Raw genomic sequence first — 121,896 nt, forward strand, 5'->3', positions numbered from 1 at the left:
AATATGCAGTTCCCTTCCTCTATACCTGGAATTTATCCTAAATGATGTTTAGTTAGAACAGGTGAACTTTACTTGAAATTGCAGTCATTTATAGTTTAGCATTATCTTAATTGGCTGGACTGGGTCTTCTCCCCATTGTATCTGCCCATGTGGGCATGCTGAAGTCCCAAGTTAAAGTTTAGTGCTTCGTGGCTTATGTTCCAAGACAACAGCAATATGCAAGAGTAGAAAAGCCGTTTCCTCTTTAGTTAGAGAATTTATAACCTACAATGGGGATAGTCTGTTCCCTTTCCAGTTGATCTTCCTGTCTCAATAGGAAGACAGTTTATTCTAGCAACTGGCTGTTTCATCTCTGTCCCTGAATGCCACCTTCCTGTGCAGTATGGAGTTGTAAACCATTGTCCTGCTTCTGTCAGAGTCATTTTCACAGCCAAAAGTTTGAATGCTCTGGGCTTGACGTTTGATGGCTCTTAGTTTTTCGCAGGATATCTAAGAGCAGGTTGAGTGTAGTCATAATAGTTGAAACATTGGGTAGAATTTGAGGAGGGGGAGCATTTTTCTATATCTCCCCACAATAAATAATAATAAATCAATAAATCAATTAAAAATCCTACTCCATGGATAGTAAAAGGAGTTTTACCATGCTTCAAATCTGTGGTCCCTCTTCTTGACAGTTTCCTTTTAATTCTAAATTTACATCACCAAAGTAGCAAGACCTCTTCACTCGCAGCTGGGTTTCTCTTAGCAGTACACTGAACTGTGTTTGTCACAGTCTTCATTGTTCTAATATATACAGGAATCAATTGTGATGGCACAAATTCAATTTGCTTCTGCAGCGGAGAAGGTACAGTTGGTTCAGATGTGACAAAACTGATAGTTTTCACTAAACTGGTACCTTGACTTGAGATTCTCTATAATTTTTATAGCAAATGGGGACCAAAGCAAGGCCATGGCATTCTTCCTCATACTAGTGGCTTCTGTCTCATTCCTTCAGTCCTTTCAGAAGATGCTGGATTGCAAATCCAGTTGTCTCTTCAAATGAAATCCTAAACCTACAGGACTCTATTTTTAAGTGGAGGGGGAAATTATGAAGAAAAAACATTTCAAGTCTCATCTGATCACAGCAAGCAAAGCTTTGGAAACAGTGCACCCTGTGAGTGAAGCTGATACTTGCCAGAGGCTGTGAATTTGTGAGCAGCTGAATACAAGATGCTGACGTGCATGTCAACAGAGAGGAACATGAAGTTGGTGCTTAGGAAAGTTGTTGGATAGATACACTGTTTTATATCTCAAATTAAACTCAAATTTAACAATGTTTAGTGATTCAGGTGGGAAGAAAGTGTAATTAGGATTTTTAAAATTTTTAGCACCCAGCCAGTGACTTATCCTTATTGCCAAGCGTGGAGAAATTGTTTGTATCACTTTAATTTTCTCCAACCTGTTTGTAGCTGCTTCAGCTAGAAGTTATACCCCAGCTGTAGATTATTTTCTTTGCAATTAGGACTCTACCAATCTCGTTAAGCATTTACATCTTTTAGCAACAATGACTTTTTGCCAAGCTGACTCAGCAAATTATTATTAGAATACTAGTGGGACCAGCCATGCGTTGCTGTGGCTCAGTCTGGTGAAGTGGAAAAGAAAGAAAAGGGGAAGCGAACGGTTCAAACATATGTCATTGCACAATGCTTGCAAGGGAGGGGCAAGGGGCCCCTCGCTCCCCTCCCTCTCTCCCATTCCCTTGCATGGCACACCGCCCCGTCCCTCCCTAACGTTCCCCTTCCTCTGCTAGGGTGGGTGGGCCATGTCCAGGTGGCTGGCACTGTCCCTTTCACTCCCTTCCCTTGCAGGCGAATTACCTAGTTTAAAACACGCTGGGAGGCATGAGCTATGTTGTGTTCAAATTTCAGAGCATTTGGTCCAGCAAACCCCCGGACCCTCCCTCACTTTCTCTTCCTCCACTAGGGTGGGTGGGCCATGTCCAGATTGCAGGCCCCATCCCTTTCAATCCAGATGGCAGTGGTTTTCAAGGAAGGCATGGTTGGTTCTGGAAGGTTTTCCAGGCTGTGTGGCTATGGTCTGGTGGATTTTGTTCCTAACATTTCGCCTGCATCTGGGGCTGGCATCTTCAGAGGTGTATCACAGAGAAAAGTCTGTTTCTCACTGTGTCTAAGTGAGAAGGGAAAGTTTAGTGTGGTATATTGTCCATGTCCCAGGGTGGGGAACCAATCATTAACTGTTTGGGTGGAACTTGCTATGCAAAGGTGTGGTTGAGTGCATTGTATTGCGGGTGGGGTTATCAATCCATTTTTTAAGTACTGGGAGCCAGGCCCTGCTAATCTTTAAAGTTCCTTCTTTCCTTTTGAAGTTGTCCTGGTGTTTGTGAATTTCAATGGCCTCCCTGTGCAGTCTGACATAGTAGGCTTCTGAATTGTCTAAAATGTCAGTGTTCTCAAATAAAATGTTATGTCCAGTTTTGTTTAACACATGTTCTGCAACTGCAGATTTTTCAGGATGGTTAAGCCGACAGTGTCTTTCGTGTTCCTTAATACGGGTCTGAACGCTGCGTTTTGTGGTTCCTATGTAGACCTTTCTACAGCTACAGGGTATGCGATATACTCCTGCAGAAGTGAGAGGGTCTCTCTTGTCCTTTGCTGAGCATAGCATCTGCTGTATTTTCCTGGTGGGTTTGAAAATGGTTTGTAGGTAATGCTGTTTCATCAGTTTCCCTATTTGATCTGTGATTCCCTTGATGTATGGTAGAAGTATTTTTCCTGTGGTAGGCTGTTTCTCCTCAGTCCTCTGGGTTTCTCTTGGTCTTAAAGCTCTTCTGATTTCTGTTTTGGAGTAGCCATTAGCCTGCAGAGTCCAGTCTAGAGGAATGATTTCATCAGGGAGGAGATGAGGTTCACAGATTCGTTTTGCACGATCTGTCAGAGTTTTGATTATGCCCCTTTTCTGTTGTGGATGATGGTTGGAGTTTTTATGTAGATACCGGTCTGTGTGTGTCGGTTTTCTGTATACTGTGTGGCCCAATTGGTGGTTGGGTCTGCGAAAGACTAAGACATCTAAAAAAGGCAGTTTCCCTTCTTTTTCAGTTTCCATGGTAAATTGTATGTTTGGGTGGATGCTGTTAAGGTGGTTCAGAAAATTCAGCAGTTTCTCCTCACCATAGCTCCAGATTGTAAAAGTGTCATCCACAAATCGGAACCAAGTTGCAGGTTTCCTGGGTGCTGTTTTGAGGGCTTCTTTCTCAAAATGTTCCATGTAAAAATTGGCTATCACTGGGCTGAGGGGGCCTCCCATGGCCACCCCATCGGTCTGCTCATAATAATCATTGTCCCATTGGAAGCAGCTGGTTGTTAGGCAGTGTTGAAATAAAGCTGTGATGTCATCTGGAAACATCTGGTCAATGAGTTCAAGTGTATCTTTCACTGGAACTTTGGTGAACAGTGAGACAACATCAAAGCTGATAAGTCTGTCGCTAGGGTTGAGATGGAGATTGCTAATTTTCTCGATGGTGGGCTGAGTCTTTAACATAATGCGCTGTGTGTCCAATGTGGCTTTGTAACTGTGAAGTCAAGAATTTTGCCAGTTCATATGTGGGGAACCAATTGCACTCACAACAGGTCTGAGTGGGGTGGATTCCTTGTGGATGTTGGGGAGTCCATATAACCGGGGTGGAAGAGCTTCTGACTTGCAGAGTCATTGGCATGTGTCTGGTTGAATGGAGGAGCTCTTAATTAATGTGATGGAAACCTGGCTGCATGCGAATGCAACATTGTGTGAAAATTTCAAAGCAATCGGTCCAGTAGTTTGGGAGATTACCTGTCAGCAGAAAAACACACTCAAGTCAGATTTTTATATATATAAGATGATTGGTCTGTTTATGCCACCTGACCAGTAGTTTTTGTGTAATTCCCTTTCAACACTCCCATTATTTTCTCTATCTTCATCTTTACTTTCACTCCAATTACTCTGTTTTGCTGTCCTGCCTGTTATCTTAAGTATTTTTTTGTTAAACTCTGTCAGTTAGTTTTATCAGTTATATTTCTTGTTTTTCTTTGCTTTCTTTTGTTACAAGGAAAGCTACGCTACCGAATGTTTTAAACTGTTATTTTTACCTTACCTTTGCTTGTGCATTTTCAGTTGTTTCGTTTATTAAGCAGGTATGGCTCTCAATAAACCCTAAAAAATATTTTACCTAAAGTTTTGTTTCTGAATTGTTGTGTGCTTGCAAAATCCTAACCCACGTTTATGAGAAGTGGCAGTCAGCCTCTTTCTGTACATGTTTGGCTGAAGGTCACAGCCCAGCTGTGGGAAGTTTTCCAAAGGGTTGAAACTTCAACAAGCCCTTTCAAGTTCCACACCTGATAACGATGATGAGTCTCCCTAACTGTCCTTGTTAATTGGCACTCACTTATAATTGGTCCGTTTGAACCACCTGATCTGTAGTTTCTTTATAATTGTTTTCCAATATTGTATTAGTTAACCTTTTTTCCCGCCTATAGTTATAGATATCACCATGCTACCAATTTTGCTAGCACTTATTGAGCACTGACGTTTTTTTCCTGCTTGCTTTTGGAACTAAGAACTATGTTGCTATGGATAAGTTTTACCTATTGATTTTAGTTGGCTTAGTTATTTTGATGTTGCTTGTTTTAATGCAACTAACTATCTGTGGTTTATGCCAATGTACTTGTCAGGACCATGCCTGTCAGTATCTTGATGTCTTGCTGTGTGTGATTTGCAATTGTTTTCTGATTTCCCTCTTCCCTTCCTAGCAATCTCCTGTTAGCAATCTCCTGGCGCCAGCCCATCTTCAAAGAGGTGTGAAAGGTTCCCAGGTTCTTTCTAGCTTTGCAGTAGAAACTGTAATGGACATTTGGTGTGGGGTAAAACGGGGGGGATTAAAAGATATAAGTCCTGGATCTGAGCTTTCTAGCTCAGATTCTGCTTTACATTGTTACTCTACACATCACCTGGAATAAACTGCTTTTGGACTTTCTTGCGGTCTCTGTTATTTCCACGTTCGAGAGTCTGACATTACTCTCATTTGTTGAAACTATTTTGTGTTCAATAACCTTAAAAATGTTTTAAGGAACTTTTGCCTCTGAGTCGTGTGAGCCTCCAAAATCCTGACCCACATTTTTGAAGTGGATAGGCAGCACCAAGTTTTTAATGCAGGAAGACAATCCTGTTTCTAGCAGAGACGTAGAAATTTTTTGTAAGAAACGTTTTTAAGAACGATGGTAATTATAATAATTTCATATCAGTGTTTCTTTTTATTCATATATTTTATTTATTAGAATTTATTTATTTTGCTCAATTTATGATTTTTATAGAATATCATTTGTATAACTACACCCTTTTAGTGCCTAGAATTGTATTAAAAAATCTGTTTCTTTTTCTACCGTTCTTATGTTTCCTTTTTCTTCTTGTCTTTATTAAAAAATAAAAAATAGGGAAAAAAACAATTGTGTATTGATTTAAGAGTGAAAAGTAAATGATTAGCAACAATACCTAAGGTATGAACCCATCACTTCTAACACATTTTAAAAACCACTTTACTTACTACAGTGTTGGAATTTAAAACCAACCTAAAATGCCATTATTGATGCAAACCAGTTAGTTAGTAACTAATTAATTAATTAATGTAAGTATTGGCTGACAAATTGGAGAGTCCAGTTTTTTGAACAGAAGGACAATATGGCTGAAACAGTGACAGTTACTAGTCCTCATACCTGAATAAAAAGAAATCAGTTTCTAGATGCAAAAAGACAATCCCCATGCAGTTATTAGGCTGTGCATTCATCTGTCAGTGAAGATGTCTGTTCAGATAAGACTACTTGTCCACTTGAAAGCAGGCAACTCATTTTGCCTAGTCCAGGCTGCAGCAGATGTGACCTACATTCTGTGACACTCCAATGCAGCAGACAACAGAAAATTTGAAAGTTGCTCCAATAAATTAATAAATGGGGACAGAGGAATTGAATTATGTATGGAAATGCTCACTACAATCAAATCATCGTCCTGTGTCTTGCTTAATGCAATTAATAGCACACTGTCTCTGAACATTTAGTTTTCAAGGTGGTGCAGGACAGTGTATGAAAAATGGATAGCCTCACTATTGAGTCTAGGACCGTGGTGAGCAGAATAGCGGCTCCCGGAATGTTATGGACTACAATTCCCATCAGCCCCTGACAGCATGGCCAATTGGCCATGCTGGCAGGGGCTGATGGGAATTGTAGTCCATAACATCTGGAGTGCCAAAGGTTCGCCACCACTGGTCTGGGAGAACACAGGGTGGAGGTTGAGGTGCAGGCCAAATTTCAGAGGAAATACCAGCTCCGTTTTGGGAAATTCCTGGAGATTTGGGAATGCAACCTGGAAAGGGTTGGGCTTGGGGAAGGGAGGATTCTCAGTGGGATGTCATGTCGTAGAGGCTACTCTCCATAGGAACCATTTTCTCCAGGGGAATTGATCTCTGTAGTATGAAGTTCAGTTGTAACTCTGGTATATCACCAGGCCCCATCTAGAGGCTGGCAACCATAAAAACACACTGAAGGCAGAAACTACAACAAATAGCATGGTGATCAACATTAGTGAATACAGCAGTCTCACTGAATAACAAGGAATTAAATCCATTAAGCCCCGAGGTCAGTAGGGCAGGCCATAACTGCTGTGATTGTTGTTAATTCTCTGTAGTTTCAGTAATGTTCAAATAAATGTGCTTATGGCTCAGACTTTGCATAGGAGGATAGCTTGACATAAATCCACAATTAAACGTCTGATTTATATGAGAATAATGAGATTTATATGAGAATAAACATTTTATTGTTAACAACCCATCTAAGGTCTTGCAAACTGAGGGCTGCAGCTTCCTTTGGAGAATCAATCAATGTCATGCTGGGTCTTCTTTTCTTGCCACCTTCAACTATTCCTAGCATTATTTTCTTTTCCAGTGCCTCTTGTTTTTTCATAATGTGATCAAAGTTCAGCAGTCTCAGTCAAGTAATTTTAACTTCTAGGAACATTTCAGGCTTGATTTGATTTAGTATCCACTGATTTGTTGTTTTGTTTTATTTTTGCAGTCTACGGTATCTGTAACATTCTCTCCCAACACCAAATTTCAAAGGAATCTACTTTCTTTCTGTCAGTTTTCTTCACTGTCTAGTTTTCACACTCATACACAGTAATAGGGAACAATAGGGCATTAACTAATTTGATCTGATAATCTTCTGGTTCTGGTCCCATGAGTAAGCCAGCATTTTTTGTCCCTCTCTATCTCAAATACATGTATTTGTTTTGTTTCAACTTTAACTTAATGTCGTCAGAATATTGTGATTTGTTTATTGGCCAAACTACCCTATTTTTTTTATCTCGTGAGCATAGACTTGGAGTTTTGGCTGCTTTAATTTTAATCCTAATTGGAGCAACCAGCCTGTTTTGTCCTTGAGTTTACACTTGGCGCTGAGCCCAACAAGATACAAACCGCCAATGAGAATTTTCTGCCGTGAACTATTTCTTAAAGTTTTATGCTGTTATTCGTTGTAAGTAAAAAAAGGATTTTTAAGTTATAGAACATTTTAAGTTATAAAGGATTTTAAGCCTTAAAGCTACAAAGCTATACAGGATTTTAAAAGAATAGGCAATGGGCACAAAGAAACAACAATGGCCATCACCAAATGCCTCTAACTCCTGCTCTCAGAAATCTTGCAAGCAAACAAGAATAAAACAATATTGTTCCAGCAATAGTTTGCTGGAAAGTTTCCAAGAATGTGTAACCCTTTCTAACAAATTCGAGGTGCTGGGGACTCAGATGGTTATGGCTTCAGCCTCCACGCGTGAAACAAATCAACCTCCAAAAGCAGCAGAGAACATTCCATCACACCAGGCCACATGTTGCCTAACCCCACATATTAGTAACCTTGATGGGAAGCAGGAAAGCAGAAATAAAGAGAAACCTGTATGTACCATGGACTCAGTTATAAACTCTGCTAATCTGTTAGAACACTTTCTAAGGAGTTTAGAAAACCTCTAAGGTGGTGGAGACTCAAATAGCAGTGTCTGGTGATATGATGACATCATTTCCTGCTGCGTAACCAGAAACAAGATCACTGAGTTGCTGGTTGCTCTTGTTTTTACCTAACACTCATGCTTGTGAGTGAGTGCTATAGTGTCTGCGAATCAGTGACATTTTTCTGGTTGCATGGCAGGAATTGGCATCATCACATCACCAGAAGTTGTTCTGGCCCCTGAATCTCCTCCCCCCACGACCTGCTTGCATACGGGGCCCATCCAGCCTGGGGAGAGGGTTAGGGAGGGGAGAGGGAAAGGAGAGGAGAGGAGAGGAGGGAGAGGGAAGGGGGGAAGTTGCCTGTCTTCTGTTCATGGCCCTCCCACACTGTGAAGAGAGTTTTCTAAATCTTTTGACTTTTTTGATATGGACTGTAAGCTGGAAAATCTTAACAAGTTTATAGCTTTCAGGATCTATGTAAAATTTATTCACATATGACTCCTGAATTGCTAAGCAGTCAGCATAAATCAATGTTTACATGTGACCTTTGGAATCAAAGGCTAACGTCCCTTGTGCTTCAGAAGTTGTCAATTGCCTATATTGGTGGAAATAAGCTAAATTTTAACAAATGGTCCAATTTCTGGAACATCAGGAAGTCAGTGAGCAACTTATTGGGGTGCCCTGCTTTGGAAACTCATGAATATCTTCCTAATGAAAGTCGTTATTAAAAAGTTGTGTTGTTTTTCAAATCTTCAAGATCTCCTGCCCGTCTGTTGAAACATTGTGAGTTTTATTTTAGACAATATGATATAAAGTTCTCCAGAGTTTTTAAGAACACTATTCTTTTGAGGCTGGGTAACAAAGCTCCAGAGAAGAATGGTACTCTGGCTCAACTAAAGACTTATACTGCCTTAGACGATGGGATGAGGAAGGAGTACTTTTCCTTTTCACATTACCCCCTTTGCACATTTGAGCCCAAAATACTGGGGATTGTAAATGAATGGAAAAACCTAGAAAAAGCCATGAGAGAAATAGTGGACAAGATACAACATATGTCAAGGGACCTTACATTAGCTAATGCAAATCTAACAACCACGCATCAGAACAATGCTTCTCGCAATTGCAGTGCTCCCCTGGGTGGAGATGAAACATCTGCAAGTAAATTAAATAATACATGTTCTTCACATTCTTCAGCTGGGCAAATGTTATCAGTACAACCACTCAACCAACAAAAAGATACTACTACAGTTGATGCAAATATAGTCAGTGACCCACTTGTCACTAGTATACCAAACAAGTTACAGGGTAATGTAGAGCACTTATTTGATATAGACCTTGAGTTAAGAACATCAAGGGTTCAACAAATAGAACCATGCTTAGCAGGAACTGGTACATCATGGGCAAAAGAGCTGGAAGATCTTAAAGAAATGAAGGCTTCCTTGGACTGTGCTCCAACAAGGGATTCTGGTTCGCACATGGATACACAGATAAGCCAGAGAGTACCAGACTTTTTTCCTATGCCAGTTCTTGCATTTGAAAATGAATTATTAAAAGACTATTTGAAAATGAATTATTAGAAGACTAAGGCTCTCCCACTAACGGAGCAGGCAGGAATTGTCGACAGATTGGAAACAATAGGTGCACAATTGCAACATATTTTGGTGTCTAAACAAGGAACAACTGAAGATCTGCCTACTGTATAGGTGAACAATACAGCAAATGTATTGTCGAAGGCTTTCATGGCCAGAATCACTTGGGTGCTGTGTGGTTTCTGGGCTGTATGGCCGTGTTCTAGCAGCATTCTCTCCTGACGTTTCGCCTGCATCTGTGGCTGGCATCTTCAGAGGATCTGATGCTGGGAAAGCAAGTGGAGTATATATACCTGTTGGAGTGGGGTGGGTGAAGAAACATTGTCTGTAACAAAGAAGACAGCCAGGTCAATTGGTGAGGGTATCTGAATAGAAGTATGAGTAACAATGAAGTCTATAGCATGGGAGTAACAATGAAGATAGCACGGTCAACAGGTGGGAGCATCTGAATAGAAGTATCCTGGCCTTTGTTTCCTTTGTCTATAGTCATCCTATGTGTGTGTGGAGCTGATTAGTCACTAGCTGCCAGTGTTGAAAAATACTAGAGTCAAGACAGTCTAAGTCCATCAGAAGGACACATTAACTCTAGCCATTTTCACAGAATTAAGTGGTCACCTCACATAAAGGAGCTAACAAAGTCCCTTCTGAACTCTCCAACAACCAAGGCACTCTAGGAGAGAATAACACATGTTGATTCCCCCATGGAAGAGATCAATCTTTTTGATTCCCCCATGGAAGAGATCAATCTCCCTTCGGGGGAGGGCAGTATAGAAATACAACCAATAAATAAAATAAATAAATAAATATTAATAACAAAAACTCTTAGTAATCAGCCTCCTAAAGAAGTTTCTTCAGATTATTCTCCTTATTAAGGAGAAACACCAGGCTTTTATTAATGCTGAATGGGAACAGTTGCTTCCAAGTTTCCTACTCTAACAATTCTAGACAATTCTGATCTATTGTAAATCATGTAAATTACAGTGTCAAACCACGAATGTCCAGAATCTCCCTGTCAGAGCGGTATGGCTATTTTTCATCTTTTTTCTTTGATAGCACAGTTACTGAGTCAGTTTGTCTAGAAAACTGCCTGGAAGGGGCCAAGTTGCCCCCATCACAGCGAATGAGGTACTGGAATTAATTGTGGATTGAAAATCAAATAAAAGCTCCTGGTCCAGTTGCAATACTTGCAGAAATCTTGAAAGTAGATCCAACATGGTGGGCTTAGCTATTGGCAGCCCTATTTGCCAAGATCAATGCTACTGGTGTAATACCGAAGACATGAAGGTTGTCTATTGTAGTGCCCATATTCAAAAAGGGGGCAAATTATCATCCAATTAGTCTGTTATCTGTAATTGGCTAGATATAGGCCAAGCTTGTTTATAGTAAGTTAACTAAATGGGTTAATTAGCAAAGGATACTGGGTCCAGAACAGGTGGGCTTCGCCAAGGGAAAATCCACTTTGAACCATGCTCTTGTTTTATGCCTAGGTAACAGACATCCCAACCATGGTCCATCCAAAAGATTTGCAGCTTTTTTGGATCTAAAGGGGGCTTTTGATTCAGAACTATTATGGAGGAAACTTATTTACTAGAACACAGGTGTCAAACTCGCAGCCCTCCAGATGTTATAGACTACAGTTCCCATAATCCCCTGCTAGCATGAGCAATTAGCCATGCCAGCAGTGGATGATGGGAACTGTAGTCCATAACATCTGGAGGGCCGCAAGTTTGACATCAGTGCACTAGAACATTGATCCTCAGCTATTTCACCTAATTAAACAATTGTATTTCCAAACATCCTGTTATGTGAAAGACCCCCAAAAGGGATTGCTGACTAAACCTATTTTAGGTGGGGAGAAACAAACTAAACCTATTTTAGGTGGGGAGAAACAAGGCTGTATATTAGCCCCACTGTTATTTAACAACTTTCTCTATGATTTAGCTCCAGCACTGTTGGAGGTTAACGGCCATAGCCCTAGACTAAGTAAAAATCATGTACCATTATTATTTTATGTGGATGATGCTGTGCTGTTATCCCATACTCAAATTGGCTTAACCCGATTGCTGAACCAATTTGTTTCATATTGTGAGCTTAACAAATTAGAGGTGAATTACAGCAAATCCAAAGTACTTGTTTTGGGGGCCAAGTCTGATTGATATTATTCAGCCAGACTTTGTATTATAGCGCCTGCCTGCCTGTGCTTCATCTCACTTCACTATTAAAGCAACTCTGTTTCTTCTGATATTATTATTTCCTCAGTAAAACACTTCGTAATTTTCTGACTGAAAATGTCCTAATCCAGTCCTCATTAGTTCACTCATCCCCAAATTGAAATATTTGGAAGTTCCATTTCACATTTTACAATTTCAAATTTATCTTGATTAATGCCTTTCATGTACCATGTTCCTATTATAGAAGAGTTGGATTTATATTCCCCCTTTCTCTCCAGTAAGGAGACTCAAAGGGGCTGACAATCTCCTTTCCCTTCCCCCCTCACAACAAACACCCTGTGAGGTAGGGGCTGGGAGAGTTCAAAAGAACTGTGACTAGCCCAAGGTCACCCAGCTGGCATGTGTTGGAGTGCACAGGCTAATCTGAATTCTCCAAATAAACCTCCACAGCTCAAACGGCAGAGCAGGGAATCAAACCTGGTTCCTCCAGATTAGAATGCACCTGCTCTTAACCACTACGCCACTGCTGCTCTTTCCTTTCGCATCTATTCACGTCAAGAACTGAATGTCCTTTCAGTTTTAGTCCAGTTGCATGATTAAGAATAAAGCCATTTGTACTGGTCCTCATTACCTAACTTAAAATCTAGTAAGGCAAGATAACTATCAGATTATATATAAATTCTAGTATTTACTTATATTCAGTGTCCACCCCCATGTTTCATTTAACAGTAAGTTTATTGAAAAGTAAAAACATATTTATTTTGCTATCCTTTTTCTTTTCGATTTTACATGACAATTTTTGAGCTTTAACTTTGTGCCATTGTTGTTACATAGACTGCTTACAGCTGCTTCAGATGCTGTTCTTTGTTGTCTCATCAAAAAGGTCAGGTCAGCCAGTTCAAGTCCTGGATGTCTTTTCCAATGAATCCATAATTTCTTTACTATACTACAGTGTACTTGTGACTCTTTGAACCCACTTAACTGAGACATTACACTTCCTGTACTGGAGCACAATATCAAATGTCACAGTCAGAATAACTGCAGGATTCCAATTGCACAGTGCAATACTGTTTAATATTAAAAAGCACAATTTGCTGAGCACCATGATACTGAACTATGTCGTGGAACACAGTTAATTAATCCTGGAACATAATTAATTAAGTCATGAGGCAGATACCTTGCTAGATGTAAAACAAATTGTTAAAGTGGTTTGTGACATGGAATCAGTGGGAAATAGATGAAATCAGCCAGGTGATCTGCCAGCAGGGGTGGAAAAACTGAGTATGCAGGAGCCAATGGTGCTTAAAAATTGTGTCTGACAGTTGTGTGCCAGCGATTGTAGAGTTTATATGCCAGGCAAGAAGATATGTAAGCGTCGTATGAAGAGTCTGCTGACCATTTTTTAAACTGAAAACCTCCAGGGAATGCAGCTAGTATCAGTGGGAAACTGGAAGGGCATGCTTAACCTTTTCTCATCTTGCTCATTTTCCATTAAAAACCAACCTTCTTAACAAAAAAAAATATCTCTTGTATTTTCCCCTGTGATTGGGCAAACAACCTGAGGGTAGATGTGACTATGAGAGTAAAATGGAAGAAAGGAAAATGGTTAAGCAGCTTCTCCCTCACTGCTCTTTCACACTCACTTGCAACCATACATCATTTCAGTTAGGCCATTTATGAATGCACTACTTAACCTGCAGCTGTTTGCTTCACAGTGCAGCTTTCCAGTGTTTTTTTTTAAACACAGGGTTTCTCCCCTTGTAAAGTGTCCCTAGCTAAGCCGAGTAGCCATTTTGCCTGTCCCCCATTCCCCCATTGTTTCTGTTTCTCCATTTGGGGAGGTTGCCTGTTGCCTCCCCCCCCCCTTTTTTTCTGTCTTTGGTCTAATGTACGTTTGTTAAACAATGTCAACCAACAAAAGACTTTCAGTGTGGTAAAGACGGAAGGAAGGAAGGAAGGAAGGAAGGAAGGAAGGAAGGAAGGAAGGAAGGAAGGAAGGAAGGAAGGAAGGAAGGAAGGAAGGAAGTGGGAGAAACTGCTGTGGTGTGGGCAGGGAAAGATGGGGAAAAACAAGAAAACTTGAGAAAAAACTAAACACATGCTGGTCTCCTTTGCTTTCCCCGTGAAGGGAGAAGAAATGTTTCATTTTCAGAAACTATGGGTGACTGTCAAAGATGGGGAAACTTTTGCATAACTGAGAATCAAATCCAAAGGGAATGTGTGCTCAATGTGAAGGACACCACAAGTGTGTAAATAGTCTTAGTAAATGAAACATTGGTTCTAAGTTCAAATATCTCCTGAGTGTCAGTCTGATTTGCCTTAAGAAACAGCTATCCCCCCACCCCCCAATCTTGCTGTTACATGCAGTACATTTTGCCCAGAATTTCTTTACATTTTTCACAGTAATTCATAATAATATGTTGTGGATTTGTGCAGAAAATCGGAGAAACACACTTAAATGTAACATTTATTAATGGACTTTGAATGACAACAATGATCTTAAATATTGCCACCCTTTATTTTCATAGGGCAGGAGACACAAAGTCTTCCTACTCATTTGGCTCATTTGTTTGATAGGCCTTCAGATTTCTAGAGATACACTCCCTACATTTTTATTCCTTGCCAGTCAAGAAGTTGATGATCATGCCAGTGAGTTTACTTAAAAGTACACTAAATGTCTACAACAAGAAATGTTAGCAAAATGTAATTATCAGTAATGAGTGATATGACATGCATTTCCTTCCTCTTCTGCTAGCTCTTGAAGCCAAATGTTTTAGAAATAATGAGTTTAAAGAGGACAATCATTTTAGTCACAGTGAATTGTTATCTTATGAATTGTTGAACGTCTTTAAGTCACTGAGGAGGAACACAACGCTCTTCTGTAAAAGTGCCTTTAGCAAGAATGCTAAAGTTTCATTTAACTTAAAATGTTCTATTTGCTTAGTCAAGTCTGAAGCTTTCATATATCCAGGAATGAATCCATTCCGAACTCAGAGGCTGGCTTGTGCCAAGTGGTGTGGCATGCACTGATTAAAATGATTTAACTTGGGTGTGACAGATCTGGCCTCCAATTCCATCTCAAACCATGAAATTCTTGGGGTAGCCTTAGGTAAGTCACTCTTGCTCAGCCACAGAGTTGTCCCAAGGTTGCAATTAGGGGATATAGTTATATAAGAATATTTAGTGAGATACCTCAGACTCTAGGAATATGTCTGAATGCTAGATAGTTTAATACTTTGGGCAATACTTGATGGCATATGGAAAACCAGCATTTGCAACGTGTGGTCCAAATAGACTACTGTGAAGATATAAGAATAACCTTTCACTTTCATAAGATACTAGCAGGCCCGGCCACGCGTTGCTGTGGCAATTCTCCTTCTCATCACAGTCCGCAACCCACACAGATGTCCATGCAGGTCCAATGATCCCCAGCATAGCCTTTTGGGGTGGTCAAATGGAATCCCTCTTTCCCTTTTCAATGCACATCGTTATATGGTGCTGTCTTGTTTTTTTAGTATAAGGTAACCCTTTCCATTCCATAATGGAACTGTCCAGAATGTGAATCCCGCTGTCCATGAGGCTGGTTGACAAGCAGGGCCACTCCCCACTTACCTCTTTTGTGTGCAACCATGCAGCAACCCCGCGTAGAGAAGCCTCTGCGGCTTTTGACCACGGAGACATTTGTTCCCCACTCATCAGCCTTTCAGGAAATAGCACGGGGTTCTACAGCAAGACTCCCGTTGCAATCGAGCGTTCTGGTTGGCTGGCACGCGTGTGCGTCACGTTCACATGGAGTTTGCGGCTGGCCGAAGGTGGGCCTCCATTTTTATTGGCTGAGACGAGAAGTTGGTTTCGGTAGGCTGGAGGCATTGTTTTGAGACGTCGGCACATGCTGACGTCCGTATTAAATCGCCGGTCGTGCTTGCTTCGCGCTTGCTTCAGTCGGAGCTCGAGTAAAAAAAAAAGAGCAATGTTGGCACGTCTTGTTGTGCAAATGTCACAATTTCCCTGAACGTGCCATGAAACGAGGATGTCGACTCGTGTCTACGTCATCACTTCGTGCACTTTCTGACGGGGACACCCTCCCTTAACAAAATGGCGGTTCCTGTTTCCTGATTGGCCGGAAAGCTGTGCGTCACAGCAAATCAGCCGCGCGAATCAGCCGAGGTTCCCCACCACCCCGCAGCACCCGCGGGGTTTTTGAAAATGTTGCTGTTTGTAGAGGACCTAATTTGACGCGCACCAAGGAGGTGGGAGAGCGGCAAATTCTTGGCAGCTGCACAGTGGCCGCTGGCGATGTGGGGAGCGTCCAGGATCCCCGTGTCTTATAAAGAGGTGACCCCGCGGCTTATGGTGAGTGGGGAGCAGCCTGCACAGTCCTGGCTTGGGTAAGGCAGAACTGGGGCAAGCAGGCTATCCCAGTCAGGCAGCAGAGGCAGGGTGGTGAGGCATTCAGATCGAGGCCAGCTCCCTGGGTTCTTAAAGGGCCATGTGCAAAAGAAGCGGAGCCGGTAGTGTTGGTTCGCCCCCACCCCGCAGATTTTCTTAGAAGAAAAAGGCAAACTCCAGCTCGCTTTTAGTAAAAGAGAGTTGTGGCGAATATGGGTGAGGAAGTGGATAAGTGGTAGTTGGATGTGAGGGAGGCAGAGTGAGGTGTGTGAGGATGAGCTGGATGTGGATGAGAGTATGTGTGTTGTGTGGTAGCAGTGGGAGAGGCACAGAGAGTGAAAGTTACCTGCATGTGAGTGGGGGGGGGGCACCTGACGTCTCACACAGCAAAGTGTGTATGTGTTTCACTTCCACTTGTATTACCTAACCTATTTACTGTTTTCACTGCTCATCTCTGCCCATCTGAGCAAACATTCTAAGCCCTCATACCAAGCCCTCAGGCCACAGACAGATAGGCTGCACGAACATTCTAAGGGTGACAGTTAAACTCAGCCAGCTTCATGGCCTGGTGCGCCAGGAAAAAGATGTTTTACCTGGCTCAGGTATGGACTTTCGGCGATGTGAAGATCCGATTACCTGCCCGCAACAGGGAGGGATGTCCTGAGAAAATTTGGGGCGATCCGTCCAGCAGCTTCTGAGGGAGACCATCAGGGACAAACACACTGTTAGATTTTTATATATATAGATTGTGGGGAATGTTTGCTCAAATATGTTCCCCTTAGTTGTCCCCCATTGTGTGTGCAAGATATTGGGCAGCCCCCACTGGACAGCCCAATTCTTGGGCAGGGGGAATTAAAGTGCCTCAGGAGGGACAGTACTAATGAATGAGCAGATCAAGCTTATGGCACTATTTTTTGGCATCTGGAGCGGGTACAAAGGGATGAGAGTCACAGTGATGGGGAAAGTGTGGCTCTTAACTAGGCTTGGGAATCCACACACATCCTAGGATAAAATGATGGCTGTACAAGTAATCTGCCCCTGCCCAGTCACCTGTGCCTCATTCTAGGACTCAGTGCCCTCTGATGTAGAAGGACTCACCCTTTGGAGTTTGGTCCCGGGGCCTGCACAGTTGAGGGAATAGCCCTCTATAAAGATCAGCCATTCCCCAGGTGTAACGTTCTTGTACAACAGTCAATAATTGATACTCTAGGAATTCAGTATTCTTTATTGAACTGTGTCAGTTACCATTGTAGCAGAAAACCAGTTCTGAGATCATGTTTCCTGCAGAGGCGTATGGGGGGGAAATGGCAGCCGAAGACAAAACTTCTCTGGGCACCTCCCCCTGTGCCTGGGGATGGGGCTCGGAGATGGGGCTCAGGGGAGGGGCCCCACCCCCTTTAGAGTCTGGGAAGAGCAGAAGTGACTGCCAGCCTCCAGTGATGTGCTTTTATAGGCAGGGAGGCTGGGGATGGGGCTTGGGGTGGGCCATGCCTCCAGGGTGGGGCTTGGGGGTGGGGCCACCCCAAGCCCCACCCCAGCCTACATTCCTATAAAAGAAGGTATCCGTAGGCTGGCAGTCGCTTCTGCTCTCCCCAGGCTCTGGGAAGGGCAGAAGCTGGGCTGTGGGGGGAGGGGAAGTGCCCTGCCCCTCTCCCCTCCCTGTTCCTGGAGGCTGATTTCTGTTCTTCCCAGGGCCTGGGAAAGGCAGAAGCTGGGAGGGGTCCGGGCTTTCTTGGCCCCACCCATGTCATCGCTCCCATGACATGAGTGTGGCCAAGAGAGCCCAGAGACCATGTCATGTTCAGGCTTCTTTGACCCCACCCATGTCAATAATGATGTGGGCTGGGTCGAGGGACCCTGAAGACAATGAGGCAGCAGGACTTCCTGCTGCCTTGTCATCTTCAGGAAGGCATCTGGTCATGTGGGGGGGGGCAATTTTGCTCCCCCAACATGGCCAGATTAGTTGCACCCAGGGACAGAGGTTACCCCCTGTCCCCAGGCTGATACACCCCTGGGTTCCTGTATGCACATTTATTCCCCGCCCATCTTCCCACAGTTGAATAGAACAACAGAATAACAAGGTGAGAATAGCTTTGTTATGTGTCCCAAGTATTTCAAGGACATGCAATAGTTTTCACTCCAGGCCCGGAATGGCTGCCATCCCAATGTCATCCCAATGGGACAAGAAAGCCAACTTCACTATGTTGCAAAGCACAGCAATTAAAACAGAAAGGCCTATTAACATAGACAGATAACAGCAAGTGCAGGTGTAACCTTGGCTCCAGCCAGCCAATGCCAAGCAGGGCAGGAGTCAGGCCTGACAACAGACCAGCTTCAGTGATTAGCCACAATTGGAGCAATTCTCAGCCTCCTGCTAGCCAGCAGAAACAAACCCCTGTACAACAGCATTTCAACTGCTACTCACAGGATGTGTGAATTCCTTGCTCAGAAAGCACTGTACGATTCAATCTTGATGTAACCTGTAAAATTACTATAAGAAGTCTGTATTTTTCTGAGGTCAGGGCGCCTTGCCAGGCTTGGCCTTGCGCCTTGCCTGGTGCCTTGTGTGCATTGCGCTTGCAGGCCAGTGTACTACCATGCCTGCTGTTGCCTTCTCTCCCTATCAAACAAAACTCTGGTTCTGGTGGGTTTTCCAGGCTGTGTGGCCGTAGTCTGGTGGATCTTATTCCTAATGTTTCACCTGAAGATGTGGCTGGCATCTTCAGAGGTGTATCCCAGAGGGAAGTCTGTTACACACTGTGTCCAGAGAGAAGGAAATGTTTGGGGTATATATTGTCCATGTTCATCTTATATCACCTTGACATTTTCGTAAAACACATTTTTTTCTTTTTGGAAAAAAAATAGCATGAAGAATGAAAAACAATACAGTGCTATTGCATAGCACAGTAGTATTTTGTGTTTAGGAAAACATCTTCATTCTATTTAATAATAGCTTTTTACCAAAGTTGGGTGGAAAATTTGATGCTGTGCTATTAATAAAAAGGAATTGTATCATCAGTTATGCATAGCATTCAGCAACTTAGAATATGAGGAACAGAATAACTCAGATGCTAGTGTCCAGCTGTCTATTGGGAATCACAGCACTATGAATGAGGCAGTTCTATGTGGACAGAACAGAGTTAGTGAATGGCAAAGATAGTGAATGGCAAAGATATTCCCCCTTTCTCTCCTGCAGGAGACTCAAAGGGGCTTACAATCTCCTTGCCCTTCCCCCCTCACAACAAACACCCTGTGAGGTAGGTGGGGCTGAGAGAGCTCCGAGAAGCTGTGACTAGCCCAAGGTCAGCCAGCTGGCGTGTGTGGGAGTGTACAGGCTAATCTGAATTCCCCAGATAAGCCTCGACAGCTCAGGCGGCAAAGCTGCAAATCAAACCCGGTTCCTCCAGATTAGATACACAAGCTCTTAACCTCCTACGCCACTGCTCCAAAGCATGGTTTGCCAACTTTTTATTTATGAAATTTGCCAGTTTTTTTTAAACTTTCACAAGATCTTCAGTTTTTGACTTTAAAGGTGATGCCATCCTTGTATAATGTATTTCCCAGCTCCAGTAGGTCACAGTACAACAGTAACCCATTTATACATATAAAAGGCCAACAAACCATTTAGAAGTTGAAGGATACTAGTCCACTCTAGGGATGCCAAACCATAGGCTTATAAACTGGATCTAATTCCCATAGCAACTTCATGTAGATCTATAACACCCAACCAAGACGCAAGAAAATGGTTGTTTAGAGTTCCCTTCGTTGGTTTTCAAAATATTGTGGAATAGCTCCTGCTTTTGGGGTCCACATGTAAATGTGTAATTACAGTTGTATGGTTCTTGGATAAATGGAAACAAGATGGGGTAAAAGATACAATCCAAAAAATAATAGATAATATAAACAAGATAAAAATTGAGAAGTATGCAGAATTGGAAAAAATAATAATGTTAAAATGGTACAGAACCCAGAAACAATTGGCATATATTATAAAAGGACTCAGTCAAAAGTGCTGGCATTGTGGGGATAAAAATGCTATATATCTTCATATGTGGATGGAATGTGAAGAGGTTAAACAAATGTGGAAACATGTCTTGCTGTATATAGAAAAATATGTAAAAGTACGATTAAGGATAAATGTAGACCTATTACTTCTAGGAATAATTGATAATAAAGAAATAGAACAAAGACAGAGGTTATTGTTTAAAATAATAAGAGCAGTTCATGCTGTAATAGCGTTGGGATGGAAAGATAAAAAATATGGACAATACAGAAATGGCTGGAATATGTATGGGAACAAATACAATTAGAAATATTTGGAATAATGTCAAAAAACCAGATATGGCAAGAAAAACAAATGGACATGATGATGATTTGGACGGAATTCACAGACTGGTTGAGTGAAGTTGGAATTACAGAAGATAAATGGAAAAGAAGAGTTGAAAGAATGAACCTGCTCCTGCACATTTGAAGAAGAGAAGAAAAATATGGGAGGAGGGAGGGAGGGAAAAAAGGGGGTAAAATGATATTAGGGATGTAATAAAAGGTTGTAAAATACATGTAAACATATCAATCCAAAATATCAATAAAAATCCTTTGAAAAATTACAGTTGTATGTTTAGAAAAGATAACACTTTGACACATACACAAATACAAAATATCATGAAAACTAAGCGGAATTGTTAGTGTAAGATAATTTGTGTCCCATCTCCAATTTATATATAGAGTTATCTCGAGCTGTCTTAAAGCCATCAAGAGTGTGAACTAGCTGACAGTTCAAAGATATCAATATTTTGCCCTGAAGACCTGAGATCTCCAAAATTGAATTTTACAGCCAAATACTGAGGACTGGCAACCCTTAGGAAAGAGAGGTTCCAGAGTATCCAGGGGTTTCTTAGATCTATTCTGAATAATTCTGAAGATCTTTCCCCTGTCCTTCATCCCAGCAGATCATGTGAGCTATATATTATTATCAGTGGGCTTAAACGATGCATAGCAGAGTGGTACATCCCTGAAGTTCTACCTTAGACTTTCATGGTATCACTTTCCATATGAATTTAACTTGGAATCAGAATCCAGAATCTTTATCATCACTCATAAAGCAGCATAGCAAAAAAAGGGAGGGGGAGGGAAAAAGAAGAGAAAAAAGAGACCCCTTGACTACCTAAAGAAAGTGGAAGTGGTCTTTTGGTGGTTATTTTTGGACTGTGGTTGCTTGTCAGAACGTGTAGCCAATGAGAAAAGAACTCTATAGCTTGCCCTAACACAAGCATTTCAAGGGGGTTAGTGGATTATATATAACATATCTCCCTTTTAAATGAAAAAAGCATTGGAAACTCAAAAGAATTTTAAAAGTCTCCTCCCATTAAAGCAGAAAGCAAGTGTGGGCCCAGATTAGTTCCTTAGCCTGGGGAAGGGTCATAGTAATTGTTTTTCCACTTGGATTGCTCTGGATTATCAACTGCCCCACCCCCACTGCCCTATGACTGGAGACTCTGTCTGAAGCAGACAGGCTTCTTCTTTTAATAACATGCCTTAGCCATGCAGAAAAATACAAAAGGGTCACTCTTTCATCCTGTAAACAAGAGGCGTCCTAATTCCTAGTAAAGCAGTGCCCTAGATTAAGTTGCTCCCTTTGAAATTCAATGAAAAACAGGATGCTAAAGTGTAGATGCTATCCTGAACAAACATACCATGTCTCTATTTGGTCAACAATTATAGCCCATATTTCTGTATTGCATGTGTTTAGCATAACATCATGATTATACCCGCATATCACAACTTTCAGAAGAATTTATCATCAGTGAGTTTAAGAGGAATAATTATCCGCAAGTTGAAACTGATGCAACGTGACAGGAGAAGGAGAAAAAAACCTGAGGGGGCAAAAACTGAGAATTGTGTCAGAAACCGCGAAGTAACATACAGAGTTGGATCCAGCCAGCTTTTTCGCTCAGTCTTGCCTGGTTGCCTTTCATACAATAGTGTCCATCCCAGAATGAAGCAGCATCAGAATATAGGAGGAACAGCCTTTCAATATTACACAGCAAGGATATATATTGTACAATTCTTCAGTGAGACTCTACAAAGACTAAATGTATTTGATGTTTTAAATTGTTTTAGTGTTGATGGACACCTCCCTGAGCCTTTGGGGAGGGCGGTATATAAATATAAATAATAAATAAAATAAATGAATGAGAAATGAACAACAATCAAAATTATATTTATTTTAGGTGGTGCATGTGAGTGGGTGAATCTAAGAGCACACCTCATTTTGCATAGAGGAACATAACATAGAACTGGCACTTTGATTGCATATTAACAGCTTCCTGAGCAGACAAAGGATTAGTGCTTGAAAGGAAACTGTCAGATGAATTAAGTTAGTCTGTAAATTAGTAACATTATATTCTAGTCCTCTAATGGAGTTCACTCCTTTTCTGTTTTTTTAAATAATACCATGTTTCCCCAAATATAAGACAGTAAGTCATAACCTCTACTACGTCTTATTTTCCGGGGATGTCTTATATTCGGGGAAACAGGGTACGTGTGAACAGTGCTTATTTTGTAAAAATTATGCTGATACACTGCACTGATTTCTACCAACTTCCCCACAGATTCTGGGAAAGTCCCCCAGAAAAATGTGCCAGTCAGAGGCATATCTGCCCAGTGACATGGGATAACCGATGTCTCTGGGCGTCATGCCATCTGGTCTTGTGGGGGCCCCCACGCAAAATCGGAGCAAGCTGTGCATCTTATTTTTACAAGCCTCCTCCAGGCAACCCTCCCTCCCTGCTGCAGGGAGCCAGGAACACTACAGCTCCACCCCCTGTGTGCACAGCCCCCACCCCCAGGCCTGCCTGGAGATCCAGGCCATGGCCTTATCCCATGTCTTTTAGTAGGCCTAGTCCTGGCTTGAACTATCGTTTCAAGTTATGGTGAGCATTTAAAAAATAACTTGAAAAGATATTTCAAGGCAGAACTGGGCTTGCTGAAAGCAGGGAGACAGGGCCACGTTCCTGATCTCCAAGGTCAGTGCTTTGGACTATGTTTTCAAGTTGAAGTGATCATTTTAACAACATACCCATGAGCCTTTGCGAAATATGCAAAATCTTTGGGGAGAGCAGATGTAACTGCAAGACTCTGTCCTTGTCTCCTTTGCTTTTATAAGCACGGGCGGTGGGGGGGCTTGGGTTCACGTTATAAAAGCAAAGGAGATGAGGATGGAGCCTTGCAGTTGCTTTTACTCTCCCCAGAGGGGAGGGCAGAAGGGGCTGCCAGCTGTTGGCGGGGGTGTGTGTGAAGCTTGGGGGTGGTGTCCTCAGGCTTCCTTGGCTCCGCCCACATTGATGACAACATGAACCAAAAAGTTCTTGCCACTGAGGTACATACCCTGGTAACATTTAGATCAGACCACTGTAATGTAGTCTACATGGGGCTTTCCCATAGACTGTTTTGAAGCTACAGCTAGAACAGAATACTGCAGCCAGAAGGCTGACCTGAGTGGGTCATAGGGACCAGTGGGTTGAGGAAAGGGAACAGAGGGGAAATGAGCAAAACAATGAGTGTAAGCAGGGGAATGATGTTTGGTGGGGCAGAGGAATACTGTTTGAAGAAGTTTGCATGCTTAAGGAAGACTGGCTGAGAAACTGATTTGTTAAAAACTGATAAAAGTGCTCAGGAAAACAGTGGAGGAAAAATGATAGGAAATATTTCTGAAACCAAAGAGAATTTTTAAAAATGCAAAAAATAAAAATAAAGAATTTGTCGGCAGGCAACAATTTATACAACTTGTGCAGGGAAAGGTAAGAGCAGTTTTATTTCAATTAGTCCAACAACAGGAGGCCCCTATTCAGCCCTAAAGCACAAATGAGGTTAGAAAACTCCTCCGAGGCCTTTTACAAGACCCTTCAGTTCACACAGTATAACCAGCTGCATATTCGTTCACTGTTACCACTACCTCCATCTGCTTCAAAGAGATAAGTCACTCTTTCCATATGAGGGCTGTTTATTTAGTGTATTGACGAAAACAGCTGCTTCAGCTTATAGATACCACCCTCTAAAGGGAGGGGGCAGGCTTCCCTGTTTCCTCCTCTTTAAAAGATTTATAATAATAGTATGCAAGAAAATGCATTTTCCGTATAATATGAACCAAAACATTACAGAGGTAGACTTGTTACTTTTGTCCTGTTTTATATGCCAATAAAGGCTTGTGTTGTTTTGTTGTTGTGTTGTGAGACTTGTTACTTTTGCTACATTGCTCAGTAGTATAATACAAACAAAGGAACTGTAAGGACTTGCAGGAGGATATCATTTTCCCCCTTCCCCTTCTTCCTTTTTCCTGAAAACCCCACAGCTTCTTCCCTATTCTTGCTTCTACCTCTGCTTCCCAGGTACAAAAGGCAATAGGTCCTTTACTGAGTGAAAATGGAGAAACTGATAAAGGACAGAGAGGAGGCAGAACAGGTCAATGCCTATTTTGCTTCAGTCTTTTTCCCCCTGAAGGAGAGAACAGGCTCACATAGAAATGGTCTTGGGCTTCTAGTTGACATGGGCAGAGAAATTGTTGATAGACCCCATTGGATATGTACAAACACCCCAGACAGATCGTATGCACCCAAGAGTGATCAAAGAACTTTCTAGAGAACTTGCAAAGCCGAGATTGGAGAAGGGCAAATGTTATCCCAATTGTCAAAAAAAAGGAGTAGAGATTACCTAGGAAACTACAGGCCAGTCAGTCTGATTCTGGGAAGATATTAGAGCAGGTTTTAAAGGGATCAATCTGTGAGTATCCGAAGGACAACACTCATACTGGACGGAGGATACATTTCTGGGTAACACTGCATGTGAACAAGATCTAGGGGTATGTGTGAACCATAACCTAAACATGAGCAGTCGGTGTGATGGAGCACCAAAAAAGTTAATGTGATTTTGGCATGGATCAACAGAGGCATAATATCTAAATAGCAGGATGTCATACCTTTTCTGCACACAAGGTAAACATAATTGCAAGCTGTCAAATATGTCAGGTTTTTTTTCTCGATTTGGTTTTGGAAGTTTTTACTTCATTTTTGTTCCATGTTTTCTCCAAGGACTCTTATCCTGATAGCTTTTTTATCCATTTCAGAAATTGCTTTCATTGAGTGAGTAAAATTCTCCAAACCTTTGCTTTGACCATAACCACATTTTTTGTTTCCCTCCCACCCCCTGAACCCCGCCTTCCTTTTTAGTTTTTGGATGATTAAATACTGGAACAACTCAATGTTTGATTGCGGAAGTAATCCTGCGTACACTTCCTAGTGCTGCAGAGAACTAGGGAGCAGGTAGGCATTAAGAAGTGGAATGGGAGAAGTAGTATGTATTTTCCTGCAGTCTTGTTGAAGTAGACATGTCTGTAATGTTTGTATTAAACAACTTTCAAAAATAAAGATGAATGCTAACTACAAAAACTTGCATAGAACCTGAAACTGTACGCACACGCTGTCTTTTTAGGACTATGACTATTTATGCCAACTGTGCATTCCAAAGGCAATCGACCCTCCCTAAGTAATCCCCTGAGATTTTTCTCACCAAGGAAAGGGTATTGGATAAGAAGAATTGGAATGCATTATCAAATGCATTATCACTGTGCTGATGCCAAGCAGTCCTTGAAGGTCTGTCAGTAACGGTTGGGGAAATAGGTTCTGTTGTTTTGCACAGTGGTGGCTTGTCATCTTGTTGGGCATCCATTTTGAATTCCTACTTCTCAAAGTGCAAAATGAAGAATACAACTGTGCAAGATAAGCGACGATCACAGAACTGTCTTGTGGGCACCAAGGGGCAATCATAATGGCCTCCAATGCTCCCAACCAATGGCAATGTGTTTCTGCAGGCAGAAACTTCAAACACAGACATGTCCTGATTTTCAAGTGTAGTCAGTATTGAAAAACAAGGAGTTTTAGCCTGGGTCTGATTAGTAGTCCACAGATATTTTGATAGACCTTAGGTCAGAACAGGCTAGCAGGTAGTTGATATGTGCATAGACTTCTGTTAATTTGCATATTCAGCAAATGTTCATGGGGTACGCTTTTGAAATGAGCGCCTGTTAGTAGAAGGCTGTTAGAAAAGTTCTCGCCACCTTCATGCATGCCAACCTGAGCAGCTGAAGAGTAGGGAGATGCCAACTTGTTATCCCTTTTGGAAAACTGCACATTATGCGTATTCTGTTCAGTGTGCCTTTCATCTAGTTCACTTTTTGCTTTCTAGATCTCTGTCCTCCTTCAATGGCAGAAATCACCACAAAAAGCTTGGTTAATCAACAGCAGCATCACTAATGTTATTTCTGGTATGGATTCAAAGGGCACTGAACATTATGCTTGTCCGTGCAGGATAATTGGACTTCAGGAGCCATCTGAAATACCCCATCTGCATCTATTATCAGCAGCACAGTAATGTTTTCCAAAATAAAGGTATAATTTCCTGGGGCAGACACTCCACTTTGCATGCACTGTATATTGACAAGTTGATAAACACAAAGGCATCGTGGTTTCTCCCACTGTAACCCATTTTTTTTGGTGATGACATTGTGGTCCACAGTGCCCTGCAGCAGAATGGAGGCATAATCCTTTCTGCTGCCATACACATCACCCTTCCATGGGAGATCAAATAGGCAGGTGTGTGCCATCAATGGCACCAGTGCAGGGCAGGAAGTCTAGTCCACTGAAACCATCCATAATCTGGAAGGAGACAAAGGAGGAAGGTACAACAGTAAACAAATATGTGGAAAAGCAGTGTATACACAGGCAAAATGAGCTACAATTAGGCCTGTGCATGGCTTCCTTTCAGTGGCATATGGCCCTAGGGGGTACCTTCTTCCCCGGGCACCACTAGTCTGGTCACGTGGGGTGGCGCAAAATCAGCCCATGTGACCAGGAAGACAGTAAGGCAGCAGGAAGTCCTGCTGTCTTGGGGCGCCCTTGGCCCTGCCCATGTCGTCATCGACATGGGCGGAGCCAAGGAAACCCGAGGACACCCCAAAGCCTCACCCCCGGCTCCCTGCTGGCAGCCTGCAGTCCCTTCTGCCCTTCCCCTCTGGGGAGAGCAGAAGCAACTGAGGCTCCATCCTCATCTCCTTTGCTTTTATAAGTGTGGGGGGTGGGCTCTGGGAGCTGGGATGGGGGGGCGGTGGCTTCGGGTTTGTAAGCCACCTTGAGTCTCCTTACAGGAAAGAAAGGTGGGATATAAATGCAAATTATTCTTCTTCTAAAGAATAAATATTTATTTAGCAAGAGGGAAATAATTTTACATAACCGCAGTGTCACATAGCAACTCATTTAAAAGGATGAAATCTCAAAATGCATGAACTTCAAGAAACTACATTCTGGATTTATTCATTCTTTTTTGAATTGCAGTTTAGATTAATGCTCCTCAATAATGCCACTTTTGGTTAGGATGTAAGAATAGTGTATTAGTTATATAACATACAGAATCCTTTTTTCAAAAAAAACCCGTATTTTAAGAAGCTATTACTTTGGCAGCATCATCTTGAATCTGAATTTCTGAAATGCTTGCATATATTAGAACTATATTAGAACACTCTGACCTGGATAGCCCAGGCAAACCTGATCTCATTAGATCTTGGAAGCCAGGCAGAATTGGCCCTGGTTAGTATTTGGATGAGAGATCATCAAGGAAGTCTGGGGTCACTAAACGGAGAAAGGCAATGGCAAACCATATGTTAGTGTTTTGCCTTGAAAACCCTAGGGCAGTGGTGGCGAACCTATGGTGCTCCAGATGTTCATGGACTACAATTCCCATCAGCTCTTGCCAGCATGGCCTGATGGGAATTGAAGTCCATGAATATGTGGAGTGCCATAGGTTCGCCACTAGGGCCCTAGGGGATCACTCAAATGCAATAACCATTGAAGAAATGCAGTAATAATTGAAGTTGTGTATATGTTGATACTAATGATTCTCCCCAACATGGCTCACACCATCATGTTCCCTAGGTCAAATTTGCTTATTTAGTCTTGGGGGTAAGATCAAAAAACTTAAATGAAACAGAAATACAGAGAGGTTGGGGCAGCTTTCTCTCAGCAGATTGACTAGAAAAGCTGTGAGGTTACCTCAGTTAGGAATGTACCGCTGTGTGCCCTTGGCTCAGCCATAGACTTGGCAACTTCTTCCTTCCCCTTTCTCTAAAACCTAAAACCAAACAAAATCTGTTCTGTAAAGTCAAGATTCCCAATCTCATCAACAAAGTTGGGAATGTCTGGGTTGCAGACATATGCACACAAGTTCCCGCTTTTCCCATAATGTAGATGCAGAGGTAAGAAAGAATGGTGCCATATGCTGAATTTCTTCCAATCAGTCAACTCTTTATGGTCACAGATTATTTTTCAGGAAAAAAGATTGCAGCCTTGTTGATGCTAATGCCTGCATCGTAATATCATTAAATAACAGTAGCAGCAAATATTAATATAGAGAAACTAGTAAGGTTGCAAGCTCCAGGTTGGTCATTTCCTAGAGATCTGTGGGTGGAGCCATAGGAAAGGCAGAGTTTGAGGAGAGATCTCAGCAGGGCATAATATGGTAGACTCCACGCTGATGATCCCTGGCCCCACAGATGTACGGCTGGCTTCCACCAGAGCCTTTACAGTCCTGGCTCCCACTTGGTGGAATGCATTGCCAGCAGACATTAGAGCAGCGGTTCTCAACCTTTGGGGGTCGAACGACCCTTTCACAGGGGTTGCCTAAGACCATTGGAAAACACATATTTCTGATGGTGTTAGGAACCAAGACACCGCTCCTCTATGGTTGGGGGTCGCCACAACATGAGGAACTGTATTAAAGGGTTGCGGCATTAGGAAGGTTGAGAACCACTGCATTAGAGCCCTGTGGAAGATTCCCCAATTCCCCAGGGCTTGTAAAACCAAATCATTCACCAGTTATTATAGCCTGTTGAAATCTGTTGGCGTTGACACTCCTCTGCTGCCAAACTAAGATCTATCTATAGGATTGGGTGAAACTGGGTTTATACAGACAATACAAATTATTTAAATTGCCATCAGGGGGTTTAGTGGCTTGTGATTGGAATTTGGCATTTTATTTTAGGATGTGTTTTAACCTCGGAATTATTTTAACAATGTATGTTAGCTGCCCTGAGCTCAGCCCAGGCCATGCAAGGCGGGATATTAAATCAAATCAAAATAAAATAAATTGATCCAGGGCTATATCTGTGCTGTAATGAACACAGAAATCCTTTCCAAGCAGACCTCCCCACTCGCTTGTATGTGCTCCCACTCCCAATGAAGTGAATGACGAACCCCTTGTGAGTGAGCAAAGGACATGTCTATTTCAGCGGTCCCATGCAGGTAAAAAATCGCTGCAGAGAAATCCATACGGTTAGAAACTGCGAGTGTAACCTCAGCTTGTGGGTTCTGTGGGGCAGAACTTGGAATTAATCTTGCAATAATTCAAAGATTGTAAAACATTTTTATTTTTATTTTTCATTTAACAGTGTATCAGGTAGCAATGTAGGACTTATTAACATAACAGAACCATGATCTTTTAAAGGTTAGCAATTAACTTTCCGCCTTTTTACAGCTAGTCAACTCTAACATCCATTTCTTTCCTCTTGTGGATGGCCCAGGAAGTCTCCAGCTGAACACTCTGTGCACAGACTTTGAAGATGATGGTCCCAAGAGAACACCCCTCGAAACAAACACAGCCCTTAAGAAATGTTCTAAAATTTGCAACTCAGAATAAAAGGCTCCCTCCCTTACTGGTTTCTATACACTCATCATAGTTACCTTAAACAAGGTATTAAGAACCTATAATTAAAATTCAAGCTTCCAGCAGGACAGCCATGCTTCCCTCTTCCACTTCCCACACATTTTGACCCCTTCTGCTTCCAGAGGTTTCACCTTTTCTTGGCTCATTCCATTCCTATCTAGGGGTTACACAAGCCCTACCAGGAAAGTCCAGATTGCTGGGTAATCACTAACAGCTCAAGATAGCAAACTACTTCAGGATTCTGGAGAGGTAGCTGTGTTGCTTGTTGCAACAAAAATAATCAGAAGGTCTTGTGGCATCTTAAAGATTAACATTTATTTTTTAAAAAAATTGAGCATAAACTTAAATGGCTTAGATTTAGCCATGTGCAGGATTATTTCAGGATTGCACAGCTTCACTGTTGGGCAGGGTGTATGTCACATGATTGAAAACTCCTACATACAAAAAAGTTTCTAGGCATAGTCTGTGAGGATCCTTCCCTTGACATCCAATTTTTTACCTATAGGTTTTTTAACGGGCAGGTATGGAAGATCACTGAAGTATGTGATCTTTCTACATATAGTCCAATAGAGCTGGACACAAGCATTAGGAGACAGATAAGTATATGTTACTAAGTCTTTATAATTAGGGTAGCCAACCTCCAAGTGGACCTCCAAAATCTCCCAAATTTACCTCCAACTTCCAAAATCTCCCAGATTTACAACTGATCTCTAGCCTTCAAAGATCAGTTCCCCTGTGAAAAATGGCTGCCTTGAAGGGTAAACTCTATGTCATTATAACCTACAGAAGTCCCTCCCCATCCAAACCCCTCCAGCTACCCCAAAATCTCCAACTATTTCCCAATCTAGAGTTGGCAACTCTATGGGAAAAGGAACTATCTTCTCTTCAGGCCTACCGCATAACTACCTTGGGCCAGGGAAAAAGATGGGATACAAATATTATAATAAAAATATTACATTTTGTATGCATGTAATCAGTACTGTAGCTGCACCCGAGACACAGAAGGGCACAGTATCTTATTTACTCAGAAGAAATCAACACTGAATGTATGACAACCTCCCCTTAAAAAGTTATACCATTATTTCTTTATTGGGCATAATGGTAACTTGTATGCAAATAACCACCCCTTTATTTTTATGACACAACTGGGAAAAATCTAGTTTTGCACTGGAGTAAATAGTGACTCTAGCAATCAATGAATAATTCAGCATAGCATTAGCAAAGAATTAAAATAAGAATATAGCATGAATCCAAATCATGAAAAATTCAACAATCTATTGATGAAAAACATTAACTGGCTTTACTAAACTAGAAGGGAATTTCTCATAAAGCCTTTCAAGCTGAGATTTGGAGTATTCTAAGCAAAAAGAAACAATAAAATCCCCTCACTGTTCTCAGTTTGTATTTTCCTGAAAATTTGAGCTAATCCTCATAGTTTAAAAATAGGCTAAATATGTAGCTTTAGACAATGAAGAAATACAACATGAAGGCAAAGGAAAACAGGTAGCAGAATACACCACCTTGTGGTAGAACTAAAAACAAATACAGCCATGCTCAAATATCACACCTGTATATTATGGACCACATGAACATTCTCGTAAAGGAAAAGCTAATATTCTCTGCTCCTGGATCAGACACAATAAGGTCATTTCTTCCCACCCACCCCCCCCACCCCAAAAAAGAAGTCGATTTTGAGGAAGGGGCTAAATGCTCACTGTTTCATCATCATATTCCAGTGAGCGTCAAAATTTAGCTTTCCAAGTACATTATGATACATGATTCAAATATACTGGCACCTTCAAGATATTTCTCTCTTCAGGATGACAGTAAAGGTTGTGTTATACCTGGAAGCAGTCACATGAAGTTAGCCTGAGTTTGTGGGGAAAACCATAAAGCAGTCTTTTAACATCTGCTGGTTACTGGGGTGAAAGGGCCCCCTAGAAACATCCCATTATTATACATTTATTTTGTTTAAATTTATTTTATTTCTATCCTGCACCTTTTCTGGCAATGTTCATTCAAGGTAAAAGAGTGCGTGTGTGTGTGTGCGCGCACTCGCGCCGCTATACAGAATTCAAACATTAAAGGTATCTATGTTCAATTTCTAAACCAAAATTTGAATGTGTAACCTGCCTTAATTGGTGAAAAAAATAAAAATACCACATCAAAACTGTTCAAGGCTAAATTATGTATGCTACAGTACTGAATATACATCAATCTGGGAGTCAGGTGCAGGAAATGCAGACTTGCATCCAGTAGTGCTTGCACTGGTGCAAAATCTGCAAGAAGCCAGCAAGTCTCGCCTTCAGCCATTCAGCAGCAGAAAGCATACATATTGATGAGTGTATGATCTGTGCACAAAGGGCAGGGTTGTTGAACGGGCTGAACAGATCATCCACTGAAGCAATGACCTCTCCTGGCACACTAACCTCATGCAGGCCAAAATGGACAGATTGGTTCAAACAGAAATTGGGGTGGGGGATGGAACAAAAGCAGCTCCACTGCTGCTTATCTCCTACTCCCTTGTTAAGCAGCATCCTCCCCCTGTGGCAACCACCAAGATAACGTGGGATATGAAACTCATTGGGCAGGCACTTGACACCCCCCACCCCCCATGAGTAAGAGGCGCATGAGACAGGATATGGTGGCCACAATGAAGAACTTTGCTGATCCCTGAGTTGCAGACCACTAAGCTCTTGGGCCATGAAAAAGACAGTCTGGCTGGACCTCTCAGCCATGGCCCATGGGCTCCTCTCTTGCTGTCCGATGTGCGTAGAGAGTGTGTTTTCTCTCATGTGGGTGACACTGTCATCTCACATCACTCAGACCTGCTCCCCCAGACATTTGACCAGTTGGTCTTCCAAAAGGTGAACTTGTCAGTGTTCAGTTACCCAGTTTTGGTTCTACTGGGCTTCTGTGTACCCAGTCATGAGACCTTTGGTTCTGTTGGGCTAGCAAGTAGCCCATGGTACTTAAGAATGTTGGGATTGTCTTCTGTGGATTGCTTTTGTTGCTGCTTTTACAGCCTGCCAGGATTCTCTGGTTTGACATTGGACATTGGTTCTGTTGGACTTGCACTGCACATTAGTCCTGGATTCTGCTGGGCTTCTCTGTTACACATTGGTTCTTCTGGCCTTGCAAAACTGCCCATCAGCTTGAACATGTTTTGCTGGGATTATCTGGTTTAATATTAGTTCTATTGGACTTGCCATATTAGTTTGTGGTTCTACTGGGGGTGTGTGGCAGTTGGCCTGGGAAGGAAATTTACTCTCACAGAATTTTCAGCTCTTTATTGACAAGCGTGAATTAAAACTTGGGCTTTGATGAACCTGGCCCAGCTATCACATCACACATGGAATATGAAAGATCACATACAGTTCAATCAAAATGGACATATATAAATATCTCACTTTTAATGTATATGCAGTGGTGTATATGCAGTGGTGGGATCCAAAATTTTTAATAACAGGTTCCGATGGTGGTGGGATTCAAACAGTGGCAGCGCCGCACACACGCACCTCCAGTCCCTATTGGGCAGGGAGGTTGCTTTAGTAACCCCTTCTTGGCACTCAGAAAAAATTAGTAACCACTTCTAGAGAAGTGGTGAGAACTGGTTGGATCCCACCTCTGTTAAACGATACAAAGTTCTTGGTAATTCTAACCACAAAATGCAATCAATCCTCAACAATCAACTGCGATGAAATATTTATAGTAGGTTCTGCAACCTGCGTTTTTCCAGATGTTCATGGACTAATTACCAGTCCTTCTCGCCAGCATGGCCAATTGGCCATGCTGGCAGGGGCTGATGGAATTTGTAGTCCATGAACATCTGAAGAGCCGCAGGTTGCAGACCCCTGAGCTATAGCCTGCCTTCAAGGACTGTTGTTAAGCGAACAAAATACCATTTGTAAATCATTGTTGGTAATAAAATGCCATATAATTGAGTAATAAGAACAAATTGTGTTAAGGAAACTCTCTCCAAGAACCTTGCTAGATAACAAAGCCATGATTAACAGTATAATCCCGGGAAGAATCGTTCCAGTGTAAGCTTAGACTAGAGCAGTTCTCAACCTGTGGAGTCTCTGCATCAGTGTTCTCCATCTGTAAAATGGGTAAATGTTAGGGTTGGGGGTCACCACAACATGTGGAACTGTATTAAAGGGTTGTGGTATCAGGAAGGTTGAGAACCACTGGACTAGAGCAACTATGTATGGATCACACAGCCAAATGGAATTTATTGTCCCCAAATTACTGTTCTGGCCACTATTGTAGATTACTACTTTAAAAAGGGATTGCTCAGTGATCTAAAGGAAGCCACTGCTTCCCACCACTGTTGAAACATTAGATGATCTACATGATTGTGTACTTTATACAGACTCTCTACTAGACGAAGTGTATGAAACATAATGTCTACTCTAAGGCACAGTGGATGCTTGTGAATCATAACCCCACAGCTCACCCTGTCCATCACAGAAAGGTTTATTTGAACCACAATTCGTACCAGGACTTAAAGAAGTATCTCCTTTGCTTGCTTTGGTATCCTGAGAGATAATTAGAAAAAAATACTTCAAAACATCCAGCCCGACAGGTGGGCTGCTGCCGCCAGGCTGAAGCCTCCCAGGAGAACAGGATGTACATGCTGCCTTGCTGGCACTAGGTACCAGGAATGGTTGGCCGGCTGGGATATACAGGCATAGGAGGGGAGCAGGAAGGAGCCAAGTAAGTCCTAAGTCTGGGCCATCAATGCAACATGGGCAATGACCAGGAGGGAGCCTACTAGCATCAGCTCCTCCCCCAACCATGCCCTCAAACTACCCCTACTATGCCGACGGGAGCACAGGGATGCTGACATCGCATCCTACTGCCAGGGAGGGCAAATCTGCTGCATGGCGGATTTGCCTCTCCTTTGGGAGGACCTGTTAGTCTAGATCCAATCAGTATTCCTCAGTGCACAAAAATATCTCTTTAAGACAAGACAACAAAGTTTTGGATCTGAATGTTCCATACCTCTAACAGTGGAGCTTTCTATGATGATCCTCAGGGGTTTCTCCCCATCCTATCACTTGCTGTAAGACAGAAAGCCACCGAGGACGCTGCCCGTGGATGCATGTTTACCAAGAATCCCAGCCATTTTGTATGATCTCTCTTGCCCTCCAAACACTTCTTGAGTGACGATAGATACCTAAAACTCTAGAGCACTTAAAATATTTACTAGCTAGCATCTAACCTATTTATTTGTGTGACTAGCGTACAGGTAGTTCAAAATGTGAGATTTGATTCAATAATGCTTCATTAGCTGTATTTGATGTTGATTATACTGGATTTGACATTATTATTCACCACTTACCTTTGTGAAACGACATGTCACATCCAACACACCATACACATACACTGGAAGGCAAAAAATTAATCTGCAGAAACTACATATATTGCTCCGGGGGTTGGTGCCGAGCGGTCGCTCTTCGTTGAGCTCCTCCACCTTTTAAAGATAAGTTTTAAATTTCTCCTACCCTTTGTAGTTTTATCTCTTAGTATTTAGCACTTTCTTTTAATTTAGAGCTTTCTACTGCAATTTTGTTGAGAGAGACTATATTAAAGAACCCTCTGAGTTGATATTTTAAAACCAGGCTAAAATCCACAATACTTTAATAATAGCAATGCTGACTAGTGAGTCTGTTTCCCTTTTGTTTTTAAAACAAATTGTGTACTTCTGAAGCCTGGAGCTTCCCTATCATCAGGTGTGGTTGAACTGCTGGTTTTATTTTATCTTTATTTTTTATTTTCTTGGCTCAACCAGAGTGTTTGGAGGGCTTTTTTGCTGGCTCATTCCCTCATTCCCTGACCAGCTGGTGTGGAGACGCTCAATTTCCCCTCTATTCTCGTAGCCAAAAGCCTTGAGAGACTTCTACTCTTCAGTTTTTTAGGTTTTTTAACACTCAGCTGTTAAGGTTCTGTTTTTTATATTATATATTTTAATGAACTTCTAAAGTTTAAATGGAAACCTTCTTTGAAGTTTGCTCTTAAGCCTTTTAGCTACTTCCTTAGCATTATTTTTTTTACCAGCCTTTGGCGTCTTAAGCGTCTGTTTTAGCTTAGTGTAATTAATTGCTCCTGTGCAAATATTTTACTCATTGTCTGATTGTTTTACGGCTGCTATCTAAAATGAAGAACGGGAGGAAACGGTACCTTTCATCCCCACACTCTCCATGCCAGAAGTCTAGTGAACAGACTAAAATTGACCAGTTTTTCACCGACAATTCTCCAGTGGAGGCACTAATTGAGGGATTAACACTATCACATAGATCTGCAGAAACTATCCTAATACGTGAAGATATGTTAGCATCCCATCAAGTATTATGAAACAGACATTTTGGTTTCTGGCCCATTAGGCAACAAAGATGAAGAACAAGTACAGTGGCTTTGAAAAACTTGTTCCATTTTAATTACCCCCCTCCCAGTGGCTGCAAAGTCAATATTACTTAAGTTACCCAAAAATATATCTGACCAAAATAGCCAAGAAAGAAAATAATGTTTGGGGTGTTGTGTGGTTTCCGGGCTGTATGGCTGTGTTCTAGTAGCATTTTCTCCTGACATTTCGCCTGCATCTGTGACTGGAATCTTCAGAGGATCATGAATGTTTGTTTGAACCTCTACCTGCATTATAGCTTAAAACAACTATTTGTAAGTATCTCTTTGAAACTTTTTTGCTAATAAATAGTGGCTATTATTTTCATTTTAAAAAGAAAATAACGATCAAATAGAATGGTGTGCCTTAATTAGAAATGAATTGAATATGCTACATCATAAAGAGAAATCTGTGATGACTAATATCACCCTGGCTATTTGAAACATAAAAGACACATAAAAGACATTTTAATTCTGATTCGGAGGTGTTTGAGAATAAAGGCAATGATTTACTATATAAACATTTTTACATTTCAACTTCCAGTTCAACTGCAGAATTACCATTTCAATTCATCAGTACAGTGACATCAAGTATCTTGCCTTCAAAATGACACATAATAAGATACAAGCCACTACAATAACTGATACACAACACATTCACATAACTCAGCTAAAGATCTAGTTTTTATTTTTTAAAATATTTAACATGGCCAAAATACTAAGAAGATTTATTGTATTTAGAATGTCTTATCAACCTACAGGTTGAGTTTCTTAGAAGATTTAAATCTTATTCTTCCAACTCTTGTGATATAAGCTAAGAAGATTAACACAAATTCAAACAGATGATTGAATCAAGTTCAAGACAGGCTAATGAAACATAATGTAAAGAAAGAGTTGTGTGAGTATCGATATGATTTGTATTCGCTAACATTTAGAAAACCTTAAAATACAAAACAAGATTCCCCAACGAATTCTCTAAGTTCATCAAACTGTTCCCAGCCCTGCATTTTGTTTCTTCAGGAAAGGAGTTTTATGATTTTAGAAAAAAAATGTCTTGTAATACTCAACTAGTTTCCGAGAGTCCATAATAGCAAGTGTGTACAAAAATAGATGAACAATATTTATAATTTTCAACCCATATTATGTAGAGATGCAAAACTTGATTCAACTACTGATAATCGTTGCTCCAATGCTTTCAATATTGTCTCTGCCTGTTAAGCAAAAAAAATTAAAAATTACTTCATTTGTAAGATGTAGTTCCCAGTTCTAGGAATTCATGAATAAACTACAAGGTCATACGCCTGTTTCTGATTTCCTATCCCTTCAAGATGTTATTAGTATGATCAAAAGATACAGGTCATTACAAAACAAGAGTCCCAAGTTCCTCATTCATGCCTACAGCATGAATAATATTGTCAAAGGCTGAAAGCACCAGCTACAGTGCTCAGTAGTCACATGCTAGGACTTAGCATATTTGCAGTACCCCTTCTAATAAAGTCATTATTTGTCTTGAACATAAGCATGCATAGAGAAACAAAAATATACATCCATCTTTTTACTCAAAGGAGGACCTCACTTATGGACAAATAAAAGACATTTTAAGAGGGAACAAATTTAATATTTCCAGTTTGAAAAATAGCAGCATATGAACACAGAATCATCATCATCTTACCCTCTCCAATGACTCTTCTAAATCAGCTCGACTCTCAAGAGTGAGAAGTTCCTCGTTAATGTCAGTTTTTTGCTCTGCAGATCCTAAAGTGTAACTTGAAAAATGAACAGTTTATAAGTAGTGAGATGGCTACTACTTAACAAGAGCTGAAAGCCCCCCAAAAGCCCCCTGGAGGCCAGAAGGTAGTGTGAGCGTGTCCCTCCAGAGCAGCCACCATCCCCCCTCTGCCATCCCCGCAGCCGCCATCCCCCCTTTGTCCCACCAAGCAGGCGGCTGCCTGCTCTGTCGGGCAGAGGAGGTTTCCCTGCCTGGCACCGCTGCTTCCTGCAGCACGAGAGGCAGCGGCACCGGGCAGGCCACAGCCGCCATCTCTCCTCTGCCCCACCAAGCAGGCGGGTTTCCCTGCCCAGAGGGGGTTTCTCTCCCAGCACTGGAAGGAAAGGTGAGTGGAGGGGCCAAACCGGAGGCGGCTCCATGCGAAGCCGCTTCTCCGGCTCAGTAGATCTTCGGGGCCGTGGAAAACGGGTCCACATGGCTCTTTGGGTGGTAAAGGTTGCCGACCCCTATTCTAGACCTATTAAGGAAATTAAAAACCAGCAAGTTTCCACGTTCTGATGGTATATATATGCCCAAGAGGTCTTAGGAAACTGAGATTGTTGATCTACTACCCCATATGTGTAACATCACTAGATTCAGCACCTGTACCAAAAGACTGGAGAGAAGCAAATGTTACACTGATTTTATCAAAGGGGTCTAAAGGGGAATCAGGAAATTACATGCCAGTTAGCCTACCATCAGTCTCAGGCAATTTAGTAGAAACTGTAAGCAAAACCAGAATTATTAGGCTCACTGGTTGAGGGTTTGTAAAGGGGTTCACAAAATTAGGGACAAAGTAGAGAGAATTGACAAAGAGAACTTTTTCCCCCCTCCCAAAATATCAGAACTCAAGGGCATCCAATGAAGCTTATGGGCAGTAGATTTGGGATGGACCGATGGCAATACTTCTTTACACAGTGAGTAATTTTAAAATCACTCTGCCAGAGGATGTAGTGATGGCCACAAGCAGACACCTTTAAAAAGGGATAAGCCAGATAGGTTCATCGAGGATAGGTTTATCAGTGGCTAATAGCCATGGTGAATAAAGGGAACCTCCATGTTCAGAGGCAGTCTACATATGAATGCCAGTGCCAGGAAGCAACATCAGGAAAAGGCCTTGGTTTCTACACTCTATAGTTGGACCTCCAGAGAAACAGGTTGACCATTTTGTGAGACAGGATGCAGGACTAGATGGACCACAGGTCTGTTCCTGCAGGACTCTGATAATCTTAACAGAGTAGTAATCAGGGCAATTCTGTTGCTAACTGCCACTATGTCAATGGGAATAAGTGCCAGTTTGGACATAATGTGGATAACCATGCATTGGAATTAAATGTCTTGAAAATGCAAAAAACCCAGTGTTTTCCCATCAAATTCCTTGTATAAAAGAAACTCAAGTTTGGGGACAACTGTTCAGTATTCAGAATATTTAGATCACCAGTAAAAATTATCCAGTTAATATTTCTCTTACCTCTCAAGAGTATCAACATTTAAACAAAATAAATCTCTTTTATAATCAAGATGTCTTGGGGTGCATCTGTAGATGCTTCCAAGTGTCATTTTGCACCCGGAGCAGAATAAGGTTTCAAACAAGCTGTAAAGCAAAATAGTTTTAATTAATTAATTATATTAATAGGTTGTCCTTTTGCTGGTGGGCTCAGGACGGCTCCCAACATAAAATAATAATAAAACCAAAACAGTCGCGTGCTGTAAAAAAACCTGTAACAATCTAAATAGTTCCTTCTACATGGTGTATATTTGACCTGTTAAAACAAATCTCCTATATTCCTCATTCCTAGCAGTGTTAGAAAGAAAAACAGAACAAAAATAGAGGGAGGGGAGAGGCAAGGGGAGGTTCGCTAGATGGAATACCATTGCTGCCTTAACCATAGGCCTGGTGGGACAGCTGTCTTACAGGTCCTACAAAATTGTGCCAGATCCCGCAGCTGACACAGCATTCCACTGGGCTGGGGCCAAAAACATCCCAGCCCTGGTTGAGGACAGTCTTTGGGCTATGGTCCCCCTACAGGTTATTAGCCGAGTGCAACTTTCTTCAAGGGGCGGAGTAGGAAAGGCGGTCTTGCAGAAATTATGGCCTTGGACCATTTAGGACTTTGAAGGTAAGTACCAGAACCTTAAACCTAATTCGGTACTCCAACTTAGTTAACAAATGTTTAACAGCTTACTAATTAGCTCTTAACATTTTTGCAACTAAGTTGTTGTTGATAAGCCAAAGCCTACTCATTTACAAGAATCCATAGTGAACTGGAACAGTAGATAAGAGACTGAATTATTAATTCAGGTCCCCTTCCAATTTTGCTGCAGCCGTAAATTAAGTAGCTTTTGCCAAGCGACTCTTTTTCAGACTCCCCATCATTTAAGCAATACCGTATGTGATGGTTGAAAGGATTACCGAACAGTGTGTGTCTTTGTATATATTGAAGTGTACTATAAATGCTCAGTGGATTTATCATCCTCATTATCCAGTAACTACCCAGGTCTCAGGCTATACTGACAGCAAGACTTGCCGAGGGTGGGGGCAGTCCCAGAGGGCTGAATAGTAGCATGACACAGAAGGTGTGTTATGGCCCAGAGGGAGGGGGGCTTATTTACCAGCAATAGCTGGGTATTTTATAACACATAAGGCCAGTGGGCACTATGTGGGAAGAGGGTCACAATATGATTTATAACAGAGCACTTTTGCACTCTTCTCTCAACATGCAGAAGGGACAAGATCTCACTCACCAAAAGCTTTTTTGACCAGTTTAGACTTTTTACACTCCAAAATATTCCACTTAAACATTTTAGTCCTTTGACCATACTTCCAAGTACAAAACGTTCAACTCTAACATGAACTTGACTAACATTTGAAGGAATGCTAGAAACAAATACAAATAAAATTCCCTGACGAGATGTAACATCTAAAGACACAAGTAACATCCAAAGTAAGACATACCTGGTAGGTATTTGAGAGCTAAGTTCATTGCTTAATTAGAGAAAATAGACTGTTAATAAAACTTTTAATATTATATACACATGTTCTCCTACCCCATCTTAAAATTTCAAAATCTGTAACAGTGACTACTACTTCTCTTTCATCTAAATAACAAGATATTTGTTAGCCAGCATGAGTTTTTTTAATTCAAAATAAAGGTTTGCTCTAAAAAGACAGTTTCCTCAAACATCTAATTTACATAAGATGATATTCCTTACCAGCCGTATTCACCTGCCTGGCTTGAAAGCCTTTGCTCTTTGTCCACTGAAACATTGAGTGTAACACCTGAAATTGAGGAGGAGGGTTACAATTGAAGGACAGCAAAATCATTGTTTTGATGAACTGCTAGACGTACCATCAAAGTGAAACATATAAAGGTTATAACATGCACAGCCTAATGTTGCTATCAAACTACCAACACAAAACAGAAGGCACCATTTTGATACAGAAAGACCAGCAAATTATTTGTGCTCATTTGTATCAGCTCATCCACTGTAGGTATCCTAACAGTTTCACAGCAGGCAACACATTCCTTTAATCCAACTGGATATCTCATACTACAGTTGAGAAACAGTACAAGGGCATATTCTCTAAAAATTATGAAGTTATCTTTAACTTGCATCAACTGTGGCAAGATGACACTAACATACAAATTCCTAATCAGAAACAAAATAAATATAATACAATAGTTTATATTGTCATTATCACACTTGTCAGTTTCCAAGAGATATGAACAAGGCAACAAAATGGAGTAGGAGCAGATGTTGTCAACAGCCTGGAGGAAAACATGTACTATCTTTATAACAGAGCATGTTTATAACAGAGAAATAGGCAGCTGAAGGTTTTTATGGCATGGTGGTAAATAACATCACCTAATAATACCCACCAAGCCTCTGTTAAAGAGACAATAACATTCTTTTCTCCAGATTGTTGGCAACCTTTTGTGGGATGGGGAGAGCAGGGAATTGATATTTATAGATTTCATTGTTTTTCATTGTTAAAGAAAAATGAAAAGTTTTAAAAATTAACAGTGAGGCTTGGAATTCAATTTTGAAGAATCTAACACCAAAAGCTAACAACATTTGTTGTTATATGAATATTGCTATATGGGGAGTTATATGAACAGATACTTTGGATGCATATCTGGGGAAATCAGCTGGATAACTTAACAGAGGATCATCCTAGATGACTCTCTGTTAGGCTTTACATATACACCGATTGCATGAAAACTGCAAAAACTGGATTTCAGAAGAGAAATGCAACACAGTAAGAACAAAAGTACACATACAATAAATGGTGGTACAAACTGCAGGTTCTGTCCTTGTATAAAAGTATATTCCTGAACAAATCAATTTTACTATAGCCCTCCATAAAAAATGCTCTTCTCCAGAATTCTATTTTACATATGCTGCAAAATGATAGAAATGTAGTATTTTTTGAACACCTGTTCTACAAACTGGTACCGACAACAAAGGATGCTTAGGTATAGACAATAGCAAACCTTATTCATTTGCACTGTGGTAACTGTATTTGTATCCAGACTGAATGCAGGTTGATGCAGACTGAAAAATACAAATCTCAACAACACATTTTGCACACCATTTAGTAGCAGCCAACAAGCACATTTGGCCACCACTATATTTTCACTTGAGGAACCACTTTACACAAGTCAAGCAGGTTCATTTGCATAAAAAGGCCAAAAGGTTTCCTTCATAGCTCTCCATCCTCCAGGCTCAGGGAGGCTTACTTTTAGTGAAGTCAAACTACTAACGCCAAGAAAAGAGAATAACTCCACCCGGGAAGCCACAGCAGCCCATAGACACCATTGGCTGCTTTTCAAATTGAAAAGAGGAGGGTGAAAAGAAAGGAGAAGGAGCTCTGAGAGAGAGAGAGAGAGAGGAAGGAGGAGCAGGCGGGCGGGCGGGCTTCTTGGGCAGGGGGCTCACTCTTCAGGAGGACGCAGGAGGTGTCCTTGTCGCTGGCCTCCCAGCTGAGCGTGTCTCCCACTGGCCGTTTGCACCCGCCGCACAGGAACACCACGGGCAGCTCCTCCGGCCCAGGGCCGCCTTGGCTTCCGTTTTCGAGACTCCCAGGAGAGAGGCCCAGAAACAACGAAGCCTCCTCCGCCGAAATAGCAGCCATTCTGTTTCAAACTACCCGCGCCCTGCTGCCCCTCCCCAGCGTCAGAACCGGAAAAAACGTCAGACGATCCCGCTCTAGGACTCAAAATGGAAGCCATCTCTATTTTCTTCCCAGTAGAAAGGCAGAGGAGACTCCCAAGGCGTGAGGGTTGATTTGCGCCTTCGGCTGCCAGTTTTTCCTTGGATTCACATGGGGCTCATTTCGCAAAACATATTTATAACGAGTTGCAATCGTTATAAATGAATTCGTTTTCCCTTTTGATAAATGGAAAACGAGATGATTTATAACGATTGCAACTCATTATAAATATGATGTGCAAAATGAGCCTCTTTAGTGCTGAATGAGCTACATGGCTGCTGTGTGCTGTTGGCGTTAAGGCCGCCCTTTAGGGATGCTTAGGGAGTAAGTTCAGTGGAAGTTGCTTTTGAGCAATTCTGCATAGGATCACACTGCTGAAGCGATATTTGAAAAGGCTGTAGTTAAATTTACAATGCGGTGCAATTTGAGCACTTTCCTTGAGTAGGATTCTTGCTTAGGGTGGATGTCTCAGTATACCACAAACCCTTGCACATATACTTTCTTTAAAAAAAAAAACCCTGTAAGCATGCAAACGGTGGAAACTGCAGAATGATTTTAGCTACATTCCAATTAATATAATTTATCTTGTTCTTTCCTTAGCTTCTTAGAGCGGATGTGGGCAGTATTTCTTTAAACGGAATTAAAAGTTCTTGTCTGAGGGATAGCACCTGGTAGCTTTGTCCTGTGCCTGCATGTGGTCAGCATAGCAGAAGAAATGTACATGTAGAGTAGACAAACTGCCCCAGCAGCTGGGACCTGAGCTTGTGTGCATGTAGTTAGTCGGAAATGTTCAAAGGCAAAAGGGAATTCACTGTATATACATGCATTTGTATGCATTCATACATACTGTTTTTCAGGGCTTTCAGACTACTGAAACTCCTTCAAAAGTTTTGTCCGTTCTCTTAAGCACTTATTATACTTCATCTTGCTTTTATTTGAAGAAGCCCAAGGTAGTGTAATTCATTTTATCCTTACAACTGCAGTGTGCTAAGAGCATAATTCGCCCAAGGTCACCCACTGAGTTTCATAATGAGCAGGGAGCTGAACTTGGGTCTCCCCTAGACCTAATCTACCTCTTTAATCACTACAACACACCTGGTTGGGTTTTTGGTTACTTATTGCAAAGATTTTGTTTCATATTTTGGCTAAGTAGATTTCTTAAGTCTCATATGTTGTTTTGTAGAAGACATATAGCTAGTACATATGCAAAAGATAACCACATGTGTCATTTTGGCACCAATCAGCTGTCATCATGGCTGACCTTCAACGGTGCTGAATGGTGTCTGGTGTCTAGGCTGCCCTTGAGGATCGTTAGATGAAAGAAACAATCTACAACTTTACACAATCCATTTATGGCAACAACCAAGAACAGTTTAATCAAAGTATATGTTAGGGTTATAGTTCTAAACTGGCTGAGATGCACTATTGAAATGGCTAACAGAACAAATCCGCAAGATTATATTTGGTCTTACGAATATTATGTGGGCTATCTAGACTTACCCTCAGTTGACGCAACAAAACTGAAGGCACACAGATGTAAGTATTATTTCATGCTTATTCAGAGACGAAAAGTTAGAAAAAGAGAGGTAAAAGTAGCCACTTCATATATAAGTTTATAAATACAGGGAACCGATCATACAGTAGGGCTGTGAACCCAGAGTTCATTATTCTACCAGTATTTGTGATTAGGCTAGATCCCAGTTTTCCTTTCAGGAGACTTTCAGTAATTATAGTTTGAGGAATACTGTTGTTACAACTGATGCTGGATTGTCTGGGCATTCTTATACATTTTCTCCTGTCTAAGCTCATTGTTTTCGAAGAAACTCTACAAAGCATAGCACTTCCCTCCCTGTACTTCTGCTACAATCTTTTCTCTGGTCATTCAGTCTAGCAAGATTGTTTTTCTACACTGGGTTTTGGGATACAGAGTCAATATCATAGCTTTTATTAATGCACAGTAAATATTTTCCATGTTTCTGAATCTGTTATTGCATTTCTTATAACTAGTTTTGAAATCTTAAATTGAAAGTGTTATGAGTTGTAATTGTACTAAATGAAAGTTTTTCTCTTGTGTAGATATTACATTTTAACTGATAATATTGACCACTTATTGTAAATGCTATACTAAAGTGTTATGTTAGTATTCAGTTCTGGTTTTAAAAGATGCCATTGTTACATAAATATTTGTTTATTAAGAGAAAAAAGGGATAGCTTCACGGACTAATGACTCAGTGCTTAAGACAATCCCAAGAACTGTGAAATACCACAATGAAGCCATCTCATTTTTGGAAAGGGTAAATTTGCCAAAAGCCTTGTCTTCTCAGTTATATTCTACTGTAGTTCAGTGTTCATGTACAAAATGGGAAGTAGGTGCTGTAAGTGTATGGTACTTAGTTGTTTAAAAGCATTTTAAATGCTCCCGGAACAACCAGATATATTAAGTACTGTCTTTTTTTTTCAACAGATTCAATTGTCATAGCCTTTTGGATTGGACTTGCTGCCTTTGTAGCATTTCTCTTCTTTATTTTGTTCTACATCTCTCAGACCGGTTATGCACCAATGAAGTAAGTAAGATGCTTTAGTACAGTATATGAGAGAAAGCCAGAGTCTGTAAGTACCTAGGAAAGACTGATGAGTCATACTGTCTAACTTGAACCATTTAGGAGCAAATGCTCTTCCTATATTACCACTAAAACTGAGTATTGTACTTCAAATGATTTCCCATTACACTTGGCTGCAATTTAGATGTTTGCAGTTTATCATGTTTGCCTTGTGTAATCTGTCTTGCACACTATTCCTCTGAAAATCCAACTATTTCACCTTTTTGTTGGTCTGGCCATGTGACATCCCATCCCATGGTTTTCTGACTATTCTTGGATACAGCACAAATTTATCTACATAAGTAGAGAATTTCTCTGTATGAGTGTGATTTTCAAGGCATAGTTTGTGCTTATCTGATACTTCTTTTTAGAACATGCTGTCTTACAGGTGCACAGGGAAAGTGTGTTTGTGGTAGATGAGCTCTCTTGTGGGCGAGTTGTTAGCCATCATTGCTTTTTCTTGGGGAATTCATAATAAGTAACAGTTTATGGGACTATTTAAACACACTTAGCAAATTGTTATTCACAGGAATGGAAGACCACACAAACAGTTTCCATGGAATTATTCAAAAAATAAACATCCTCAAGATGTGGTTACTAACCGTGCTGAACCAAACCTTGCAGAAAACCAAGTGGAAGAAACAAAGGTTCAAGATTAAGTCATGAACGGAAATAGAATGGCACAGACTGGTGTCTTGGGAGAAATTGGCAAAGATATGGGGGGCGGTGAGGAACGATTTAGGAATTCTCCATCTAGATGTATTTTTCACCATATGGGATACTATAGGGGCTTAGGCAAACCCCTCCATCATTTTCCTTAGCCAATTTTGATCAACTTGTCAGTTGAACAGTCAAATATTCATAGTCTTTTTTTAATCACAGTAAATGTTGCAATCAATCATTAATGTCATTGTGTAGATTGTGCCAGCTTTTTATTTGTTATACCCTTTTTATTTTGTTATATTGCCGTTTGTTACCAAGGGCAAACAGTTACATACCACCTAGTCCTGCAGCACTCATAGTTAAGTTACTTGCCACCTTCTTTGACTGCAAGAATTGGTCTACTACTGTTTGCTTAGCATAATGGTCCGTTTTAAAAAGACCTTTCTAGGTTGTATTTTCATATTCCTGAGAGTTTTTTAAAATTGTAGTTTCAGAAAAGGAGCCTAACAGAATTTTTTCAACAAAGTATACACATTTATAGAAACTGGTTGATTTTATTTACTTGTTTTATTAATCTTGTATCCATTTGCAGAAGGGTACTTTTGCTGATCTCTCTTCCCACTGCAACACCCCCCTCCCCCAAATTCCTAGCTTTACTGAAGAATGTCCTAGTTTCAGTAGCCAAATGAGCCATCCAGCTGAGGTAATTCAAGACTTTGTCCATTAATTACTAGTGAACAGAAGCTGATACTATTTTACACATAAATACGTATATTTCTTTGGTTTTGATTGCTTTTTTTCCCAACAACACAGTCTTTGGATGTAACAGGCTAACATTCTGTCATTAAAGCAACATTAAAATAGTAGTACAATGTCACCTATACAGGTCTATTTCTGAATGCTGTCATATCAAAGGGAAACTGGTTGAAGCATTGTGTTTTGCCATATTTTATTTAAAAAGCATATTATATATACACACACCCACACATACAAAATCAATATAACATTATTAATGTCATTAAGTACTTTCTTCTGTCTGTACACTGCTCTCTGTTCCCACACTGAAGAAATAATAGACCCCTGTAATAACATCCTATTGGCATAATCCTCTGGGAGCTTTCAGTCTAAACTCTACTGAAATAATCAGAACGTGTAAGAAATCCCTGCCCCTTAATTTGCAAAATAGCAAGAATGAGAACTTTATGGTCATATATTCTCATACTAAACAACTCTTCAAGTAAATGGAAATATTTTTACTAACATAAAGGCAATTTAAATATAATTTTAAAGTTCTTGGGTGCTATATGCCAATACTTTATTAGTCCTTGCCCCTTTGATTTTGGTTTTAGAACAGATATAGTCACAATTAACCTTTCAAGCTTTAAGAGGGCTTTTGCTTAACAGTAGTAATATGTAAAACAGCCTTAACATTTTAGTTTGATACTGTATGAAAAATGTATTAGAAAATATTTTCTCAAAATTCAGCATTATTCAATATATGGCATGGTTCTAAAGTTGTTAAAAGCTAACACTTTGTACAGGTATGTTAAAAAATTCCATAGATTGTATGTAGATAGCTTAGAAACCATTACAAGTGTTTTCAGATGTTTAAGACTTCCAGGTATTCTGAACAATTAAATACGAATAAAAGTATTTGCAAAGAGAAACGATAGCTTCTTCGGGTTCTCTCATTTTGTAAATGTCACCATTTTGTCCTCCACCGTCTGCTCCACAAATCAATTTAACATGAGTTCTAAACATATCTGGTTGCTGTGCTCCCAGCCAAATATCTCCAATATACAAAGAAGTGAGGAATATACCTGAAGCTAGAAAATAAGAAAAGGAGAGTCATCAGTCAGTAGAGTTCTATTGAAGCAAGCTGTTAAAAGTCCTATTTATCTTCTTTTGCTTGGCATATTTTAAAATGGAATGGATTGTATTATCTTTCACGATACTGAAAATGTGGTATTTCATCACAGGGCCCCCCTACCACTTTAAGAGGTGCTCAAGATAGTGAGAAAGTATTAATGCAGAGAAAAATTAACATCAGTGGCATAAACTTTATTAGTATGAACCCTTTGCCCTGAAAAATAGCCAGGTAATACAGTTTTATTTAATTTTGTAAATCAAATCTTAGTATTATTAGATGACAATGTTCTATATTAGTGGCACTCAACTTGGGTACCATGACACTTTCTAAAGTATTTGTCATGATACCCATTAGCTTCTCCCCCAAAGCAAAGAGCCAATCCTATCTTTCCTTCATTTCACTGGAGTAGGAAGTAATTCAGAAGAGCCCAAGACAGTTTGTGTCTGCTGGGATCATCAATTTAGAAACTGCTGCTGCATTCGTCATAGAAAAACTCCTGGCTTGGAATCTTTAACTCTTTGTGAAACCTCCCAACATTTTTGTTATTGGCCAAAGAGTTAAAAATAATGGGGTCCTGTTATATATAATTAGTTAATTCTATATTATAAGTGAACAGCAATTACCCAAATGTTTTATAGAGCAGACAGTCTAGCCCTTTCCGCACGGGCCAATAACAGCACCCTAGGGGAGGCATAAACACCATCCCTAGAGAGCTGTTCGCATGGGGGGCACAGCTGCATCGCAGCAGCGCCATCGCTCCCCCCCTGCAGCGCAAAGCCGGTTTCCCAACCTCGCTCCCCGAGCGAGGTTTTCTGGAAACAGCGGCTGGAAGGCACCATCCCCCCCCCTCCCAAACGACTTACCTTCCCTGCGAACTTCCGGCGTGTCGCCCAGGCCTGGGGACACACCACCCTGCCCTGCGACTCCAGAGCTGTCGCGCAGCGCAGGGGGGCGTGTCCCCTGGCCTGGGTAACGCAGCGGAAGGTCGCAGGAAAGGTACGTTATTCAGGCAACGGCGCAGCGCTGCGCTGTCTTCCCTGCCCCTACTGGGACCATTTGTGTGAACGGTCCCGGGGGGTGCGTCGGTGTTGTATATGCCGACGCACCCCCGAGCATGGCTGTGCGGAAACGGCCTCCGTTATATTCGTATCTGAGCTTTTGCTGAAAACATTACCTTTTTTCTTTGTGTCATTTTCTTCCATTGCAGATAGGCAGAACCTTTTCAGTGTCCCAAGATATTCATTTTCCATCAGGCCTTGAGAATCCATTAGATGAAGCATGATAGTATTAAGTAGGGAGAGGTCATTCAGGTCTGAAGTCTCTTCACTGGCATCATGGAGGCTGCGGTAAAGCTTAAATATACTGCTTTTCAGAACTCCATCCGAAACTATCTCTTGTACCGCAGTGGTATTTGGCAAAACGTAACTTTTAAACCACTTGAAAGTCAAAAGTATATTTTGCTTGCAGGAGCTGCTGTCAACTAGAGACTTCACCAACCATCTGAATACTAGGTAAACAATCTTGATTGTAAGACTAGGATTGTCATATCCATTGTGTTCTCTTGAATTATTTGTTGAAATATCTGGAAACACAGGCTGCCAGTGCATTAGGACCAATCTAAGAGGAATTATGCATTTCTCTAAATCAGTAGGGTTGTCCTGGGAAGCTGGGCCTGGGTCAGTTTCAGTCTCATTCCTCTTCTGAACAAACTGTGATGATGTTTGAAAATAACCTTGCCCTTGGTTTTTTCCTTTAATATTTTCTGCAGTGGAAGAAAGAAATTTTTTAATGTACATACACATATCTTTTTAGATAATGAAGCAATTAAATATATTGGGTTTTGAAAAGAATGGGAATAAGCTCTGTATTCAGTGGTGGGATTCAGCAGGTTCGCACCACTTCGGCAGAACCGGTTGTTAAAATGGTGCTTGTAAACAACCAGTTGTTAAATTATTTGAATCCCACCACCGAAATCGGTTGTCAAATTATTTGAATCCCACCACTGTCTGTATCTATTTATAAAAATTGGTGGTGAGAGTAGGCTAATGAACTGAATAGTACTGTGTTACAGAAGGGAAATTCCCAGTGGTTTATTCTTACCAACTATGATGTATTGGGCTAAGAAATTCAACCTTATTTATTTATAGTCCTCCTTTCTCACTTATTCATCTGAGGAAGATTAGACAGTATATGCTGATGCAATCAGCAAAATGAGACAGCTAACAATATAATAAGACTAGGATTACAGAAATCTGAAAAGTATTCCATAAAATCTTATCACTCCTAACTGAATCACTGAACATTCTATCTCAGACAAAGATCCTATAGCTCTTCTGGAAAACAACTGTCTTCACATCACTTGAACTTCACGGTTTCTATATCATGTACCACTAGCCAAAAATCTTTATCTTCAGTCTGAGGCAAATGTTTTAAACCAAGAGCAACAATTCAACAACTCCTCTTCCCTTTTTCTCTCAAAAGAGGCTTGTATAAAAAAGTGAGTTTAGAAATGAGATGGCTTGTATGCTGGGTTCCTACTCTCTAAAACCAAGTTAGGCTTTCTCCAAGTTCTTCTTAAATTGTGCCTTTTCTACCTGGCCTTGTGCCCTCCTTGGCTGTGTCCCCAGCCCCAGTGTCTTGCTGGCCTCAACAGGCTCATGGAGGAAAGTTAGGAATGTAAAGCTGTGGGGATACCAACAGTGGATGAGCTAAGAAAAATTAGCACCAAAAGGGTTTTTTTTTTGCAGGGGTGGTGAGGGGGAGTTCAGCAGAGGCCAGTCACAGCTGGGGTGGGGAGCATGGCACCTGGATCAAATCCCAGACACTATTTTTTAAAGCTACACCTCTGACCACTGGTGTGATTCAGAAGAGCTCTTCTTATATTATAATATGACTCAGAAGTACTTCATATAATCAAAATTCAGTTTAAAAAACTACAGACCAATAATATATTTTCAACTTACTAAGCAATTCTTTGGTTTGGTACAGTTGAGCAATTGTTTGGAGATCATCTTGAAGTTTCACATCTTTGCTAATTGTGCTCCACTTGTGCAAGAGCAACAGAATGTCTTTGTTGGACAGCACATGCTCATTCACAGTGAATCTGCCCATTTCTTTGAAGGCCTCAATTACCATGGCACGGTATTCTAATATGGAACTAAACATGCTGAAAAACTCAATCAGCTGGGCAAAATTCAAGTTGGCCCTATTTGGTAGAATGTAGAAATAATTTTTTAAAATTATATGATCCAACATTACTCTAAAAACAATTTCAACTAAAACTGCAGCTAAAACTTTAAACTTCATTTGATTGTTTTTAATATACACACTTTTAGTTATTGGGCAGCACCATGGTGGTAAATTTCACACCTGAGAGGATAGAGTGGACGACTGTTAGGGCTGTCTTTCATGATAAGCATACTTTGAACAGTTTAGTCAGACCTATGAAGTTGAATCCTGTATGTGTGAGAAGATCCAACCTAATGGCTAGTCAAGCCCAATTGTACCTGCAAGCATTCCAGAGAATTCAAACCACACTCTGACTAGCTTAAATTTATGTGCCTCAGCCAGTTTCTCCATTGCCTATCTGGCGACATTTGCTGCTTATCTGTTCTTTATAAACAATCTGTAAATAAATAAACCTTTGTTATTTACATACAACCCTGCGTCAATTATCTCTACATTCTTCTTGCTCACCACAAAATTTACCTCATGGCAGTAAACCCAAAGCCTTTACACTTACTATCCTAAGATCTCTGTAACTGAGGGAAAGACTTACAGTTCAAAATAAACCAAGTTCCACATAATCATAAGGGGCTTTGTGGGCCCTTTCAGTTGATAGAAAGTGCCTATCACAGAATTCTCTTCAGTTATTGCTCAGAAAAAGCATGAAATCAGGCTCCTGCTGCATAAAAAATAGTTAATACTATAATACTAGTGTCAGTGGGACACTTAGAACTTTGCATGTTACTTAGGACGAAAATGTTCTAAATAAACAAGGATGGTGGTTCGTTATCATTCACAATTATGAGCAAAAGGTAAGTTGATCAAGGATTGTATACATTTCATGCTAGCATTAACACAGCTACATGACACAATTAAAACAATGATACTTGCCGGATGTGTTTCAACAGCTGTATTAATACATGTAGAAATTCACTGACAATTTGGAGAGGAAGAAACTTCTGACTCTCTAGTAGTTTCTTTCCACAAGAAGTTTGGAGTAACTTATGCTTGTCTCCTAAATTTGTAACCCACAGGGTATGAACTAAGGAGACTACATAGTTTAACATCTTGTTTTCTAAAAACCTGAAAAATATAAATTAGAAAACACACATGAATACATATAAATATTGTGTGGGAGAGGCTAATTCCCTAACCACTCTGTAAAAGAAATTTACACATATTGTATTTGGTGCATATTTCTGTTTCAAGTCAAATTCCAATATATCTTAGGGTAGAATAATTCCCTCAAAACCAAACATTTCTTGCTGGCAGAAATCATCATTTTTTCACAGTACTAAATCATCCAGAGCTTGAAAACAGACTTTAATATGAGGCAAGATATTTATTTTGCATTCACCCACAACTTTCCTTTTGCACACAGAACAACACACACCAGTATGGTCCCTTTACAAAACAATATTGTAATATCTCAGGTATTTTAAAACTAAAATATGAACCTAAAACTAAAACATGAATTGTAAATGAAAACTCCAAAATTAATCTAACATGCTTGTATCTCATGGTATTTCTTTACCCCAAGAGCATCTCTCTCCATAGTGAGGTAAATATTCTCCAGGACATATTTTTATGGGCTCCTTTTACCCTGATACATTAAGTGGGCTTGAGGTATAAAGTTTCCTGAATGGCAAAATACATAGATTTCTTAGGTTGTTTTGAAAGTGAATCTTTAGTAGTAACAGGCTATATTTTGGAAACATTGTTTGTCCCCAGGTGAGAATGTTCTAAGAGGACAAAGTTATACAGTCACTTCTCTACAAATCCTGTCAACAAAAGAACAACCAGGTAGGAAAGTCACAGCAGAAAATTAAACATTAAATTTGTAGTAACGGAGTTTACAAGAGTGCACAATCATGACATTTGAGATATCCTGGCTACTTACAACAATCCACCCTCATGCACCTGCCTACACAAAACATCCCAACTGTTACAAGGGAAAGACAGCCCATGAATGGGCCGTGAAAAATATGTGCCACTTCAATCATGGGGATACTCCAGAGGTGGCTTTCAGCCAGCCCCATCCAAACAGGAGGCAGCAGGCTATGGCCTTGCCCCACTACTCCCATAAAGGCTTCCCAACAGAATGGAGACGCTTGCAAATTGAAAAAGTCTCTACGCTGCTGAGAAGCCTCAATGGCCGCAGTGGATCTACACCACCCAAAAAGGTGGCTTAAATGTGATCTGCAGCCCACCATTTTAACACTGACAAAGGCCAGGAGGGAGCCGATGAAGGTTGACTTCTCCCCTGACCACACCACCAGCCTTCCCCCACTATGCTAGCAGCAGGGCCCTGAGATGCTGGTGTGGCATCCAGGACCATGTTCCAGCACCATTGGGATCGACCCAGCACCAGGGCTCTTACTCTTTCCAAGAAACTCTGAATGCCAAAAATTCTGTACCAGAGCAGGCTTTGCACATTGTTCCCTGGGTGATGCTCTCCTCCAGTACTGGATAGGGTGCCAGTTCTCTATATATTTTTTCCTCATCTCTAATTTTATAAGGAAAATAAGGAATGTACCAACTGAATCTTGATCACTCCTAACATCCTAGGCAACCTTGGTTTACCAAGATACTTCACCTATCAAATGATTCCCCTTTTCCCCTACTTGAGATCTCAGATCTGCTATCACAACACTATGGCAACATTACACATCTAGAGAACGCAGGAAAATGGGTTTCTCTGCTCCACTTCACTGGGTGGTAGCAGCAGAGGCAGAAGTTAGTTTTCCACATAGCAGGGAAAGACCTGCTAAACAAAAATTGTCCCTGGAGTAATATCTGTGAGAAAGGCCGGCACTGAGTTATGGCCTGCACTGTGCAGGCAGTAGCCCAAAGAATCTGGATATAAAGGGTCTGAGAAAAAAGTTGAAGAGATGCCATTCCCTGGTTCTACTACTATGGTTTCCCCTAATTACAGTGAGTTACCCTGCAGTAAGAATCCACAGATTTACATTACAAGCACAGAGCATCTTTTATAAACTAAATATCACAAACAGTAACAGAATGTCCTATGCTGCATTCTCTCAGCCACTCCCCCACTTTAAACATACAAATAATAATTGTTAATTTAGCACAGAATAAGCCTGCTATGTACCTTTTCTGTAGAATAAATAATAGCCATGTTAAAAGGCTACGATCTCTTATTAGTTCATAGGCAGCTCTGGGGATGCTGGCAGCATTTTGTACTATTTCCAGAATTTGATGCTGAAAAAGAAAACAGGGCCATTCTATTACATAAATGCTCTTATTACTCAACCAAAGCTTAAACTTTAGCAATAGCAATGCAATTAGATCTAATTATCTGCAAATCTGTCAAATATGGCAGCACCTTAAAGATACAACAAGAGTTGTAATCATTTTTGCTGCAACAGGCTAACAAGGTCATCCCTCTAGAATTGTCACTTGAGCATTTGGCAAGTATATGCCCAATCCAGCAATTTGCAAAAGTCCTGGGGAAATGCAGCTTCACCTACATGCCCTGACGTCTGTTCTATCACAGTGTCTAGGGAAGGAAGAGCATGGTGGTATTTCACCCCTAAACGTATCAGGCAACAGGAAAAGAAGGTTATCTGAATATTACCACATTCTCTATTTAGCTGCCGTCTTGCTTTAGCTGGATATCAGCCAGGGGCAGAGCAAGAAGGAACTGTGCCCTGGGCCCCTGCCGCAGAGGCCCCTGTCCCCTCCACACCCCAGCCACACCCCCGCCCCAGGGCGCGTCCAGGGCATTGCACACACACACACACCGGCCCCGTGGGCGCTATGCCACTGATATCAGCAACCTGTAAACAATGGTTCAGCTACCAGATGTCCAGGTGAAAGGCAGAGATCCTTGCCATGTCATTCCAGTACAACCAGGAGAAGGCTCTGTGCATGCTCTGAACTGAGTCATATGTATGTCTACTCCCACAGCCTTCCACACCCATTTTGCTGGAGCTAAGTCATGCCTCTTTTTCTAACAAAAGAAACTAAGTCAAGGTGACCATAATTTGCTTTTGACCTCAGAGAACCATGTAGATTTATAGTCCTGCAGTTTGGGAGGCTGTTCCAAAGAGATGGGATATTTGATTCTTCCTTAAAAACTGATCAATAAATCTTGAGATCTCAGGCTGAAAGATGGCAAGATATGAAAGACTAAACTAGACTGGACCCCCTTTAAATCTGCTTGAATGAGATCACAAGGAAAAAAAGTTACCAAATAACCATTTGTTTTAAATTAAAAACTGTTTGATTTTGAGGTGTCTATGTGTGTTTTAGTTATATTTTACCTGGGTAGCTTCATCACAAAGTGGGCTGTGGAAGAATGAAAGAAGGACATGGAAAATCCTCTGATAATCATACAACGCATAGCAGTGTTTATCTCGGAGTCCTTCCCCAATAATTGCTAGAACCCATTTCCGTTCCAATTTGTGCTGGAAGACAGAACCATCACCAAGAGTATGCAAACATTAATTATGTAAAAATCAATCACATTTTCACTGTATCTCTTTTCCTCTATATTTCACTGGAGTCATGGGCTAAAATATCTTCAATTAATAGATTAACACACTGTGAGGAGAGATGGAAAGAAAGCTATGTTGCAAATGGCAAAAAACAGTGGTGATGCCTAAACATTTCACTAAGAGCATCTGATCTTCCACCATCTAAACCAGAAACCTCAGCTGTAGTAGCCCTTTTTGCCATGCCATCTACGAAATACCTTCAGCTGGATTTCATTGGCTTCTGGTGAATCTGCTCTTGGCATACATTGCTGTGTTCACCAACAGAAAATTTGGTTGCATATTCCGCAATTCAATACCATAAACATGAAGAAACATAAAGGTTATGATGGATAATCATTCAATATATTACTTATTGAATTTTGAGTTTTATAAGCAGCAGTGCAGCAGCAGGGGAAATTTAACAATTTCTGTAGAGTCGAGGACAACGGGAAGCTATGAAGGAGAGGCAGGCAGCTACGCTAGACATAAAATCTTTTTTTCTGAACTATTTTTGAAGGCTTTGAAGATGCAGGGCCAGTATTTGAACATAAAGTTAAACAATATTGAGCTTTCACTGCACAAATTAAATCAAGATTTTCAAACCTCTTAACAGATACCATTTGTGTACAGAATTCTCTGCGCATGGAAAAGCAGGCAAATAATCAACTGTTTGGGAATGAACAGTCATTCAACCTATGCACTGCCAGCTAGTGCAGCACAGCATTTAATATGTAAGACAAAAAGACCCATGTTCAGATCCCCACTCTATCTTGAAACTTGCTGGGCAGCCTGGGTCAATCACTCTCAGCCTAACTAACCTCATAAGGTTTTTGCAAAGACACAATGGTGGAGGAGAGAACAATGCTGGGGGTAAAATGCAGCTGACTGGGGAATGCAAAGGCAAATCTCCCCAGCATGGTGCAGTGTGGCGGACTCTAATCTGGTAAACTGAATTTGTTTCCCCACTCCTACACTTGAAGCCTGCTGGGTGACCTTGGGCTAATCATAGTTCTCTCAGAATTCTCCCACTTACTTCACAAGGTGTCTATTGTGGGGCAGGGAAGGCGTTGTAAGTCACCTTGAGACTCCTTAAAGGTAGAGAAAAAGTGATGTATAAAATCCAAATTTTCTTCATCTTCTGCTAAACAAAGCCAGCCTAATAAACATTGTGATGTGATATCACCCTGTGGTTAAGAAATAACTTGGTACTTGCAAAGGGTTATTTTGTTATAAAGGGTTATAAAGAAAGATAGGATGATATTTACATTACCTCTATATCAAAACTGTAAAAGAGCTGAAAAAACCCTGGCACTTTCTTCAAATCCAAGTACTGGTGGGAAAGAAGGAACCTGTTCAGCTTTGTGTACATATGTTCCTCTATGGAAAACAGAGAAATTGTTGCAGCATGAGGAAAAATATGTGAATACAAGTAAGTACACAGAAAAATACTGACTCTCCTATGTTACTGTGTAACAAACTCTGCAGTTCTTATGAAACAAACTTTCTCATCAAACGTAATTCTCACTAACATTTCACAATCTTGCATATACATACACAGAGCAGATGACTGCATGAAAAACAGACTAGAACATTACTGTTCCTCACAATGTCATCAATGCTCAATAAAAAAATTAACACTCTTATTCTGTAATATCTTACTTCATTAAATAACTACCGATTGAGAAACAGAGTACAGATTATATTCTACAGTACCTGGCTTCAGCATGTGTTGGGCAACTCTAGCAATGTAGAGTGTTAAAGGAAAAGTAAATCTGAGGTTTGAATATCTGATTCCATTTTGTACAACATCCATAAGATAAAGCAACTGTAACATGAGCAAAACAATAAAAAAAATTAGAAAGTAGATTTTGGAATTCCATTACCAACTGTGAATCCACAAGATCCATCTTTGAATGACAACAGCAGACCTCCCTTTCACAAACTGCAGAAGAAGATAAGTTAATCATAGATTTGGATCCCTAGATTTCTGTGGGGACAAAGGGAGGGGGTTATTTTCACCAATTTTTCCTTTTTCTCTCTCTCTTTTTTCTTGTGGCTACCATAAGCACAACCCAAAATGGTGTGCCTGGGGGATGGGGTAAAAATCTCCCCATCAGGTGCCCACAGAAATATAAATAGACTCCAAACCACAGTCTATAAGCTATAATAGAAGCCAATTGCAAAATAATGTTCTAATATCACAAAATGGGAATGGGGCATGATGAAAGACATTACTACTGATAGAAATAAAGTGTTGTATTCTCATAAGACTCCATCTGTAATATTTGTATGTGTTAGGACCCCACATAAACAACACATTTAGGCATGAGAAAATTACACAGTGCCCTAAAAATAAGAAGCCTGTTCATATATTTTATGAAGGAAAATTAGCAAAACAGTGTCCTGTGAGACAAGTTTTAGTATTGCGAAACTGGAGTCCAAACCACTGTGTACACAGAGCAGTAAAGTTAACATATTCTTACTTGTCTTTGTTCTCGGAATCGAGCCCCTTCAAGGTGGAAGCGAAAAGAGCCCAGGACATAGTATGCTGCCGCTCGCATGTTATGGTCATAGCTGCTTAGGGCAGCTACCGTTAGCCCAAAAGCATTGACTTCAATAAACTTTGGGCATCCTACAACACATTCTACAAAAAACAAAAAATATTTATTTATTAAAACAATTATATACTTCCTTTCCTCATAGTTCAAGGCAGCTTACAAAAACAGTTGAAACAATTTCTAGGTAAAAACTGGAATATAATAGTAAAACCCACATCTTTCTCTCCCACTCTATAAAGGAAGTTCTCTCAAAAGTCCTTTAAACGACCATTTATAGTGAGAATAAGGATCTGCATACAAAAATAGTCATCTCCAGTTAGAGGCTTCATTTCAGAATCCACCTTTTTTGTTGCAATCCTTTAGCAGGATTCATCCCCTGAGATGCTTCTGCTGAACTGTATACTTCTTCACATAATGCAAGATCTACTGGACAGGAGACCTTGTATCCCATTTTCTAAGGGGCTTGCATTCTGGTTTTCCCTGCCATCTTTTCCATTTGAATACCTTTCTCCCTAATCCCCCTTAAATCAGATCTCTCAGGGTGCATATTCCAGAACAGTTAAAAATGAGTAACTCCCTTTAATTACACTTTTGTAAACACATGGACATACATCCCAAGCAGTGATTAATACAATATGGTCAAAGGTTTTGTTTTTTCCTTTCAATCAGTGCAAATGTATTTGTAAAACAGTGATTCTAATCCAAGCTAGTGATTGTGAATATGGAACCAGGAGGCATAACTGTCCCAAGTTAATCCCATGTCCAACTCCATTACCATTTTTCTCTTAAGCTAAAAAAGGACACTGCCAGCAAAGACTCTCACTCTGTTTTATGGTTAATTGACCAACAGAAGATTCATTTGAAAGTCTGAACATAGGTCATGGAAGGGACAATTTACAACAAGATCCGGCCTTGTGAAATAAAGTCAACAGCCGGTACGTGGGGCAAGTGTGATTTATGCTGGACATAGCGTTTTGTTTGTAGAACCTTGGAAACATCAAGGGGAAATGGCTGCTGAGATAACTATCACTTCTCGATATTACTACAGGGGTATTTCTTCCCTTTTGTGAGTAATGTGGGGCTTTCACCTCTAGTGAGAAGTAATTATGGATCATTTATTCATAGGGTGCTGTTACAATATCTGCAGGAAGCAAAATGTAACAAAGGTCCTTTGGGCCATGTGCTAATACTAAGGATTGTCCCACAGAGCATGTTCAAAATTATGGTAGGAGATTGTAAAACATTCTATGGAGGCAGCAGGTTTTTAAATAATTCTTTACAGGATAAAAAGAAGCCCTGTGGTATGCAGTAAGTAGGAGTACCCCTTTGTAATTTGACAAACTCAGGGAGGCAGCAACAGAGGCACAGCTGGATAGATTTCTAAGAGGAGCCAAAGAAAGAGCTTGGGTAGAGTTATGGAAAGCAACAAAAATGCAGAGGAGATTGAATAATGAGGGAAGCAATGAAAAGGGTCCTTTAAAAACCCAGATGAAGAATACAACCCCCCAAAAAATCAATGGCTTTCAAAACAATTATTGTAAGAGTAGGAGAAGTAGTAACCTGTTCCCAAGAAATGAAGTAAGGAACTAAAAGGATGGTGTTTCATTTGTTGGTCAGACAACCCAGAGACTCCTGCACAAAAACTGTGAAGAATTTGAGAAACAGGGAGATTTTGAACTAGTTGTCCTGCCTGCGATGCATTTTTTTAAGTTGTTGTTACTCTCTAAGGTATCCCAAATCCTATACAACCTACTCAGAAATAACCAATAAATAGTCTATGAAAAAAATTTACCCAAGTACAAGCAGCAAAATTCTATCTTCCGGCTTTAAAGCCAGGATACCATATAAAATGGCAGGAGCAAGGGAGGCAGACTGTGTGGGCACAAGCTAAGATCCTATCAACCCTTCAGACACTGAGTATGCCAAATATCTGAAGAGGCCAATAGATTTAAAAGGCCAAAGGAAGAGAATAGCTTTTGAATGGAAGATGATAGCTATTATTACTCTCTTAAAAAATAGGTTAAAAGCACAGAATTAACCAAAATTCCAAATGCATAGACAATACAGATCCCTTTTCTAAAGAGTACCTGCAGCAAACATTTCAAGGAGGATTACTGCTTCCAAGACAACAGTCCAAATAATATTTGTTTAATCACAGTCTATGTATACAAACTTGTACAAAATATTCTCCCAAACACAAGACAATTTCCTGTACCTGGTCTCAGTAATTCACTGAAGAGCTGAAGAAGGAAACAGGGGTCATAGAGATCATGAGGATACACGCTGTCTTTGCCTTTGATTTGCAGCATCTGTTCTCCCTAAAATAAAGGACATAAAATAATGGAAAGCAGAATTTCCAATAATATGATGGACCTTGTTGTGATGGTTCCTTGCAGCCATAAGCATGCCAGCACTGTAAGAACTGTAAAGCCAGAATGCAGTTTTCATAGCAGTGTTATTATAGTTGTTGTGTTTCTTATGGTTTCCTGTAGCTTAAGGTGAACTGGAATTAGCTTAATGTGAACTCTCTCTGCACAAGAACTCTATATGTTTGCAGTTCAACAATGATTTTTGCACGAGGGTTAATCCCTGCAGGAACAGACTGCAACATCATAATTGGCATGCAACAAATGAGCCAAGTGGCCCCTACAGTGCAGGCAATGCCAGAGGAGATGATCAGCTCAGATCTGAGCCATGGACAAGGGTGCAACTCACTGCTATTATCTCCATGGGTCAGAACGAAAAAGTGGCCCCTGTGGCACTGCATGCATCAGGTGGCCTATGGCAGATTCTGCATGGGCCCTGGGAGTGGGGGGGGGGCAGTGAGCATGACACTGGTGCCAGCCTGGGGCCCGCCATTTTTTTTAAACGTACCTCCTCCTCCTGGCGTAGCTCCATCAGGAAAAGTGGACACACTACCGTGGCCCTGGCAATGACCCAGAAGTTGGGGAGCAGGGGTGAGTCCCCTTGTCGCGACAGAGCTATGCAGGGAGGAAGAGGTAAGGTTTTTTTAAAAGTGGTGTGCCAGAAATCAGCGCCTTCCACGCGGTGCCGTTCACTCAGCACCGGGGTGGACGCTGCCACTTTCTAAAAGACTTGCTCATTTAGCAAGTCAACAAAACACCGGGGGGGGGGGGGGGGGAAGAGTGATGCTGCCTCGATTTTGGCCTGTGCAGAATCTGTCTATTTGGCTCAGCTTACTCCTGATGGCCTGTAGCCTTCCAAGACCATGGCCCACAGAGAATTTCCTCAGACGTTAAAGGATCCAGCCACACCTTAGTCAGTGGATGTTAAAATAAGATTAAATTGAAAGGGTTATGCTGCTGAAGTCTGAAACTGAATGTTACTGGGGAAAAGAATACAGTCATATATTTGAAAACAACAGACTCCAGAAAAGATTGTTTAGAAGTCATTGCCACTAAGCCCCAGTACTTCCAGTGCTACTTTTCAGAATGTGACTAAGTGGCTAAAATAAAAAGGGTCCTCAAGAGTACACCAAAAGGGACAGAATTCTGCAATTAATCTAAGGCACCTCTCGTAGGAAGAGATGTTGGTGCTGTGGGAAATGGAGAATGGTCCTCATCATCATCTCTCGGTCTAGAAGACTCAGAATTTCTTCAGTGCTTGGTTGCTGCCACAGAGACTTTCCCAAACTCTTGCATGTCTTGTGATGCTCCACAGCATCAGGACCCCAAAGTAGTATTCTGTAATTAGATTAGTGAGGAAGCAACTGGTCTTTAATGCTATAGCTGGAGAAGGAGACAATTACAGAAAGCAGTTTTGATTTATAAATGGTACAGCTGCACTGACTATTCCCTCACATCTTATTACCCAAGAATCCACAGCTAGTATCTGTTTCCTTGACAACGCCATTTTATTTCAAAATGCTTTCTTACAGTATTGAACTACGAAGCAAAATTCCTTTTGACAGTATTTCCTGTTCACCAGCTTCCAACCTACAGTAAAAGGCTACAATTCTGCTTACAACCTGTAATCTTAATATATTTCTGTAAAGAATATCAATCACTATCATCAAGTCAAATACACAGTTGTATTCGGTAGCCATCACAATGCCTTCACAGTTCAAACAATTTTATTGACTTCTTTGTTCACGGAATAGATGGAAAAGCAAAATAATACAAAGCTTGTGCTGAGAGGGCTGAAGGATTTTTCTTCCACTGCTTTGAACAAGTGGGCCAGAATCTGGGATACTTCTTTAAAAATGCCTCTCCTCAGACACTGGTCCCTGGTTGCAAAACAGACAATACACTGCAGCAGTGAAACAATATTTACGGCAGCTTTGTGGCAACCAAACGTCTTTTGCTACTTCTAGGGACAGCATGTCTTGCAATTGTTTGCCTTGACCACGGGCATGGTCCGCTTTCAGCAGGAAGTAAAATAGGTGCCAGTTGAGCATCACAAGGGAGGAAATTCTAAAGGCGAGATTCCACCCAAAAAGTTCCATTTCTTGTTCTAGCCAACCTTGCCTCTCCAGGCAGAAGCACAGCGAGCAGAGTTTTGTGTAAGGGTTAGGTAGGGTTGCTAGATCATCCCTGGTCACCAGCAGAGGATGGGGGGGTGGGGGAGTAGGGCAGCCAGGCTGGGAAACTCCTGGAGATTTGGGGATAGAACCTGGGGAGGACAGGAACCGCACTGGGGTATAGTGCCATACAGTCCACCCTCCAAAGCATCCATTTTATCCTGGGTAAATGATCTTGGTAGTCTGCAAATGAGGTGTAATTCCAGGGTCCAACCTAGAGGCTGGCATCACTGGGCTATCACAGCAAGTGGCAGACCCAATCCCACCTTCTTGGGAGATGGCAGCCCAGATTACTTGAAGAAATCCTTACGCGAGGGGATCCAATTTGCTTTCAGATAGCGGCCATGACCAGCAGAGGCGGCAGCAGGAATCTTTAAAGAGAAACTAAGGAGCCATCCCTTATGCTGCCTCAAATATAACAGCAACATCCTGTTAAGTTGCAAATAATAATATATTGAAGTGTTTTAATACCGAAGTAATGCAAGAGGAAATACTGCTGTTATGAAAACAGCATAAGAGGACTTTTTACCTCCAGGCATATTCCACAGACATTGGAGTAACTGGGACAAGTGGCAAGAGAAGTTATTCCTAAGCTGGTCCATTTTCAGCTGAAAGTAAAGCAGGTACCAGCTGAGCCTCAAGGGGAAGAGAGACTGGAGATTGACAGTTCTGATACCTACATCCCCTTTGCTGGATCAGAGTAAAGATATGTAAGAGACAACAAGGAGGGAGGAAATGCTGCTCTATGCTTCACTGAACCCTACTAGTCTAAGTAGTACCTTTTCCTATGCTCAGGTATAATTCTTTATTGGAACACAAAATGCATTTTGGATTTTATTTTTTGGATATTGCATGTGTGATAGATGGGCAACGGTTCTGTCCCTTTCCGGGAAAAATTTCCTTTAGTCCTGTTTAGTCTGTGAACAAAGCATTTAGCAGCCTAACAGGTTCCCTGGAAGGGCTGGAGAAATTAGATTTTTTTGGGGGAGGGAGATAAATTTTAGTCAGGATCTGAGCCTTCAGAAAGAGATATTTGGAGGGATTCTGTCTCAAAGCCTGCCTTGCGTGTATGCAGGCTAAAACAGTGAATGTGTAGAGACAGGATTTGTGACCCCAGTACTAGCTGGGACAGAACCTGCCTCAGGAGACTTTGGAAGTCTCAGAACCTATTCTGTGGTAAAGCAGGCTGTCTAAGTTCAGGAAGAGACTGAAACTGTTTCAAAGCCCCAATTTCTGAGGGAAACTAGTGAAAGACCTGTGGTTTCCAAGAGGAGTTCACACTTATACTGAGAGAAGGCCAATATTTGCCTCAAGACTGCAAACCTGGCTGCTAACTGCTCTCCACGCTTCTAACTTATCAACTGTTATCTTATAAATGAATAGACCAAGCAAGACTGTGGTATACCAGTTTTTATTCTCTTTTTCTGGACCATCTTATTCCCCCTTCCCTGGGAATAAATAAGAGTTACTGTTGTCTTTCTGTTTCCCTCATGGGCTGAACATATTACATTCCGAAAATACTTGGATAATGTCTTTTAGGTGCAGGGTTGAAGGTAGAGATCACACTGGTAAGCTTGACATCCCACTACCTCTGTTTCAACATCATTTAAAATGCTGATCATCACAGCCTGTGATATCCACAAGCAAATAATCCACAGCAAAGTTAGCTATCACACATCAAGCCATATAACACATTGATCAAGATCCTGATAATCTAACCTGAAATTTACAAGACTCAGACCATTCTTTTCATATAACTTAAGCAGCAGCAATATCTTCTGGTCTAAAAAAGAAAGAAAGAATATAAATATGGTACGTTATCTGAGGAAGCAGGGCTATATCTGCACATATGGCTGCTTCTCAAAAATGGTATGTGCAAATAAAATTGTCTTTGCATGTAAAATCTGCTTCTATTGTTGCGCTACAGTGATCATTCACAACTGGATTTTCATGTGAGGATATGACTATCCAGAAGGCACTTGAGTTGTAGTGAAACGTAATATCCAGTAATGTGTGGATGCATCCCAAGTCTCTGAGTGAGCTCACACATGCATTTGCTGCCATGTTAAATGAGGGCTTGCATCTGTGAAATAGCAATTGCAGCTTAAACTCAACGGACTTTTTGTAACATCCAACATCACTTCAAACATAATACTTTTTAGTGGTGGCAGCACACATGGTTTAGTGGTGGCAGCACACAGAGTTTATCTGTAAATTTTAATCAGCACAAAAGCCCTTTCTGCACAGCAAATGTAAAGCGGGTTGCATTCGGGATTGATCCGGTGTGGTTCTGGGCCGTTCACATGGCTGGCTGTTCCGAGGTCAGTGAGCAAATTAGCCGGGGCATGTGCCTTCGCATGGAGTCGCATCTTTAAAAAAAATTATCTCCCGCCAATGCGTAGCTACGCAGGCATGCATGAGTAAACCCGCACAGCCATGCTGTCTCATGTTACAACCCTTTGTGCCTGCATGGCTATGCAGATGGGCACTGGGAAAAAAATTTTTAAAGGCTGAAAAAAATTTTCATGGCTGAAAAAAGTGGCACCCTGCCTGGCCATTTGCTTGGAAGCAGCTGCAGCCCAGGATTTTTAAAAAGGCTTGCAGATAGTGCAATTCTTGAATAACCCCTTTGGGGTGAAATAACATGGGCAGACCCACTTTAGGATCTGTGCAAAGTTCCTCCCCAAAACAGGTTTTTTACCATTGTTATCCCAGGTTTATTGGTCCATGCAGAAAGGTCCAGAGAGTCACATACAAGAGATGCTATATGACCGAATGCCACAAAAGACACATGACACTCCACCTAATGTCCACGAAGTCACTGCTCTGCTCACCTTTCCCTAACTAGCCCCAATTCCCTTATGGATCCTTTTAAGGATCCCAAAAAGCAAGTCCACTCAGCTAGTATCCTGCTGCACAAATGCACACAAACAGAGCCTCCAAAAGTCCTCTTTTCTCTTTTCATTATTACCTGGAGAGGATAGAACTGGAAGAAGGAAGGCTTTATTTCACTTGCAGCCCTTAGTACAAGTGATCGTGAAAGGATTCTTCTTTTAACTCTGGCCCTTTCCGCATGGGTGAAATACAGCGGCCCAGGGATGGTGAAAACACCCTCCCTGGGCTGCCATTCGCACAGTGCAGCAGCGCCGTCCTGGCTGCTCCGGGAGCGGTGTTGCAAAGTGGCGTCTTCCCGTTGGCGCGGTGCAAACCGCACCGCTGGGAAGATACCACTTTCCCCATCTCCTCCACTGACCTTCATGTCCAGCATTGCTCTGGAGGGCTGCAGAGACCCGCCCACACTGCCCTCCGACCCCTGGAGGTTGGAGGGCAGTGTGGGCGGGTCCCTGCAGCCCTCCAGAGCGACGCTGGACACGAAGGTCAGTGGAGGGGGCTGACTGAGAGGCGGCTCCGTGCGGAGCCACCTCTCCGGCTGGGGGGGGGGGGAAGTGGGGGCCACTTGCACGCTAGCGTGTGAATGGTCCCCGAGCCTCCACCGGCATAAATTATGCCAGTGGAGGCTCGTTTCTACGTGTGTGTGGAAAGGGCCTTTTTTTCTACTCATTTTCTTGAAGCACCTAGGAACTGCAGTTGCCTGAACTACTGACACACTTTGGCCATCTTAATTCTACATTATGAATTCTTAACCTACATATATTCAAACAGCAGACAGACTTACCTACAACACTCAGAGTTGCACCATAGGCTCCAAGTAGCACAGCAAAATGGTTACTCTCACACACTTCAGGGCAACTTTTCACAAGAGTCAACAGTATGTCCACTAATGCCTCTGAAGCAAAAAAGAAACACATATTTCATGTCTTCCAAATGACCTCATCCTTTTCTAACAGTTTGAAAAGATGGTTCCAGAAGCTCTTGGGGGCAATAAGGGTTTGGGTTTTTTGTGGGGGGGTCTGGGGGGGCACAAAATTTTCCAGCAAACATACATACATGGAACAACGCAAGGCACTTCCTTGCACAGCTCCCCTTTGTTCATTTGGGCCAAAGGAAAACTTCCCTATGATTTTCAACCATGAACAGCAAGATATAAACTATACTATGAGTAACATTTTATCATAATCTTGTTTATATGGGTTTTTAAAATAAAGCTAGCTGATATTTTCAATTCACGGAATTTGTGTTCTGCTAATACAAAGAGGACATTCCCCTAAATGTCAAACAGCATTTGTTAGGAGATATGAAAGTTTTTTCCTCATTCCCACAGCAATATTTGTGCACACATTGTTATAACTTATTCTCCCTATTTTTCTTTATCTGACATGGGAAATCAGACAATTGTACTTGTGCTGACTTGGTTCTGAGAACTGATCAACTCATTTGTAGACAGTTCTTCTTGGGTCTTTCTGTGGTCCTTTTTAAAAAGACCTTTTTGTCTTTTGTCCATGTAATCCTGTAACTTCCATCTTAGCTCTGCCTACCTCTTCTGAACTACTGCAATGCACTCTACTTGAGGATACCCTTGAAGAGTGTTTGGAAACTGCAGTTAGTACAGAATGCTGCAGCTAGACTGCTGGTCGGTGCCAGTTATCGGGAGCACATGAGCCTGATATTACTGCTATTACACTGGCTATCAATCTACTCAAGCCCAATTCAAGGGGCTGGTTTTGACCTTAAAAACCCCACATGGCTTGGGATCAGGGTAACTGAAGAACTGTCTTCTCTCATATGTTCTTGTCCGGGAATTAAGAACACAGGCAAAGGCTCCTCTGACTGACCAATCAAAGAAGCTCATTTGGTAGGTACACACGAGAAGGAAGGCCTTTTCACAGACAGCCCAATGATTATGGAACCAACTCCCTATGGAGTTGTACCTGGATCTCTTACTTTTGATTTTTAGAAGGCAGCTCCATTTGATTAAAGCAGTCCCAAACTGTGGTTTTAAATTTTAGTTTTATATTTTTATGTAATCTATTTAGTCTATTTTATTAATATTGTAAGATGCTTTGAGCTATTTAAAAAAGAAAAACAGCTAATAAATAAATAAATAATAAATACAGTTATTTAAGGCAGAATAAATAGTTTATATACTTTTAGGAACTGTCACCTTAACAATTTTCCTGATGCATTTTGTCCCAATATTACCAACATTAAAAATAAGAGTTTCTTTGGATTTATCATTTCCCCCCCCAATATTAAAAACCTTTAAAAAACTTAACAGTATATTTGGCATCTTGCAAAATGGTGGCTACAGGACTTATAGCTGTCTCTACAGTGTATTTGACTTTATTAACCTCAAAAAATATATATCTGAAACCAAGATGAATTTTAAATATCAAAATAACCATAACTTTGGTCTTGGAAAAAGACAGCTATACAAAAAACATCCCAAAAATTGATCATCTAGCCAAGAAAATGTATTTATTTATTTATTTGCGGGGTCCATTGTGGATCCAGGACTAATTGGGTCAAGGTCACCCAACAAACCTCCATGGCAAGTGGGGATATGAACCTCAATCTCACAGATCTGAGTTCAACATTTTAACCTCAACATTGGCTCGCTCTGTGGGTTTTGTGTATTTAATTACTATTATCAAATTATTCATACTTTATGATACTACTTTGATGAAGAGCTTAGGGCTCAAACTGTGGTGGTATTAGCAGCAAACAGATCTTCTGCACTTGTTGGATTTCTGTTATTTCCTGTGCCTCAGTGGTATATGTTGTTTCACGTAAATGTAGAACAAAGTAGTACAAATGTAGTACAAAGGTTCCTCATAAACACTGAGCAAATAGCATTTCTAACACCCTTTGATACTTTTTTCAATACTTTTTTTAACACCTTGGATACTTTTACTGATTTCAAAATCATGATAAGAATAAGCATTTTAACTGAATAAGACATGCAGAGAAAGAACGCAATACTAACGAAGGGAGATAAACTGTTGAGAGGCAAAGCTAAAATAATCATGTTCCAGACAGAACAGCTCTGAAAATATGTAGGTGGGCTGATGACTGGGGAGATTAAAAACATTTGAAAGGCACTTAGGTTAGATATAGACATGGCAGGAAACAAAAGGGACAGATACCTCTTGTGTGAATGTTTGTGTCAGCGCCTTCTCTTGACCTCAGCATTGCTGACAAAAATAAAGAGTGCTGCGTGATCATCATATAAAGCACGGATTGCTTGACTAATCTCTGACTAACATGTGTTTCTTTCCGGTACAACAAATTTATAGCTGCATTTAGAGTTTTCATGAAGTCTTGGTCTTTATAACGGTACCTTTGAGGAAAGATTAAATAATGGCAAGACTAAAACAAAACAAATACAAAAAAAGAGAACACTCTGCTTATAAAGTTAATTAAGAAACGAATTATGCCCCACATGCTGGCTTGGCTTATGAGTGTTCTAGTTGTACTTTAGATGTCTGCACTTGCTATGACAGGGAAAATGAAGCCTAACAAGATATCATTTCATATTATCTACAACATACTTAATGTCAAATAAGACATTGTGGATTCTGAACTGGAAACCTTAATCTCATAACATTGTTAAGTAAAATTTGCCTGTGTTTTCTTATTTCACAACATTTATTCTACTTCTAACAGCTGTGTTTTCAAAGATTTGGGATTTTGTTTGTCAATGACCAGATTAACAGAGGGCAGGAACAGCAGGAAATCTGGGGAATGATGGATTTCTGGATCAGGGAGGAAAGAATAAAAAGCTAGCTAGAATACTAAACCTCCATTTCTTGAGATCTGAACATGCCATTTTAATACCTCCATCATATTTGCAATCAAGACAAAAATATACAAAAAAGCATACAAAAGTATAGCCAAGGTTCTGCCACAAATCATGAATTCTATGCTCGCGCAGCACTTTCACATATTTCATATACCGGTAATGCTCAATAGTCAAGCAATACAACACTACGCAACATCTGGTTAAGTATTTTTTCCAGAAATCCCAGTGCTTCTCATGAACTATTTCAATAAACAGTTAACCTCATGTTCACATCTGCATATAAGGAAAGCATCTTTATGCAACCTGTTTGATTGGATCAACAGAAAGGTACCCATTTAAATCAGGGTTCTAATTTTACAAATCTTTCAGCAAAATATCACCATTCAATGGTGCATTGTACTTGCAACTGGCTGTGAGCACGTTCACCTCAGTTCTACTTGGAACGGAGTCAGCACTTACAAGCATAATCAGAGAACACTCTGAAAGAAACATGTTTCCCCCCCACCTGGGAATTCTAAAATTGACTCAATGTAAAATAACACCCTAGCGATGTGCTGAATGAAACTTAGGGGAGAACATTTTTTTGTCCACCCACCATGAACAAAAGACCAAAAATTAACCAAAAAGGGAAGAGAAAACAGAATAAAATTAAAAGCTTTAACCTATAGCTTCCTAGAACTTGGTTAGACACGTCATCCTCCCCCTTACACTCAGGCACATTCCTTGGCCTTGCCCACCATACTCTGCACAAACAAAGTTCTGTTGTATACTCTGAACACTCAGGGAAATTACCGTATATTTTGTGCTGCAAAAGCCCCCCTTGACTTATAGACAAGTCAGCTGTATCTTAAAAAATATTTTAGGGTTTTTACTTAGTTGGCCGCCAGGGGGCGCAGTTTTTAAGCTAGCAGCACCAAAATTTCAGGATATCATCAGGTGACACTCCTGATGATACCACTCAAGTTTGGTAAAGATTGATTCAAGGGGTCCAAAGTTATGGACCCCCAAAGTGGGTGCCCCCATCCCCCATTGTTTCCAATGGGAGCTAATAGTAGATGGGGCTACATTTTGAGGATCCATAACTTTGGACCCCTTGAACCAAACTTCACCAAACCTGGGTGGTATCATCAGGATATTCTCTTGCTGATACCAGCCAGGTTTGGTGATGTTTGGTTTAGGGGGTCCCAAGTTATGGATCCCCAAAGGGGGTACCCCACCCCCCATTGTTTCCAATGGGAGCTAATAATTGATGGGGCTATATTTTGAGGGTCCATAACTTTGGACCCCCTGAACCAAACTTTGGACCCCCGAACCAAACTTCACCAAACCTGGGTGGTATCATCAGGAGGGTCTCCTAAAGATACTCTGAAATGTTGGTACTGCTAACATAAACATTCCTCCCCTGACCAAAAATCCAGTTTTGAAGGATTTTAACTCTTGTGTTTTAGCTTGGTTGCTGGTTGAGCTAAGGTTTTTGTACTTTTAAAGTTATTGTTGAGACCATATTGTTTTTGTTGACTCCCTTTTCCACTTACAGAGCTAGTTTACTGTTTTTCTTTGAAATAAATATTCAAAACCATTTAACCTACTGATGCCTCAATTAATGTAATTTTATTGGTATCTATTTTAATTTTTGAAATTTACCAGTAGCTGCTGCATTTCCCACCCTCGACTTATATGCAAGTCAATAAGTTTTCCCAGTTTTTTGTGATAAAATTAGGTGCCTCGACTTATATGCGGGTCGACTTATACACGAGTATATACGGTATGTTGAATTTATTATACATCCCAAAATTACAAACTATGTGGATTCTGTACCAGGTAATGGTGAATTTCTCTGGCATTGCTACTCACAACTTTAGAAGAAATGAAATATGCCAAGTTTTAATGAGAGATGAATTTCATAGTCACAAGTATTCCTATTTCCATATGAAATAAGGTACTTAGAACAGTGCAAAGTTGTATCTTAACAACTAGCTCTTTATAAAAGCACCAAGTATTTAATGCATCACAGCTGGATCATAAAATTGCTTACTTGAGTCCAATCTTCACAAAATTATGCCAGTCCTCTGGAACCACTTCAGTTACTGAATGCTAGATTAGTAGGAAACACAGCACAACATTTAACATATACTGTGATGAAAAGGATAAAATATTTAAAAATTCAGTAACCTCTTTCCTGATTTTGAATTTTAGAACTATCATATATATGAAAGCAAATGCTCCAAAAAAGTAACATCAGAAGAGTGAAATGTATTACATCAATAAATAATTGGTATAACAATCTGACTTTCAAGGATATGTACTATTTTCAGGTCTGTATGCACCTTCCAATTGTGGTCTTTTTCTTGGAACAAAGTTCCATTAAAACCAACCAAAGGATTTACCTACAAGTAAAGCATTCATAGGCTCATTCCGCACATGCTGTGCGGAATAAGCCTATGAATGCTTTACTTGTAGCTGTGCAGAATAGCAAAATCCACTTGCAAACAGTTGTGAAAGTGGTTTGAAAATGCATTATTTTGCGTGTGCGGAAGGAGCCATAGTCTCAGTGGCTGTCTAAACCAAATACTGTGAGCCTGCTTCAGCAAAGAAGCAGCATGGGAAAACTTAACAGCAGCCTGCTGGCTCAGAGAAGTTGTCCATCTTGCCCAGAACCCTGTTTCACACAATAGCCAATCAGTTGCTCTGGAGAGACAACAAACTGGGTATAAAGACCAAGGCCTTCCCCCTGATGTTGCTTCGTGGTTTTCAGATGTTTACTGCTTCTAAATAGGGATGTTCCCTTTAGATACCATGAATCTGTCAAAAGTCATGCATACTCTTCACCATCTCTACACCCCTACATCCATGACCAGTGAATCCCACAATTTAATGACTCATGTTAATTGTGGCTGTTAACTTTCCTTTGCTTAGTTGGCAATCCTGTTTTTAGTACGTTGGTTTAATTTATTGCTATTTTTATTTATCATTATATTATTGTTTACATTATACCCGTTGGAGCTGTTGCATAGAAGAAGGGTAGAACACGGTGCAAGAAAGCCTGCACACAAATGTTAAACTAGCTGTGCTTATGCACACCCTAGTGGGCAAGTATTGAAATTCATAGCACTTCATATTATCTCTGAAGAAATGACCTCACTCTCATGAAAGCTAGTACTAGAATAAAGGTTGTTGGTCTTGAAAGTGCCACAGGACTTCAGGATTTTTAAATCACATTCCTCTGCCTTTGTTGTGCTTACAACTCACTATCCCATGCAGAAGGATACAGAGACGTAAAAAACCCCCCACACACGTGCCTCTTTCCTTCGCAACACGGAAGCCAAAACCCTCCAGTCCTTACCAGCAATTCTTTTAGCCTTGACAGCATGGCAGCCTCCATTTCTGAACAAGTTTCTTGTTCTTTGTTATTACTGTAAGTGAAGATTAGCCATTTGATACAGACAGTTAGCAAGCGTTTCTTCCAGGAATGCAGCTTCTTTTCAGAGCTCTCCAGCATTCTTGATATGGCATCTGTGACTACCCAGCTACAAGAGATATGAACAGAGCAATAATGCAGTACTGTTATTTCAGAGCCAGTGCTCTCTCTTCGCTACTACACGGCTGCTGGGAAAGGAGATCACATTTCTAGAGAGGAGGTCAGTCATTCCAGAAGATGGCAGACGCTTTGAGACGGTTCTATCCAATTAACTGTAGACCCACTATCAGGTCTAACACAAGGACCACCAAAAGATTCTGATGGTTCAACTGTTTTACATAAAGGATGAAAGATTCTATTCTGCTCCAGGTATAAAGAAAAGATTTGTTACTCTCTCTTCAATAACTGACATTGATCAGCACAAGAAAAAAACCTGTTTACTGGTCTAACCATTTGAAAGCTTTGGCCAAAAGGTTTTCATATTAGCCACAAAGTTTTTATCTGAACTGGTATTTTCCATCTGCCACTCCACCAAGCACACAGAAAAGGGGGATTTAGTCTGACCGAGCTTGGACAGCCTCTGTCCTGCTTCAGGAGAAGGTGAAGTACCTTGAAGTCAATCGAGGACAACATCTGTTTGGTATTTCTAACATTCTTAGCTCGCTTTTATTGACATTTTGCATACTTCTGAAACAACTAGTTGTTTTACAAATGCCTATGATTCCATATATTGTGAACCATTATTATATATGGTAATGGCAATAAGTGTTTAAATAGTAGTGACACTGAGCAAAATGTTGACCTGAAAATTAAACAGACTTACTGTTCAAGACTTCCTGTTGTTTCAAGAGCTATAGGCAACTTTTCAACTAGATTGTTCAAGTCTTCAGTTTGTACAGATGGCAGTAACCTGGAAAGAACTTGACACTCCTCTGGCAGTGGCTTTGATATACTTGTATTTAGGAATATATCTGGGAGTTCTGGCCACAAAGATTCTCTCAGAACACAGAGAACAGCTGAAGAGACTGTAGGAACGAATGATAAAAAAGCAGCTATAGAATGGTGTGTCACAAGCCTATAGAACAGCAGCAAGAAGTGAACTACGTTATACAACTTAAAGTCTTTAAATAAAATAATATATTCCTATTTTGTACAGCAGTAAATCTCCCAGGCCAAGGGAGAATATTTCCTAACAGATGGACTATCCAATGAAGATTCTTAACAGGCCAAACAAACTTGGGTACAAGCTAGGGCTGTCAGCTTGAAATTCCTGGAGATTCTGGTGGTGGAGTCTAGGGAGGGGGGTGAGGAAGAGAAAGGACTTCAGGGGGATACAATGCTATGGCATTCACCTTCCAAAACAGTCCTTTTCTCTAGGGGAACTACTCTGGGCTGCCTGGAAATCAGTGTAATCCCAGGAAATCTCCAGACACTAACTGGAGGTTGGCAACCATCTTTACATACATTCAGTGTTTACTGAAGCTGGGAGAGTCCTCATCCCACTAGAAGAGACAAAATAGCTAGCTAATGTAAATAGAGCATGCTGGAGCATACAACAGAAGTTACCCATCTACAGATTACCCTTCTAACACCAACTGAAAAATGTAAAAGGTAAAATATTTTCCCCATTTTATAATGATAGATTGCTCTCAGTTTATTTGGACTAATAAACATGGCCTTTGTATCAGGCAGTTATCTAACAAAGAAGAAACAGCAGGCTGGTGGTTGACAAGCTGATTGCATGTTTGCTACCATTAAAAATTAGTATATAAAATCAGCCATAAAAATTGACAAAATGCTTGTTATAATATAAAATCATCTTGAAAAACTGCGTAAACAGTAATTTTGTGCCTTTGGAGCTTTGATGATGGGGAGGGAGAAAGAGAGGAGGGGGGATCTGTGCCCCTGCTCCTTCCCCTCCCCACTGCAGCTTACCACACTGTGTGGCTATTATTACCCAAATGTCCTTTGACCCCAGGAATCAAGTTTACCAAGGACAGAAGGTCCTGCTGGTGGGAGCGGAAATGGCAAGATCTGCAGACTGCTGGATCCCTCCCCTCCCCTGCAAATAATGGGGGGATGGCTTGTAAAAGGTTGAAGGACAGTAACTGAGACACACAGGTACCAGAAGGGAGAAATCTGAAGAAATCAGATATGTTGTAGGGTAGTTGAAAATGACAAGCTGAATCATAGTAAAAATTAAATTAAAACCATTTTAATGAATAAAGCTAACATTTATTTGCAACTCTTAGAATTCAGGAAAAATTACTTGTGAACTGGCTAGATTCATTTCTAGGACTAAAGAAACAAATATATCAATATATGTAGCATTCCTAACATTAGCATTTCATTTTCTGCCCTTATTAATTGGAATGCAGTTGATTGTTACTGTTCTCCCAATCCCCATTTTACCTTCACAACTGATCCCTAGTTCATGATTTGCTATTATAGCTTTTACCACAATTTTTGTCAGCTGTCTACTGTTGTATGTATTCTGTAAGCTACCTTAAAGATTTAGTGAAAGGGTGGAAGCAATAGATTGCCTCCTCCAATAAATAAAGGCCTGTTTCACATATGCAGAAGAATGATTGACAATGTGGTAAAAATGGGTTGAACTATTTTACAATGCAGGTAGATTTCTAACAAAAACTCAATGCAGATGGAAAGTTAACACAATAAGTAGAAAGGTCCTAACCCGTTTGTTTTCTAGCTTTGCCAATTTTCTTGCTATGGAACTTGCTATGCAAAGGTGTGGTTGAGTGCATTGTATTAAAGGTGGGGTTATCAGTCCATTTTTTAAGTACTGGGAGCCAGGCTGGTCTGATAACCCCACCCGCAATACAATGCACTCAACGACCGACACCTTTGCATAGCAAGTTCCACCCAAACACTTAGTGATTGGTTCCCCACCCTGGGACATGGACAATATACCACACTAAACTTTACCTTCTCACATAGGCTCCTTCCGCACATGCAAAATAATGCGTTTTCAAACCACTTTCACAACTGTTTGCAAGTGGATTTTGCTATTCCGCACAGCTTCAAAGAGCACTGAAAGCAGTTTGAAAGTGCATTATTCTGCATGTGTGGAATGAGCCTTAGACACAGTGTGAAACAGACTTTTCTCTGTGATACACCTCTGAAGATGCCAGCCACAGATGCAGGCGAAACGTTAGGAACAAAATCCACCAGACCACGGCCACACAGCCCAGAAAACCCACCAGAACCAGTTGAATCCGGTCGTGAAAGCCTTCAACAATACAATTTTCTTTACGTTTTCATTCTGAAGAAAGACGATCTATTCATTTTGGGTCTGTGGCCTCCGCCTCTACATGTGTGAACAAGACCTTAAACCCAAAATATTTACAACTTCTAAACAACCAACACTGTGTATGTGAGAACTAATTAGTAAGTTATCGGTTACCTTTTGATGGACGTGTAAAACAATGCTGCTCTTGACACTTCAAATATATATTGATGAGTGGCAGAAACAAGCCCATGTTCTTTTTCAAGTACTCGCCTGTCCCGTGCTTCAGACACCACAGCTCGAACTGCAGCAGATGAGTCTGGCAATACTGAATCAACAAGGCAGCAATGGCAAGGCAATCTTGGGTTGCACGATTAAGGCAGAAAATAAGAATGTCAACTCCAACTGCTTGAGCAAAAACAGGCTCCTTCTCTACAGCTTTCATGAAGACCTTCTCCAACTCCCCTGTGGCTGCTGTAGACAAAAGAACTCCCATCCCTTGAACATGCTCTCTTGAAAAAAAGAAGTCTCCCTTCAGGGATCCCCTTTGGTAGCTCTCAGAGAGAAGCTGTACTAGAGTCTTTCCATAAGTGCTCAGGAATGACTTTTTGCCAGAGGAAGTTTCAGATTTCTTGGTGGCTAGATTTTCTTTAGGAACCTGCAGCATAGCCAATGTCACTTCTTTTAGCTGTTGTGGGTCCATGTACATGTGCAGATCTTGCAGTGCCTCCAGCTGCTGTGACCTTGTGGAATATGTCTTGCTTCCTCCTCTTCTCCCAGTGTGCAGTTCTTGCAGGATAGTTTTAGTGACAGTGTCAAAATATCTGGAGACCACATGCAGTTGGTTTCTGGCTTGTAACAATGGACAGCCCACCTTCAGCAATTCAAGGATGCAATTATTTAGATGAACAGCGAGGCGCTTCACTGCAAGGGGACTTAAATTGTGATGTGGGAGAGAACGTTGTTCTACAGCCAAGAACCAACTCTCCAGTGTAGGATGTTTGAAAACCAAAGGGAGCAAGATGTCCAGTATCTGCAGCAAAAAAGAGTTACAACAAGACATCACCACACAGGCAAATGTGATAGGATTAATAACCTTATATTTTTAATCCACACTGTATTCATTATATCCCTAGTAGAGCCAATATCTTCAAACATTGAATTGGCTTACTTGTCAAACAAGTAAAGATGTAAAGGGGACACAGAATGGTTGGCTACTACTGGCTCTTCCCCTTTCCTTCCAATCTAGGTTACAGTTAGCTGAGAGATACTTTCTTTTAGAACTGCCTCCAGAAGTTAATATAGAAAAACTGAAATAGCCCGCTATAGGAAAAAATAGATGTACGTGAAGGCATATGATTAAAAGACTGCCATAATACCAAAGGGGTTTAATTAGTGATTTTTCAACTTAAAAATCTTTCAGAAACCTTGAATTTGCTTTAAGCTTCAATGCGGAAAGACAACTTAATCTGAAAGTGTTAGCCAACAAGCATTACAACTGTGCAAAACTGCTGACAGGCTAAAGTTAGTACCTTGTCATTTGAAGTTTCCACCGCAGTCAGAGATTCCATATCCATAAAAAGATCACATTTTGTTTGGGCCTTTTCCTTTTCCTGATAACTACAAAATTCTATGTCATTACCTTTGAGCAATATATTCTTCAGCAGACCCACAAAGAGAGTGAGAAGGGAAAAACCAGAGTTTCTGCTGAACTGCTGGGAAAAGACACACAGTTCAGGATGAAGAAAAGACCAGGGAAAATAATCAGCAGCCTTGTGTTATCACCCTGTTGCCACATCACATATTATATTTTTTACAAGTATACATATATTTTACAGGCCCACTGAAAGTATTTTATATAACTCCATAAAATTACAAGATATGCATGCAGACCAGCAAGTAAGCCTAGAAGTCAAGATTGGCTACAGCTTCCAGCTGCTCATACCTGAGCTATTTGCAACTTCATATTTGATGTAGTTCTTAGTCTCGGGAGATATATTAAGGAAAGTAATTCTGAGTTCATATTTTAATGTTGGTTAGAAAAGGATGCATGAGATACAAAAAATTTTTTTCTTACACTGCTGAAATTTTCCACTGAGGTTTTTAGGTACAACAGGACCTGCTTTGAGGCTAACAAGAGCTTCTGAGGTTGGAGATGTGTAATTGCCTCAGTCAACATCTCCTTAACACCTTCTTCCAGGAGACCGGCAGCACCTTTCTCATAACTGTTTTTCAATAAGGAGGAAAATGAATCCAATGACAGGCATCGATCTTCAGATGTACTGCTGAGTGGCTGGAACTATTTTAAAAATCCAAATAATGAGAAACAGAAAAATAACATGTAAAGCATGGCTTAATCAATACTAAGGACTGCAAAGATACAAGTTATGGGTGGCCATTCTGGCTTCTACTGACCTCCTCCATCCCTGAAACTTCCAAATTGTTTTGTGAGGATTCACCTACCAAAGCTTCTTTAGTTTGCTGCGGTATCCAAAGACTGTAGTACTGGCTGAATTGGTAGAGCTGAGGGTAGTGAGAAGAACTCAGAGATTGAAGTTCTCGATCATAAAGCTTAAACATCAAACAGAGAGCTAAGGGGTCTCTTTGAGAATGTAGCAGGTCAGTGCCAACAGTGACAAGATAGTCCACTAAGTTTTCTCCTGCAGAAACAGAAATAATAACCTCAGACAGGATGCTGTGGTTTATTAAGTTGAAAGAGTGAAAGCTGAAAAAAAAACTTTTATACCTGTGACTTCTCAATGAGCAAGTCTTTAACTGAATTAAGTGCGCAAGTTGTGACAGAATTGTTACTCTGAAAAAAACTCAGGAGATGCAAGTACCCTAGGAATTTGGATAACTCCCAAACACAGTCAGTCTCAACTGTCCTCCCTGCTCTTTCTTTGCCCAAGGAACTGGCCTAATCAAAAGCACAGCTGAATGTCATTAGCTTCAAACTTGACTATGGCTGCTCTGAACTGCTGTTGGCAGATTAAAGCAAACAGCACAAACTTGCACCAGAGAGTGCATTGAACGTAAATGATATACAAGAGCATGTTAAATAGATTGTACTGAAGTAAACAATATTCTGCACTCCTCCATTTCCTAAACAGTGATCATCTCTTTCAGTTTCCAGATTCTTACAAAAACAGGGCTAAACCAACACTTTACAAACTTCCAGGGAATAGTCATAACTAAAGAGGAAAACTGGTACCAAAAATTAAACAAGTGAAACAAATTTGGGAAGCCCAGTTCATTATATTCCAATAATCAAGTAAAGCATAGAAATCTTTTACAAGAAACTGTTTCCCAAACAATCTATCTGGTAGGTATTTTCTACAATTCAAATTTTCCAAAAGGATAAACATGTTTTAAAAAATAACACCATCCTGCTATTTCCCCTTGCCTGGTAAAAGAGAAATGTTTGGCTTTAATTTTTAGATAACTAGTTCTCTATGGAATCAGGATCTGTGTCACCATGTTGTTTCCTAAACATTGGCTCCAATCTGCTTCTCAATCATACTGCCCTTACAATGCCTTTGTCATACATTTTAGAGTTCTTCCAAGTTGAAGAATTCATAGCCATGAAGGCAGAAAGTTGGTCTCTTAATTCCAGAACAAAACAAAAAATGATTAAAACACAAAAATATTTCTAAAATTGAATGGGTGTTTTAATAATGTTATTAAATAAGAAACCATAGCCAACTAAGCTGCTGCTTAAAAACCTTGTCCATAATGGTTATAAGAAATGCTCAGTCAGAGGGAATTTTTGCAGAGTTTACTATAATCAAAACAATTAAAATAAATATAAGAAGAATGTACCCTTTGTGCTTCCATTACACTCAAGGAGCCACTTATTCCTGGCTTCCAAAGCAGCTGGGACAACAGCACTGAATGGAAATGTGTTTATAACCATGTCTTCATTTAAAATGGATCCAATTTCTTCATTTAAGTCTTCATTGCCTTCCACAAGAACATCAATCATATCCAGAGCATCTATTTTTTTAAAAAAGAAAACCCTTAGTTTATAAAGTTAAGCTTTTTACTTGTCAAGAATATAATTAATGTCTTACTTCTGAAAAGCTGACTTCAGACAATTCTAACAAACATCAGTGAAAAATCTGCAGAAAAACTCTATGGCCACCAAAGTTTAGGACATACCGTCAATGTGAGAGATGGGTATGCTGACATCATCAGTATCTTGTTTAAACAGGTTGACCTGCAGAATACTGGCTTCTTGGACAAGATCTGCTACCTTGTCAGTGTAAGGATAGGGCATGGTCACCAATTTTACTAAGACCTGCATGGGAAAATAAACATTGGTCATAAGGTCCTAATACCCAGGTCCTCGCGTGGTGCCTGTGGGTGCCATGACACCTGCCAAGTATTTCCTGAAAGGGGCAAGGCCAGATAAGGCTTTTGTCCATATTAGTCACTGGAAATTTGATTGGCTGTGCAGATATTAGAAGCAGTTGCTACCACAGTATTTGTTTTATTCTCTTATTAGTAGAATAGCAACACTCCTCTTCAGCAGTGGAAACTATTACAATGAGAATCAAAGTTTAGTCTAGACATGGCATGTTCACCAGCTTGAACACTTCATTTCTATGGCAGAAGGGTTCAGCTCCTGAGCAGTGTTATATATTTGCCTACCCCGCTGGTTTGGGCGTATGTAACTGTACAGGGTAAATTAAAATGTACCAATATTTTTTAAAACACACACACATTTAACTGCTTCTTCAAAAAAGGGATAGATGTTATTTATTTATTTATTTATTTATATCCTGCTCTTCCCCAATAGGAGTTTAGCTCAGGGTGGCTAAGAACATTTTACAAGCATTTTTGGGCCAAACTGATTAATTCTGCAAGGGATTTTATAACCACTTACAATCCTACAATCAGGTTTTGACTAACGGATAAGAACTGTTGTAACATCTGCTCTTTTAAATGTGTATGCACGAAACATTGAGAAACTTGCAGGCTTTCAAATTCTGGCACATGCTACAGAACACGATCAAGTGATGGTAGTGTATTTCATTGCCGGAACAACAGGCATGAGCAATGGCCAACCACAGAACTTTCCAGAGGTTTCTTCTGGTAGAATTCTTCCTGCAAGTTAAACAGTTGGCCACTGCTTATGCCTGCTTATTCTCAGTAGTGACTCTAGCTCTAAGGAATGCCATTCCTGAGGATATATGAAGGCTCCTATGTTAGTTTCTTTTCAAATAAGGTGCAAGACCATCCTTTTTAGAGAGTTGTTTGGTTGTATTACTGTGTGGGTAAGGTAGCTAATTATCCTTCTTAACTGATCATTTGGTACTAACTGTTGTCTGCTAATAGGCTAATTTTAGCCATGGGGGCTGGGTGGAAAGGCAGTGTATAGATAGTTAACCAAGTAAATTAAATATATATTTATCAGGTAAGGCACAGCTCAGTTCTTGCTTACGGAGACACCATTCTTATAACATGTTGCCAAAAGCCTCTGTGATACAAAGATTTAAGAAACAGGTACTTTAGATAAAACCATCATTGTCAATATCAGATCTCATTAAAACTTTTTTTTAAAAAACCTTCATATTTCATAAACATTTTATGGCTACAACTTTTGCTTCTTGTTTGCTAAGCAAGAATAATGGCTTAGATCCAACTCTGTTTTCCACTAAGTGAGAATTGGTTTTCATTAGAGGAAGACTATCACTTAGGAAACAGGAATCTCAGGATCCAATCCACAGTGATTCTTAGAATCAAGATTTTTTTTCCCCATGAACTGCCTGGGAAGTAATGTTTCTGAATCATTATTTCCCTGCTTTATGTGTTCTTTGCATAAGAGAGAAAAAAATGTGTACTGAGAGTATCACCGGGAGAATTAAGTTAACCTAAAGACACATAGTCTACCTTTCCTTTCTGAATTCTTTGTTCATTCAGCTATAGCAACAGCTTCGTGTCTTGTCAATGTTATTATTACAGTGATAATTTCTTAAGAAAAGCCTTCCCTATATCTTCTTTGTTCCCCTTCCATGTACGAATGAATTCTGAGAACTCACAATTCTTTGAAACATGCTATACGACAACAACAACAGAAGGTAATAGGTTTCTGCTAATGCTATTCTTGGCACTGTTCATCTGACTAATTTGTACATTCATTACCCTTTCCAAAAACTGAATCACTGCTTCTTTTTTGGTTTCTTCTGTGTTCTCCAAATGTTCAAGCCACAGTTCAAGTTCCTTCCAGGTATACTCAAATACCCCACAGTCCTGCAAAACCTGTCAAAAAATTATATAATGCTTTCAGTTGCTATCTTTGAACAGTCTAATTTTTGCTACATTATATGAAGACACTGCAACAATAAATGGTATGATAGTTGTCTTTTAACCACTGGCCACCTATCCAACAGCATATTACATTAAAAATGAAATACTAGCTATGTAAAAGTATACAAGCTTTTCCTGGTTCTCCCCTGTCAGAAATTTCTACCTGCAGTACTCTAAAAGGCCAATTTTGTCAGAAATGTCCATTCCAACCCCCTTCCCACTCCCTCCACTAATGTTATAAATGACATTTGCATTGAACTGAACACAAGTTGTGTTATTGGTCCCAATCTAGTTGGGATCATCATGCATACAGATGTAGCCTTCCTTGCAGAACCATTCATAGCATGCACAACCAGGTGCTGCGTACGGATTTTCCAGACTGCTCTGCAGCCAGGGTGAGTCACACAATGCCCATTAAAATAAACTGTAACCACAGCAATCAGAAGGGGGAACAAAGGACCCCCCTCAACCACCTTACCGCCAAATAGCAGATGAAACAGTATTACAACTGATTTCAACACATGCACCTACATGCATACATAAGTGGACCAAAAACACACCATGAAAAATCATATACCATTATTGGCACAAGCAAAACAAACTGTGGTCAAATAGTGAAAATGGGTACAGAAACAAAGTAAATGACAATACAACAGAATGTTTACATTAAAAATGTAAAGGGAAGGAAATCTGGATATATTCCTGTTTCATAAATCTTCTTCAGCCAAAGTCTAATTTCCAATACACTGAAGGAGAATCTTAAACTGTGCAAAGGGAGCTCTGCCAGTCTTACTGCTTCTGAAGAGTTAATGGTAGGCAGAAACACAGATTTAACCAAGAAAGCAGCCCAGAAGAATATAACGAGCTGCAGTAAGAGCTACAGCTGTGGATGCAATGCATGAGTTTCACAGCAACTTCTGCATGCCACTGTTCTGAGTGTTTGGACCTTGCTTTGATCTTGGACTGGCTTCCCACGACCTCGCTCCTTGGCTGCTCCCTCCTGGTTTGTCTACTCTGTGTTACTTGAGTCTCTCAACTGTCTGATTCTATTTTCTGGACTCTCCCACTGGCTTGCTGTGTTGTGTTAGACCTGACAGTGAACTGACTGACCTGTTGTCAGGGTGACTCCCCGCCTTAGAAGGCTTCTCAAAGCTGGCACTGCTGTAGCAGCACACCCGCCCCGCCCTGCCAGCACAGGCATTTTGGTGCCGCTGCCCTGCCGGACCCTGCTTGTTCTCTGTGGGAGAGAGCTGGCAGGGGAATAGAATCCCAGGCTGGAGTGCCTGGAAATTGGTGGGAAATGAGTCATCGCTGCCAATTCCATCCTTAGCTAATTATGTATAAGGATTTCTGGCTTCTCATAAAACACACACAATTCAATTCATGTAATATTTTTATGTTTTGGTATCTCAGTCTTTGAATGGAAAAAAGGCTAATTCCAGAAAAAATAAAGGAAATTACACATCAAAACACAAAAAAGTGCTTTTCTACAAACGAGTAACTCTGGGGCTAAGCCAAATGTTCTAGAGGAAGTATTTTCTGTAAAAAAGGGGAGGCATAATTTGGAATGTTTCCCTAAAGATAAACCTAGATTTTTGGTTCTGGTTTGTTGGTGTTGGCAGCTATGCCAGGCTGCAGTTTTGGAACCGATGCCTGTCAGGAATGCCTCCTTAGTCTTAAAGACAAAAATTTTGTGACAACATATTAACATCGCTCAGGGATATTTTAACTTGATAAAACTGTCCTAGTTCTGAACTAACTTCATCTACCTTCAGTGACATTATGGCATAGTCAAAGTTGAGCGACTACAAGACAACCTCACTATAACTAGGAAAAAGTAGTACTCTTTTGAGGCTAAACTACAGAACAGTGGAAGCTGAACTAGATGGTCACAATATATTTCTGTCCCCCATTGGAAACCTGATGTGAAGAGAATTTGGGCCACATGTCTGTCAAAAGGGCACACCCTTCTCTGGAGCACCACTCCACCAAGGAAAAAACCTTTAAAAGTTCTTTAAGAGATAAAAAGAGGGCTCATTTTCATATCCAATTGTAGCTCAGCCTGTGGATTCAATAGGTTGAGGCAAAGTCTGATCTGGCAGCTGTGCAAATGTTAAACTTCTCACTGCAATTTAAGTATGTTAACTACTCTGTCAAGAAGACTTTTCTGCTGAACTTGTAAATGAAAGAACCCTTTCACAACCCGTCACTTCCAATCCTTGCAGACAATTGCTACTGAAGACTGACAAGCCAGGGTGCTTAGGAAACAAGACACTGCACTTGTGGAGCCAAAGTGGTGGAAGACATTATTATCGTACTTTAAGTACAATCCCAGAAAAATTCACATATCCCCCTTCTGAAGAAGATAAAGCTCACCGTTATGGGAACTTTTCAGGGAACTGTAAGGTAATTAGTGCTGGCAGATGCTCAAGTCAAATGTAGTTTCATAGCAAATGTTGCCTTGGCAATCATTTGTAAGAAACTTAGGTTGTGACATGAGTAACTGCCGTATTTCAAATATTTGTACTAATTCAAACGTACATTCATAAATAGGTCCTGGTTGTTATGGTCCTTGGTTGAAAACAATAAAACTGATCAAACGATTCTTACTAGAAAGAGGTTCAACATCAGCCTTCATTTTAAAAAGGTAGAGAAAAGTCACCTTAAAAACATTTTAAAATGTTTCAAAGTATTTGTAATGTTATGTTAAAGATACAAGCTCTAATCTATATAATCAATAGATGTATTAATTACATGGTTAGAACATGTGAAGATCACATTTAAGAAGCGGTGGGACTAAGAATAAAAAGTACACATCAATTTTTAAGATAATTATGGCATTACTACATTGTAAGTGGGGGGCATTTCATTTTGCCCCCTATTTATTCTTTTCCTTTCCTGAAAGTCTCCATAGCTCAAACCCCTTTCCTGCTTCCTTCTCCCCTTCCCACTCACCAGCCAACTGACATATATCTGCCATACCTTCAGCTTTGCCTCCTTCTTTCCCCAATAGCATTTTTATAGGAAAACTCCAAAGACACGTGAGGTGCACCTCACTTTCCCCTGTATTCTCCTCCCTGTTTCCTCTTTTCCTCCTCCTGGCAGTCCCCATAATCTTAAAATTCCCTGTTTCATTCTCTCCTTCCCCTACACCCACCAACCTACAATTTATCTGCCCCATCTTCAGATTTATTATTATTAACTTCACTTATGAGAGCCAGCATGGTGAAGTGGTTAAGAGTGGCAAACGCTAATCTGAAGAACAGGATTCAATTCCCCACTCTCCCATATGAAACCTGCTGGGTAACCTTGGGTTAGTCATAGTTCTTTCAGAACTCTCTCAGTCTGCACAGAGGCAGACAATGGCAAATCACCTCTGAATGTCTTTCTCCTTGAAAACCCTAAAGGGTTAACATAAGTCAGCGGTAACTTGACTTCACTTATGCCCTGCCTTTCTCCATTCCCTCTTCCATTTTATTCTCATAACAACACTGTTAGTAGTTTAGGCTGGGAGTAAATGGCCCAAAATGACCCAGGGAGCACAATGCCAGAGAGATTCAAACACAGGTCTCCCAGATCCTAATTGGAAAATCTAACCACTAAACTACACAGGCTTTTATTAACTGGCGCTTGTTAGAACAGTAGCAGGCCAGGATGACACATGCAAGCTTTGAAGTAACAAGTCTCCAGATGGTTGTTGCCTGCTGCCCTAAAATATTTAAAGGACACAGAAAAGGCCCCTTCCCTCGTTCTTCTACTGACTGAAACCAAGGCCTGAAGGATGGCAATACTGTTTTAGTTGCCTAGCAATGGTCACTGAAGGACAAAGGAAGTAAGAAAGACTAACAAACAAAAACAATAAAAAACCTGAACTAATTTTGTAAATGAATGGACTTCATGTGAACAATCAAATGCACTTCATAAGGATCTTAAATGTTCCAGAACTGAAACCACTAAATGTGTTTCATATGCAGGGAAACTGACCAGGTAGGTTGGAAACTATAGTGTGGCTTAGAGCATTCAATTCACAATGAATTCACTACAACTTAGATACTTCTATCCTCATTTATCAAATGCTTTCTGAATCCAACCTTTCTAATTGGTTACCCTTTACTGAAAGAAAAATCAGCTCAACTGGTTTACAAATGGATTCATTATATGAGCTTTCTGCTACTCTTTAAAGCAATCAAATTTAGATTCTTGGAATTGGAAACAAAATCGTTATACTACAGCTTTTAAAACCTGTTCTCCGTTGACCTTGCGGATCCAAATTAAACTTGGCCAAACAGCTGATTATCTTTACTTTGTTCAAAATCCAAATCACTTTGTTCAAATCACTTTGTTCAAAATCCAAAGGGCCTTTTTCCTGGCCAGGATCAACAGAGTGCCATCTGCTTTCCTCTATGGAAGATTCCAGAATATTGGTTATGTTGAAAGACTCTGCCCTGTAAACTGGGCTGCCCCGAAATTGTACATAAGCCCCATTTCAAGACCGAGGGCTGAGTTTTCTGATAGTTCCAGGCTGATCTTCCTATTAAATAGCCCCATTTTAGAACTGTACAAGAGTGTAGCTAAATTTGTACAAGAAACCATTAAGGTTCATCTTCCAAAGAAAGGTTGCTAATTTTTATTCTGTTCCTTTTTATGATTGTATTAACTCATTACTTTTCAACACTATACAATGTTGTATTGTACGACGACTTTTATCTATTTTAAATTTCTGTATATTTTAAATTTTTGCATACTGTGTATTACTTCATTGGATTGGAATAACACTGCTCAGTTACTAGAAACACTACAGAAGTATATAGCAGGTTGCCTAACCATCACCCACCCATGGTCTATTTAACTTTCTCTCCTATTCCACCTTTAATCCACAGAAGACTTCACTGCCAAGAGTAAGACTTCACACAGCAAGCCAAGCTACCAAGCAATGGCCACAAGGAACATAGTCTGAATCCATATAGTCTTAACATGGCAATATCAAGTCAAATCAAATAGCTGATTCAAAACCACTTGAAAAGTGGAGTGAAAAAAATCTTCAGTTTCATTTGGGTAAGCATACTACAAGCATACTACAGCATGCTACAGAACAAGATGCAATACAAAGTGTTGTTGAACCCCAAACTCCCAAGCTCAATGTCAACAGTTTTTATGTGGGAATAAAGACATTTTGATGGCTAGGTCAATGCATAAGCTCACCTTAATAATCAATTTCTTTGTTGATGTTTTGAGATGAGGATGGTTACTTGTAACAAACATTTTCATCAATAAATAGAATACTGATCTTTCAGTACAATCTTCCTCAGCAGCAACGTCAGCCTAGAAGAAAATATTTTATTGCTTTCATGATAAAATGTTTTCAGACTCTCCACAAGGACTGAAGCCTTCCAAAATCCTCTAACTGACAATGGCTATGTAATTATTTATTCAGTTGTTATCCAAGCCTTTCTCAAGGAGCATATATGTGCTTCCTTTCTCCATTTTATTCACACAATACTTTTGGCAGGTAGGATAGATGGTAACAGAATGTTGTCCGACAAGGTCACCCACTGTGTTTCAGGGATGAGAAGGATCTGTACCCAGGTCATTCTAGTCCAAACATCTATTACATTATGCAACAGTTTATAAAAGTGCAAAAGTCTGAGGTGTATGTTGGACAGGAGGCTGTTATGGCCCTGAAAAAACATCACTCATCTAAGCCTACAGAAGTGCTGCTCCAACATCCAATCACGTTTCAGAAGGGCAATGCAATGTTGGGAGGAAAGCACAGGAGACAGGAGTTCAGTTCTACATCAGGGGGAAAGCAGTGATAACTCAGGTCTGGCTCAGCAAAACAGCAGACAGAATGAAGGGTAGCTCTGCCTAGTAGTGTGACAGAGTGGTTGAGCTGTATCACTGGAGAGAACAGAATACCCAATTGTTACACCTGTCTCTGGTAGTGAGCAGACCTTATACCAGGAGAGAAATAATTGCACTTCTTGCAAAAATGGAAATAGATGAAATGGAGAAAAGTAGGAATCTTTCCCATTATTAATAGATGTACTGTTTCAAAGGCCTCTCTTCCTTCAAATGTTAACTTTTAGGAAACAAGGCTACCCATTCTGAATAGGCCCATCTGTGGGGCCTTTTTACATAATGGTTTAAACTTAGCCATTTCAAACAATATTTGTAACAGACTGGATTTAATAGATTCAGTTGACCTCAGCCGTGGACTGTCAGAGATCCATTTTTGCCACTTTCTGTTTGTAATTATGATCTCTAAAGCATATTTTAATTTTCTCATATTTCTTACATTTTATTATTATTTATATGTGGCTACAAATTTTGTAAATAAATATGTAAAACAGGGAGCAGCTATCTCAATTCTGCCCTCTAGAAAATGTTTGAGGACAGAGAGAAAGAGCACACCTTACAGAACAGCAGTATCAGTGACAATGACCCAGAAAAGCTAGAAAACAATGAAGTTGGCTGTTTTTAAATTGTATCTCTTTCAGATGCCTTACAGATCAGCAGTATCTGTGACAACGACCTAGGAAAGCTAGAAAACTATGAACATAGAACTTGGCTGTTTTTAAAATATCTCTTTCAGATACACACACTTACCTGTACTTTAAACCAGGAAAATTTATTTGCAGGCAACTCAAGAGCAACCTTTAGAATATGATGTTGCAGAACAGGAGGAATCTCCTGTCGCAATCCTTTTTCTGTAACAATACCTGGGGTGGGAAAACAAAAATATTGCTTTATATTTCCCTCCCATCCAGGAAAATGGCTTCAGCCAGAAATTACAATAAACTATTATTCACATTTACAAACATAGTGGAAATTTCAGATGTCAGATACACCAGTTAACATTTCTCTAGATCACTGAAAGTTAATTATCAACACATTTTGTTGCAATTTTGAAAACACTGAATCTTGTCTCATTAGAATAGTATACTTCTCATCAAGTCACTGTAGCGAAGACTTTAAGAGCAATTGATGGCTAGGCATTACCAATGACAATATTTAGGCCTTGCAAAGTTTCATCTATTGATTTACACATATTCACCTGTTGTTAAGGAGGAGGCCAGACCACCTTTTGCCTTGCTCATTGGTAGCCATAGGTCTCACACACCTTAGTGCTATATAGTATTTAGTGTCAGAACTGCAACCCTGCGCAAGCCACAAAACTATGCATTGCCTGAAGTGATGTCTTTTATTTTAAAACCAAAGCTACACTTCCAGTTAAATGATGCTCAGCTTATAGAATCACACACTTGCAAGGAGCCTTGTCCAACTACTTGCTCAATGCAGAAGACAGATGAAGAGTTGGATTTATATCCCCCCTTTCTCTCCTGTAGGAGAGTCAAAGTGGCTTACAATCTCCTTTCTCTTCCTCCCTCACAACAAACAACCTGTGAGGTAAGTGGGGCTGAGAGAGCTCCATAGAGCCAGCTAACATGTGTTGGAGTGTACAGGCTAACCTGAATTCCCCAGGTAAGCCTCCACAGCTCAAGCAGCAGAGCGGGGAATCAAACCTGGTTCCTCCAGATTAGAGTACACCTGCTCTTAACCACTACGCCACTGTTGCTCTCAGATCACCCTGAGAGATGCCTAGCTTCTGCATGAAGACTTGAGGCAATGAAGAGCCCACCCTACTTAAAGAAAATTGGTTCAGTTTTCAAACCATTCTAATCAATGGTAAGTTTCTCCTAATATTTAACACAAATCTACTCTCTCGTAACCTGCTGCAGCTCCTTAAATCTATTCTTGCCCTCTGGAGCAAGAGAGAACAAGTCTTCACCTCTTCCATGCAGGTACTTCAAGACAGATGTTATGATCTCTCCCTCACACTTTCAGTGTTCCTTTCCCCAGACGGAATGTACCTAGTTTATTGCTCCTTGTTTTACATAAAACTGTGACCATCTGTATTGTTCAGTAATTTATCGCTAAAACTGTGAGGTTAAAAATATGCTATTAAATCTTAGGCAACACTAACAACCCAATCCAGAGGGTGTTGGGGCCAGGGACAGTTCCGCTACTGAGCCAGCATGCCACCTCCTAAGGACTTTCAGGGAATGCGGAAAGTCATGGCAAACACAAAAACTCCTGGTCACCTGAAAAGTGTCCATGTGGCAAAAAGGACTTAGGCCACATTTTTGTGTGGTATACGTTTAAAGTGTTACAAGATACAAAAAACAAAAAAAGAGGAAACATGGCCTGACTCAACATTAAGTTATATTATCAAGCAGAAGGACTTGTATTTATTTATTTTATTCTTGCATTTCTACTCCGACCATTCCTCATAGGGCTCAGAGTACAACCATGAAATATAAAAACATATTTAAATCACAGTAAAAATGGAGAAGTTTGATAAATACAGATAAATACTGATACAGACATATAACATAAATACACTAAAATACAATATATCAAAAGACAACCCAATAAAATGACGCCAAACACTCTTGCCCACGGGAGACCAGCTATAATGGAAACTAATCCGGCTGACTTGGTGGAAACGCCTGGCAGAATAGCTCCGTCTTGCAGGCCCTGTGGAATTGATTGAGATCCCGCAGGGCCCTGATCTAATTAGGGAGATTATTTCACCAGATTAGGGCCAGCATAGTAAAAGCCTTGGCCCTCGTAGAAGCCAGTCAGACATCCTTGGGGCCAGGGATCACCAGAAGATCCCCCTCCAATGAATGGAGGGGCCTAAGAGGGCAATATGAAGAGATGCGGTCCCAAAGGTATGTGGGTCCCAGGCCGCTCATGGCCTTGAAGGTCAAAACCAAAACCTTGAAGTTGACCCCAGTACTTGATAGGCAGCCAGTGTAGATCTTGCAGGACAAGTGTTAAGTGATCCCGACTAGAGGTTTTTACAGGAGCCTCGCAGCTGCATGCTGAATGAGTTTTAATTTCTGGATCAGCTTCAAGGGCAGGCCAGCATGAAGCAAGTTACAACAATCAAGTGTGGAGGTTACTGTTGCATGGATTACTGTGGCCAGGTTAGAGACGGAGAGATACGGAGCTAACTGTTGTGCCTGGATGGAAAGACTATGTTACTAGGCATCTTCCAGTTAAACTTCAAGAACTATTCCTGTACCTGCTAACAGCTAGAAAATGAAAAGCTGTCCAGACCAAGAAAACTAGGAAGAAGAAAAAGTAAGAGAATACACCATAATGGCCAGTTAACTAACTCTGTAAGTAGAGAGCCAAAAAAGGAGTTAAATGAGAAGTGGGAATTATATTTTTTGTATTTTGCTGAATCATCAATATAATATTTTTATTTAATGATTTTTTTACATTGTGTAGAGCAAGAATGTAACTGATTAATCATAAGACATATAAGGCAGTATTTCATAACTAATGGCAAAATTGTATAAATTTATACATATAAACGCTTAGTACTGTGATGACACAAAAACTGCTAGAGATTTAGTATTAAAATATGAGGTTGAGAAGATTTATTGTACAACGGTTAAACAATTATTATAAAATCACAAATATAATGATAAGATTACATAAGGTCACAGTTAGAAGATGCTATAGTAGTAATAAATATAAAGGTTGGTATGTATTTACCTAACAGGAATAAGATATCACAGAAAAATATTGTGTCAAATGAATAACCATAATCCAGGCTCTCTTATATTGAAAATCTTTTATAAAAGCTAAGAGCCTTTTCATTTTTAAATATTTATTTATTTTTACCGCTCACTTCTGTATAACCTTTTTATACTGTTTGTTTAAATAATTATAAGCTTTTTTTAAAAAAAGCAACCCATTTTATACATAGTTTCCAGTGCCTTGGATCCTGGCTAAATTTTAGGGAAGGAACACATTTTACCAGTTCTCTTTCCCAGAGATCCCTCTGATTACATTCACAAGCTATTTTTGAGGGCCTCTGTACTTCTGGGGGACCACTTCTACTGGCAGTCTGGCTTGTTATGGAAGGGTGAGAACTCTGGATTCCCCCTTGTACCCATGGAAATCTATACACAATCCAACAATACACAATCCAACAATAATTTTAAAATATACTTACCTTTGATTAATTTACTAAAATCAAAATTGCTTTGTGCTACCAAGTGCGGAACTACTTGCTGATACAGACATATAACGTGAAGAAATACAGCTTTCAGAAGAGTGGTCTCTGCATCATCTGAACCTTTAAAAATGAATACATAGTTAAAACATACATAGTCCAAAACATAGCAATGCCTCCTGAACAATGTTATAAATTATTACATATTCTTTATTACATTATTATTTATCACATTATTACATATTCTTTCTCTTCTAATAGTAACAGTATAGTGTTACAAACGATAGTAGCCAGGGCCAACAGTAATGAGAAATGTAATCAAACAAAGCTATTAGCATGAAATAAAGTTTATAGATTTATAATTTATAGAAAATTCAACAAATGCTACGTTCAGCAAAGGATAATAGGGATCCTCTAACTTCTGCAGGAATCTACCGCGTACTGTGCAGCTGTGGACAAGTCTACATAGGAACCACCAAACGCAGCGCCCAGACACAAATCAAAGAACATGAAAGACACTGCAGACTAATTCAGCCAGAAAAATCAGCAATAGCAGAACACGTGATAAACCAAGCTGGGCACAGAATATTATTTGAAAACACAGAAACTCTGGACCGCTCTGACAACCACTACCGTGTTTCCCCGAATATAAGACAGTGTCTTATATTAATTTTTGCTCCCAAAGATGCGCTATGTCTTATTTTCAGGGGATGTCTTATTTTTCTGTGTTCTGTTCGTCGGGCATGCTTCCAAACAAAAACTTTGCTATGTCTTACTTTTGGGGGATGCTTTATATTTCGCACTTCAGCAAAACCTCTACTATGTCTTATTTTTGGGGGATGTCTTATATTAGGGGAAACAGGGTATGTCAGACTACACAGAGAAGCAATTGAAATTCACAAGCACATGGACACTTTCAACAGAAAGGAAGAAACCATGAAAATGAACAAAATTTGGCTACCAGTACTGAAAAACACTAGAATCAAGACAGTGACTAATAAACACCACCCAGACAAAGGATGTCTCCAGGCAGCAAGCAGTCAAAGGGCTAGTGAACACCACCCACCACTCTAGGAAGTAAGCAATCAAAGGGATCAAAAGGCCAGGCAGATGCCCTCACTAATTGATTATACTATCTTCATGGTTACTCACATGCTAAATGGGTGGATCCCACCCAACACATGCAAATCAAGCTTGCTAATTGCACGCTTTACACTTGTTAACAGGCAAACGGTTCTTTCTCCCACACTGGACATTCCACAGGTATATATACTCCACTTGCTTCACTATCCTCAGATCCTCTGAAGATGCCAGCCACAGATGCAGGCAAAACGTCAGGAAAAAATGCTACTAGAATGTGGCCGTACAGCCCGGAAACCACACAACACCCCATACTTAAGCCTTATCAAGACTGAATATTCTGACAACATCACAGCACGCTGACAGTTTGCTGCTCCAAGTTTCTGTCCCGATCCATCATTGCTCCAGACTTTAACAAACAGGTTAAAAGTGAAGTCTGAAATGGAACTCTCTTAGGTTTTCATCTACCTAGAAAGTAAACGTTGATCCTGCAAATTATTTAAATGAATTAGAGACACTGCAGCAGTTCAAACAATAGTCCACCTAAATGGTACGGAAGGAAAACCACATGTGGTATGCCACAACCCTCAGGCACCTGGAGATCTATACATGGACATAAGGTTTGACCAGATTCTCTTGTGCAAAATCTATTCCATCAGTTACAAGAATTATTTTCCTATATTATATGTGAGCTATCATATGTACTGTTCAATCTTATCTACTTTTGAGTTTTATGTGTTAACATCTTGTCCAAATATCTATCTGAGATCATGGTGGGTAGGAAGAGGAAACCTACTCAATTCAAACAGAAGGTGAGGAAAAAACCATTAAAAGTTGATGGTCTACTCACATTTCTGCTTGCATAAAATTGTAGGACAGGATTTTTAATTTATGGGAAAAGTTTTGGGGAGAATTTGAGCTTTTAGCTGTTTTGAATTAAGTGTGTTTCAGACCAGAGTAGTGTAGAAATCAGTGAAAACTGTAGAAGAAGCCATGGGACAGACGTGTTTGCTTGTAAGCCTTAGTCAGGACTGCTAGTGCAAAACCTGGAACTCTGCCCAGGATCCTGGAGAACAACCATGCGGACGATTTTTACCCTTTGTTAATAACATGTAATTCAGGCCAGTTTGAACAAGACAAACTACTTTACAAGAGTTAGGGCTGTGATGGTTTTGCTTAAAATGCTTAAGCAAACCCTAACCCAGACAAACCCTCTCAGGGTATAACAGATTTCATTACACATTATGAAAAACAGACTGTTTGTATAATACTTGGGTCAAAATGGCATGCATTCTGACCTTAAATATAATTATAAAAGTATTACTTTATTTTTTTGCTGGCAGGTCACAGTAGACACAGTAGAGTTTTCCAGACAAGAGATGTTCAGAAGTTTTTGTCATTGCCTGTTTCTGCCCCTGGTACTGTTTGGAAGTTTCTCATTCAAATATTTGCCAGGGTTACAAGTTTCCCAGGCAGAGTGGGGATTCGAACCTGGGTTTCCAAGATTCTAGTCTGACATATTTACCTCATATTACAATATATACAATTCAGAAATTTGGATCAAGACAAGTATGATTTTTCTAGTTGTATCAATTATGAACATTAAGCAGCAGTTTCCTTATTTTGCACAATGCATTCTCCTGCTGACATAGAAGCATTTTAATGCACAAGCAAGAGAGCAGGAGGCAAGCAGAACCAAGAGCTGCACAGCCCTCAGTTCCTAAACAGAATTCCTGACCACTTTCTGAAATTCAGTCAAGCGCATTTTTACTGCTATAAAGGCCAGAATTAATTTATTTTTAAATATTTTCCGATTCTGCATTTTGGATCCAGTACAAGCACATGCACGGAAGTACTGAATGCACCCAGGACAGACCATGACACTTGTACGACAAGTCATGAAGTGCCTTCAAACAAGGACTCAGCTTTAAGAAAATTCTAAGATGCCATTAAAAAAGCAGTACTCCCACCCCACACACACAAGAGGTTATCAGCAGCTGATTATAATCATGACAACATCAAAAGTGAATAATTAGGAGACACCATTCACATGCATGTCACATTAGAAAAATAAATGTTCTTACCATGTTCCAAAACCTCAGTCACTTCCTCAGCCATGGAAGCAGCACCTTCTTCTTCCCTCCTCTGTCTATCCTGCTCCTTCCCTTTCTTTAGAAGTGACTGCCAGACTGCTATTATGTTAGTCATATCTGGTAAAAGCTAGGTTTTTGAAAAAAGGCTAGCATCAGCCAATAAAGTTATACAATCCTTTCAGTTCTATAAAACACAAGTGGGAACACGCAAGAAACTTGTGCGCGGTGGGGGGGGGGGATTTGATTCCTTCCCTTTCTTTGTTAAAGTCTGTCTCTATATGTCCCCTTTCTCCTCTTCTCCCTCACCACTCCTATGTCAGTCTTCCCCCCTTTTTAACCCCCCCTTCTCTAGCAATCCTCTCTTACCTCCCCTTTATCTTCTCACCTTTCTTTTACCCTTGTCAATCTCCCCCTTCTTTTACCACTGGCCCTTCTCAGACAATGCCCTCCCTCTTACCCCACCCCTTCTCAATCTTCCACTCTCTTTCTCTCCCTTCCATTTATGTCCCCCAGATAATTTCTCCCTCAGTCTTTCTCTTCCTGCCCCCCTCCCTCAGACAACCTCCTTTCTTTCTCTCCCACTACCACAGACAACTGTTGTAACCTACCCTGAGCCCTTTGGGATAGGGTGGGATAAAAATGTGACTAAATAAATAAATAATAACACTCCCCATTATTTCTTTATCTCCTCCCCCCTCAGACAAACTCCTTCTCTCCATTTCTCTCTCCCCTCCCTGAGATGTTCTCTGAACTCTTCTTTTTCCCCACCTTGGAAACTGCAGTGGCTGTGCCAGCAGGGCTGTGGAGAAAACTCCAAACCCCACCCACTTCACCTAGCCGTGGTGGCTCCATGCCCTTCCATTCACCTTTGAGCTGCTTTGAGCCCAGGACCTCTCCTGATATCCAGCACCACAGTGGGTCCTGGAGCAGTGAAGCAACACCTCTACAGATAAGTGCATCATCTGAGTGTACGGAGGCAACACTGTTTGATTATTTTTTAATGTTAATCAACTGTGTTTCCTTTTAATTATTATATTGGATTATACTTCTGATGCCAATTAAGGCCTATGCATGTATCTTTTATTTCAGGGGAATTTAAACCTCCCAATTTTTTTGGAGGGGGGAAGTGATTTCAGATTTGGGGGGAAGGTGATTTCTGCAAACCTAGAGGGTCCCCTCAGTTTGCAGAAAAACCTGGTTAGCATCTGTGTGGTCCCAGTCCACAGTTGGAGACCATACATCGATAATAGATACACAGATAATTTACAAAGTACAACCATAGGAGAAGAGACAGATCATCTCCTATGTAAGAAAAGTTGCTTGTCGTTAATTTTTGTGAACAAGTTATCAAGCATTTTGAACTCAAACTGCTTCATCTGTGGAACTGCCACTTTAGCTAACCCAAATTATGACCAGAACCAAGTTTAAATTTCACTGGGGGGAGAAGGGAATGCTGAATTTTGTTTTTTGCTTTTTAAACTATTTTTTACATATCAGTTTACTTCAGAAGAGTCTGTCTTCATACTCATGGCTTAAAAACAATAATACAAAAATTGACTGGATTCTCAGCATACTGAGGCATTTTTGTAACACAAATTGTGATTCTATAGCAGTTTCATTACTTTGTACCTTGCTCAATGCTTCCCGGTATTGCTGAACAAATTCTTGCATCACAGATGAAGTGTAGACTTCAGACTTCTCCCATATCTTCTCATTCAGACAGTGTTCAATATTTTTCAGTGTTCTTTTCAGGATTGTTGACAAAAGTGAAAGGACTGTATGTTTCACTGTTTTACTGTCTATCTAAAATTTAAAAAGAACATTAAACTGTTACTTTGCTTCAACTTCATCATTCATATTCAAACTCAACTTATAATCACTTCTAAGAATTTCCTGGAAAGAAAACGGGCATTTAAAGACAAGCAATAAATTATCTGTTTTGCTTCCTTCTGGCTAATGTTTCTGAGACTAATTTGGTTCCTTCTCATTTTTTCTCCCACCATGTATTACATTCCCTTGTTTAACTGACACTGTGTCATGAATACTGACTGAGCGCAGTACACAAATTAAGCAGAAAAACTCATCTATGTTCCTCCAGTTGTTACAATGTAAATTGATGGTCAAGTGAAATAGAAAAGACTTGAGAGACTCAGTAAGGTTTAATATACTCTTCCCTAACTGGTTAATGAAACTTCCAAAAAAGAAGAAAGAAAAAAATGCAAAGCATGCGAACTGACTATCTTGTATTAGACCTGCGTAGGGCAGTGTGGTCTGGAAAATAAAGGGAGATAGATCAAGATGGGGAACAGAGATGTACCTGTTATAGTCTGAAGAAATCAGATGAAAGAGGGATAGATCCCGCATGTTAAAGGCCTGAGTTGCAGTCCATGTTGTGACCCAGACCAGACTAAGTAATTTCAGCAAGGAAGTAGACCTGTCATGAGGTTGGCACAACAGGTAAGATCCAGAAACCAACTACAAAGTTTTTTGGCAGGGAAAGTGGAGGGGTGGATTTTATGTACCTTTAACTGAGAACAGATCAGCACTTCTGCTGTGATGAGATGGGGTTCTGGCTAGAAACTTTGGAACCTATTGGGAGGTCTCAGTTTCAGGGAGGTGGGAGGAAGAAAGAACTCCAAATATGGAGTTCTTTACTCCTCATATTTGTCATCAATGGGAACCCAAAGCAGCCTACATCATTATCCTCTCCACCCTTTTATGCTCACAATATTGTCAGATAGATTAGGTAGACAGAATGTAATGGACCTAAGAATTGGGATTTGAATATGGGTTCCTGTGACCCTTGTCCAACACTATCATACTGGCTTACCTTCAACATTTTTCAGATGGATAGTAATTTACCTAATTTCAGCTAATGAATTCAGAGGCGGTGTTAAACCAGGAATCTCTGCAGCACATAGTACAAGCCTAAGCAGATATACATCCTTTTAAATCTACTGAAATGAATAGGTTCAGAATAGTATACCTCAATTTTAGGTTGCACTGGTACTCATTCTATATAGCACCTATACTACTCCAGTTTCCTGAATGCTTGGAAAAGTCCCCTCCTCCCTATATAAATACGGATGATAAAAAGTTCTTACATTTAATCCTTGGGTAAACATTGCTTTATTGCATACTGCTGGAACTGTTGTCACCATCACCATGGAAAGCAATCTAGGAAGTGGAATAAACTCTGCAGTTTTAAAACAGTTGGAAACCTCTGGCTGAGCCTCGTAGATCTGAAAATAAACAAAACACATATTTCTAGCTGGTACAACTATAATCATGGGACACTGGATACAATCCAACAGGACTAATACAAAGGAAGTGTTATCTAAGAGAGATTAATAAGAAACAGTACAAAATGTCCAATGTGACAAAGATTGTCTGGAATTTAAAAACAGGTAGCAGATGTCATCTACCTCCATTGATGTAGGAATTTTGCCATGGATTTCACTAGAATTAGGAGAATCCAAGTATAGCTTTTCGACCATCATTAAACAATATTAAACAGAGCTCTCTGAAACAGCAGTGAGGACAGTATCCAATGCCAGGCTCTTAATAGACACTATTTTCCTTGATCTGGTACTGGAAGGCTGCCCTGGCACCTGTTACAGAGCAAAAATGAGAATTGCTGCACTGTAGAGAAAAAAAAATCTCCATATGTACACGGGGTACAGCTAAGCCTCGCTTCATTAGGGCACAATGCCTCTTGTATTTGGTTGCAGTTCAAAACTTTTCCTCAGCTATGTCAATAAATAGGACTGCTCACCTGAAGTAATAGTATACATATACTACAGGTAACATTCCCTGTAAGCTGTGCAGCTGCGTGGGAAACATACTGGTACTGAGCAGATTAGGCAGCTGCCCAACACAGGAGAGCTCTCGCTGGCAGTTCAGTGAGAGTAAGCTTCCATGCAGGTACGGCAACCTCAGAGGAACTACTGACTGCAGGTCACTCATTAGTTTATTACCATTTTTGTGTGAAATATAAGAACAATTTGTTAATTGCCCAACATTTTTTTTAAAATAGCAACTTTTCCCTCCAGTTACTTGTCTCTGACATTTTGCTATTTTATTGTTTTGTATTGTATTTTTACTCATTGTAATGTGGAGGGGCTACTTGAATCAATTAATGGCATATACATGGGAAACACAGTGCTTGAGACCAAAAGTCTAAACAGCCTGTTATTCATGTAGCAACTAATAATACACATTGTTCAACGTTTTCAGCGAAGACGCACATGGGAAGGATAGAAAATTTTCCAGAGACCTTTTATCATACTCCAAGACTAATCGACAAGAAGTAATTTTCTACTTTTTTTTCTAGATGCATTAAGAATCTGACATTTGGTGCTGTGGAGCCTGAGTTAAGGACAGAAAGATGCCCTGATGCTGCTTGATCAGGTGGCTGGCATCTATCACCTGAGGTGCTGTATTAATGTTTCGGGCTGTATGGCCGTGTTCTATACTTGTATCTCTCTCACAGCGTTTATGCCTGTTTCATCAGATGGCAGGCAAACGGCAGGATCTGAGAATGCTGCTATCGGAACACGCCATGCTGTTTAAACCAGGAAACCACACAGCACCCAAGTGATTCCGGCCGTGAAAGCCTTCGACAATCTATCACCTTTCCAAATATCTTTTGCAGGTGCTTTCTATCTTTATTTTACCAGGCTTGAAACTCTACAGTCATAGCAGTTTCACATGATTTTTTTTAAAAGTTAAGAATTCCAATTCTCTGTCTCTCATCTTCAGTATTTAGCTTTCTTCTTTTTTTCAAGCATATGTGTTGTGAAGGAATGGCAACTTTAAAGTTTTTCCTGTTAAACTACTGTAAACAATACATTTAATATCTTTATTAATATAAAAGCACTGCATAAGTTTTGGACAGTTCATAATTCAACATCTGCTACCTAATTTTTCCAAATTTCTCTAAGAACATAAAATCTGATTACCTGCTTTAGAGTATTTTTTTCAATCTAGCCCTAAATTTATATTAGTTAAGGAAGTTTCAATCAAAACCCAAGACCCACAACTGTCTCTTTGGCAGCCTCTGTAAAACTCTGGCACAGCCTCTGTTGCAAGAATTCAATAAACACAATTCTTTTTAAAGGTGGTACTCCAACCATATTCAATTTCCAAGCAATGTACTCATTCAGTGCAGAGGACTGTGGCTTATTCTCAGAAAAGGGCAAGAGCATAAACTGCCGATTGACCGTATCTTGCTTCATGCTTAATGACAGGTATGTATGTACTCTACACAAGCAACACAAAAATATAGAGAATGGTATTAGAGCCAAAATATAGCAATATGTAAAATACCAGCTTTCAGTTTTAAAAGGTTGTTGGTAGCTTTTCTAAGGGTCATAGGCATCACTGAATGCCATCTTCTCCCTACCAGGACTAGCAGAAGTAGACAAAATAATACAAAAGCATCAAAAAATAGACAGACGTAGAAGAATTTTGTATCAGTTATCTTTAGTGTTGAATACCTTCCATACATGTTGCTACACAAGTCCTCCTGTATTCACTGGGCCAATGGATTTACATTACCCAAAAGAGGGGGATAAGACCAGGGCTGCAGCACAACTGGCCGCAAACCCAGGGTGAAAGCCAACTAACATCAGCTCTGCATCCAGCAATCTCCCCACCCCCAATCCTGGTTTCTATTCTGGATACCAGCGCAGCTCTGCCACAGCCAGGATGTCCAACTTTTGCCATGGCAAGGCATATTCCAGCCCCTCTGCTGGTACGAGTGCCTCTTGCACTGGTGGAGGGAACAAATGCGCTGGCATGACCCTCTGCCAGCTCCTATGACCAATGGGGCCCCCATCCGGATTGTGCTGCCCACCTGGTAAAACACTCAGGTGCTAGTAAATAACATCTGATCCAGCTGAACTAGACCTAGATGACTAAAGAATCTACTTGATGCCACAAGTTTATATTGTTTTCTAAGGGAGATGCCCAATTAAAATAAATACAGTACAGCCTGGATCAGTGAAAGAATGCATGTGAACCCATAAACTTTAGTGCTGAAAAATTATCTCATAAAAGTAATGTCTGAATACCTCTTGAACAAAGGCAAACTTCCTTAACTAGTCCTCAAAAATTACAAGTACAAGAAAAAAGATAGATTTTCAGCTGAGGGCACTAACAATATTTTATCATGATCTTAATGAAGTAAAATCATAGTACACACTTTTACATTGTTCTTACCTTTCTTAACAATTTCATATTGTCCAGCCAAACTGATTTCAGTCTGGGAACAAAAGAATACTGTGATTCCTTAAAGAATCTGTTCAGTAAATCTGGACACACTTTGAAAATGTTCACCATAAGATCAGCAACCATCTCATCCTCCACAGCAGTCTTTAAACACAGGAGAAAGCGCAGAAGTATCAAATTCCCTCCTCTAATAAAAACACAGTGGAAAAAAACACAATGGTGACTTGCAAAAGTTGCAATCATAACACAAATTCTGACAATATTAATCAGTCAGTCTGTCTTTAATACAGCCCAGAGGCCATTTAGAAGCAGGAAAAAAGGGGTACTATAAATAAGAGATTAAATTCTGCTCAACTCTGCTGCTGTTAGGGGACGTTCAGAATAACTTAACTCTAGTCAAGTTACTGTGATCCCAATTTATGTTCGTAATATCAGAACACCATAGAGTCTCTTGCACTACAAACAAGTCTTTTTATACAACTTGGTATACTTTACCAATTTCATAAGCCATTGAAATTAAACATTAAAATCAGAATCAAATTTGCACAAATAGATTGACATACATGTATTTTTATTTGCAAGAAACAGTTCTTGACATTTAGAAATTAGAAGCAGTATATTTGCAGAGAACTGGACCCAGAAAAGATGACTGATAGCCCAAATACAGCTAAAACTTGCTATCAAAGGGCAAGTTAGCTCCTCCAAACCAAGAAACTCCATGATCTTCTGACTTCTAACATGAAACATTTTGAGTTAACCTTGTTTACCTTTCCATCTCCCTAGCCTTTAAGCATTTTTGCACAAGACCATTAATAAGGCAAAAAACATATGGCAAGTACAAGGCAACTACAAGGCGAAAAACATATGGCAATTCTCCCTCAAAGGACTACTGCCTGCACGCACACTATTGAAGCTTCAGAACCAGCCTCTCAATAAGAGCGATTATTGCCAAGTCACAGAAAACACATTCTTGAAAATCTATCCTCTTTAAGTGAAAACAAGAACCTGGAATTTACACAAGAATGCCATTCAGTTTCATACACAGACCACACTGACCACTCTGTAGGTACTTGCCAGGAAGTTGAGGGAACAAAGCAAAGCATGGGAGGACAGCCAGGAAGCTATGTCAGAACCCCCCATGTGTTGCCAAGTCCAGTGCAGAAGTGTGGAAGTGAATGCAGTGATCCTGAACAGCCTTAGGAGTTGTGCCTCTGAGTGAGACTGGGAGCCACAATTCTAGCTCACAATTCACCAGACAAGGCTGAAGAAAATACTTCAATTCAGAATCAAATGATTAAACTCTAGCCCAAAATTCTTAAGCACCTGGGCAACTTGATTACTTTACCTGCCTGCTGTGCCAAGACTTGGATCATAAAAGTTAATGCCGTGTTTGAGAGAACAACAGAGATCCATTAAAAAGTTATGAACCAGTTCCCTTACAATGATCTTCCCTGCCTCTTCAGGATCCTGCGTAGCCTGCAAAGAACAGAAATAATTGTGGGGAGAGGATCGGAGAGAGTATTAAGGTTAAATTACTTTTTTGGTTCTTTTAGTACATTGGTACAGTAGTAACAAGGATCAGCATGCAAGCCCCTGCTGCATTATTCCCTCAAACTGGAAAATACAACATGAGAGGCAAAAAAGACAGAAGTAGGGCATTATAAACATAGTTACTGTACCAGCATGTACATAGAGATGGATATGAGCAGAAAGGTGAGAAAAATTGATCTGGTACTTCCAGCTCTAAAGAATATGGGCCAATATTTACACTGGTCATACCTATCTACTGTACAAGAAACACACATACACCCAAAACAGCCTGGATGACAATTAGTCCTTACCCTTTACAAAATAATTTCACCACAACTACTGGGCTAGGTCTTGCTTTCTGGAGACCACACAACACAGATGTACCTTGATATCTTCAGTGCTGACATCAGTGATACCATTCCAGCGATAGAGTGAAGCAATGTGGTTCAACACATCTACAGTAAAAAACCGCACCTTCTGGGTCTTACTGATACTTCTGTTGTGAACCACCTACAAATAACACAAAGTTCCCACAATTACAAGTGTAACACAAAAACATTCCCACTTTTTTCTTCTGTTCTTGTTTCTCTCATAACAAAGCAGAATACCTCCTAACCAGAAATTACACACTGGAGCTATTTCCTATAGCAAAGGTGAACCAAACCATAACTGAGGGCATGATGAAAACCAGAACACAGGCCCAAAGAGAATTCTGCTATTAAATCTGATTTCAGCAAGACTCACATTGATCAGAGACCATGTGGAAGATAATCCAAAGGATCTTAAACTGGAGATGCTGGAGTTTGAACCTTCAGTGGGCAAAGTAGATGCGCTATAGCACTGGGTATAGCCCTTGCCCAAAGAAAACAATCACATGCTCGATAGAGGTCAGGACAAAAAGATTTTATTCCAGTTTCATTCATGGAGAGAAAAGGCCCACATCACTACTAACTAAAACTAAAGCCATCATTACTAAGCATGTTTTCATGAGTCCTAATCTCCGGTATCAGTTTCTTGGTTGCCTAGAAAGACAATCTAAGCATCTTTGAATTACAGGCTCTGGCTCTTGGAGCACTTTATGACCCAAAAAAGGAATCCATAACAACAGCAGAGGTAAACCTAAACTACGACCAAACATTACAGTAATCAGTAATAGATGATTCTTTAGAAAACCACAGAAAAGCTATTTTAAAAAATCAAAGACAATGTTGGAGGACAAAGCCATTCCAAAGATAATACCGTCGTCGTCAACGTGGAAAGCAGAAGGCTAATTGTAGAAATTCTATCTTCCTTCAATCCAGTTCTAAAAATAACAGGAATGAAATCTACAAAACAATATAAAACATGGTAAACTGTAAGTGGAAGATAGAAAGAACTGTGAAAAATGAAATCTGTCATTGGTACATAAAAAGTATGCATGATGTGATAACGGGCAATGCTCAGAATAAACAATGAACATATACAAACAGTGGCTGATATTAGGAACTTGCCACATTATGGCACAGATATGATACAGAAATACACAACTGGCAGCTTGGAAGCTCAGTCTCCCTCCTTTCTGGCTTGTAGTTTGGCCACCACTCCATTGTAGCCCATTTATGCAGTCACTTGACCTGGAGTTAGCTAAGACACAAACAAAGGACCCTCCCCAAAAGATAACAGTAACATTATGTAATTCAGCACTGGCTGTAAACAATTCACTCATGGGAGTTTGTGTTAACAGCTTTGCACAGGTAACAGCGTCAATGAGGCCTTATGCATAAGTGAAGGGCCCTTGAGCAAGAGCTTCTGCCGGAGTCAGTATCACGTTTAAATCAGGCTGTAAGTTACTAACTACAAGATATAAGATACGGGTTCTTCAAACCCTGCCCTCCCTCCATGAACAGTGACAGAAGAATCATCAAAGTTTTCCCATTAAATATCTCAGCTGCAGGATAAAGCTCAAGCTAATGGTTGTGAGAATCTCTCTGCTGAAGACGCTGGTACTGTTCACACGGGGAGGAAAAAGTAAAAGAGCCCTTTGCCCTCTCCATTTGGCCTGAACTGAATCACTGGCAGAGTCAATGCTGTGAGCCCCACAGCACAGGGAAAGGAAACAGGTGGGTGCTTTTTTTGACCACTAACTGTTCTCCTCCCCGGGACAGAATTACCAAATGCTACCCTACCTTTCTTTCAAATATGGGCACCCCACTTTAATTAAAGAGGGAACGATTCACACCTTTAAGGGAAAAAATATTTATCAAATACCTTTTAACTCAAGAACATGTACCAGGGTCATGTTGTCACCAGTAATTAGGAAGGAAAGAGCATACTGTATGTACGCCATACGGACATCTGGCTTGCCCTAGATAAATGTTAAGAGGCATTCAGAATACACGTAAGGCAAATGTCAATTCCTTAGAACAAAATGAAATGCTCAATCTGTATAAAAGAATGGATTTGCAATTTTGAGCAGACAATTCATAGCCTATTAACTTTTAAAACTATTTTTTACACTTACCATATATAAGGTCAGGACACCTACTTGCACAGACCACACATGTATACTAACTAGTGCTGCTGCCTTCACTGTGGCCAGTCTGGACACATGTGCCCTCGCTGCATGTTACAAAAAATGCATGCAAAGCTCATAAAATGTAAGACATCATTTACCCAAGTAATACTCACTTAGTAGTTCTGGAGCCACCTGTGGCTCTTCTGAGCTCTGCCCAAAGAGGCACCTGAAACATATTTCTGGAAACTAAAAAAGGCCATGCCCTGGTAGGGGTGGTTGGACTCTCCCTGAGGTTACAGGTCTCAAGCAAGAAATCAAAGTAAATGTGGCTCTTTTGATTGATGGTAACTACAAATGTGGCTCTCAAGCCACAGAGTGAGTACTACTGACTTCCCCCATTATGTCCATATGCAAGGAATATAAAACATGAAAGTAAAAAAACCTTTACATGCACCTGGATAAGCAAAGGAGCAACTGTGCAGGCAGTACAGTTATACCAGAAAAAGAAAACATGATGATTATCTTTTAACATGCAACTTGCAAAGATTTTCCCAATGTTATCATTCTCACAGCAGAAGAGGCTGACAATGGTCTTTCATCCATACTTAAAAGAAACTTTGTAATGCAAGGATGGAAGCAGCAACATAGAAACAGAATTCTGAAAGCCGCAGAGGATCCACATTGTTGAGCCATCACTGTTTCTTCACTGTAAGTGTTCTTACCTTATAATCTCTCTTTTTTGCTAACCCAGACAAGAACTTATTATTGAAATCAAAATGGCAGTAGATATCCCTTGCAGCATCTGACCCCTGAGTCACCATTGCCGACAGCAAGGTAAGGCACAGACGAGACATTCTGAACAAACAAAATGGGATAGAGGGTGCTACTGAAACAATACAATGGCAAACAAACCACTGAAAAAATTAAGGACATATTTGAAGTGAAAGTTATGCGGGTTCCAACTATGTTAATAAGGCAACAGACACTTAACTGTATTTGTAGCTAATTCAAAATTAAGCAACTTATTTACCATTTCTCTCTATGTGACCGCATACTACTTAATTTATTAGTTTTAAGAATAATACTGAAATATACAAAACTAGACCACATTAGAATAGCTGTAAAACCAGTCACAGTTGCATAAAATTTTGCAACTGAAAGAGTATACTTATAGTGGTATACTAAATTTAATAAATAAATAAATAAATAATATACTATTATTTTCTAATAAAAGAGGTAATGTCTCCATATGATCTACATAATATTTTTGCTGCTACAACAAATATTTTAACATGAGCAGCTTGTACTGACCAAGTTAATATTTGGACAAACCAAACCCCTGGAGGTCAAGAAAGTCAGGAACAAAGCCTGTTTACACAACAGTTGCCTTCTGAATCAAAGTCAGTGATTGCCACACACTGGCAACTGTCACCTTCGCTTTTCCCATATGCCTGTGTGAGTATCACAATCTTACAAAGAAGCAAACCTATATTCAAAATTATATATTTATATACACACATATATACAAACATATACATGCACACACACACACACATAAATACACATATACATACATACATAGACATACACACATACATATTTATACACACGCACACAGTTTTAGAACAGTCTTATCATTAGATAAGGTAACCCGCATTAAATACTAGATTTTGTGGTTTCATTAAAAACTAGTTAGTTCCTAGTTACCTATTTTATTATTATACTGTTATCACTTTGAGGATGGGAATTTCTTTTTCAAGCAACAAAATCTCTTGGAGCATTTTTATCTAAGAAACTAAGCTACATTTTCAGTACAATCGTGTAGTCGACCCACGCGGTCAGCGTAAGAACGAGACGAGACGCGGAGATAACATCTGGTGGAGATCGCCAGCAGCGGGAGACCGGAGGTCCGTGTTCCTAGCGAGTCTCCCGTCTGCCGGTTCCTGGCACCTTTTATTGTTACTCTATCGGGGGCGTGTAGGAGGGAGGACTGGGGGGAGTTCCGGGAGAGCGGGAGGTCGGGAGATCATCAGGTGATGCATGATCTCATCTGGCTACGTGCGGAGAAGAGTCTGCACGCTGTCTGAGCTTCTAATCTCTCACCTGGGGGCAAGACCATTGGTCCCTGCGCCCGGTGGGATTGAGCCAGACAGTTCCACGACCACGTGACTCCATGGGGGGGGATGAGGAGTGGGAGTCGCGATCGCGACCGGCAAGGCACCGCCAGAGTCACGTTAACGGCGTCCCAGCGTTCTACTACTGCACTGCTGGAGATTGACAGTGCACTACTACATCTCCCTCCTTTTACATTTTAGAAAGCGGGGGCGAACGCGTAGAGGCCTTTACTTTAAAGGGCGGCTTGTCTCCTCCGCCCGTTTGGTCAAATTGGCCAAGCTGCTTGTGCAACATTAGAACTTGGATTCGCGGGGGGTAAAGAGGAAGTCTGCGAGGGTTTTCTTACACACGTTACAGGCAATATTAGGATACGCGTGAGCGAAACAAGATCCAATAACAAGGCACACAATTAAACCAATGCAGAGCTGTACAATAGCACTCCAACCATCCTCCCGGCACAGCTCCAGAGGGCTGACCACCAATGAGGGCAAAAACATCATACTTCAAAGATTGGAGATACAACCTCTTGCAGTTCACGCAGACTTTCATGTGGATCAACTGGGAATTATCAGAAAGATTAAAACAACACATATTATGTACATTCTCACAACCTTGGTGATGCAATAACAACAAATAATCAATAGCGGCCACGATTGTCTAGGGTGCGGCAGCCCGAAGTTCCTGCTGCTTTCGGAGGCCAGGGCATCCAGAAGCGGTGGAAGTAGGATTGATGGACTTCGCAAGAGGGCACGGGCCAGCCCGGCCAATAGTCTTAGCATTGGCAGGCGAGTCGGGGGACTCCCACTAGGAAGTTGCGAGGAAGCGAACTCCGCTTGAGGAGAGAGCGACAGCGTCGCTCCGACAGGAGGGTCGAAAGAGCGAAGGCGGGCGGCGGCGGCGTCGGAGCTCCCGAGGGTGGAGCCTAAGTGCAGAGACAATGGTAGAAGCGGCTGAGGCATAGAGAAGTTCCGGCAAGGAGTTGGGGCCCGAGGATATGGTCGCGTCCTCTCCCTTGGGTCCAGAACCAGCCCCTGGGGAGCAGGATGTTTCAGGCTACAGAGGGAATGTCCTCCCATGTGTGTACGGATTCCAACTGGCGAGCCGCAAGCGGGCCAGGTGCGGTTCCCCGTTAAACTGCGCCCGGTGATCGCGAGCGCAGGTGTTGGACCGTGGTTAGCGACCGTCTTGGTGACAAAGGGAAGCCAGCCGGAGGGTTTGGACGGCAGGTCCCCGATGCGCTCATAGAATCCTCTGATGGATGAGGCATTCATGAAGGGCTCAGCCCAGACTCCGGCTAGGAAGTCTCCGGAGTGCTTTGCAGGCGGGGAGCGAGCAGGAGCTCAGCAGGCTCCCGACTCCTAGGTACTGGCCCAGGGCAGAAGGATAGAGCCGTTGGCAGCGGCAGCAAACTGCTCCCAGATGTTGGTCTGGTGAAAGCTTGCCAGGGTGGCGATGCGCCATCGGCAGGAGGCAGCAGAGCAGGCAAAGGATGAGGTGAGCTGAGTTGGTGGTGATGATGCAAAGGCGGCACAGAAGGTTCTCGGGCGTCTGAGGTGGTCTTGCTGGCGCCAGCAGCTAGAACCTGGCTGGTGGTGCTATGGCGTCTCCCGTCATTCGGGTCTTTAGGCGTTGGCGGCAAGCGTTCCTGCTGGGATAAGCTGAAGCGGGATCCTCTAGGGAGATCGTTCCATCTCCGGGATGGGGTTAGTTTCCTCCTGGCCATTCCATGGGTTGGCCTGTCATGGCGATAGAGTCCACGGGAACCTGTAGGAAGAGGGACTGAAACCTACCCCTTTCCCAGATTCACGAAGGGCGGTCCCGCCAGAGCTCAGTTCTAGAATGGATGGCGGAGGGTGGGATCGAGTTAGTGTTTAGATTTAATATGGGAGGAAGGAAGAAACTGTTTTGCAGCCTGTGAAGGTTAGCTTAAGGAAGAAGACTTGTTTGCAGCCTGTGGTTGCTTCAATACAACCCTCCTGGGGCAGCCTACCTCCTCTTTCTTTAGTTGTTTGACAGGGAGAGGCAGAGGTAGAAGCGACCCTGAGGTGGGAGCCAGCTTCAGAATCATCAGGAGTAAAATCAAAGGCGAGGTCGAGCCTCGAAGAAAAGGGAACAAGAAGCTGAGTTCTGGGGGGGGATTGTGGGTATGCATGCTTAATCAGCAACACAAAGGGGCTTCGACCTTTTGCAGGATAGGTGCATCGGGAATGAAGCAATCAGGCAATTAGAGGCAAATTCCTGCACAAGGAGAAAGGAAGGGGTTTCTTTGCAAGGGAGTTGCACTCACCGTGACCTTGGTGGCTAATGCAGGAAGCTGGATGGTGCTAAATTTTGTGATCGAATTATCGGAGGTTGCATGCCCGAGACACGCTCCTTAAAGAAGTGACTGACTGGCGTGGCAAACACCACCCACTAATCATGAGGAGGATCTGTGTTTGCAGCAACCTTGTGGGTATTAGGGCATAAGCAGCGCTTTTTTAAACTGGGGCCTGTCCTGACAGTGCTACGGTATCAGAGACGGGCCCAGATTTTAATCCAGGGAGGAGCCAGTCAATAGTGGCCCTCCAGCAACTACTGGTCGAAAAATGAAAGGAGAAGAGGAGGAAACAGTTTTCCTGTGGGAGTTAGAAACAATTTGAGGAGGGAGCAAGATTGGGATCAATGACCTGTGGCTCTACCGTCCCAAACCAGAGTCGTTTAACCTGACTCATAGGAGTCTCTTCCCCAGAGATTGACATGGATATCTAGAAGCGATGAGGCGGACTGTGAGCTGCAGCTCAAGTCCTGGAGTATTGACCGTGGCGGATGCTCCGTCGCGGTTTAATCTCCCCACAGATGTCGCGGGCAAGCCTCGGTCGGCCACTGGGTAGAGATTGCACTTTCGGCTGCTCTGATGGCCGGTAACATCAAGCGCGTGTCCACCAGGCCCTTGAACTTACATCCTTCTATGGTGAGCTCCAGATATGGGCGGGAAGGCTCCCGATAAATACTCGCTCGCGGCAGTGGTGGCTACACCATGTTAGCTGCTGGGGCTCGTAGCCTTTATTGGAGTGAGCGGGCAGTGCATGGGGCAAGAGAATCAACTGGCGCCAGCTGGCTCCGGCGGGCAGCTCCTGTGGGATGTTTGTCCAGACCTGGAGGTGGATGGGTCCTTGGTGCGTGGAGTCGATCACTCCGGGGCGATGAACAGTCCTGGCGGCAGAGAGGCCTTTGGCAGCACCAGCCCAATTGTCGGTAGGGATGGGCTGCGTCATACTGAGTTGGAGGCGACAAGAACCTGCATTAGGGAACTTAAAGGGAGATGGGCTGGGTGCATGTGGCGAGATGCCGAGAGGGAGTGGTTTTGGCAGGGGCCTTGGCGTTTGGGTCTGCTCTAGTACTCTCCTCCTTGGTCCTGGGCTGGGAGGCGCCGGAGGCGGGGAGTTTCCCGGCGGGCAGTGCGTCTCTCCAATGGAAAGCCCTTCACAGCAGCGTGGGCACGGGTTTTAGGTGGCCTTCTCCTCCTGGGGAGGACCCTCCTCCATCGGGGTTGTAGAGCCCCACGGGCTGCCTACACTCCCGCCGGAGAGTGTCCCGGGCCTGCAGCAGTTAAAGCAGTCATCCTGAGACTGTCTCCTGCCGGTGGAGAGTGCTTTCTGGCGGAGGCTAACTTGGTGTGAGGACCCAATGTCCTGGCAAGCCTTAAGCATGTCGGCTAGTTCAGGATTTTTGCCTAGGCCACGTGATTGCCCTCGCGGCACTCCATGGAAGCGTTCTCCTTTGCGAGGCGCGCAAGGAGCTTCGTTTTGGGCCTCCTCGCTTTCTACCTGCCTCTTGGCGCTTCCTGGAGCCTGTTTACAAATTCAGCATAGGGGCTCTTGAGGTTTTGCGGATGGAGGAGAAAACTCTGGGTTAGCTGGCGGCATTGGGGACCTTGATAAATGCCTTATAGGAAAGCGCCTCAGAAGCGACCGTAAGGGGTGGCCTCAGAGCAGAGTCTGATCGTTAAGATTGGCAAAAGCATGAAACCGTAAAGCTGGCTTGGCGGTGTAGGCCGCCAGAGGTGGCTGCTCTGCTGAAGCATTGCTGGTGAACTCACTTTCCCCAGACCACAAACTGCGCCGGGGCTCAGGGCATGCGAAGGTGGTTTTCAGTCATCTGGAACCATTAGGTGGTTCCTTGCGATGGCTTCCAGCATGCCTCTCAAGTATTAGGGGCTAGTGACTCCCTACGTCCCGCCATTGCTTCTTGGACACCGGTGAAGGATATTATAGCTCAGGGGCGTGCTGCGACAACCAGCGGCTATATACATCATCCTCAGTATCTGTGAAGTGGATGGGGCACAATGCAAGAATATGGGCATAGATCTTCCGTCAGGGTTTCTTTTCTTCTGCAGATCATTGGCTATCACGTTCTGCGAGAGTTTGAAACCAGCGCCATTATTCACGGAGGTGCAGTGGCCGAGGAAAATGAAGAAGCGAACGAAGGAGGCGGCTGAGCCAGGGTCCGAAATGGGTGAAGGGCGAGGGGGCAGAAGGAGGACAGAAGCGTCAATTTAGTGGATAGAAAATTCGGGGTTGAAATTGAAGGTGAAAGATCGAAAGGAGAGTGACTACAGCAAGGGGCGTGAGTCTGCAGGCTGATGGCGACAAAACATTGTCTCCCGTCAGTAGCAGCGACATCGGTAGCGAGGCTCTGTCGCGAAAGAGTAAGCCCGATGTTTTCCCAGTCATAGATTCAATGTCCCCTCTGGGTACCATGGACACTGAGCTTCAATCCTCCTCAACCAATTTCGCAGCTCCAGCGCTTCTCTTCTGCAGGGGACCCTGCAGCATTCGTTAAGCTTTCAGTTAAGTCAGCGATGCTTGTCATAAGCCCTGCTTTTGCAAGCTCCATACTCACCGGTGTTCCGTCCGGACGAGAGATATCCTAGGGCTGGCGTGTCTCTGGATCTGTGATCCAGAGGACGAAGCGATGCAGCGATGGTCGCTGGTCGCGATCCAGCGGACTTCGGTATCGGCGGCCCTTCCCCAAGCGGCGGTGAGCAGGGTGGAGAGTTCGAGGATTCCGGGTTTCGGCACCAGCTTGAAATTGACCCAGCGGTCAGCGTAAAGAGCGAGCAGAGGTGGCAGGAGATAACATCTGGTGGAGATCGCCAGCAGCGGGGCAGGAGGTCCGTGTTCCTAGCGGTCTCCCGTCTGCCGGTTCCTGGCACCTTTATTGTTACTCTATGGTGTAGGAGGGACTGGGGAGTTCGGAAGCCGGAGGTCGAGGAGATCATCAGGTGATGCATGATCTCATCTGGCTACGTGCGGAGAAAGCGTCGCAGCGTCTGAGCCTAATCCTCACCTGGGGGCAAGACCATTGTCCCTACGCCCGGTGATTGAGCCAGACAGTTCCGCGACCGTATTGACTCGCCAGGGGGGATGAGAGGTAGAGGGTGCGATGCGACCGGCAAGGCCGCAGGTCCGTTGGCGTCCCAACGTTCTACTACGGCACTGCTGGGTCGGCAGTGCACTACTACACAATCGTTTTAAGGGACATGATTGAAGAATGCTAGGTGATCTCTCCAGTACTGTAATATAAAGAGAAGAAAACTGACGAAAAAAACAAAATTATATTTTGCCAATGTAATAGTGGTCCCTGTAACAACAGAAAAATGCTACCTTGAAACTTTTTAAAATCTATGTTGGTGGCCTATGCATTCAATAAATAAATAATCTCAACTAGAAATCTAGTAAATTGGAACTTTGGGCTGTATACAATGGTTTTGTTCTGGTAATAGTGGAGAATTGCTCTGACACAAGGCAAGGTCAGCCCATGGAAGACCGCACTATTAGCAGAATGGAATTCTTTGTATATTATCCCAAGGTCTGTTTCAGAGGGATGCAGGCAAGCTGTTCTCAAATGAACAGCATTTTTTACAATGAACTTACCTATAATTTTCAGAATACAGAGCAGAATAAATTAATTTCATAGAGCTGCTGATCAGTTTCTTTACTATGTTCATCCCCACAACACGAAAATGGGAAAGATCACTTGCAGTTCGAAGCAAAATGCTTTCCAGGGCTTGAAAGATGAGCAGCATCTGCAACATACAAATATTTTAAAGGCAAAAATAGAAAAAGCAGCAAATGATACCCAAGGGATTTGAGGAGCCATTAACTGAAGTGGGAAAGAATTCTTTAAAATACATTCTGATTGTTTCCCAGAATGGTCAGCTCAGAACATAAAGACAGGGAGGCCAACCTTTGATGAAAGTCAATCTGAAAGTAAACAGATTATACTGTGATATTGGCAGAACTTACAACCAAAGCTCCAGTGAGCTATTTCAGGACAGCAGCTCTGGACTACAACCACACTAAATCCTACTATGAACCTGTACTTTGCATACCACTTCACGCTGAAGAAGTTAAAGAAGACCATCACTGTTGGAAAACTGGTAATTATGCACAAAAAGGCTTTAATAACAAGCCAGCAATTTAATGATGTGTACTCAATGCATTTGTTCCTCCAGCAGCAGTTCACAACAATGACATCTTAGGCAGAGTTGCATCCTTTTAAGGCCACTGACTTCAATGAACTTAGAAGACCACAATTCTCTTTAAGATCATACAGTAGGAATCCTTTGCTATTGATGTTTTTGCCCCCTTTTGCAACCCTCCCACATGCAAAGACCTACAACTCAGTGGAAAGCTATGTGTACTTAATGTCAAGGAAGGCCTTGACTAGACTCACTTCCATGAAGCACAGTACTCCCAGGGCTACCTACATAATTTCCTGTTCTGGGAAACAAGACAGCAAAGCTGCTATTTGTAACTGTTTTTTTAAGAAGGTGGGTGGTGGAGTAAGTGCTGCAGCCAGACTTGGCACAAGGGCTTCATAACTAGTAAGGAAATAAAAACTTGGGTTTGGATCCAAAGAACCATGGGCAGAATTCTGCTTGTAGAACAGAACTTTACTACCTCTCCTCATCTTCAGAAGCTCTCTGTGCCACTCCAAAAGGTTCCCCTGAGTGTCAGAGAACCCCTGAAGATAGCGTGGACTGAAACGAAAGTAGGAGACCTGTGACAACTGAAAGATATTTCACCCATACCAGAATAAGTATCCTTAGGCATACCTTGGAATCTAACCCATCATAATGTTTAAAACAATGATTTCTGAAATAGATGTAAGAATAGCCTTTCTGCTCCTTGAAAGTTTTTGTTGTTGTAGTTAAGCTATGGATGAGTGATTTGAAATTCAGACTGCACAGACTACTTTGGAGTATGCAAATCTGTTTGTCACTAAAAAAAAAAATTAAAATTCACAGAAGACTAAAGGCACACATAATTGGTGAAGAAGAGGGAGCCTCATCTCAACCAGTAACCGTGATAGCAAGTTTGGTTATATGGAGAATAATCATGTTCTCCAAGGTACAACACTCCACAGCTAGAAAAATGTAACAGAATTCTGACACCTGATAACTAACCTCAAAGGAAGCCAGAATAAAAGGGTGGATAGCAACTGCACAGATGGTCCTGATCCTGCAAATTAACGACCAGTTTTTACAGGTTTTGGGAAGGATATGTACAGTGCTTTGCACCAACAAGCCGAATAAAAGTAACAATGAATTTATGTTATTTGAACAATCCCGATGTATTAATTTCTATCCTCTGCTGTTGTCCTTATGTTACAAATCATACATTGTTCTACACCTTTTACAGTATTCCAGCTGAATTAAGACTTACCTCACTTTCTGGCCTCCTTTCACCATCTAGAAGTTTTAGAATTTCTGCACACTCAACAGAAATTTTTATGTATCCTTCCACAACATCATATTGTTCTGCTGATGGTAACAATTTAGCTATGGATATGAATGTTTTCAAACCTGGAATAAAACATAAGTATTTTTTTCTACCTTCATTGAAAATGCACTATTCTTTACAGGAACAACTCTATGGCTGACAAACCAATTACTTTGCCTGTTAGTAGGCCTTGTTTGATTGCTGATGAACACAAAATCCAAGTTTACAAACCTTTGCTAGGTTTACACTTGTCTATAGACTTTTCATTGCTCCCACTAATGCATGGGGGAAATGACATGAACAGAACATACAAGTATTGACTAACAAACATCTTATAGGAGAAACAAAGTATGTAGAACAGTGCACTCCAACAATACAGGAGTACCAATAAGAAGAAAATTTTATCTGCTTACTTTGGAATACTGGTCAGAAATTACAGTGAATGCTTGTATTATCCATATACAGTATATACATTAACACATTAAATTTACAATAAAAACAGTTTGAGTAACTACACCTTGCTTATATGACAGTTTAGCATCAGCCATGCAGACTGTACTTCTAGTGACTCTTGGACTTCTTCAACAATCCTGCTTGGAAGTATGACAGGATGGATTCAGTTCATTAAGCAGGTATTTAATCCAATTTTAGTACTAAGTCTATTCAAACATTACAATGAACACATGTACACCCTGCAGGTGCGTGTGTACACTTGTTTGTAAGAACGAACTAAGATAATTTCACTTTACAAATGAAACCAGGGGCCAGGACCTGGATAAACGTGGGGTTTCAATCACATGTTCGTCTTAATGTAATATGAGAATTACTCAACATACTTCAGAAGAAAAATCAGGCTTATGCTGGACATAGGGATTGCACGCGCGTTCACTGTAACTTATGAACAGAGGACTACTGGGTTGTTCAGCTACACAAGTCCTAGAATACTACTTTATTGGACAACGTGAGATACAACTACTCAGGCCGGAATGAAGTAGGGACTGAAGAAGGCAGGAAGAAGTCAGGGTTGAAGAGGGACTGCAGGAGAAAAAAATGCAAAGGAAACAGCGCTCCTTGTCTAGGAAGCACGTGGGAACCCCAGGGGCGCCTCTGCGCTCGCTCACCTTCCATGGCGGTGCTGGGCTCGCGCAACATGGACTTGAATCGGGTGCCAGAAAACTCCGCCGTCTCGGTCTTGCGGGCCCGCTTGGGCTGCGACTCCTGTTTGGCCCCAGTCGGCCTTTTGCGTTTGGCTGCCATGGTCGCCGATAGTCCGCTCGCCAGCAAGCATCAACCGGAACCGGCACTCCCCACCGGAAGCGGTCTGTTGCCCGTTCCCTCCTCTAGAAACTGCAAGCGAGGTGGGTTCCTAGTAAAACAGGTGCCGGTCTCGGGACCGGGTGATACCCCAAAGTGAAGAAGGGGGCTTACATCCAGGACTGGAGCACAGTTATTTCGGTCTAAGCCAATTGCTTTCAATTCCGCGAAGGATTTCGCCGCAAGTTCTTCTTCCATCCAAATACAGCTGCTATCCACCTCCTTCTCAGAGTCCCTCTTTCACCTCCTTCTTTACGGTTTTTGCACTAGGTTGGCATTTGCGTGAACAAAATATGAGGATTAGTAGCAATTTCTATAAGGTCCCTCCCACCCCCCGTTAAGGGCATCCTGCTCTTTCTGTTCTGTAGTGTTCTTTAAATTCAGTAATCCCAGTTCTGTGAATCCTGGAACACCATAGTCTAGTTGACTTTAACTGTGGGGCAGCTGCTGATGGGGGATTTGGGAGAAAGGCTTGTACACAATGATTATCTGTTACCTTCTAGCTTTGCTATTTGACAGGAAAGCACTTAGGACGATGCTTAGATAAGATTTTCACTATATGTACACAAGATGTCACCTTTGTGCTGTAAGGCTGAATAATTCAGGATAACTCAAACAATTAGCAATTAGAGTAGCTATTTGTCACTTTCCTATAGATTCCACTCCTAAACTGTTTTCCTTTTGGTGTAGTGTGCTGGAAGAGATTAATTATGTAAACTTGATACTCGGCATACAAAGTAACTGCAGAGGGACGCTTTTGAACTTTTTTATTACTGCTAAGAGAATAAATACAGTGCAAAAAAAGTACTTGTAAATGAGAATGAAATGCTTGTTTCTTCTTCATCACATGTTTAGTTATTGCCACTTGTCTATATTTAGTTATTACCTCTTACCCATATTTAGTTGTGAAATGGCATACAAAGTTGGCAGTGTTAATATTTCATATTTCTGCAACAATCTGGTACAGTTTAGATCCATTTCCCAGACTGGCAACACTGGTGAAAGTAAGGTGCAGATTTTGCAGTTTTAATGATTGATGAACAATCTGTTTTTTTTCAAGAGAGTCCCCCATAAAATTTGGACCTGTAGTTCACCATACCAAAAAACCTGAAGAGTACTGGTCAACATTAAAATCAAGAGTTCGATTTTATAGTTCAATTTCTAATTATCAGGCTATTCTTATATGAATTTAAAACAGCTTGTCTACAAAGGGAATGTAAATCCTTCCTTTGCTCAAAATGCACATTCAAATGTGCCATTACCTGGGCTCAGCAAATTGTGTCACTTATAACTGTCACTGGTTATAAGTGACACAATTTACTGAACTTATGTGATTTTTTTCTACATTTGCTTTTTAACTTAAAAAAAAATCATTATCTTATTTCCAGCAGCAAGAAAATTGTGCAGAGAGCTACACCTCATCCAACAATTATCAATAGCTGCAATGCTAAGAACACCTCTGTGGGAGTAAGTGTAACCTCAGCTTGTGGGTTCTGTGGGGCAGTACTTGGAATGAGTTGCAACAACAATTTTTAAACAACAAAATGGTTTACTTTTCTTTACAATTAACACTTTTAAAACATCAACATTTAACGTTACAATTCAAGGTCCTGTTCAGGTTGCATTTCAAGTCCTTCTATTTACAGTCTACTGATATTGCCAAGTCCAAATCTTCTTTGCAAGTTGGCTGGCTCCTGAAGACTCCAAGGGCTTGATGAACAGGTTGCAACATGATGAAGGTCTCCAGGAGAACTCTCACCCATTACAACCACAAAAGAAACCCTGAAACAATAAACTCCAACATTTACAACACAGCAAAACAACAACTACCTTCCCAGTAGTTCCCAACAATATTGAAATTACCTTAACAAGGTGTTAAGGGCTTATAGAAATCAAGGTCCGAGTCTGGTAGCCTTGTTCTTCTGCAAAAGAGCTCTTTCAGCCTCTCTGCTGCTCCGAGTCTCCACCCCTTACTGGGTCAACCCATTCTGGGCCAACCCATTCTGGGCATGGGGGTTACATAAGCCCTACTGAATAAAATGGAATATTTTTCCAAGTAACATCCCTACATGTTAGTTAATATAGGACACAACCAGCCACTATTAATCATTTTAATTTCAACAGGAGAGTTAGAAATCCATCTTTGGTAGGTCTACTCACAATCCTGCTTGGGTCTATTCTATAGATTTACTCCCAGGTAAAGTGTTTCTGGATTAAGCACATACTTCAGTCAGTCCTGCCAAAATCAATGAGACAGGCAGTGCAATCATAAACAGTGTAACAGCTTTCTTTTACAACCCCACTTGGGAGTGCGGGGACAAATCCACTGATGGGAGTGGTACCGGCCACTGGCCCCAGTGGAGGGACGAATCCACCATTGGGTGGCCACTGTGGCCTTCCCGAGGTGGGGCGCAGCACAAGATGCCCCAACAGCATTGCTGCACTCCTGCCCCCGGTGTAGTGGCATCATGATTGGGGGAAGAGCCATGTTAGCTTCTTCTCACTCATTGGCCCCTTTGCACTGGCAGCTGGCGTAAGTCTATCAAGTTCAATGGGAGCTTCCCAATGGGGGGGAGGGTTTTTTTGCCTCTCCATGCTGCTGAGAAGCTTCTTTCATGGCAACATGGCCATGACACCACAATCAGGCACTCAGTCCATTGGATGAGGCTGCAATGCTGACACATTGAAGTCAACGGGTTAGAGAAGAATGTAACTCTGCTTAGGACTGTAGTGTTAAAACCTTGGTGAGCAGTTCCATCCCAACCTGGAGGGGGCAGCACTCCTAAGAGGGCTTTCCAGTGGCATGGGAAGCTCAGAAAAGGCCCAAATCCCCACCCCCGGCCACAGAAAAGCCCCATAGGGCTCACAGGACTCACTCCACCAAAAGGGTGACATAAATCCAAGGGCCAGGGTGCTGCGCTGCCAGCCCTCAACCCCGGCCCACCCCACCCCCATGCTGGCATCCAAGCAGGGGGCCAGCGCAGTTGTCACAGTCCAGAATTCTGGGTTCTGGGGAGGTAGGGCTGTGGAACAGCACTTCTGCCCCCTCCGCCAGGGTCAGTGCCCTGGGGAGGGCAAATGCATGGGCACAGTGGGGCTTGTGGGGCTATGAATCGTGTTAATAAATGCAAAAGAAAAGGTAGAATGAGTACTAAATTTCCCAGTAGAATTAATGAAAATTTTCTAACTGCATAAAGAAAAATCACCCAAATCCTCACTATAAATACTTTTTGAGCATTGTGAATAGAAACGGTATATATATAAATGAAAGTTTCCTCTAACGAGATTGCTGTTTTTGTTTTTACTTGATCGATTCTCTTCATATAATTAATGAGACAACAGCCTTTAATTGCAATGCCAGAATAGTAAATAGAAACCTTTCACTGGATTGCAGAGGATCAGGTATTAGGAAGATGCTTCATATAAAATCACAAAACCAGACCAGTATGCAACATGTGCTGTGTATCATATCACTACTCCAAAAAATGGTGAAGGCAACTAAAACCCATATGGAAAACTGATGACTGGAGTATATGCAATAGCTGATAAGACTGGAATTTATGCAATAGTTGCTTCTGAGACCAGTACAAAAACATATTAGAGTTGCTTTCATCGGGATCCCGTCTCCCATCTGTCTTCTCTATTTTCAATGAAAAGCCCTAACCAAAAGTAAACCTGTTTTTTTGCCATTGAAACATACAAGGTCTGGCTTTATGAACCCAAAGCACAATCACTGCAACCTGTGCAGTTTCAATTTTATAATATATGGAAAAGCTAGAATTTTGAGAATATTTGTTAGCAGAAATGATATATGAAATAAAAAGTTGTCTATACTGCTGTTTTTATTCTCATTTCCATAGGAACAGAGGCTGAGCCTGAAAACACGGGATGACGTTTTAAATAACCACCATATAGTGATTATTTTAATTCACTTGCTATGTTTCAACTAGCCTGACATTCATTTCCATAGAAACAGTCCAAGAAATGGCATCACAGTTGTTAGAACTTTTGTGGATAGATTTACTCAGTGTCAAAGAGCGGAAAATAATGTGTTTTAAAAGGTCCTCACTGGTGAGAGAATGTTCCCCCACCCCTCAATCATTAGATTCAGACAAAGAAAAGGGCTGAGACAGTTTTAAAAGGTGCCCCCACATCAACTGTCTTTGAATAACAGAGACCCCCCACAACTTCAAGTGTTCTGTTACTATTATGGTGAAATAACTGTATCCAGTTGTAAACTTCTTAGTGTCTACTGTAGTCTGCCTCTTGTTCCTATTTTCTACCCTGTTG

General features: G+C 41.1%; 3 protein-coding genes across 4 annotated transcripts; 1 reads left to right on the forward strand and 2 right to left on the reverse strand.

The window, feature by feature from the left end:
• Window positions 1–36,824: 36,824 nt before the first annotated feature.
• MIS18A (MIS18 kinetochore protein A) lies at window positions 36,825–43,272 on the reverse strand. Its single transcript, XM_048492500.1, has 5 exons — window positions 43,048–43,272; window positions 41,320–41,386; window positions 39,578–39,700; window positions 38,011–38,104; window positions 36,825–37,549 (listed from the first exon to the last, which is right to left on the reverse strand). The coding sequence occupies exons 1-5, from the start codon at window positions 43,241–43,243 to the stop codon at window positions 37,469–37,471; spliced, it is 561 nt and encodes a 186-aa protein (XP_048348457.1). The 5' UTR covers window positions 43,244–43,272; the 3' UTR covers window positions 36,825–37,468.
• Window positions 43,273–44,588: 1,316 nt separating this feature from the next.
• On the forward strand, window positions 44,589–48,247 carry LOC125431179 (melanocortin 2 receptor accessory protein). Its single transcript, XM_048493898.1, has 3 exons — window positions 44,589–44,857; window positions 45,786–45,885; window positions 46,451–48,247. Exons 1-3 carry the CDS (start codon window positions 44,674–44,676, stop codon window positions 46,578–46,580), a joined length of 414 nt encoding a protein of 137 aa, XP_048349855.1. The 5' UTR covers window positions 44,589–44,673; the 3' UTR covers window positions 46,581–48,247.
• Window positions 47,517–117,579, reverse strand: URB1 (URB1 ribosome biogenesis homolog). 2 transcript variants are annotated; one of them, XM_048493897.1, is made up of 39 exons: window positions 117,414–117,579; window positions 116,236–116,375; window positions 114,442–114,593; window positions 107,134–107,266; window positions 106,165–106,261; window positions 105,157–105,242; window positions 104,302–104,427; window positions 103,733–103,863; window positions 102,379–102,574; window positions 99,261–99,398; window positions 97,786–97,959; window positions 96,148–96,283; window positions 92,984–93,106; window positions 89,557–89,669; window positions 88,153–88,272; window positions 82,786–82,902; window positions 80,800–80,938; window positions 80,461–80,634; window positions 79,105–79,301; window positions 78,719–78,940; window positions 78,174–78,353; window positions 76,819–77,674; window positions 74,218–74,419; window positions 73,320–73,503; window positions 72,012–72,070; window positions 69,321–69,514; window positions 66,953–67,063; window positions 64,996–65,059; window positions 62,269–62,440; window positions 60,952–61,054; window positions 58,662–58,822; window positions 57,892–58,003; window positions 57,449–57,555; window positions 55,966–56,109; window positions 54,792–54,901; window positions 52,571–52,762; window positions 51,418–51,659; window positions 49,629–50,216; window positions 47,517–48,410 (listed from the first exon to the last, which is right to left on the reverse strand). In XM_048493897.1, exons 1-39 carry the CDS (start codon window positions 117,547–117,549, stop codon window positions 48,193–48,195), a joined length of 6,849 nt encoding a protein of 2,282 aa, XP_048349854.1. In that variant the 5' UTR covers window positions 117,550–117,579; the 3' UTR covers window positions 47,517–48,192. The 2 variants fall into 2 exon arrangements, with proteins under 2 accessions (XP_048349854.1, XP_048349853.1); XM_048493896.1 differs by having other exon boundaries at window positions 78,174–78,356.
• Between the last annotated feature and the right edge of the window lie 4,317 nt (window positions 117,580–121,896).

The sequence above is a fragment of the Sphaerodactylus townsendi genome, linkage group LG04 (assembly GCF_021028975.2).
Source record: "Sphaerodactylus townsendi isolate TG3544 linkage group LG04, MPM_Stown_v2.3, whole genome shotgun sequence".
Classification (NCBI taxonomy): Eukaryota; Metazoa; Chordata; class Lepidosauria; order Squamata; family Sphaerodactylidae; genus Sphaerodactylus; species Sphaerodactylus townsendi.

Bases quoted from the DNA above. Each gene is read 5' to 3' on its own strand.
- URB1 (XM_048493896.1), bottom strand. From the start codon at position 117,549: ATGGCAGCCAAACGCAAAAGGCCGACTGGGGCCAAACAGGAGTCGCAG. The intron at 69,515-72,011 runs GTAAGCAATTTT...CTTTCCTCAAAG, and splicing joins TTTGTGAAGATTGGACTCAA to GTACCGTTATAAAGACCAAG. The intron at 50,217-51,417 runs GTAAGTTGAAAA...CTTCCACTGCAG, and splicing joins CCAAACCAAAGAATTGCTTA to AAAATATTAAAGGAAAAAAC.
- MIS18A (XM_048492500.1), bottom strand. From the start codon at position 43,243: ATGGCTGCTATTTCGGCGGAGGAGGCTTCGTTGTTTCTGGGCCTCTCT. The intron at 41,387-43,047 runs GTGAGCCCCCTG...CCTCAATTTCAG, and splicing joins CTCCTGCGTCCTCCTGAAGA to GTGTTACACTCAATGTTTCA. The intron at 38,105-39,577 runs GTAAGAGAAATA...TCATTTTTCAAG, and splicing joins AATGTTGATACTCTTGAGAG to TTACACTTTAGGATCTGCAG.
- LOC125431179 (XM_048493898.1), top strand. From the start codon at position 44,674: ATGGCAACAACCAAGAACAGTTTAATCAAAGTATATGTTAGGGTTATA. The intron at 44,858-45,785 runs GTAAGTATTATT...TTTTTTCAACAG, and splicing joins AAAACTGAAGGCACACAGAT to ATTCAATTGTCATAGCCTTT. The intron at 45,886-46,450 runs GTAAGTAAGATG...TGTTATTCACAG, and splicing joins ACCGGTTATGCACCAATGAA to GAATGGAAGACCACACAAAC.